Genomic DNA, 144,179 nt, shown 5'->3' with positions numbered 1-144,179 from the left:
GTTCAGGAACTTACTTTCTGTGAACGGACTGCGCTGAGATGCGCTGGTCTGTGGTAATCTCAGCCCCAAAGCCCTTCTCACCCAACAGAGGGAGAGAAAGGATCAGAGTCAAATACAGCCTTCCACTAGGACACTGAGCGATGAAAAACCATCTCAAGCCAAGCCAACCATCACCCTCTCTTGTTGACATTTCTGCAATTCAAACGGGTCTGTATAGTTCTTTAGCATAACTAAATTCACAGAGCACACTTAGAATCATAGAATCACAGAATCATTTAGGTTGGAAAAGACCTTTAAGATCATGGAGTTCAACCGTTAACCTAGCACTGCCAAGTCCACCACTAAACCATGTCCATAAGCACCACATCTACACGTCCTTTAAATACCTCCAGGGACGGTGACTCCACCACTTCCCTGGGCAGCCTGTTCCAATGCTTGACAACCCTTTCGGTGAAGAAATTTTTCCTCACGTCCAATCTAAACCTCCCCTGGCGCAACTTGAGGCCATTTCCTCTCGTCCTATCGCTTGTTTCTTGGGAAAAGAGACCGACCCCCACCTCGCTACAACCTCCTTTCAGGGAGTTGTAGAGAGCGATGAGGTCTCCCCTCAGCCTCCTTGTCTCCAGGCTAAACAACCCCAGTTCCCTCAGCCGCTCCTCATCAGACTTGTTCTCCAGACCCCTCACCAGCCTCGTTGCCCTTCTCTGGACACGCTCCAGCACCTCGACGTCCTTCTTGTAGTGAGGGGCCCAAAACTGAACACAGTATTCGAGGTGCGGCCTCACCAGTGCCGAGTACAGGGGCACGATCACTTCCCTACTCCTGCTGGCCACACTATTTCTGATACAGGCCAGGATGCCGTTGGCCTTCTTGGCCGCCTGGGCACACTGCCGGCTCACGTTCAGCCGGCTGTCAACCAGCACCCCCCAGGTCCTTTTCCGCCAGGCAGCTTTCCAGCCCCTCTTCCCCAAGCCTGTAGCGCTGCATGGGGTTGTTGTGACCCAAGTGCAGGACCCAGCACTTAGTCGGGCCTCAGCCCATCGATCCAGCCTGTCCAGATCCCTCTGCAGAGCCTTCCTACCCTCGAGCAGATCAACACTCCCGCCCAACTTGGTGTCGTCTGCAAACTGACTGTGGGTGCACTCGATCCCCGCGTCCAGATCATTGATACAGATATGAAGCAGAACCGGCCCCGATACGGAGGCCTGGGGAACACCACTTGTGACTGGCCGCCAGCTGGATTTAACTCCATTCCCCACAACTCCTTGGGCCCGGCCACCCAGCCAGTTTTTCACCCAGGGAAGAGTATGCCCGTCCAAGCCACGAGCAGCCAGTTTCTCCAGGAGAATGCTGTGGGAAACGGTGCCAAAGGCTTTAGTAAAGCCTAGGTAGACAACATCCACAGCCTTTCCCTCATCCACTAAGTGGGTCACCTTGTTATAGAAGGAGATCAGGTGAGTCAAGCAGGACCTGCCTTCCCTAAACTCATGCTGACTGGGCCTGATCACCTGCTTGTCCTGTATGTGCCGCGTGATGGCACTCAGGATGATCTGCTCCATAACCTTTCCTGGCACCGAGGTCAGGCTGACAGGCCCGTAGTTCCCCGGATCCTCCTTCCGGCCCTTCTTGTAGATGGGGGTCACGTTTGCTAACCCCCAGTCAACTGGGACCTCCCCGGTTAGCCAGGACGCTGATAAAGGATGGAAAGTGGCTCGGTGAGCACTTCTGCCAGCTCCCTCAGTACCCTTGGGTGGATCCCATCCGGCCCCATAGACTTGGGTGTGTCTAAGTGGTGTAGCAGGTCGCTAATCATCTCCCCTTGGGTTATGGGGGCTTCATTCTGCTCCAAAATGCAGGTGATTGAATCCCATGACATTTTAGGTCATTTACACTGAGCAGGGAGTGCTCATGATGAGATTTGTATTCTGACCCTTTCTAGGGAAGAGGAAAAGACCAACTTCAACTCTTGGGCCTGCCAGCAGAGATCCATTCACTGAGCTCCCTCAGATTTTTTTCCTACTGTATAGCAAAAAGCAGACTTTACAGGACAAGCGTCCATAGTCTGTTCCATTCTTTGCACATGTTTCAACCTTCAAGCAGCTGATGGGGTGACTTGCCTGGGAGGTTTTGGACACCACATGGCTTTATATGTTTCTGGCCCTTGCAGGCTGCCAGAGAGTCAGAAGGAGCTAGAATGCACGCACAGAAACCTATCTGTTTTTCACATGAAAACGGGGATGTGTCTTTTCAGTGGCTTGTGCCTTGTAGAGTTATTTATACAGCAAGAGTGAAATGAGCACAAATTACCAACAGGTGTAATGCCTTCACTGACTCACGCTTGCAATGCATTGCTGTCTGAGCAAGAATAATCACAGAAGAAGCAGCACAGAACAAGAGCAAAACCCCACAGGATTGCCTATGCGGAGCTGGAGCCTCAGGCAAGACCCAAAGGAAAGACATTTCCTCGAAGGTAACAGTTCCCTGCCGCAGCCAAGAAGCTGCTGAGGGAGGGGCCATCTGTCAAAGTAATCAACCACAATGAGCAGAGATGTTAGCTTACTTGATGCTCCTAAGATAAATAAAGACTAAAATAAGAATGGCAAGTCATACCCTCACCTCTGCCTGTACTGCCTTCTTCAGAGAGGTTTGAAGAGCAAATCACAGTGCTAATAATTCATCATCTCCTCCTACTGACCGATCCGGACAATGGTATCTCCCACCACCATCTCTCCTGTTAGAAGACAACGAAAAGACAATGAAAATATTTTTAAAATGCTTTCAAGTATACCCCATAATTCTAGCAGGGTAGAGACAGACATATATTTATGCAAACGTCTCAGCAACACAGCCTCCCTACTCCGAAAAGCGCTAATCCCAGGCAATTGGTTAGCTGCACACTCACCTGTTTCTGCCTTTATCACTTCTCTGCTTTGGCCAGCAAGTGAATTTTGGTGTGCCGCACATAAAGCTATTACTTGGTTTCATCTTGTGCTACATTACCCATTTGCAGCAAAAGAAGTCAGAAGCATGTCCAAAGAATACATACTTGGAATAGCAACTGCCCCGCTGCAGCAATAGCCTCTTTCACTAAGCCAAGCTGAGGTACAGCTCCAAAGTGCTTGGATTAAGGAGCTTACACAAAGCTCATGTATTGCATATATTTATAAACGCACATGCATACACACAAACATGTATACATGCTGTGAAAGAAAATAAATGTTCCAAAGTAGTAAGCTCACTTGCAATGGGCAATTAAGCATCTAACGGCACACACCGATTAAAGGGAGATCTTTGTGGCCTGAAATTGTTACTATTTCTGCGTTACGCTTTCTCTCGTCGTTTCGATTCTCTGGAGTTCCATCAGTGTAAAAGATAACAGAAAAGCAGGTCTGTCTAATTCACTGCATTAAAGTCCATATTTAAAACAGTGAAACTCGTCAGAATTGAACTTCTGATATTTTACATCAACAGGGCTACTTGATCTGCTGTTTTCCTTTTGCAGGTGAGAAAGTGCTCAACACATACTCATTATCATGGAACCAGCTCTTGGGGGGAAGGGGGGGTAAAGGGGGGGAAGGAATCAGAAGCATCTTCAGCGTTAGCCGGGATCCCCGGCCTCCCGTAGGAGGCAAAGGGAAAAGCTGCATCAACGACCGGTACTGGAGGCAGCACTCTCAGCTGCAGTCAAGAGAGTGGACACAGCTTGAACTCCCTGACAACTTTATTTCTCTCCCTCTCTCGCTGGGCCTGTGCTCCTGCGCTTTAGCTTTGAATTCCTGATGTGCCACTCACTTGCCCTTTAGGAGTTAACAAGTTGACATCATCGTCCCTTTCAGAAGGAAATCTGTCAGTAGAGCATGAAGAAGAAATCAAAGGGGTAGAAAGCAAGGAATAAACCGCAATTTTTAGTCCAAAACATGAGTCCCTTACACAACAAATAGAATTTGAGGGTTTTCCTGGCTTTTTTCCCCCCTTGGACAAGTAAGGGAGCAAGCATTTTGCTGGGAGCTGCTCAGTCTGAAAGGCTGATGTTGCGACTCCTGCCCGCAACACAAGTTTATCCTCAAGCTAGCTGATCTGTTCCTCTGAGAGGGGCAGTATGGGACAGAGAAGGAGAGAGGGAAGGGGGGGGAAGCTTTTCTTTACACTTGTGCTGTTCTGAATGTGGACCATCTGTGCCCCCAGCTGGAGTGCTGGAGATGGTCTGGCACTTGAACCACACCATATTTACAGATCTAAACACAAATGGCTACTGCCTGATTGTTTCATGATTCATTAGTCAGACAAGCTCTCCTCTCCCGCCAGCACAGCTGTTACAGAGTAAACCTTTGTCACTTAATAGGCCTGATTATTACTTTCCATCAAAGGTATTGATCTGTGTCATCTCTACTTAAGGGAAAAGGGGAGAAGCGAAAAGGGGACCAAAATGTGTCGGGAAAACAAGAAAGGGGTGGGGGGGGAAATTAAAAAACAATGACATTTGTATGGTGACTAGAGGCACCGGTCAATACATTTAATCTCTCCTGGATGTACTGTACTCATGTATTCATTTACCACAGTGACTAGGTTACTCATGGAGATGAAACGTCTCACATGATGTGGCATTCCTTGCACTGCACCAGACTGCTGCAGTCACACAATATGGCCATGCATATAATTGCTCGGCCAAATACACAATGTGAATTAACAAACAGTATTTTAAAAAAATAGAAATCAATTAAGTCATGCAGCAGTAGGTAAAAATACAGGTTCATCTCTCAATGGCATGAGATTAGATGAAGAGATTGGTAGCGAGACTTTAGAGAATCATCCCAGGGTTAAGCCCTCGCCCACCCAAGTCAGCAGTGCTAGCCCAGTTTACACCAGTGGAGGAGCTGGCCCTTTTTGTTTAGCAAACGAGCTCGGGATAGGATGTGGTCTGTGACATAATTGCGATGCAGAGTGTATTTACCACAGCTTGAGAGCTTCTCGTTGCTCCAGTAGCCGCCTGACAAGCTGCCATCGCAGCAATTGCACTGTTATTGCAAATTCACTCACTCCATTGGCGGGATGAGGTTTGCAACATCCAGATTGAGAGTTACATTGCCTCTCTGACTCACAGCATTGTTATCAGTAGCATTATTGCTTCCCTGCTGTAACTGTGGACAGTTCAGAGCCACGGATGTGGCTCTGGTGGCAGGCTCGGCTGCAGCAGTGGGGAGCGAGCTCTCGAGGAAAGATGGTTCCACTCTTTCCATTTTCCTTGCATTTAAGGCCTCACCTCTGCTGAAGCCAAATCCCAAAGCCCTTGTCCAGTCCTCTTTCAGACTAAACAGCAGCGAAGGTCTGGGAGCTACAGGAGAGAAAAGGAGCCACAGCAGAGACCACTCGGCTTGCGCCCACAGCAGCACAACAGTGTCACTACTCAGGCTACCGGAATCAAAGAGGAATAAAAGCCCTAAGTGCATCTTCAGAGCCAAACAGGACATATAAAACTAGCGTGAACGTTTCAAGTGCTGCGTTCAGTTCTCTCTCCCAATTTGGGAACAGTTTCAGGAGCAATCGCAAAATTACTGCCGCTCAGCTATCCCAGAACACGTTCTTTCTGGGTGAAATCCACTCCCCTTTTTCCGAGTCTCAATAGCTTTAGCACAGGACAAGGAATCATCTTTTTAGCCCTTTTGGACCAGAGAAGTCCAGAACCCTAACTCATTCCTACACAGTATATCAAGACCATGGTTCTATCGACACGCGCACCTGCAACGTAACTCCTGTATTCCAAGCAGAGAGCAAGGTCTAACACAAAACAAGCTATTACGGGATGGGACGTATTTTCCATATGACAACAGAACACTTAACAAATGCATAGGCCACTGGTAAATACTCAAAGGGGATCTTCTGGTTTTCCTCGTGCAGCTTGTTTGCTGTGCAGTCCGGCAAGGACCGCCTCGATTTTCCCCACCTTCCAACAAACTCCTTTTCCCCGCACCAATACCTCTCAAGAGCAGTCTATAAATACAAGGAGCTTTTCCTCAAACCAAGACTTGTGTTTTCAAAGCAAAGAGGTCAGTAAGATGTAACACAGGGAATACTAGTCATTTAAGGTAAAGCGCTGTTGAGAGAATGAAGGAGAAAGAGCAGGAACCTAATTCAGCGGTGTGGCAGGCCTGCTCAAAGCACTTAGTTTTCACCTGAGGTCTACCTGCCTCCGGGGCCATACCTGCCGTGTCCAGCCGAGGTTCGTAGAGCGCAATGACAGATGCCGGCCCAGCGTGTCAGTGGACAGGGAAGCAATCGACGCTCTCACGAGAGAAGCATACAGGTGTGTGTGCAGCTATGACACGGAATATTCTTTTACAGTCCAGCTTCCACCCAAAGCTCTGAAACAGACCAAAATACACATGCTTTTCTGACTAAATCTGTGCCCCTAAGGAAACCCGGCCCTTCCACCCTAGTATTTCCCCCCGCCCGCTAAGATCCCACATCTACCCACTCACTCCCACATCCCAAGGCATATGCATTTTCACTGGATGGAAAGAAAAACCAGAAGACTGCAGCACATGACACCAAGGAAAAGTTGTGGCACACACAGTCCATGAGAAAGTGTTGCTTGGCAATACTGCGTGTGCTCAGCTTCCCGCCAAGGGACCGGCGTTGTCTCCGTGCCAGGAAATCAGCCATTCAGCTAACAGGCAAAGCAGCGGCCACAGAAGACGGAGAAGCAGAAGGGAGCCGTCAAACCCAAGAGACACGCTTGCTCTCTTCTCCTCATGCACTACAACAAATAGCAGGGGGGTAGGGGTGGGTGCGGGGAGTGAGGAACTGGAGAGATGCTGTAAATTTCAGCTTAACCCATTTATCTTTCTAATGCATCAAGGAAGAAAAACTGCTTAGTCAGTAGCTAAAGAGGGACCAAAACCAACATACTGAGACCGTATCTTAGAGCTTAGGTCATGAGCAAAAACCTTCCCATTTATGAACTGTCTTGGAATGGAAAAGGGTGACATGTTGTCACTGAATCATTTAAAAGTAGGCTGAGCGAAAGAGTCAGGAACAATCCGGCAGTAGGCAGGCCTTTGCCATTGTTGATGCTTCATTTTCTTCCCTTGGATATGATGTTAGGTTTCAGTAGCTGGTGACAAGACTAGAGCAAGAAGCCAGCAAGGGAGAGGAAAGACACACCAAAAAAAGAAGAAAAAAACCCACTCAAGTAGCTCTTGAATAAAACCTTAGCTTTCCAAAATCTGTCCTTTCCGGGAACTTGCTGAGAGTAGGGTTTTATTATTGGTTCATAGAAATGGCTTATCCTTGAGATGGAAATGCTGCTCATCAGCTTCACTAACATTTTTAACAAGGTGCTGCTGAGACATGCCAGACTTATATTTTTCTTCCTATTCTCACTCATGCAGATCAGGAGCAATTGCACATAAGCCCAACATCACACCTGCTATCAGTTTAGCCCAGTAAGACCCTGGATACATAGCGTTACCAGCAACAACTCTCCAACTTCACAGCAAAATTCAGATAGAAAACTTTTTCCTGTAATATATAACAGAACCTGTCCCAACACATAGAGTAACGTATCGTTCTTCCTAAGTCAACAGGCACCAATGACCCGGGTGGATTTCCCACCTATTTCCAAAACCGAGTTCCTCCCTTCCCCTGTTGTTTAAAATAAACCCCTCTGACAGCCTTGACAGGCACAGGAGGCCTACGGCACTGATGACATGACCTACCTACATGCCAAAAGCATCGCTCTGACTTTTCCAAGAGAAAAACACTCAACTGCATTATTTTTCTCTCACCTGTGCCTCTGTCGCTGTGCTCAAAACAAAGCTGAATTAATTCACACCTACATAAAGCAGAGGTTTAACAGGTCAGATCCAATGATGTCAACTGACAGAGCTCCGCCGAATCCAAAAGACCTACTTTGCCCAAGTATTTCCTGGTGGGAAGACCTTCCCTGTGAGAAACAGTACAATGACTTGCAGCACCACTGAACACCTATGATCCATCATCTGCAGTTTTGAAAGGACTTAGGGGACATCCCAACAGAGCTCTCCAGAGAGCTGCTTTACTAACTAGAGATTTCTTCTGACCAGCTGCGGTGAAAGGCAGGGGCAGACACAGGCTGTCTCTCACACAGGCAGGGAAGGCAACTGCCTGGGGCAGCAAAAGTGTTTCTTGACTCCGGGTCGCAGGAGCGGCTGCAGCCTGAATAAAGGGGCCAACCGTTCTCAACTTGCCTCGGGCCACAGATGCCTTCATGCCGGACCTGAATGAGACCGATTGCCGTAAAACTCCTCGCGGCTAGTGATGAGAGGGTAAAGCAGGAGCAAAGAGTTCTCATTTCACCTTCCAATCTTGGCTGTGGCTGCAGCAACATCTGACCAAGTCCATCCCCAGATTTCCATATAAATATATACGTTGCAGCTGGTATAAATTGCAGCAGACCTGTGTCAGGTTCCTTCTGCGAGCCTCATGAAGTACTGCGCCTTGCAATTGAACTGTGTCGTCAGCCGAAGACATCTTCCCTGGTAGGGGAGGCAGGGAAAGGAAAAAAGAAAAAAAGGGAAAGCTTCAGGTCAAACGATTGATTACAGTTTTGAGTTACAGGGGGCTATTGATTTTTCATTAAACACCATGTACTGCTGTAAAGCGGAAAAAAAGTAATTCATTGATCAGAGCTGTGGGCCATGTTCACTTATTGGCTTCCTGCCACATCCCATTATTCCCAGTTCTAAATGTATATTGAAGTCAGTTCATTCTAATCATTGCCTCCTGTCACCAGAAATGTCTCTCAGTAACTATTAGTTTAATCACCCCTTTCTTACAATGGTAATGAGTGATAATATCCAGCATTATGGCAGATTCATGAATATTATTCATTGTATTACAGCGTTGCATTTCACAATGCTACAGTTAAGGGTCTGTCAGCATTTCCATTACAAAGCCCCCAGGCCTGGGACTTGATAAATCACTCCTAAAAATTTGCTCCTGGCAGAAATAAGGAGCGGAGGGTGTCTCAGTTCTGGAGAGAATACTGTTGGAATTGCTCTCTGCAAAATCTTTCTGGCCACAGTTTAGCTGCATTGAATGAGTGCTGGAAAGGGCAGAAAAAAAGGGGGATAAAGAAGAGGAACTTTGCCAGCTCAAGCTGCTTTTTCCAATTGATTAAAATGCCATCATTTCAAAAACAGGATGATCTTGCTGTTACATTGGACGGTGATTCAGGAGACGGGCGTTCTCTTCCTAAAGCTGACACACACAGGCAGCACTACCATACTATCTTGCCGATAGCGACACTTTAAATTTAAGAATGCCTTATCTGAAACCTTTTGACTTCTGCAGTATGCTTTCCTCTGTACTGGCTGCTGGCTTCTATGTTTGATAACCTGCATTCTGAGAAAGCTGCTTGCTGTAGGGCCAAGCGTTGAAATCCCCAGATTTTACGTAGCACCTGCTTACGGCCTGGGGACAACGGCAGGTACAGTTTTAATAAAAAGTTTGTATCTGATTCCAGAACCCAGCCTGGAGGTTTAGAGGAAAACTAGTCAAATTTGGGGTTTACACCCACACCTATTGGAAACCTTTCTGTTTCCAGTGACAAGCCATGAAGTTGCCACTGGAACTATACGCCCTAAAACTGACAGCAGGCTCTGACCCATTATTTTCAAAACTTTGAGCTGATTAAGATTTGCTGAGGTGAACTTTTACACTATCATCAAGCAAGAGGAGGAAAAGCAGATATTGCAGGATCCAAAACTGTGCTATGATGATATAAGATAAATAAACAAATCAAGCAAACAGAAATTGACTCCCAACTGCTTCCACCAGCACAGAACCAGGGCTGAAATATATAATGGTGACCATAAAGACTATTTTTATAAAAACGCCCATGAGATCATCTTTTTTAAATGCTACCTTCCGCACTAAAAAAAAGACCACCAAAAAACACCGCCCCAAAAAAGCTGTGACTTGAAAGGAGTCAAAGAGAACAAGAAGCGAGAAGGAATATCAAGTGGTCGCGCATTCTTCGGCTACTTGAGGACTTTTCACACTTGTCGACTTAGTCCTAGTTCTCCAGATGCCAAAAGTGTCTCTGATACTCAAAAGCAGGTACTTTAACTTTGCACTGGCTGTTTGAAATCACTTCTCTGGAAAGAGAGAGTAAAATTACCATGTTCTGCAGGGAGCCCAAAATACGTATCAGAAAAAACACCACAGATGCACATGTGCACAGGTTAATAAACATAAGACAAATTTCTTTAATGCTTTCACATACTGGAGTAGAGAAAATATGGAAACAAAACAGGCGAGTACCAAACCATAACGTAGCCTTACACTAATTAGGTAGAATTAATATCAGATAGACCCTCTTCCAGCATCCACACACTGATGGTGGTGTCAGTTAACAACTTTTATCTGCCGCTGTGTAGGTATGCTCCAAGCCACTGAGTCTGGTCTCAAACCCATACGGTGCTGGAAGAATTTACAGATGACTCATCTCAACTCCCTGCACAAGAGTCTGCTGTTACACACAGGCCAAGTTTTGCCTTTATTGCTAAAACTGTAGCTGCTTGCTTTCATCATTTAGTCCAGAGGTGTGTCCTGGTTTCGGCTGGGATAGAGTTAATTTTCTTCCTAGCAGCTGGTACAGTGCTGTGTTTTGGATTTAGCATGAGAATAGTGTTGATAACACAGCCATGTTTTAGTTGTCGTTAAGTAGCACTTACACTGGTCAAGGACTTTTCAGCTTCTCCTGCCCTGCCAGCGAGAAGCTGGGAGGGGGCACAGCCAGGACAGCCGACCCAAACTGGCCAAAGGTTTACTCCATACCATACGACGTCATGCTCAGTACATAAACTGGGGGAGTTGGCCGGGGGGTGGCGACCGCTGCTCGGGGACCGGCTGGGCATCGTTTGGCGGGTGGTGAGCAATTGCACTGTGCATCACTTGCTTTGTATATTCTTTTATCATTATTATTATTATTTTCTGTCCTATTAAACTGTCTTTATCTCAACCCATGAAATTTACTCTTTTTTTTTCCCCGATTCTCTCCCCCACCCCTCTGGGGGGAGACTGAGCCAACGGCTGTGTGGTGTTTAGCTGCCTGCTGGGTTAAACCACAACAGGTGCAAGTGCTACCCTTTCCATCAGCATTTAATCACCACCATGGCCATCACCAACTTTGACTGTTGGCGTGAACAAAAGAGTCATAGCAAGTAGTATCCACTGTTCCACCTACCCCAGGTAAGGGGGTCTCAGGGACAGACTCAAAAGGGGCAGGCAGGGCAGAGTGAAAAGCAAAGTGAAGAGTGCGACCTCACCCACTCAAGGAGAAAGGGACACCTGTGAATGAAAACATGTGCATAAGGCACCCGAGGGAGTTCTCTTTTTCAGCAGGGGTCTTCAGGCCCTCCAACCCTGCTGGAAAGCAAGCTCCAGCTACAGGCAGAAAAACAATAATTCATTTACTTACCCGTGTTTTCTTGCATGAAGTGTCTTTTGCAATGTGTTCCGATACATTGCCTCTCCCTGAAGCCAACCTCCTGCTGAAGCTTTTCACAGTTTGTTGTGAAGGAGAAGATGAAGCCTGCTAACTCCTGCTTTTGAGTACAGAGCCTGTACTTGAGAGGTCAACTGGGGCTCAGAGTGACCATCTGGACAGAAAAGAAACAGCAAATTCCAGCCATAAACTTGCTTTTGTACAATGGTGCTCTGCAGAGATAGAAAGAAGGGTCCTACACATGATGCAGCAGAGGAGGTGGTGGCCACTGTAAATAAATTCTAGTGAGGAAAAGAGCTAATGAGTGGGTTATAGTGTGTGGAAATAAGGTAGAGGATGTCTGCAGGGCTGGCAGTAATCAGCCTAAAGGCAGCAGGTGAAGCCCAGAGGGAGCTCTCCATTCTCAGAGGATGCTGCAAGGATAAATAACACTTTTCCTTACCAGACACATGCACAGAAGAGCAGCTTATCCATGTCAGGTAGTTATATGGCTCCTATTATCAAGTAAGCACTTTGCAATCTTTGCTGTGTTTATCGTCACAACACCCTGATGAGGGAGGAAAACACAATTCTCTCAGACAGGAGGAGGTTCGCCTGGGTACATTTCGACCATGGCAGGGAAAATAGCGTCGGTGAAGCCAAAGCGAGTAGGACCCAGACTGTCAAAGACACTTCAGCCTCTATATCCCACAGGAAATCACCTGGAAGTCAATGTGCAAATACGTCTGAGGATTTTGACCTAAGTGACTAACCCGAGCTCACACAAGGAGTCTGCAGCAGAGCAGGAGAGTTACCCCCAATGTTCTCAGGGAAATCTTACTTTCGTTCCTGCTAAGACAAATACACCCACCGCGGACACGAGCATCCTGCATTAGTGTGGCATTCACCTAGCCTCACAAAAAGTTATAAAGAGAGATCAAAGCTGTTATTTTGGCTGCCTGACCATTCCTCGTCTCCCAGAAAACCCCGTGCCTGCAGCAGCCAGGTCATTTAAAATGGATTGATTGATGCTATTAAATCTACCCCCTAGGAATGAAGCCCTTACTGGCAAGACCTGTTTTTTCCTCTAATGTCCTTACCTTGTGCCAAATAAATAGTGTTGATGTCACATCATTTGCAAAGGACAGAAATCCTCTGCAGAGCTGCAACAAACAGCCCTTCTCCCATGCCAGTATGTAGCGCACACATCTTGGGGTAATAAAGCCTTCATTTCATGCTTCAGCACACCTGATCTAAGGCTCGGATTCAGCAACGATTTCAACAACAGCTCGGATTCAACAGCAGCTCCCACCTAGCTTCGCTATGAATGCCCCCATATTTTATTCACATTTTTAACTTTTAACCCGGTTTCCTATGGGAAAAAGAAAACAAGAAACATTCACACTCTGTACCTTCCACTTCTCCGGAAACTTTTGCGCATAGTAGTCTACTGCAACCAAATCTGAAAGAGCACTGACACTCTTTAAGGCAGTTAAACTCCTGCAACTGTTGTGAAAATAGGTGGCCGACTGGAGAGAACATTTTACTTCAACAAAAATTTATACCACATCTTCAGAGTTGACCCCTTCTCTGACTCTCTCAAGCTAGCTGTTTTCTTGGTGAGTGTCTCGTCATCACTCCATGCGATTGGTCTATCGAAGACCAAGAGGATGCAGATCACCATGAAATACATGTGCGCTTGTAAAAGCATAGCCTAAATAGTTACAGTGCTGTAAATAGAAAGTAAACAGCTGCTGTACCTTACAGTTCAAGGTAAGACAGAATAGCTGACGTAAATTGTACCAGCGTGCTATCAACATAAAACAACAGGGCACAATATATTACTGCGAGCCCCAAGCACTTCACATCTGTCTTGACACCATCATAAGTCTGACACCCATCAGTTCAAAAGGTAAAATACAGCTTGCAAAGGGAATCGTTTTGGCCCTGCATCAGAGAGCTCGTCCCTACAACGGGGCAGGAAGACAGTACTCTCTGTTCAGGCAGCATTAAAGGAGTCAGGCGATGAAGCACGAGGCAAACATGCTCATCTGTTTTACAGGAAAATACCTGTCAAGATAAGTCTCAGTCCAGCTGGGTGCTTATGCTGGCATATAACCTCAAGCACCGATTTGAAGAGAGCTGCTTGCAATCTTAAAGTTATGCACATACTTATGCTGTATCCATATACTAGGGCATGCTAAAACAGGATCTACCAGACGCTACCTCGCCACAGCATTTCAAACAGACTAAATGATATTCCTTGCCTGAGCCAGCTTGGGAACCAGTCTTCACTTCACCACAAATTTCACCATGCCCATTACCAACTCCACTGATTTAAAAACGTCGCCTCCCCACTCCTGATGGGAAGGCTGCTTACTTCTGAACAACAGAAGGCGTGATTAGATTATATATTATTTTAAACCCATCAAATAGGGTACAACACCGAAGGCTCACGTGACAATCAGACACGGAAAATGAGCGGTACAAGCCATAGTCAATACCCGCTCTCTGATCCAAGCCTTTTCTGATCTTAGCATTGCTTGGAAGGGAAAATAAAAATAAGTCACTCCTTATATAAAGTCCTGTTTTTTTAATGGGGCTTTGACCTGACAGAAACCCTTGCCTTTTGGCTATTCCTCACTTCAAAACCCCAAAACTTTTCCCCCGTCCTACTGTGATAAAATCCTTCTGCTCAGGTTTAACTCGAGGCCCCTATGTGGTTCTGTTGAAGTAATCGGTGGCATTTGCATGCCGAGCGAGAGATGTTGCTGGAAAAACAGGGCGGGAGACAAATGTACATTCAGCTCCCCTTCCAACACGTACCTAGGCAGAGCACTTACCTGTGTCTAGGAGCCAGGAAGGACTTCGAGATCCCTGTGTTCGGAGGGACCCAAAAAGACTGCATGCCTTCTTCAAGTTAAAGCTCCAGGGCTTTGTGGGATGTCAATCTAAACTGGTTCAAAGAATTCAGGTTGTACGTTAGCAGAGCACATCATCACAGGCCCAGCCTCAGGCACGTTAGCCATCATGCTAACACCTGGCACGCATCTAAGCGGCTAGCTGAATCATGACCTGAGATCGCAAGAGCTGGAGAACAAGTAGTGACTATGGTCACAACTCCATATTCATTCTGCAGTGGCACCGTCTATTCCAGACACCATTAGGAGGGTTATTGATCTTCACAGACAATCCCAGTTGCCTTACTCAGATTCAAACCCTCAGACACAGACTTAGCCCTAGGGAACGAACAGAGCAGAAGCAGAGCACAGCCAGGCACAGCAGGCATTTGTGACTGTTAGTGAGCACTGAATATTGCCAACCATTATAAAACACAGGAAAATAGCAAGTGAGGCTTTAGCCAGTTTAGATAATCCTGCAGGGACTACTACCAATAGAAACTAATACATATGCAAGCAATAGCAAGCTGCCTGGGAAACTGAGCATTTTGCCTTTGGTGTCAGATAAAATGCAACACTTAAATTGCCTTTGGTCCAGCATTAAGTGTATTATTTAACATATATATATCCCCAAAAGATTGTTCCTGAATATCTCCACAGATCTTATCCTCTCTTGTTCAAAGTTTTAGCACAGGAGGGCAACGTTATGCTTGTGGTCTGAATTAAGAGCGACTGTTTTTGCTTGTCTGGAAACACTCCAGATTTCTCCCTAAGTAGCTGGGAGCAGAACTTGCCCATGTGGAGACATCTCCCAGCCCGGATGGTGATGGCAGTCACTTGTGATTTCTTAGGAATACTCAGAGTTTCTCTGTTTAACCATCCTGCGTTGTACTTTTCTACTTGCACTGTCCTAGACGTGCTCGCTCACCCGCTCTTGCTGTTGGTGTAGACTCAATTTGCCTCTCTTTCCGCAATCCTTTCCTCCTCTTCTAAGAGGGCTGTCTGTATTGCTCTCCACTGTGCGATCCTGCTGCATGTGTTTGTAAAACACTAATGTCCCAGAGAAAGGGAAAGGGTGAGGGCCCACACGCGACATAATAGCATTGCTATGCCAAGAACAAAGCATCCCCAAATGGGGGTGGTTGGCAGTACAAGTGGCTATCAGAAAGTCAGTGCAAAATTCAAGAGGCTGAGCAATTTGAGTGACGATTCAAATCTGCCGTTTAGTTCATCATGTTTATTTAGGCATTAAAAGCAATTTTCCAAGCACATGTCTGTCACATTTAGACACAATGGGCTAGCCTGTAATTAGGAAGTATATGACCTCACTGGCTTTAATTGGGAGAAGCCTGCATCCAATCCGTTTACCAGATGATAGAAGGCAACTGGCATTAGAAGGGAAGTTCAGCGTCAGCTGGTAGAATGTGCACAATACCTGCTATAATGGCCCCCAATTCATCATCACCCCCTCTACCATCAGGACTTTGTCAATGGTTTGCTCATCAATTTGCTTGTGTACCAACACAAGAGATCAGGAGACAGATACTGCATCATAGAGAATGGTCACAGACCAGGAAAAAAAAAGAAAAAAGGAAAAAAAAAAAAAAAAAAGAATGGCAATTTCTGCTTTGGCAAGGGAGCGGGGCAGGCACAGGGCCAAAGTCAGGTTTAGCATAAGTGGCTGTAACTCTGCTAACTTTACACCTGCTTATGTTAGGCCAGAATTTAGCCCATACAACCCACCAGGGTATGCTGTAGCCTAATGCACGAGAAAAAAAAATATTTAAGACTGAAACACCCCAGCAAAAAGAAGTAACAAGGAAAAGTCCATTTGTTGTAGGAAAATGCAGCAAAGAACTCCAAATTCTGCTATATGTATCCTACTGCACAGAAAGCACAATTTTGGCCTGGTTAAGAGCCCACAGACACATCTCACTACCTCCGCTGCACTGCTCCTGACTGCTGGACAGGCCACATAACTGTGACCCATCCCAGGCACTGATGCTCAGAGACAAATACAGTTGTTGTCAGTAGTTCCAAACACAGACCATCACCCTCCAGAGGGATCTATGCTTAGGCCCAAGAAGTCCTGCCAACTGATTTTTTCAAAACAGAGAGGAGAGAGGGGAAAAGCTATTGTGTATGAACTACGTGTAAAATTATTTTTGCCTTTTGATTTTGTTTTTACACTGTTACAGCAACAGAACCTGCAGCTCTGCTACATTAAGATCTGGACAAGTTCAACAGACGGGGGCAAAGAACGTGCAAAACAAACATTAGAGAGAAGAGAGGCTCACATTTACTTCATCACCAAGAATCTCTGTACGTTAAAAACACATCCTCTATGTTCTGGGCTGACTTGTCAGCTCCACTTGCTGGTAGAAGGATACAAAGATTTCCATACCTTTAAAAACAGGTCCCAGGTCAGTCACCGCATTTATTGCTGTTGGCTATACTGCTTCACCTTGATGAAAAAAAATCAGCTCCACTCCCTCCGCTATAAGCAGCCTCTCTCTTCAGCTAACAGTATCTTATCAGCAGGAAAGAAGGAGAAAAAAAAGAAAATTCAGAATTTTCATGCCTCAGGAATTTCCAATATTTAAAAAAAATATGCATATATAAATAGCCAGATCGGTAGATAAATAGACAGACAGATCGATACTTTTTTACCTTGATTTGAGATAAAAAGCTAAGATCTCAGAACATTTTCCAGAACAAAATACTTAATCCCTTTTTTTAACAAAAAGTAACATCGTAAACCGTGGAGTAAACTAACAAACCAAACGCGTTTCAATTGCTCCCCACAGAAGTTGCGATGAGTCAGATAGAGACTCCGTACATTGTTAAGAATGTGACTTTACGCCAGCTGTAACAAGACGGTGCGCACATCTAAACAACCTTAAAAATCCACAACAGCTCTGCTGTGTGAGCTGGGACGTTCCTCCACAAGAGCGACCTGGGGGAAGCAGAAGAGATAAGAATGGGAGATAGAGCCAGCTATGATAAAACTCGCTTTGACAGTCCTCTGCACGAAGTGAATTATATAAATTTCTGACAGTCACGTATGGGGTTTTTCAGCTTCAGACATTGAGCGTTGAAACCCTGTGAGATGTAAATGACACGACAGAAGTCCTGCGGCGTTCCCAGTCCAACTCCTATTTCTGTTGAGCATCCTCCAAGGGGCTAGGACATTTTAAACCACACATCAGCCAAAACGTTCTCACTTGTAAAACCAGCCAAAGGTCAAATACGTCCTCCTTCCTTTTACACAGCTTTGTGGTACGGCCTCAGTAATTCCACCTCTAACTCAGAGATCAGAAAGAGCGAGTAAGCACTCCCTCACCATTATCCTGGAGGAGGGGAACCAGCCTCCCGTCCCCCTGCAAATTGCAAGGAAACCTTCAGGTGCCAAGAAAAGCCTAACCTGTGATGCTGGAAGTCAAGGGGAGAGGTGAGCTCAGGAGGGGAACGCACTCCAAAGCAGGAGATATTGTCAGCTCCTGCTGAACACTGCTGTTTCACAGGAAAGCTGAGTAAGCAGCTGGTCCCGAGGGACTCAGCAGCCCTATAATTTGGCTATCCTTGCCGCAGCTCCTGGGCATTGGGGATGTAATCCAAAGACCATTCAAAACCAGGGTGGCTGGAAATGCGGCGCATCTCTGTACAAGCTTTGCCTTTCACTCTTTTCTTGGGTTCAGACCCTCTGTCCTGGCCAGACCTTTGTTTTGAAGAAATTGTCATAATTCCACTGACCATACCTGCGCAGGATTTACTTCGGAGAAGGAATACTTCTGAGATGCTGATCAGACATTATCAGGCCAGGGGAAACGTTAAATGCCTAATATAGTTATTCTAGCACCTCCATCTCTTGCTCTGCATAGTTTGGGTAGCCCTTCAGCACAATGGCAAGACCCAGCCTTCAACAGAGATTTTGCAAGGCAGGACAAAGATAGTTTTCCTTCTGCTCAGCTGGACATTAAAAAAAAAAAAGGCTGGCATATATGAACCGTTAGTGCTGTTTCTTAAAAAAAAAAAAAAAAAATAATTGCCATAAGTGATCAGCAGCAGATGCATATCACTAAGTGACCCACTAGAAGCTGTTTGTAGCGAGCTCAAGCACAATGACAGAACAGGTTCACAGAGGTATGGGATAATCGTGCTCTGTCATTACCTGGGAGTACAGTGTGCAAGTGGGTGAGCTGGTAGAAAAAAATCACTAGCTTCTAATAGGAACATCCTGTAAAAGAACAACTGCATTCCCAGCAGATTTCCACCTTTTATCTCTGTCAAACCTGCTAACTGCTTGGTCTTTCGTGGCTGACATATTTTACCGGGGCAACAGAGAACTTAAGTGAAGTGAGACAAATATTCAGGCACAAGGAAATGGACCAGGTAGGTAGAAATAAAGGACAAAGCCACCCGGCTTTCCCGCGTAACTAGTCCGACTCCTGTTCTTAGCACAATGAATGAGCTCTAACACCAAAAAATTGGCCGCTTAAGAGACAGCCAAAGCATGCACTAGCTGTAGCAAGGCCTCTTGCTTTCTTCCATTTGCAGTGCCCTCCTTCACGCCTACACTAAAATAACCTACTTCTCCACGTGGTTTCTGCTGATTTCTGTCTGCTCTTGGCCTGCTTCACTTGTCCTCTGGCATCCCAGCGCATCGGGTTCATCTCATGCTCCTGTCCCAGTCACCGCCCGAAAGACCTGACAAAGAGGGCGAGCTGACCTGTTTACTACAGCGTGCCTGATTTGTATTCAGAGCACAGCTGGGGGACAGACCCCAGCCTCCAGCCACAGCTTTAGGATATAAAGCTGGGCCAATGAGAGAGAGAGAAGCTGCCTGCTTACTGTTTCCAGCAGACATAAAACATGATTCCCAATGTGTGCTCCCAATAAAGAGGGGGTGGGGGGTGGAATTAATAGCCATCGAGCATATCGTGTACTAGATTGATGGGTTAAATAAGTAACCAAAAAAAAAAAAAAAAAAGCATGCAGAGCAAACGTACAGGGGGAGGCTTATTACATTACTTGTGTAAGAGAAAGGGAACAGGCGATGGGCCTTGAGGGCCTCCAGAGCAATTAAGCCCCCTCGCTGTTTTCGGATAGGCAGGGCTGGCCACGGCTGTGACTTGTGTGCAAGCCCACAGACATGGCAAGCTCCTCTCCGGAAGCTGCTTGCTGCTGCCACTGCTCTGACTCCGGGGCATCGCATGCGAAAGCTGTCAGCGCGAGAGCTAGTTGTTTGAAAGCAGAGGCTGGTGGAGGGGGTGGGGATGGCAGTGGACAGGCTGTGCAGTGCACAAATGCGTGCCCACGGGCTGGGGGAGCCCTCAAGAGTGTGTGGAGGGGGTGTCAGTTGCAGGAAACGCAGTGCCTGGCATTGCACATGGCTAAAGAGTGGAAGAGAACATCATTTCTTTAAACTCATCTTGCATTCAGCCAGCTGCATATAAATTTCCCTCTATCTCATCAAGCTCTCACTGTTTGGCCTCCTCTGACTGATATTGGCTCATCATACTTAATCTAGGGTGAAATTTCCTCGTCTGAGCTAAATTACTCGCAGCCATCAAGGGAAACGATATTTATTTTTCGTGGGGCTAATGACCTGTCCCCCGGACCCACCCACTGATGGTTATTTACTAGGGCCCAGATGCTTGGGCTCAAAATGAGTGCTAATGTCAGCGGGGGCCATTTCTCATTCAGGTCTCTGATTGAATTGGAGCGATCCCATTGACATTGACTCTGTGACTTTTAAGGCCATTACCCTCAGCAAGAGATGAACCTCTCATCATTGCTCCAACACTGACAGCTGATTAGCGACAAATTACAAGTGGGAAGAATCTAAGACTTTGTTGGGTGAGGGGGGGGCGGGGGGAGGAAGAGGAGGGGGGATTCGGAGGAGGTAGGGGGAAAGCACAGAGTCGGGGAAGGTGGAGTGAGTAGCAAAGAAGAAGGAAAGAGCGGGAGGGGAGAGCAACACCCAGAAGCTGATGCAGCCTGTTGGCATTGGTACTGCTCTAGAGGCTTTCACCGAACGCGGAACAGGGCCCAAAGCCAAAGGTTAGAGGGAGCAGTGAAGACGCATACTGACTGCGGGGAGCTTGAACCAGAGCAAGGCTGGGAGGAAGAACCTCCGCTTAGAGTCAGCGGGTGAAGAACGGACAGCGGGGCAGTCAAAGCGCCATGCGGGGCGGCCAGGCAGACAGCTTGGTGGCTGTGCGCCGGCTCTCTCCGGAATCACAGGTCCCGTGAAGACAGAAAAATCTCCAGAAAGCAAAAAGCTGCTGCCGTGAACTGGCAGCGCCAGGGGTCGAGTACGGCTCTGCCACCTGCTCTCACTGTGCACCCTCCATCAGTCCCCTCACCTCGCTGCCTCCGTTCCCCTACTAGGAGGCTGGGCGATCAGGAGTGACACCGATCCAGACAGCACCTTCCCATGGCTTTCAGCCACTGATGTCTGACACACAAACCACTAGCTAAGCGGAGGCGAAAGCTGCCTGACAGCCCTGATACACATTTCAGTCATGGCCCTTGCATTTTCAGTGTTCTTAGTTAACAGACAATAAGTAACACAAACATAACCAAACGCACTGTCATCGTGACATATTTTGCCAAGCATCGTGTTACCCGAGTTCCTCTTCTCACCGCTATTATATTACTTGAGGATAAAGCTTTGAATGACTCTGAGCCACGCTCACAGTTTGGTTTCTAACCACAGAAACGCAGCCACTTCTGCTGTCAAACACAGAAGCCAACCAGTAACGTGCACCAGCTTTCTGTACCAGCTCCTCCAAGAGAGTGAAGAGTGGGTGTTATTTTAAAGCTGCAAGAGAAAAATTCCGTACCTTAAAAAAGATGCTACCCGCTGTAGATACAGTTCTTATCTGGATGATTTGTGAGGCAGACTATGCTCCCCTAAGTAAAAGGGAATATTTTTAGTGACACAATTAATATAAATGGAGCCATCCTGAAAGACATTACAAGGAGGCTTGTTGCTTTGCAGTCCTGCACAAGCAGGCTTGGAGACTCTTTACAGCTCACAAAACACCAAGCCCATTTAAAAGAAAAAGTGGCATGAAATACAAACGGAGAAAATGCTTGCAAGGCTGAACTGCCACGGTCACAACTGCCCTCTCTGAAATAAAAACTGGCTTTGGACACTTGGGCAAACAAATGCAGTATGCCTAAGTACAGTCTCGGCATGCCATGTAAGCACCTGAACTGTGATTTCTGTTAGCTGAGATCTAAAAATCCAAATGGACCTTCAACAGCAGTCACGGATGTTTGAATCTCAACCCCCATCTGAAGAAAAGTAGTTCTGAGGGAACCCGAGCCTGTGGCCCAATCTCCCCTTGCTGCTTCTTTACAGCTGCATTTGGCAAATGTCTGCCCACTGTTTCTGAGGAAAACCAGCAGCAGCAGTTGCACTGCTCTCCCCTCTCCTGCCCTTCCACTCTCCTCTCCACACCATGTCTTTTACTGATCTTGGGAGTTCACTAGGAAAGATATCACATACTCAGACACCCTAAAAATCATTCGGGGACTTGGCAACAAACAACGTATTGGACTAGCTGTACAACTCATTGCATTTTATGGCCTGCTTAGAAAAACTGTGATCTCATTTATGCTGATGTAAGTCTAGAGCTAATCCGTCCAAGCAGATTTAGATACCCCACTGCAGAGCTGACAGGTCTTCAATCAGGTTTGGCTATAGTTGACAAACTGACACATACTTTGATACAGCCACTGACTAACAACCGTAGACAGTGCTCTTCATGTGTTGCAAGCCTTGTCCCACCTTCTGTCCTGCATGTTTAACACTCAATGGCTTCCACAGAATGTCCTACGAGTGAACGCAGGTTCTTTTTTCACATGAGCACAAGCCATTGCAAGCATATCAACACGAAAGACATGCTAAGGGATCAATGTCCATCCTCTTGCCCGCCCGGGTCTGATCCTCATGGGAAGTTCCCTGGAGTACTGCCCAGGTTTTAAAAGATCCTGGTAGCAAAATTTCCACCCAAGAGACCGCTCCATGAGCTCATCACCCTCACTGAGGTTCTCCTCATATAGGGAACTCATACTCCAGCAGTTAACTCTTCCTCTAACCCGATTTCTATCTACCATACTAGCCCATCAGCGTGCAGGAAAGCACCCTGCCCCTTCAGCACTCGTTTTGAGAGAAAGCATTGCCAAACCACCACCTCCCAAGCAGCACTGCTGAGCTATGTAAGGCTCTTCCCCCTCCTGAAGCAGGACAACATGTACCTGGAACACTCAACAGAAATAAAAACTTTCTGTGGAAAACAGACTGGGTTTGATGAGCTCTTTTTGAAGTGAAAGCAAAAAAAGGTTAGCTGGCATCCAATAAAGTCAGAATATTCAACTGATTCGGTGTACAAGAACATTTACATCTGCCAACTTAAGACAGTCTTTCCCCAAGAATAGGACAGAGAGAGAGTATCTTTTCCCCTCAGAATTAATTTCCCCAACAAATGCAGGGTTGTGGGGGTTTTGCCATCTTTTAGATTGGAAAAAAAAAAAAATCTTAAAGAAATTCTTTAAAAAATCTTCAAAAAATTGAAGCAAATCTAGCTGTCACGTGGCCAAACAAAACACAAACCATTCACTAACGGCAGCATCACAACACCTGGTAATCAAACTACATCTCAGAGCATACAAACGTTGTAAAAGATCTTGCATCATCCCTTGAAAAAAACCCAACACAAATAAAAAGGAAAGAAAGAGATTTCTTCCAACACGTTCTGAAAAAACAAAATGAAGCTTGCCAGTCTTAGGAGGTTTGAGCTAAGCTGACAGGTAAAAGCAGCTCCAATTTCGGGCTGCTGAGCAGCAGCGGGAAAGAAAAGCTGATGGAATGCCTGGCTGCCTGCGCGAGCTGCACAGTTGCTGGGGTGGGCCTGTAAGACCACGCATCCAAACAGGCTAATGTTCCCCTTACCAGCCTGATTGGTCAATTTGGATGACATATTTTGGGCATCTCTGCTTACTCAGTGACTGCAACTTGTACACCGTCCACAAATCCCCATCTGCATCTACAGATGGTCCACTTTTTTTTCCCCCCTTCTTTTCTCCATTGTATGTAACAGCTCTTCGAGGTTGCAGAAAAGAGAGACAGAGATTCGGCTTTACTGTATTCTGCTACAGAAGCCAGGTCGACATTCAACAGACGTAAGGAAAGCCCAAATTCTGAATCTGCAACACTGTCCACTCCGTGCTGTCAAAAACCTGTTTCTCCGGTTCAAGCTCGCACGCAAAGCACAACCTAACAGCAGCATTTAAACACTGACATACATTTGTTGTAGAACAAACCAGAAAAAAAATCCTGCGGGATTTTTAACTATATGATCTTTATTTTTATTTCAGTGTTTAATATACTTTATTCCAGACTTTGTAAAATATTCCTTTTTTTCTGCACCTTATGAGGAATGCTAAGATTGACCCAAACCTGGGAATACTTTCCAAAGCCTGGAAGATCTGGTGAAGAGCCACAAGGAAATCGAGCTCCAGCTATATTTGTGCTGCAAAATGTCTACCTGTCTTTTCACATTTCCCCTTTTCTACCTCTCTATTTTCTTCTTCACTATTAAATAGTGACACACAGAAGATGGAAAAGACCTGTTTCACCACTCATCCAGTTTCATTTTGCTTAAGCTCTAGTGAAACTGGACCAGAACCAGAGGAAACAAATTAAATAGAGAAGTTTAAAGAAACCTTTTCTGCATACACATATACTCACACGTACACTGCTTCTTTCAAACTGCTTCTTCTGAAAGGAGGAGTTAATTCACCTGTATGTTCGTATTTAATGTTGGGCTGTTAGTGCTGTCAACCAAACTATTCTCGAGAGCCCGTGCTTTTGCCCAGGAATTTATTGTTGTTATTTTTCATTGCTATTTTTTTTGTTAACTTCCAAGAAAACAAATAAGTATTCAGAGCCTAACCCTGTTCCAGTTCTGCAAAGAACTAGACATGCGTTGACGTTTTAACAGAGGCAAAGGAAAGTCTTGTCCTCCCTCCACTTTGAGCTGGGCTCCTGTATTAACTTTAAACGCTCCCCCTCTGTAAAGCCAAGCATGTCAGCAGATATACAGAGGATCACGACCTCTGGACTCGCTAAGATTTTTCTGCCATGCCTGGGACCGCAGTACCTAAATGCTTCAGCATCAGGGAAGTAGCACCAGGCATGGCATAGGTGATTTTTTTTTTCTTTACAAACTATTTCCACATCCTGTGTCTTTTCTCAGAGGCACCAAGGCCTGTGGACGGTCACGCTTCAGGAGAGAAGTACCCCCTGCAGTCCTGACCCCATCTAGCCACGGGGCTCCACAACAGCTTTTGTAAGACCTTCTGAGTTAGGCAGACTATCCGATCGCTTTCCAGCTTAGCAGTAAGGCTATGCCACGTATTTTGTTTCCTGGCAGTTTGATTTCGACAACGCATTTTCCAGGACCAGCCCTGCCTTGCTACACGCTTCCTCCTCTTTCACTCTGGAGCAGGCTGAATTTGCTGTGGTCTCTGTGCATACTTCTTATTGCAGGATGCCACCATCATTACTAAGCCACATTTTTCAAGTGGCTCTCACATACTGCATTCCTTTACGCTGCAAATAGATCTTTTTTTTTGAGCGCATATACTGGGAAGTCCTGCGCTTGTAGAGGCCCACCTTGAGCACCCTTAGTGAGATTTAATTTACATTAGTCCAACTCTGAAAACACCTTTCATATGATATTTTGCCAGCTGGGCCCAAAACTATTAATCCATTTTTAAAATGCAGACCATTTTGTTTTTAATCACACACTTCTATTTTGAGTTGGGTGCACTGTAATCCATGGAGTTCTGTAATTTTCCACTTCATTTATTTTGGATTTAATGAGCTGGTAATAATGTATATTTCCAGCTGAAATGACTGCCTGAAATGTGGAGCAGAAAGTCACAAAAGTAAAGAACTTGGGGAGGGAACACTGCTGCCCGAAGTTTTATGGAAATAAAATTAAGCAACATTAAGACATGGAAGATTCAAAAGAAATCTGCCAGATATCACAGAGTGAAAGCCATTTTCCTTTTTTAATACTTTTTTTTTTTTATTTTTAGTACTAATTGCTATGCTAGGCTGGACCGTTGAAGAAGTCTTGACGCACCTCAGTACAGCATCAATTACAGCTACGATTTCTAATTGCAGAGGAGAAGACCCCTCTTCATTAAAGCCTTTGGGCCAACTCCCACTGAATTCAGCCCGGGAAGACTTGGATGACGAGTCTCCAAAGTTAGGCTCCTATCTTTCACTGCGGCAGCTAGGCGAGGGGGTTGAGTTTTGAAGGCTCTGAGCAACCAACAGCTCTGAAAGACGCTTGGAAATTAGGCCACTTAATTAGATGTAAAAATATGGGGCACTATTTTATACCTTGAAGTGTACTCTGAAGTACATGTCATTTCTGTCACGGCTTGAAGATACAAACTGCTTTTCCTCTGCCCCAAGAAAGCAGCAATTTGATTGTAAGCGATAGCAACCAGAAGTTTCACGTGTTAAATGCATGTTTATGTCCGGTGTGTGTTCTGCTCCCTCTGGGCACGCACAATTGACACTATCATGTCATTATACCATCGAAATCCTTTTTGGTTTGCCAAAGATGGCAAGGATTAGATATCTACAAAGTAGCTTTGCTTCATGAGAAAATACATGCGGTTTTCATCTTGTTTAATTTTAAAATAATCAAAAAAGTCGCGTTTTCTTATATAGCACCTTTTTTAATACAACAATACGCACAAAATGAACTCAGCGCTCTATTCTTTGTCAGTCCCACCGAGTGCCAGGAAAGAGGAAGTATTTACAGCAGCTATGTTAGACAACCGTGTTCACTGCTAGCACGCACAAGCCAAATTTTGTGTTTCGGCATGGCTTCTCCAGCAAGCATCTAGCCTGGTCGGTTCTGCGTCATCTAGATCTCAAGAGAAAACTTGGCAAAAAACCTAGTCTGTCTCTTTAACAGTGAAACTGCTTTTAAAGATGTTTAAAATATTAGTTTCAACGCTACGTTCACAGTCCTGCTCTGCAAACGGTAAACAAAAGCTGATTAGCCCAAGACATACTCCCCTGTAATTAGATTCACTCCTCAGTTTAAAAAAAAAAAAAAAAAAAAATTGTAAGGAAAAAAAGACTCATGTGGTATATTTTCAGTGCTCTACACAGAGCGCTACGAATAATGTGGCTGTGCTAATTGGTACCCATTAGGGCAGTGAATCAGAATCCCACTGCCCCAAAAAGGCTGCCTTTTCCTGATAATTGCAACGGTAGGAAGTGACCCCCAACAATTTCTGGGCTAATCACAGAGAATCCTGTATACAGCGTAACATTGCATTATTCAAAAAGGTAATGAAATTCCAGGAAACATCAGATGCAGCAGGTACATGAAGATAATTTTGTTTTTATAACCAATTTCAGTCAGATAAATACTAGAATCCTTTCCAATTTTCCCCCCATGAAACTAAAGTGTCACTGAGATTTACAGCCCCCTCAAGTTCTCTTCTCAGAGGAACATTCATTTACATAAACAGATAATCCCAGATAAAAATTTCCATTAGACAAAGGTGAAATGGATCAATTTTCTCTGCCAAGACAAATCTTAAATCTTGAACAGATAGGGTCATTATTACACCAGGCCCATTTCAGAAATAATGTATTAAAAAAAAAAATCAGCCGATAGCAGCCATTTCCAGCTTTCCAATTATCTTTAAGAAAAGCTTATTCTGTGGACAATAAAGCACATTACTGCACAATATGATACAGTCCATAAAGATCACAATGTTTTATGAAAGGTTAAAGAAAGCTCAGCACATTTAGGGGAATGTCATAACCCACAAAGTCTTTCAAGACTTAACTGAATCCACGCGCAGGCTGTGCAAATATTGTGCTACGGTTTGCAGTGCTCCACTCTTGGTATCAAAACAGTGAACTAGGAAGCATATGCCACCCCGGTTCCACCCTGGAAATCGGGTATTCGCGTGCTGTAAAACGGAAGGTAAAGGAGGTGCTTGCACAGCTCTTCTTCCTCCGGGGAGGAAGTGAATTCACCCATCCCTACTTTATGTGCTAGAGAGGAAGAGACGCTCGCTTATGAATACTTACCAAACCACAGGGTCCCTCTGCCCTTGTCTTCAAGATCAAAAGGCTCTCCTCAACCCGTAGGGATGTTTGACCACACAAAGAAACATGGGGAGAGATCACTGTCCCTCTCGCCCGGTGCATTGCCCCTTCCCTCTCCACGTCCACCCCCAAGCTGGTTTCAACATCAGGGCAGCGGAAACTAAAGCACAGCCTCCGCTCCCCATCACTGCCCGCTCGCTCCCCACCGCTGGGATCCCGTGCTCCCCCACCAGCCGCTGTAGCCCACAATGCAACGCCAGAGCAGAGCAACCAGCTCTTCAGCTCTCCCCTGGCCCAGAGCTCCAGAGGGGGAACATAGCGAGGCAAGGCAGCCGGGGCAGGAATACCCTCCTGCGGCAGAGGCGCCACACCGCTCTCGAGTGCCACACAACTTTGTCAGGCCCCTGGGAATGGAGTTTATGAGGGGTGACAGCAGCCAGGAGAAAGTGCTAGAAATCACTGCCTAATAGACACAGCCATCAAAGCAAAAACAAGCAGCAACTCACCTGACTCATTTTTTCGTCTACAAGGAATCAGATTTATTTGCCATTTAACTAACTACTCCTTACATGAGGAACGGGGAGACGACAATATAGGACTGAGTGAAACCTGGCTAGCGGCAAGAAATAAGATCCCATCATAAGAGATAACCTGCAGGAAGGCTTTATACCGGTCAGTGCCAAATCCAGTCCTATAGACCGCTAAGCCTTCTCATGATTTAAGGTGATAACGCTGCACGAATCCCTGGGAAAGCTTTAGAGACCACAGTGCTTTAGGTCTGCGGATGTGCTGTCACTAGCTCTGAAGGACGAGAAACAGGAATTACCTGAAAAAGAAGTGGAAACCAACAGGCACATACAGACATGCTTTTCCAAAGTCTTCCTCTGTACCACAGTGTAAGGCACAGCTATTTTCACTCCTTTGTTAAGGGCAGCACGAGACCATCGGGTGAACTGAACAGCCTTCTCCTGAGCAGGGACCTGATTCGATGACTTGGTCTCTCACGTCTTTTAATAGGGTTCTTATAATGCTCTTTTGACAGATCTTTTGGGCTGAAAGCCCAGTGGAACAGAGGCTGCTGGTTGCCATTTGCCCTTACAGCAGCTAGCACTCAGGACTCCCAGCTTCTCTTCTGTCTGGTCATCACCGCAACAGAAAAATGCCAGAACTATGGAGTAACAGCAACTCATTCACCTCTGGAAGGGAGGCCACCATCCACCTCAATGCAAGAAAGATGTGAATCTGCACAAGAAATTTTCAAACTCGTCTTCAAGGCTCTTCTGGTTTAGCTTCTTTCAGACTTTTTTTGAGACATCGACCTGAAGGTCAGTTTCTTCACATGAGCATGATCGTATCAAACAACTGCTAAAACAGTGACTGGTCATGGTGTTAACCTTCAGGACCCCATTCCCCAAAGCTGTTATTCAGTGCTTGTATATTTGAACCCCTCAGACAGAAAGCGATGCGTCATCAGAAGTTGCCCCGTTCACAGGGGGAGATGGAGCACTATGAGTCTTCATGATGGCTAACTTGTTCTGTAAGAACTGATACTCGCAGAGCAAACATTTGTACTTGTTAAAATTGTATCTCTTTATTCAGTCTAACCACCAAAGATAGAGACATACCAAATCTGAAAAGAAAAATCTAACTATCTGGAATACCTAATCGCTGGTAAAACAAATCACCACATGACCAGTAACGAAAACTTTCTTCCTGTGTTTCTAGAAATGCAAGTACCTTCTACTGACACCAGAAGAAAAACCTGACATTATGCAACTAAACAATTATACCGTTCAATATACCTATATATCCAGTATCCATTAGTTAGCTGACAGCACTGGTGTTGAATGAAACTATGCACGCTGTAAAAGATTAACACTGACCTGAAATTAAATGTGGTCGGATTTTTCTAGTAACGTTTGCGCTTCTCTTTCTGTCCTCTAGAAACAGCACGGAAAGCCTGTTGCTGACTTCTACAGCTTGAAACTAATTGTAAACTATTAAAAGAATCACTTAGTGCAGAATTTCTGAATGACTATTGGAATTGTAACAGAACACCTTCTGTTTGAAAAAAGGTGATTTTCTGTAAATAAATGCCCCAGCAGTGAACTTAAATAATTACTTTAAAATAATGACAGAAAATACATCTGTTCTATCCCACCACAAATAGCAAAAAGCTCAGAAAAAGCACCACTTCTTTTCAGCTTTTTAAACTCTCTTAGTCCATGTGTACATGATCACTACAGTTCAAAGAGGATGCAAGAAAGTACAAGATAAAGCAGAACCTCACCTCTACCAATGCTGTCTTTGAGACATATAGACACTATGATTTCACTCTCTGCGGTTTAGCGACGCGTAAGACAGGATAAGAGGTATGCCATTTTTGAGAGGGACAGAGCGTTTAACTTGGTAGTAGGTTTAGGCTAAGGAGAAAAGATGTCAAAAAGCCTACAAGATTTACTGACCACTGCACAGAAGGCATTGTAGAGGAGGGACTTGGGTTGCCCAAAGAGGGGTCACTGGATCATCTTTCAACTCTAGATGTGGTCCCACATGCTTCTAAATAAAACAGGATAACCATTGTAACCCAGAAAAAAAAAAAAAAAAAAACAAGCAGGCTTTTCCTATGAACCAATACAACTGTGGTAGATCAAGCTGGGGTCTCATCTGCCTCATTGTGCAACATTTCAGCTGAATTTCGGTTGGCCAAAGATGTAGAAATCACATGAAAAGAAAAATAACTTTGATTTTCAAAAGTGTCAGGCAATGTGATTAAAGCTGTCAGGTGCAAAAATCAGCATGGCTTGAATAAACAGATACTTGCAGTTCACTAGAAGACAGTACATGCCTGTCTTCATAACTTTAGAATATTGCTTTAATTTTGAGCTGAGAAAATCTTCCAAGTAGAGCTATACTTCCTTTAACTGGTATCGGAAACTTTTTTAACGTGTGGAAATACTTCCTATTGCAATCGCTGGTGTATCAGTCATAACATCTAATGATGTGGAGATTGTTGCCTTATAAAATTCACAGTTGAGTAGCTACGTGGCTCAAGGCTAAAACCTATTTTAAAATCCAGTGTTTTAGGAGGGAGAATGTTTATTAAAACATTTTGCCCATTAAAAATATATGACATAGCATCGGTCATTCCATGTGATACAGTGCCAGCCCTTTTTTAGGCAGTCCACTCGGGATGACTGCTGGAAACCTGGCAAGCCTGTTTGACAAGTCCATATCCTAATAATTTACTAGTCCATCAAAAAAAAAAAAAAAAAAAAGGAAAAAAAAGCATTCCAGCAGCCTGAAAGAAACTCACCAGTGCCTCTCACGTAGCATGCCCAGAAACTTGCCCTCACATACAGCCACAGTTGGTCTCTTCACGCTGACAGTCAGAAATTGACATTCAAAAAGGAGATAATTGCTTGATCTCCTCATGTCAGAAGTTACATTGAAATAATAATGAGGCTGTAGATGTCTTCTTTTTTTTTTTTTGGAAACGTGTTGGAGAGAGAATCGCTGATAAATATTCTTTCAGCAATTCCACGGGTGTTTGGCATCTGCTTCCATGAGTTGATGCATGTCTTAACTTGGAGAGCAGAAAGATGAATAGTATGAGGCTAAACAAAAAAATCAAAATCGCTCTCTCTTCTACCATTCACCCATCTGCATCATCTAAGGACAGCCTTTGGTACTCCACAGAAGGATCCCAGTTTTCATGGGTGAATCTCTCTCTCTCAAACAAGTGCTCCCACTGAAGTGAGGGGGATTATCAAGGGAATGACTGATCACTAGTGCGAGTGACCGAGTTTACCAGCTGACCCCACCTTAGAAACAGCTAGTGTGTCTGCAATCATTATTTGAGAATATTATCCGAAAAACTCTGACATAAAGTTGAGACAGTTTGGATACAGCGAGATGGATGTGCAGTCAAAATCACCTCTTCTCCCAGGTTATTTGCTGCTCATCCTGCAACTCCCTCTCACTCCGGCTGGAAGCGGCAGGTCTCTCCATGAGCTGAGAAACACTACAGCCATTCACAGCTGCGGGCAGGCAATGTTTCGGTCGGGCTTTTCCGTACTGCAGCAGCAGAGCCAACGAGGCCAGGCAGGAGCTAAGAGGTCTCACTCCCTGATCCGCTGACACGGCTTCTGGGTACCAAAGGGCAGCTCTGGGATGTGAGAATGAGTGCAGACTGGACTACCTGAATAAAAGGAGGATGGCGGGTCCCCAGACAGATGTGGCAACCGTGTTCTGTTTGGTCTTCGCCCTGTCATGCCTGGCCAGACTTCTCACCATTGCTAGGGTTATCTGCTCTTCCTACTCGATACGCAGAAGAGAGGGCCAAGCACAGAATACACAGAACTCACTCAACAGCTGTTCAAATGGCTTTCCTGCCGCAGCAGAGGTTTCCTCGGGGAAGTTCAAGGGGGGATGCACACAAATATGTCCAGGGTACCCAAGAAAGCACAGTCGATCCAGTAGGTCTTTGGTTTTAAAAGACCCCAGCTGAGCCTTTGCTTTGGACTAACTCTTCAGCAAGAACACCACCATGTTTTATACTTAAAACAAAAGTGTCACCATTGCTAACAACCAGAAAAATAACCCTGACCTCATTGCGCGTTCCCTTGTGTGACAAAACATGGATACCACTATTCATACTTACACTGTACAAATGTTCCCAAAATGTCAGCTTTTCCTAATGATACTGAAGTGATTGAAAATTAAAGTGCAGTTCTGGGCAGGGAAGCGACTCTATTAAAAAGAGAGACAGAGAGAGACTGTGGCCATTGCCCATAGCTGTTCCTAGCTGTCTTCCAAGTTCTATATATTAACTAAGCTTATGTACAAAAGCCATTTTTGTAACTACTGTCAGCACTGCAGAGTCAATACAGCAGCAATAGAGCAAGCTGTTCTGCCTCATGCCTCATCAACATTTCTCACACTCTACACCAAAGCACGAACATTAGCAAATTCAGCTGCCCTTCAAACTTCCAGCTCCAGTCAGGAAAAAACATCTGTGGCTGTTCAACTCCTTGCAAGGCTGCCGAAAAAAATCCTAGATTGCCAGAAATACCCATAATAGCTAGGCCCGATTGTTCTCCGTGACACATGGCCATAGGACAATCAAGAGAACTGTTGAGCTCTGCTCACTTCCTATCACCCCACAACATCCACGCTGCACTCCAATTACCACTCAAAATCCCTCCCTAGCAGCACAGAGCAGCGGGTTAGCCATAAGCTTTCATAACTCACTCATACCATTCAGCATGTCTAAAAGATGCTAGAAGGGCAAGAGGCACGCTTCAGGTATTTGTAAGATCGCTTCCTAGTAACACAGCAGAAGCTGACAAAATAGTAGCTCTAGAGACATGCCTGTTGCGGAGTAAAAAGCTTTCAATCCACCAGTCACTCCCAAGGCATCCATCAGTTTTGCAGACTGTAGAAAAACAGGAAACAGAATAAAGATGGGCTTTGGGCAAGTAACAGAACTCTAACTCCTTATGGCTTAATGCCTACAGCACGAATAGGGAGTTAAATCACTGCTTCATTTTACCCAAGTACGGCATCGCAAGAAGAGACTGTATTATCTTTATTCCAAGGTTCCAGAAAAAGGAGCAGAAGCATAACAGAATTCTCAAGGTTGGTCAAATTCAAGTGCTCAGCAGCCGCTTTTGGGATACGCTGATGAGTCTTGTATGACTGACAAGATACGGTACGAAGCACGGTTTGTGAACCAAAGGTAATGGCAAGGAAGATGCAACTGGATAACAACAAAGAAAATTTCTAACAAATGCTTCTAAGATTGTGAAACGATCTTGTACAGATCTTGCCTAAGGTTTGATAACTAAAAAAAACCTCAATACATCAGCTTAAATATGTGGAAATAACTGATGAAATGGTCAAATAATTTCATGAGAAAAGGGAAAAATTAGGCAGGAAAGCACACAACCAACCCCCTTCCCTCTCTCCTCCGCAGACAATTTTTAGTCCAAGTAATTGCCGAAAAGAAGCATTCTAGGGCTCCCAGCCTCACATAGAGATGGGACTGGAGCATCTACTAGCATAAAAAGTCGACAAACAAAAGACATGACAAAACAATATATTAAAAGCAATTGTAGGATTTTGCTAGTTATTCTGTACTTCATTCTTCACTAACTTCCCAGCGGTTCCTAATACATTGTCTCCTCCACACATCTTTGCACTTAAAGGTCTCGATGTCTTCAAGAAGCTAGACAGACAATGAGGATGAGAGGGGGAAGATGAACTGTAGATCTTCGGAAGATCACGGGATTCCAATTTTAGTAATCAAGATAACCGAGGAAAACCTAAAATCTCTTAAGACAAACTAACTAGCAAGGGAAAAAAAAAAACCAACCCTGGCAGAAAGGCAACAACATCTACAGTGCAGTCAGCAAAACAAGACAATCGTTTCCTCCCCGTTTCCCAGATTTTTCCATCCCAAAGCATTTTTGGAGGCAAGGCAAATCTTTATTTTGATATCTCCAATTCTCAGACTATACCACTGCTACTTAGTGGAGATTTTGGCATTTAGCAACATAGTCAGGGGAAAAAAAAAAAAAAAAAAATCATGATTTGCATGCGCTCATCTTGGCAGATGAAGAAAAAAAAAGACAAAAGTAAGTGCAGTGAGATGATCCCAAAAGCCAAGTACCCAGGTCCTGTTTGGGATTAAAGCGACACTTCACAGATCAAATTTAAGAGCACATTAGAAGTTTGGAAGGGATTTTCAAAAAGGTCAAATCGATTTAGGCGTACAAATCCTCATCAGAACCAAATGAGAACGTGTGTGTCCTGTCACATTTACGACGACATTCAAATACCTACAGAGGTCAGTCAGCAACAGTATGGATTTACAACAAAAGTGTTGGAAACGGCACCTAATCCCCCTGACACTGAGAAATCATTCCGAGTGTCCGCACAGCTCAAAACATGCTTAAACATCACTGAAAAAACAGCCTCTCTTTACTCTCATGCTCTATGGAGAAGCTACTCAAGAAATTACGATCGTATAAAACACAACGGTAGTACTACTTTAGAGAAAGGCTATTTTGACTTTTAATAGTGTCTTAGAAACATAATCCCCTTTTGGGAAATTTGCTGTCACTTTGACCAGGCAAGGGGAGACTCAGACCTTCACAGGAATGCTCTGGTTCTGACTTTAGCAAAGTCAGAAACCCACACGGTTGTCCAAGAGTGAAATCACCGTATCAACCAAAGCTGTCCACAATTCCTGGAGTTTCACCCTCATTATAAATAAATCAGCTAAACTCACCCCAACTAGAGAAGCAAAACCTCTGTGGTCAAAATAGTTTGTCTCAAAATGCCTTCTGTCGTGGCATGAATTCCAGCTGTGATAAAATTTTATGGGCAAGCTGGAGTTAGAGACCTTTAAATATGAAAAAAACCACCAAACCTAAAATACAGGACTCCACAGAACGGAGGTCATTTTTTTCCCTACCAATTTCACTGGGAGCAGGTTGTTGTGCTAGGAAACACCATCCCACATGGTTAAGCAGCTTTCCAAACAGCTTCTTTCTTTCCATGAAAACCCCCTAATTTCTCAAAAAAATTCCTGTATTGTCCCCTCACCACTTTCACCTTCAGAACCTATCCAGAAAAAAGCCATTTGTGAATTAATTCCAGTTCTTTAGGTTCAGGACTCCATTATGCTGCACAATTGTTCATGGGCATCTGCTTAATACAGAGGGAAAAGATGCTGCTAAATTGGAAAAAAAAAAAAAATAGTAGGCTGGGCAGAAGAGGTGCCTTCTTCCATTGTGCGTGCAGTGCATTTTTGCTGACTATAAGCTCTCGCACGGCAGGAAAAAGCCCAAATGCCATCCTTGCTCTTGCTATTGGCAGCTGTTCTCTTATCACCAAAGAGAATTTATCGCACCGCTGACAGATGCTGAGATTCAGAAGCCGGAGCTGAAAGCCAAAGGGATTGAATCAGAAAACAAAAACGGAAAAAAAAAAAAAAAAAAAGGAAGAGCGAGCCCTACCAAAACAAGTCACTTCACTGCACACATCGCACATGCATCTCTCCATGGGGAGAGCAAAGAGAGCCTGAACCCCCCAGGCAGATGTCAGGCATTCTGTTTTGGGCACTGCTGGAAGCTGCTCAGGCTTTATACTGAGGAGCGCGCTACAGGAAACCACGGAGAACTTCACCACAAAAATCCTAGCAGGGACAGCGCGAGAAAGAACGCTGTATCTTCAGGGAAGAGGGCCTTGAAATCAAGCTTTCTTAGTATTAAGGTCACTCTAATTGTCAAACACAGGGTGCTTGCGTTCCTAATGCTCTCTCATGAAGCGAGTGTGTGGATTGGGGGTGTCCCAGGATTTCTGTTCTTCGCCCCCCCCGCCCCTTTCAAAGACTCTTTGACTTCCACAAAGCTACAAACCTTATTTTCTTCCGTGCAACTCCACCACATATCAACATCCAGTCGTTAATTTCATAGACACTTTGGCTACTTCCAAGAAAGGATGAGACAGGATCTACCTGTTTTACATGACAAGGGGCTTTAAATATCTCTACCTCCTGATGTAGCTGTCAGTAAATATGTATTCTATACATGACCGTTTGCAAGCTTTCTTTGCACATTGATACAGAACCACAAGAGCTTTATGCACATGAATAAATACATGGTCTCTGTGGTCATAAACCAGTGCCTGTATTTTATTCACAGACTTTGCATTGAAACATACTCCTGGACACGGTATTCTGAAATACACCTCCTTCTTCCCATCCCCAGGGAAAACGCAACTGTTTTTATACACAGGCAAAGAAAAACAGAGCTATACACAGCTTACAGCTGTAAGCACGATGCAAAGGAAGACATGCGATACCTTCGACCAATATTGCCAAATATATTTTCTCAACCAAGGTCAGACTGATGACAGATTTCATTCCTGGGCACTAAAATGCCTTTTCTGGAAAACCGGGCGCAAGCCGAATTCTCCCATGGCAGGAGATTCCAACAGGGGGGAAAGGAGTCCCAGGGCACCTCCCATTTCTTTGCTTGCAACAAACACACGAAAAGCCAGAACCCCACGAACATAAGTCAGGAGGAGGCGTTTTGCCCGGCACTTCAGAAGAAGAGGATCAAACACCGAGCCACAGCTACTTCAGGAATACTGGCACTAACCTGATGTGCACTGCTACAGGTCTGCAAGAAACGGCACTGCCGGGGTGAGAACCCAATGCACGGTATCGGTTCTTCGTTAATTAGAAAGTCGATGAAGAGGCACCTCCTGGAGCCGGCGAGGATACCCGGCTCCTCGGCGGCAGGACGCTGGGCGGATAGCACAGTGACAGACTGACACCTGGAGGGAGAGCCAAGCATGAGCTCGGGGACAAGATGCTCGCACGGGAGAGGCATGCCCCTGCCTTTGGGAAGTCACCTACCCCCACGAACTGCCTCGGATCCTCTTATTACCCACCGAGTCTTCTCTTGTCCAGCTGGAGCAGTTCTGGGATGGGCCTGCTAGAAATAGGGAAAACTGGGGGGGGGGGGGGAAGAGAAATTCAATGCCTCAACAATCACCACCAAGAATATCTTCACCCTTTCCGTTTCAAAATTGAACAACTTTTTTTTTTGCTCACATTTTGTCATGCGCATTTGAGATATTTTGCTTGGATAATTCTTCTTCCAAGTCATTTGCCCCCTGTTGCTCCCTGAAAAAAACACAGCAAAATAGAGCAGGGCATAAAAAGATCCTGTCGGTACTACAGAGCTGATACCACGTAGTACAAATAAACTGGCTGTTCTTTCCTAGGTTTTCCTCAAATAGCAGGCTAAACAGTGGTTACGGGGTTATACTTCATGTGCCTAAGTAGGACATGGTACAGATACACTGCTGGACAATAAAAGAATGGAACTCAGCAGGGCACAGTTAGGGTTAACAAGAAACAGTTTAGCTCATTTGTGATCTCCTCAGCCATCCCTTTGAGAGCCTTCCCTACCTTGGTCTGCACAGGTGACTCTAGTTTCAGCAGAAAAGTATGGAACCTCTCAGGCACATTCATCTTTACCCCCAATTAAGCTTATCTGCCAGTAAAATTAGGGATACAGTATAGGAATTAGGGCAAGATACTTACTTACCCAAGAAGGTCAATTTAGGTCAAAGCTATCTTGCACAGATGGCTAATTTCAATCACTTACGCATACAACACAATTGTTCAATAAGCTCAAAATAAAAAGTGTAAGTAATTAATTTAAAGCTGCCCTAATTGTTTCTCAATTTTCCCTATTAATTTAACCTATAACACTTCCCCATCAAAGCTTCAAAGCTTTAACTTAACAGCCAATTAAAGCTTCTTTTATAAAAAAAAGTCCTGTCAGCTCTGATTCCTTCTGACTGAACTCTTTGAAGCACTTGGGATTTCATTTAAATTGCACAGGGCTTAGAAACAAAGTGTTTTTTCCAGGTATAATGTTCTCAGTGAGCTAATGATTCAATGGACTATTAAGACTAATTAAGGTTTTAACTTGGTAGCAACTTTCTAAGCAGTATTTGGCTTGACCAAAATGAGTCACCACTTGAGCTAACAATGAATCTCCTCATTTGTCAGGGGAAGCTGGCAGGAATGCGGCTTCCTGAGCTCACTTTCACCACGGCAGCAAGAGGCTCCTCAGGACAGTCGGAGTTCACTCACCTGAACTAACGTGGCAGCTGTATTCTTATTCCTTTAAATGCATGTATCTGCATAAACGTATATTATCTCCCTCATTCTCCAAGTGAGCATTGCAAAGAGAAAAGCCAGTGGGACACCTGTCAGGAAAAAAGATTGCCACTATGTAGATACCATTCTTGTTAGTTTGGTCCCGCTAGTTTGGTTCAGAGATTTTAGCTTCCAAATGCAGTAGGTTGACCAAAACAGGACAGTTTCCTATTTTTACCACATCTGATAGGGGTCAGCGAGAAGTTGAACTGTTCTTCCACCACAGAACAGAAACATCGACAGCCTACGAATTATTTCCCTTTTGAGCAAGCTACCAGATAACACCTTTGCGGCCTCCTAAGATTCTGTTTCCCCCAAGCTCTGGTATCTGAATTCTCAGTCCTCCTGCGACCCTGTTACACGTGAGACTGGCCTAGCCATCTCCCGAGGATAGGCCAACTTAGCTCTTCTCAGCACCGCACCACGCCGCAAGGTGTTTTATTACACCTTGCTTCCCTGCGTACCTAATGCGACTTTGCTGTCTGCAGAAGGGATTTCCTGTGCTCCATCCTAAATATAGCCAGAGGTATGACCTGGGTCTCTCCCCTCCTGTCTCAAGGTCTACGGATCTTCTTTCAGAATGCATTTTCTCTGTGTATCTTTCCTAAGTTATTCTTATTAATTTCATTAATAGCAAGCTCGGGTGGTGGGAAAAAACAGAAACAGAGAAGCCATACGGAAAGGAAGACAGAAATTAAGTAAAATAGAAATGAACCATTCAGAGACATGCTTCAGATACATCCCGGAAAGGTGAGAACACAAGTAAGTTTCTTAAAGCTAAGCCTGCTGAATTATTACTATGAACAGGATTCCTCTGGGTAACTGTCCAAAGTCCTGCGGCTGCACACGCAGGAGAAAAACGTACCCAGCACGCAGAAGAGCGGAGAGGGAGGGAGAAGGCATGAGGAACAGTCCGCAGGTCTGCAGAGGCAGGAGGAATACAGTTTTCAGAGCACTGACATTAAGATATCTCAGTGACTGATTCACAAGTAGAAATATTCCAGAGCTGCTGTTGACCAAAACCAACTTAATTTGGGTAACCAAATGGTGTAATGTGGAAGCTTGGGGGTGATGTAGCACAGTTGGTTATGTTGCAATGTCTAGGATTTGAACACCTGGTCTTCACTGTCATTCTTGATTTCAAACGCCCATCACCTTGCTTCTTTTACTTGACAATACAAATCTCTCTGCCACGGCTAAATCTTTCATACTTGTCACACCATCTTGGAGAAATGCTCTCATATTTTGTTTAATGAGACAAAAGACCTTGAAAGAATTCTGCATGGCACGTTACTGGAGGGGAGGGGCAGCTGAAGGAGGATTACCATTCAGCACACTTATTTTCAACTTTGAAAACGAGAGCACAGTGATACCTAGTGAATGACTTCTTTCTCCCCCCCCTTTTTTTTAAATTCAGGAAAAAAAAATTTAAAAGCAACTGGCAAACAACCCACAACTTATCTTATTTAGGTAAAGCAAATCCTTTGGAAGAGTCTTCTTCACCACTAAGATTATTTTTTTTGGTACTTCAAAGAGTACACAGGAAAAAAAAAAAAGAAAATGCTAATAATAATTACTGCAGTGAACCAGAGATTGCTCTTGCAAGCTGCAAGTACGATTCCCTCAAGCAACGACAACCCTCCGCACTTCTCAACTTCACAAGTCTGTTTCCCGCCTCTATTTTAGAAAGGTTTGCATCGTTCGGGTCTACCTGAAAGTAACAGCTGGTTTTCCCAAAGAAGGATCTTTCTCCGAAAATTTCTCAGAGCTGGGCACCATTTCCTTTTAGACAAGGTTCTCTGCCACGACGGTAACGCAACATTTTACCGCGGATCTCAGGTTACCAGAGCGGTAACGGGGGAAGCAGTTATACCCACACCGATGGCTGCCAAGCAGGGCTGCATTTTGCACCAATTCCACCCGGTTTGGGGCACTTACGGACATCACACGACACACACACACACCCCCACGCGGCAGCCTTTCACCCCAAGTTAAAATCTCCACTTTTTGAGACCGACTTCTTTCGAGAGGCTTCCAGAAAAAAACCGCCAGCACCTCACCCACCTCCGGCAGGGCAGGGCAGGGCAGGGCAGGGCAGCCCCGCCTGCCCGCAGCCGCCCAACCCTTCCACCGGGGCCGCCGCGGCCGGGGGCGGCGGGAGGGTCTCGCCGGGGCTGCCCCCCGCCCGTCGCGGGCGGTGGCCCGGCGAGGAGCCGGCGGCCGAGGAGCCGGCGGGCGCGGAGCGGCGCTCGGGGGCTCCCTCTGACAGGGACCGGCGGAGGGGACCCGCCCGCCCCGCCTCGCGCGGGGGGGGGGGGGGGGGGAGCGCCCCCGCGCGCCCGCAGCCAGCGCCACGTGCCGCCGCCGCGCAGGCGCCGCGGGAGGAGCCGCCGCGCTGTGACGCCATCGCCTCGCGACGCGCCCGCTCCCCCGCCCGCATCGCCCGGCGCCCCGGCGGCCGGTCCCCGGGAGGCGGCGGGGCGCGGAGGGGCGCGGCGGGCCCAGGGCGGGCGATGCGGACGATCCCCGCGGGGGGCGGCCCGTGAGGGGGGGGTGCGGCGGCGGCGGCGGGGCGGTCCGATGCGGCGGCGCGGCGGCGGGGCGCTGAGGCGGCGCGGCGGGCAGGATGCACCAGAAGCTGCTGCGGAGCGCGCACTACATCGAGCTGGGGAGCTACCAGTACTGGCCCGTGCTGGTGCCCCGCGGCATCCGCCTCTACACCTACGAGCAGATCCCCGTCTTCCTGAAGGACAACCCCTACATCACCGACGGCTACCGGGCCTACCTGCCCTCCCGCCTCTGCCTCAAGAGGTGAGGGCAGCCCCCGCCCCACCGCCCCGGGTCCGGCCGGCCGAGCCTCGGCTCACCGCCTCCCCCCCCCCCTCCCCTCTGTGTCTCCTCGCAGCCTCTTCATCCTCTCCAACGAGACCGTCAACATCTGGAGCCACCTGCTCGGCTTCGTCCTCTTCTTCACGCTGGGCATCTACGACCTGACGGCCGTCCTGCCGGCGGCCGGCGCCTCCCGAGAGGACTTCGTCATCTGCTCCGTCTGCCTCTTCTGCTTCCAGGTAGGGGCCGGGTACCCGCCGAGGCTGGGGAGCTTGCTCAGGGAAGCACCTTCTCAGAGAAGGAGGGCGTTAAAGCCCGCTGATGGTGCTTGCAGACCCATTGTGCGAGTAGGAGTGCGGAGCAAGACGGGCTCGGGTCAGAGCTGGGAAAGCACGTTTGAAATTGCATTGCTTTTAAGGGTAACTGACAGGCTCGGTGGTTGAGTCGGTTTTGACCTGTTTAACGTATGGGATAAACCAGGGAGGACTGAGCACAGAGTCTGTGGAAAAACAACTGAATTGTCCAAGGCCGTATTTCACAGTTTCAGCTGGGCGTTGGGGTTCAGCAGTGCCTGATGTGGCTCCCGGACAGCATCAGTTGCTGCTGGAAAGGGTCACCCACCAGACCGTGAGAATCAGCCATGGCCTGCTGGCGGTCGGGAACGGCGGTAGGGCTTGTATTCTAGCTTTTTACCTTCTGCATCTGACGAAATCCCTTCTCAACGGCAGACTTCCAGTGTGTCATCATTTGACCGCTGAAGATCCTGTAAAATATGCTGTCCCTAACAAAGTGTGAAGAGCCAAAGAGCGCTGTGTATATTCCCTGAAGAGTACGTGATGCCTTTGCGTAGCTAGAAGCAGGGAAAACTCCTTTGCTGGCTTGGAAAGCACGGTTGTTGTGCTCTTCCCTACTCCCGTTGAGGGTTGCAGAGAAACACAAAAGACAATTCTTGGGGAAAAAAATTTGACTCCTGTGTGTAGGAGTTTGATTTCTTCTGTGTTCCGTCACTAAAGTAACTTGGGTGCTGGGCAGTAAGGGCGGATTTGGCTTTGGTTTCTGCCTGTGGTAGTTTGGCCAAGCTGAATTCGTTGTCCCACTGTACGCGTGCAGATGTGGCCCTGCTCCCTTGTGTACTGGCTTTTCGCTTGGCCTCAACCGTCTAGGCCGCAACAGCCCAATTTCCTTAGTTGTGCAACTTGGGGTTATCGAGTCTTCCAAGTTTTCTGTTCCTTCTTCAATCTGCCAGAGAAGCTTACGTTAGTTTCTGTTGATTACACCAAGTTGCACTGCAAAACGTGTAGTGGGTCAGTCACATGCTCTACGCTTCAGAGTTTAAGCTTGGTATACTCCCTGTTAATTTTTAAGAGATTAATGCATCCTTGTTTCAACCTTTGTATAGGTCTGTATGCTTTGCTCGGTAGGATATCATCTTTTCTGTTGTCACCGCTCAGAGAAGACCAGCCGACGATGGATGGCATTAGATTACGCGGGAATTTCCATTGGCATCCTGGGCTGCTACGTGTCAGGCGTGTTTTATGCATTTTATTGTAATAACGTAAGTTTGAAGCACTTGTTCATGTAAGGTTTAGTTCCTGCGGTCTCATTGTTGCAGTTTGCACGCCGTAGGAAGGGGGCTCATTGCAGGGTGTCCAAATAGAACGTTAGCCAGGAGACAGAGATGGAAACTGAAACGAGTTCCTTCTGACACCAGCAGAACTTTGCTTACTGAAGCTATAGGCAAATTGAGGTTTTCTTTTCAAGCGGTCAATCACACAAGCCTCAAGAAACTATTGAAATTTATATGAAGGCCGGGTAAACTTTACAGGTCCTGCCTTTGTCAAATGAGGGAGGCTGCTTATGGGATGTGTCCCCGTCACAGATAATTCAAACATCATTTCCCACTAGGTAGCTTAGACGAGGCAGAAACAAGCTTATTTTCTCTTCATCTAGTAGAGGACAAGTAAAAGTAGTTCCCTTCGAGGCCTAGATGACATCCCTGTCTGCAGTGGATCCAGTGGTCGGGTAGTTGAGCACGTGTGCTTAGGCAGAGGTATAATTAAAATGTTTTGGTGAAGGCACTGCTTGGGATAAATGATGTTCTGCCAGGTGTACCCGAGCCATAGAGTCCCTTCCCCTCACTGTCAGTTGATAAATACGAGTCCATTCACTCACTCAAACCCCATCATTTGTGCTCGCAGCAGTAGCAGGAGAATTGATACATCATTACAGTTAGGAATGGAAGCTTTCTACCCAGAGTTTACTTTTCCACATGATGAGAACACCCACAAACTTGCTTTTGTTTCTTTTTTTCTCAGTACTGGCGTCAGGTATATTTAATCACTGTGCTGGCAATGATCTTGGCAGTATTTTTTGCTCAGATTCATCCCAGTTACCTCACACAACAGTGGCATAGACTGCGCTCCATCATCTTTTGCTCAGTGTCTGGATATGGAATTATTCCCACCATCCACTGGGTTTGGCTCAATGGCGGCATCGGTGCATCTATTGTACAGGTAAAAGAAAAAAAGAAGGAACTAAGATTCCCTTTTGCTTTTTACTTGCCATCTTCCTTCAGACCTCTTACACTTCGGGACATGAGGGGGAAGCAGCGGTAATCAAAATATCTTGAAGCACAGAATTCTTGCAGACGATACGATCCAAATGCAAACACTTAGAAATTTATTGAGAAGCAGTAAAGAGGTTGAGTAGATTAAATCTGCTTTACTGATTTAAGACTGCACCATGAGAAGGAAAACTGGACACCAGTGTGACTGAGCGCACCTGCCTGAGGGACAGAGCAGCCTGTGTAGGTGGACCGCACCCTCATTCACCCCAGGGCGAGGGATAGGAGCGCAGAGCTGAGTCGGCTGCGGAGTGGGAAGCAGTCTGTCAGGCTGCACGAGTGCTCTGGGCTGTCTGCCTCCACGGCCCAGGAGGAGAGAGGGCAACCAGAAGACGCTGATGGGATGATTATTTGCTTCCTCTTCTGTTCCCTGGGTTGGCAACAAAAATCAGTATTTGCCTGCTCAGCCCTCTGTCTCTTACGCAATCCTCATTTAACGTCACTGTGAAGTTACCGAACTGTTTTCCTGTTCTTGTTTTACCACTTAGAATTATGCTCTGAAAAACAAGCAGCACAGTACAGCTAAAGACAGTAGAGTATGCCCCGAAGTGAAAACCCCAGAAATCATTGCAATTACCCAGGGACCTAATTGTGCTGAAGAAAACGTTTCCTTTTCATAGTAAGCAATAACTGTGCACATTCTTAGACTGGCCCTGCTGGGGGACTGTCACCCGGGGTGATGGTTTAGCCCAGTCCAGAGCTGCTGTTGAATGTGGAAGAGCAACCTTTATGAATATATGTAGTCTTTAGACAGGGCACTTAACACTGGCCTTCTCAAAATCAGATAAACAGTAGTTGTCCCCCCACGCCTTCCCCCATTTAGCTTCTCTTGGTGTAGCAGAATGGTAGGTATGGTACACATTTTGTTTCCGTACTTCAGAAAAATGCTCCACTTCTGGTAACAAAACTTTCTGTTAAGGAAAACAATAAGCAACTTGTGAATGAGTTGCTTGACTGTTTGCCATCCAGTATGTAGTACTCCTGTGGCTTTGGGTTCTGGTGACTGCAATCCCAACCGGTAAGTGAGATTTTTGCACTGAAGTCATCATTCTCACTTATCCTGGCCACTCTGCGTAAGATCAGCGTATTGGAAGACGTCCTTTTACCGACAAATGTCATGTCTGCTGCAGGCTGCAGAGAAACACTTAAGTAGCTTGTGTATTGAAGCAGAGAGGTCATGATAGAACAAGTTTCTTCCCATTCAGATTTTCCCAAACTTTGGCATTTACTTCCCTGTTGGATTTTGTCCATAGATAACATAGGCAGTGAGATAAGATTCAGTTTTGTCATGCCTTTTTCTTTTTTATCTTTAGGGACTTTTTTTTTTTTCTACTTTTACCTTCTAACAGAATAGGAGAGCTTCCTTTTCTTTTGCAGGAGTTTGCTCCACGTGTAGTTGTCATGTACTTCATCGCTGCTGTAGCTTTTCTCTTCTATATTTCCAAAGTTCCAGAAAGATACTTCCCAGGTAGGAAATTCTCTTCCGGGTGTTTTTTCTGCAGTTAAGCTTCCTGCAGTGTCACAGTCCTTGCTGTGAGTCCTGAACTTCCTGTGAGAGAACAGATTGACCATATTCTACATGAAGTATTCTCATATGGAGTAAAAAGTTGCATGTATTTCCATCAAAAGAAGGCAGACACCTTCCGATGAAGTTCGTTAAAGAACTTTCACCGCCAACCAGCAAGCGGCGTGTATAGTTGAGCTTTGGAGGAGACTGATTGCTAATTGCATTGCATGAGTTATTGCTGCATTTAACAACTTAACCACTTGCCCTTTTTCTTCCGCACAGGACAGTTGAACTACCTCGGCTCCAGTCACCAAGTATGGCATATCCTTGCAGTGGTGATGCTGTACTGGTGGCATCAATCCACAGTGTACATCATGCAATATCGACACAGCAAGCCCTGTCCTGAGTATAGCGCAGACTTGTGAGTGAAGGTATAGCGGTTTTCATACTCCTGGGAATAGGATATTCTAACAAGTATAGCGTTAAATAAACCTGGTTTTAACTTACGATAAGTTTCAGTCAACCTCCCTAATTAGCTTCCCCAAAGAAAATGCTGATCCGTGTAATACTTGCTTGTAAATAAAAAAGTAGTGATCTTGAGGCCAGGCGCTCTGCTCGTCTATACTACTGGATTGCGTGAGGCTCCACGAGACCGCAATGCCCTTGAGCAGAGTTTTAGAACAGGCTGGACAGAGGTCTGCCAGATCCCTTTCAGCTCTGTTTCACAATTTTAATAGCCTCAAGCAGTCATCAGTATTTGTTCCTAAGCAGCCTTTTCCTCAGGCTTTTGTCAGGTTTTCAGCCTACTAAGCACTGATCTGGATTTTTTGGAAATCAGGTAAGAGTTGATAACTTCATGTGCGTAGTAAGTGACTAAACTTGTTTCCCCCCTGTATTTCAGATGCACTGCGATGAAATGTCTGACTTTGAGGGTTTGGACCTTACCTAATGAGCTGAGCTATGAAATTGAGCACTGAGGCAGTTCCTTTTCTGACTTTTTGACTGTCACCCGCTTGCTGGGACACTCTGTTATTAGGCATTTTGAAAAAACCAACAGCATTGCCCAGGATCTGACATTCGTTTCCTGTTCTGCAATCAAAACAGGTCTTCCTGCAGTGGGACAAGGGCAAGGTGGGCTGTAACACTCAGCATTCAGATCACAGCACTATTTTTTTTGCTTGGTAAACATGAACAACAGAAGTAATTACCCTTGCTGAGGTAACAGGCCCATATACAAGGTTTATCAGGTTTTGTTCAAGTGCATAATTAAGAAACAGCTCCTGACAGCGTGCTTGTAAAACCGTGCTAACTGTGGGACCTGGTCTTGGATCTAAATCACAGTGGTACGGTACGTTGCATCCTTCAGAGTCTTTGCCTGAATGACGTGCTTACACTTCAGCATCGGTTCGGTAACGTATGAAACGGAATTCAGTGGACTCTTGTACTTTTCTGGACAAGCTCTTCGTTTTTCTGGAAGATAAGATCACATGTCATCCACCGTAGCTATACCTGCATTTCAGATCTTAAAAATTGCCTCCCTCAATATGGGTAGTGCCATTACTTCAAGAAATTTCTCTTGATCCCCTGGATAATTCGGAATTAGTATTCTAAAATATTTCAGGAGTAGCAGTAAGCCTGTGCGTTCATGTTTGTTACTATCTTGCAATTAGTAGACTTGCTAAGAATTTTTTTAAGTTAATTTGTTTAACAGGATGAAATAACACACCCCGAGTAGTGAACCTGCTGTGGCTTCAAATCACTGAACTTTGGCCTTTTACTGTCTGATCTATTATACTGTACTTGCGGACTTTGTTACTGAAAATGACTTATCTCCATAAGTGAAAAGGTTGCCTTGGGTTTTAGAGTCTGTCATGAAACCATCTCTTACAAACTCAACCCTGGGGAGACATGAAATAGACAGGTTATGAGGCAGCTGTACCTCAGCATGATGAAGCTCAATGGGTGCCAGTTTTTCAAACAGGATTGGAATTATTTGGATTTTGGGGTTAGACTCAACATTTTTCAGTGGTTTCTGTATAGCAGGTGTGCTTGTGTTTACAGTTCAGTTGAGCAGTAGTAGCAAATGCTGCTGTTTCGCACGATCAAGTGTTACTCAGCATTAGCCATTTGGAAATTACTCTGCTTGCTTTGAGATGTTGTTACGACTTAATCCCAAGCGGTTAAAGTTTGGAACCGGAGCTGTTGAAGGACGTGATGGCATGGGCATGGCTAGCATTAGCAAGCGGGAGACACCCTAACTGTTTCTGCTTTGACTATAGGTAGAAGTCTTCTGTTCTGGGATTATAAACTGTCCTAGCTGACCTCTCTACAACTGCCCTTGTTACCTGCAGCGTGGCCTTCAAAAGGGTCCCAGCATCTTCTCTCTTATTTTGCTATCGTCTGACAACAGCGAGCTTAATTCACGGTGATAGGGGCCTTGCCGGATTTCAAACCAGTTGTCTTACACCTGAGGCTACGGAGGAGACGGCACTGCCTAGCAGTGGGCTAGGAAAGCCTTAGGCAACTGTGCTAAAAGCTGCGTAACAGACGAGAAGCCCTTACTGAACTGTCAGCCTCATCAATGCTATGCTATTGCCTCTTTCCTCTCGGGAGGGTTTTCCCTTGATGGGATTTAGCTTACTCAGACAGGGGGAGAGGCTGGCTTGTTGCGGTTCCCTCCGCACGGGCGGCAGGCTGCTGTCAGGTCCCCCGAACGCTGCCTCCTCCCGGGGCTAAACACGCCCAGCTCCCTCCGCCTTCCTCGTCAGGGGTGTGCCAAGGAGATGCAGAATAGCGACGGAAACATACTGTCAGGCATCTGAACGCTCATCGGGGATGGAGAAGGCAGGATACTAACTACGGGTATACTGGAGAGTAATGCTAACTGTTAAGTTCAGTGGGTGGTTTGGGAGTTTTTTTTTTTTTTTTCAACTCCAGAAACAAGTAGTGGGAAGAACTGACTTTGCATTTGAGATTCAACTCCCAGACCTTTGAGCCTTTCAGTGTAAACACTGATTTTTTAATTTTTTTTTTTAAACTTGACAGCCAAGCAAGTTTCAAGTGCACTAATTACTACTACTGAAGCCTGACAAGGAACCTGCAAGTATAAAAGCTTGTGTCCAGTATTATGTGAACAATAGTATTTGAAGAACCTGTGTTTGTGTATTGAAAGCATACTGACTTTATAGTTTGCTAATGTATTTTTTATGTAAACTCTAACTACAGTAGCAGTTTTCACTGGATAAGGAAACGGACTGCAAAGCTGTTCATTTTTATTACCCTGACAAAAATTTATCAAGCTGCATGATGGTCTTTAATGTACATACTGAACCTTTAAATAAAATTCAGTTCATTGGATGTTTACTTGGAGTAACACCATTCTTGCATCTCACAAAGTGAAGTGACAGATGTGAATTGCTTAACCACACAACTTCTGTCACCTCCCCCGGGTTTTAAATGTACAGGGAGACTGTCTCGTTCATTATCAAGGCACAGCACGGATGGGCAGGGCAGGGGTTCAGCCTGCAGTATTCCAGTATTGCGTGTAGTATATTCTACGAGCAGTACGTAGTGTTCTACATGCGTTTTTGGAGGAGCATCTCTAGATGAATCTGCTGATGAACTCAGCTTTGCAACCTACCACGTTTAGATCTAGATAGTTTCCAAGCAGGGCCTTGTTCGTAGCTTAAGAGCTCCGTCCATTGCTGTTGCTGTGTCCCAATCAAAGTAAGGAAAGGTTCATCCTGACTCTGCTTCAACTGAAACAACAGTCCTCTTGCCCACCTCAACTTTGTAAACATGCTTTTGCCCGAACAGAAGTAGTTCAACTGCATGCAAACAGCAGTGGTAAGAAATCAAGTGCTAGTAGTTACATTGCAAAAACAAAACCAAAAACCCTAGTCAGAACTTTTTTTTAACTGTTTTTGTAACCGCAGGGGCTGAAAACAAACCAACCCTCTATCAGAGATGGCACAGGCAGGAAAGCTCTGACCATACGCATACAGCCTGCAGCAGGCAGCTGCACCAGCCAGCAAGGATGACTTTGCGCTCTCCATTACCAGCAGCAGTTCTCATCCCGTCCTGCAGCACACAGCTAGCGCTCGCAGAACTTTTATTACCAGTAACCCTCAGAACTGCCCCGAGTCCTCTGCCTCTCGCCTTCCGCCAAGCCTTTAAACCACAGGCAGCGTGCAGATTGAAAAGATCTCATTATCCATTAAAAACTGACTCTTTACATCAACAATTTAACAGCCACGGTTTTTCATTTTCGTTTAAGCTGAGGCCTCCAGTTAAGCTGTATTTCCTCGTGGATTTTCTTGTAACTAATTAGACTGAAACGGGCAATAGACAGAAGAAACAACAGCCAGGACATGAGCTACGATTTAGTAAGCGAGTGCTGCTCTATCTTTTCTTGACCATTTTCATGCTTACTTCAGCTTATCTAAGAGTAAAATCAGTACAAGCAGCATCCAAAAAAACTGCTCTGGTAAACAACTGGTAGAAGGGGGTCAAATCACATGAAAATTATCTCCAGAAGATTAGGTGCAGAACTAAGTCCGCGCAGATAGCATTGTGAACTGTACTTAACATTTTGGCTACTGAAAAGGGATCAAGCTTTGGTTATCGCCTAGGAATCAGAATGCGTCCTTTCAAAACTGTTCTGCAGGAAGTGTTTAGAGAGTAATGATGAACCTAAGGAGTTAAAAATACTACATGATCAACAGGTTTTTAAGAAGTTGGACAAAGAAAGACGATTGGGCAGCAAAGACAAGTAGTTTAAACATCTTTAAGAGAGTGACAGGAGCCTACAGCCACAAAAAGCAAATCAGCAGAAGCAGCACTGCTTATAGCGAGTAAACTAAAGCCTAAATGTGAATACTTAATAATGCAATGTTTAAGGAGATTTGCAAAGTCACTGTTATCACATTTGTTTATTTAACAACTGCAAGTATTTTATGACATACATCAGTTCACAAAAAAGTTAAAGTTCTCTGTTTAGTGGTACACAAAAAAGCTTTAGAAACTTGAAGTCTAACAAGAAATGGAAGTGTAGTTCAGGAAAGTGCACTTAAAAGCTGAATGCCAGCAATTTTAAAATAGTTTTTATGCTCTTTAATATTAGGTGATGCCTTAGTCACGAATTTAGCTATACACACAATTTCCTTGATTTTCCTTTCGAAATAAGCACTACAGAGAAGTAACACAGCAGCCACTCTTTGCACTTTTTTTTTTCTTTTCCAGCTTTCACTCATATTCACTCCCTCAAGTCACGTGAAAGCGATTGTGGCTGCTGTGTTACTAAAAACACAGCAACTCCAAGAGAGACATGATGTGTGCGAGCATGTGTATATTTTATATATACTTTTCATATATAAAAATACACGATATAGTATAAAAAAAACTCCAGATAAACTCTTATTCTCACAGTAGCAAATATATCAACTTATTTTCACAGTACTTGGTTTTACTAACTGGGACACCCAGAATGATTAAAAGTTACTTCCTCCAAAGCTGGTATTCACGGGTCCCACATTACGCAGGTCAGCCAAAGCAATCGCGCACATCTCAAGGCTGTTTGAGAATCTGCAGAGAAACACGACTATCTTACTTTTCTTTCCATGACCGCAACCATTAAGGGCTTCTTAGTACCTTTTGACAGAATCTCTCTCTCAAGCAGCTGATTCTAAAAGGCCTGTGGTTCAGTCATTCAACATGCTGAAAGAAAAGCTGTAAAAATCAATCGGTATTGTCTGCTGGAAGGGAAGTGTCAGTTCCTTACCACGCCATTATTTTCTTCACAGACAGCATGGTACACGTTTAGTGCAGCAACGTCTTTCCCATATTTCAGGTAAGGTCATGATACACTCCATGACAGGCACACACATGAGCACGCACACACACCAAATAAAGGCAAAAGGATAATCACGTTCCTCGACAGTACCACATTTTGTCTCTGTTGAATAGTGGATCTTAGCTGAAATTAAACCCCAACTTGGGTTTAGTTGTGTATAAACAATACATACCACGCAAAGTCAACTTAGCGAGGCATGCTAATCTCTCTTCAGTCACAAGAAAGGATATAATAATTTTAACTCTAGAAACGAAAGAGTTACATTTATGCAAAAACCTGTTTTGTAACTAGTATACAAAGAACAAGGTTTATTAAGGCCATTAGAAAGCAAATATCATCGGCCATAACTCACATGCAGCCAGAGGCATTGTGCTAGTTTTGGAGTAACTTGGGTGTACAAGTTGCTTTTATCTCATCTCTTAGTTTCTGTGTACAATCTCACTTCAGCTTTCCTGTACTGTAATATAACCACTTATGGACCCTCTGCCAAAAACCAAACCAACCCACCACACAAGGAAAACCCGTAGCGCTCCTCAGCCTTAAATCTCAGGGTTAACAGACAAAAGCCAAACATGCTTACTGCTATTCTTAATGTACCCGAATATTTAGGCCCACACTAAGTCTGCCGATGCACGGCCTTTTCCCTGTGTGTCCAACAGCAAACCGCCTCTCCTTTCAGGCAGGGGAGCAAAGCTCCAGTCCCATGCGCGATGTTAACCCTTTTTTCTGGCACCAAACGGCCGAGCAAGCCCTGAAGTTGCTTTTCCACCAGGGAAAGCAGCAGCCGTGTGGCTTTGGCGAGGACTAGCTGCGTTTAAGAGCGTGGGTCAGTTGCCTGTTGTTTTACTCTCGTTTTGTTTCCACCCACCTGCCCCATTTGTCATAGCATTCTGTGCCAACAGCTCTTTAGGCAGGTAAGTTAACAGTTCAGAAGCAAACTGTAGGAAGGCAGATCATAAGCACGTGCAGAGGGGAAAAAAGAAACCCAACAGTTAACCTGAGTATCAGAAAATGCTACAAAACTTGGCGTGCGCTTCTTACAGCCTTTGGCACAAAAAAACCAGGTGAGAACAGTAGTAATAAAGCCTAAGAAACTCCTGTGCAAATAGAGTTGAAACATTTCTACTCATAACCTCCTAAGAGCTTAATTTCTAAGCCTGAAAAGGCATACTTAACCAAGCACAGCTGTAATATTTCACTTTCACCCTGTGAGAAAAAAGAAAACGAGGAAGATAAAGGTAATGAAGGTATACAGATACGTATAAGCTACTTTCAAATTCCAGGACTAAAGGAAGCCATCTCACATATATCCAAGGGAGCATTTTATCAAACCAACCCCCAAAGGAGTCACATGACTTGTATTTAACAAGTTGTTTTCAACAAATATTGTAAGGGATCCACCCCCCACCCTCACAGATCTCAGGACAGCTGTATAACCTGCAGGAAACTTCGAACAAAAATGCAGAAGCCTAAATATTTCACTTTACCTCCCGTGAAAGGGGGGGACACACAACCACGAATGCTTATGTTCTCCATGTATAAACATCCGATTATCTACTCATCCGCATTCAGTAGAACAGGATATAAAGTCGAGACAAGCAGAGGAACTACCTCCTTCCGCTTCCTCTTTAGGACCGCCACAGAAAAAAGGCAGATAAATTGGACCGTCCCGAGTCGTACTCGCTCTGCAGACGGCGTACGTGGCTTGGCACAAGTTGCAAGGCAGCAGAGAAGCCGTCCCGCCTACACACAGCACATACTTCTACAACACGGTAACGAAATCTTGTCCTCGATGAGTCTGGTCACATCACCTTCCCATCACCTACTGGCACCACTCGCTCCCAAGCTTTTAGCCACGTCTCGTGCACCTAATGTCTCAGAGGTACTGCGCAGCAGGACAGGAGTCCTGCCTGTAAGGCTTCGTGGTGTGAAGTGCAGTTTACTGCTACAGTAGCCATCAGCTTCTGCAAGCTACCTGCTGCTTACTGCTTCCGTTCTGAAACAAATCCAGGTTCAGAGAAGTTTCTTCAAAGCTCAGTGCATTTAGGAAAACTTTCTTATAAAATACACTTAAGTACAATAATAGATTCATGACAACTTAAAAGAACATTAGGTTACACTCATTTCATAAAATTATTATTGTTTTAAAAAACAACAGGTTTGAAACAATACACGTCTTCTTTGCAATAAAAATCCGAGAGGAAAAGAAAAGGTATTTTCAGACACAAATCCCAATTTGTAATCAAATAAATCTGATGGTTGCATCTCTCAGCTGTACAAGCCATCTGAAATACTCCGTATGCGCCAGACGATTTCCTCACGTAAATCAGCCTCTCTTCCCAGCGTACTGAGTAGTCTTCAAAGTGCTGCAAACACTGGCTGCATCCCTGCTGGTTTACTCCCCTACATTCAGGCTTTTTGTCTCGCAAACCATTATATTCTCTGTATCTTTAGTTTTAACTCTAAACTTCCAGTTTGCTATTTTACATTAATGGCACTTACTGTTACAAAAAAAAAATTTTGAACCTTTAGGCACACAAAAAACCCATCTGCCTTTCCCCTCTGCAGCTGCATAGATGTCTACCAGGTCCCAAGCCATAGCCGTGCTCTGGAATTCTGGGCCACAGCCCCTCGAGGACTTGGCTTCTTTATTTTTATGGTTAATAAAGGTAGTTTTCACCTAGGAAGCAAAGACTCGACTATTTCCAGCAGATCAATCTGGATATTAGTACATTTTGGTTCTTAGGTCTACTGCAACTGAGACGCCAAGAACCACCACGGTTCCATTAGCCTACCTGTACGTATGGAAAACGTTTTTCATGTGATCTCTCTGCCCACCCCCCTCCCTCCATCTCAGCACATCACAGAGGACTGAAAAGGCAACGCAAAAGTGCAAAATGACAATACGTTCCAGGGCCCAAAGTTGGTGACAGACAACGATTCATCTCCGATTTCTCTTTTCATTCTGGGAGCCATCTGTCATAACAAAATGATGCTCCTGGTTTATTTTTTCTATTTTTCTCCAAAAAAAAAACCCCAATAAAAAATTACCATCATTCTAAATTTCATCATGCAAGTTGTCCGTGCCTTCTTGAACTTGAACAAACTGTACAACCCATGTCCCTGTCAATTCAACCAGATAAATTACTCCACTAGCTAAAACCTCTATTAAGTAACTCAGAGAGGTGGAGGGGGAGAACCCATTGGAAGCATTCACTGTTTGGAAGGAAACGGAGCTGCCCCGAAGGGATCTAACTCTAGCGGCTGTTGCTGCTGGCTCTGCGCACTCTGCACAACCAGTTCTGTGAAGGGTACTGCACCAAAGTCATCTGTTTTCAGCCCCTCACTGCTGTGAACGGCTCCATGCAAGGAGCTCTGCCGAGGTCTACCAGCCACTACTACTGTACCGTGATCCCCACGGTTGTCACCAAGCCCTTGATGCTGGGGATGCCGCATCAAGTCCGGTGGGTGGAAGGGTTTGGCTCCAAAAGGATCCAGCAGACTCTCGTCTGTCTGCAGAGCGTTGGTTCGATCTTTGCTGTCAGTCAACGCAACACTTATGTTCTCTTTGGAGTCCGAGATAGTCAGGAACTCGTTGCTGCTCTGCGAGTCCCTGCGGCCTGCTTTCTTGTGTCTGCGGGCCCTCTCAGGGGTGCGGTAGCTCGGTTTCAATGCTTTCTTTGTGGTGGTTGGGGTGCCGTGGTGGCGCTTTCCATTGTTCTTCGAGACCTCCTGTTTCATGCGCCTTTGGCGGGAAGAAAGTTTCTGCAGGTTACGCTGCTGCTTCATCTTCTGCTGCTGCTGACTCCCTGTGATCTCTTCAAAAGGAACCAGCCCAAACAGGTCCTCTTTACTCCCACCGGTCTTGGGGAGAAGGGAAGGCTGAAACGGGGTGCAGCCAAAAATATCGACACTCCGTGGAGAGGTGGGAGAGAGCAAAGGCTCAGTTCCCACCACCTGGCCATCTTGCTGAGACACCTTTTTGCTGAAGGGAGCTTTTGTGAAAACATCGAAGTCATCCTGGTCTTGGTTCAGGCCGGGAAAAGCTATCTGAGAAGAGACATCTTTGTCCATCTTCTCTCTTGCCTGAGGCTGCAGAGTAAAAAAGGGCACTGCCCCAAACACATCAAATTCTTGGCCAGGGTTGACCTTGATTACAGTACTTGGCACCTCAGGCAATGACGTATGCATTGAACTAGGTTCTTTGATTTCACCGCTGCCCACACCATCTCTGAACCTACTGCTTAGGAGCCCTTCCACAGATTTTTGCTTGGTACGATCAGAATCGGAGTCAGAACTTTGCTTCTCTTCCTCCTCTTCCTCCACCTCTTCCTCAGAGTCCATGAGGAGAGGTCGGTGGCCTAAATTCTCTGGTTCTGTATCATTGTCATCATTGAAGTCTCCATTCTCTCCTTGCAAGACTTCTTCATCCTCCTGTTCTTCTTCTTCCTCACTGCTCTTGGGAGAAGGAGGATCAGATTCAAAATCACTCTCTGACTCATCACCACCTTTTGTCACTTGTCCCTCTGCAGTTTTCCTCCCTGGCCGGGGATCTCTAAAAGCGTGGCTCAGTTTTCCAGCCTTGGTTGGGGTCCCTAAGTGATTTCCTCGACTGCCGGCTGAGTTATCCGCTTGTTTTCCAGGAGAACCTGCAGGTCCAAAGAAAAATGGAAAACAAAACTTAAAATACACTCTTAAAGTCAACACTTATTCCACACACGCCATAGCCACACATACCAAGAGTTGATACAAACATATATTCTGTACTTAGTAAGGGAAATGAGATAAAAACAGATCTAGTATTTCAAACAACATTCGTAACATTGATCACTAGTCAGACCTTCTAGCTTTACTCCTTAGGCACAAGATGTCTAGAAATACAATACTAGTATTTTTTAGGCATGGAGGAAGGACCAATGGACACAGGTGATCTCTAAAGCCAGCTTTGTAAAAACACTCATTACGCAGCCGCTCCTCTCCAGGGAAACAGGAGCCAGTGTGCTTGAAAGATATCAAGCTGTTTTTTTTTTTTTAAAGCAGACTACCTATTTCTTGAAGTGCTTCTGCTTTGAAGATCTGCTCTGACAAATTTATCACTCTAGTCATAACAACAGTCAGCACAAGCAAAAGAAAAGTATTTAGCAATTTCAGATAATTCACTTCAGATCTTGGGTACCGTTTTACAGCAACAACAGACCTCAGAGGGCTCTGCTCTGCTGGCCTACCAACCAGTCTGCTGTGCAGTTTCTGTACACCAGAAAGCAAATGCACCTTGTTGACAAACACATCCCTTAAGGCTGCCTTTTGAAGAGGTTCTCCAAGACTGACCCACTGTACAAAGATTTTTACCATGCCGTCAGATACGTGTAGCAATACTGACATATTCAACATAGTTTCAAAAGGGAAACAGATGCATGACACGCTGTTAGCGCCCAGTCTTTCCACTCCCAAGCTTTCATAGCACAAGACAATCCTACACATCATCTCCAGGATAATTAGGTTCCTCTAAGGTCTATGGAAATTAGGGACTGGGCGAAAGAGAAGTTGTTTGTTCATGTCCAAGCTGCAGGGAAGATTACATGATGTCACCATCTCTCTGTCCTGCCCTCGAGAGCACTAACTCCTTACAGGAGCTGAACAAGTGGGACTTGGAGCCTGCTAACAGCCGCAACAGAGATATGGGGCCTGGGGTTTTTTCCCTCACTAGTGTGTTTTGAGGCATACAAAGGGCAACGGACACAACAATCCCTATGGGGAGATCACAAGGTAATCATTTAACATGAAGTCACGGTTTAACCCCAGCTGGCAACTAAGCCCCACACAGCCGCTCGCTCGCCCCCCCCCGCCCCGGTGGGATGGGGGAGAGAATCAGAAGGGCAGAAGTGAGAAAACTCGTGGGTTGAGATAAAGACAGTTTAACAGGCAAAGCAAAAGCCACGCACGCAAGCGAAGCAAAACAAGGAATTCATTCACTCCTTCCCATGGGCAGGCAGGTGTTCAGCCATCTCCAGGAAAGCGGGGCTCCGTCACGCGTAACGGTTACTGGGGAAGACAAACGCCGTCACTCCGAACGTGCCCCCCTTCCTCCTCTTCCCCCAGCTTTATATGCTGAGCGTGGCGTCATATGGTGCGGGATATCCCTTGGGTCAGCTGGGGTCAGCTGTCCCGGCCGTGTCCCCTCCCAGCTTCTTGCGCCCCCCCAGCCCGCTCGCTGGTGGGGTGGTGGGAGAGGCAGAAAAGGCCTTGAGGCTGTGTGAGCGCTGCTCAGCAGTGACGAAAACATCCCTGTGTTATCAACGCTGTTTCCAGCACCAATCCAAAACACAGCCCCATACTAGCTGCTAGGAAGAAATTCAGCTCTCTCCCAGCCAAAACCAGCACACATAACTATATGGAAATGGAGATTGAGGGACAAGGATGTTTTCCAACACATGTCTTGGTTTGAAATACTCCCTCCCCCCCATCAGGACCAAAACTGTAATTTGGACTCATAAATCCCACTGAGAATTAAGCTTGATGGTCACTGCCATTTGGGCATTTGAAAAGGTCTCTCTAAGTGCTCCCCCTTGGTTTCAGTGAAACAGCCTCTCTCCATCAGGGCCTTCCCCACAAATAATGCCAACAAAGCACACACCGCGATAGCAGCACAGAAGAGCTTTTACTTTTTTTTTTTTTGAAAGGAACACTTGCCTTGGCACGTCAAACCTATCCTTAGAAAATGTCTTTTCTCTAGTGACACTGAAGGTCCACATTCATCCCCTTCAAACTTCTAGTGTAGCAACTGAGGCAAAAAAAAGCTATTGCTTTAACTTACTTTTAGAGAAGTGTTTTCTTGTTTGTTTCTAAATAGGATCTGCCAGCTCAGTTTCTCTATGGGAAGGAAGTTTATCTATTCCTTTTACTCCGACACCATCATACCCGCTATTTACTATCTGACAACTAGAGCTAAGAGAACAATTCACTGATGACTCTTCCGTGGGGTGGTTGGCTTAGAAATACTGGGAGCAGTAAAAACTTTGCATCAGTAAACAAAACAGACAGCAAGAGCACACAGAAGAGATAAGCCTGCATAGTGCCACTGGTACGGCACTCAGACTTAGGCAAAACAAGTTTCTCCCTATGTTGGAGCCCCACTGCGGCACAGAGATGTTTTCAGGAGCGTAAGTGACTGTCGGATTTCTATTTGAAGAGAATGAGTAAGAGGAGAAGCGAAACACTTGGTCTCAGCTGGGGAAAGCATATTTGTTCTTGAGACGTCCTTTTCTCTAGGACACAGATCACGTGGCAGCCACGCTGCTTTAAAAATGTATAATTGAACATGTAACGGTAACAACAGCAATGATAATTTACCTCTCTGCAGACACAGAGCAACTACTGAAAATTTGTGTGCAATGCTTAGAAGAGAGGCTATATTACAGTCACTCCAGGCTGAATATTATGTGGGTACCAACCTTCAGATGGGGACCAGAACGGCAAAACCGACTGTATTTCTGCTTGCGCCAGCGAGGACTTGGACCGACAGCCAGTTTACGCTTGCCTAATGGCCACACTGAGTTCACTTTTACCTGGTGAGGAACATCCACATACCCCACTTGACAGCCTTCACTAGTGAGATACTGTGCAACGAACACAGTACAGCCCGAGTGCTGGGTACAAATTTCTTCCATCTCTAGTATCTGACACAAACCTGGGGACAGGGGTTGCTCCTCATTAAAGCAGTTATTAACAAACTCTATTCACAGCACTGCGCTAGATCACTGACCCTCTCACCTAACCCAAATTAACACCTTCCATTTATGGCTTTGTTAAACAACTGTTGAAATTTAATCAACTCAATGTGTTCACAGGGTTGAAAAAGCTGGAGGTGGATGTGCGCACCAGTTGTTTCTCTGAAAAAATCTTCAGCCAAAATCCAGCTCATGACTCTTTTGTTCTTGTAATATACAAAATAATTTCTCAGATATTTTCTTCTTTCACAAGGAAACTAGCATGCAACTTGCAGGCCAAGCCAGATTTTTTTCTTTCTATGCTCCAGTTTAGACCAGAATATTTGGTTTTACAAGAAGAGCTTCTTCCTTTTAAAAAAGGAATTAATAGCCGATTTCTTCATCCACTAGCCATTTTGCTCTTTTGCAATTACACTTAAAATAATAATCAAAACTCTGCAGCAATATATTTTATGTATGGGTTTAAAACCAACATGACCAGAATGAGTAAAAACATCGGGTGATTAGGGCTTTGTGCCGTTTCTTCTTTGCTTCTGGTATCAGATTGCTTCTTATCTACTATAATTTTAAATACTACATATTTGCTTTACCCACTAAATTAGAATCTGGATTATTTGGCTGCTTACTTTAGATTTCCCAAAGGTACAGCCTTCACATTGCACTACATAACCCCCTACCTTCCAAATCCTGCTGTTTCCAATATTTACTGAAACACTAATGTTAACATAAATGCAATTAGATTTAAAAGGAGAAGAAAAAAGGAAATATTTCTAGGTTAGATGTTTACACCACTTACACAACAAAAAACCCAAACCTTTTATGAATGTCAATGCCCACATGAGTTCACACTCCCAAGGAATGATTATACCTTTGTACATAATTTCCATATGCAGAAAGCATTTTATAAAATAATTTTTTTTTGAAGACAACAACTGAACTACGGTATATCTAGTATACCTGACTTAACAAAAGTTTTAAATATTATTTGTTAATTGCTACCACAATCACACTCACTGGAAAACAAACTGCAAAGGACGGACACCGACAAGACAAGAAACCCAACCTCTTCCAACAGCTGCTGACTCGCTGAACAAGTCATTGAAGCCACGCTATGTTTAGCGCTCAGTAGCAGACCTCTCTGGACAGAACATAGATCAAACAGGACTCAACAATACATGGCAAAACACTTAAAGCAGTTTCCCAAACCACAGTCAATGTATCAGCACTGGCATACAAGCCATTCCAACATCGCTTAACAGACCCACCTGCGACTGTTATTCTTGCTGACAATGCGCAGCAAATGATTTTGGGAATCAGTCATCCAGACAACCTAGTTGTTAAGGTATCTGTATTAGCATCCTAAATTTCCTTTCTCGAGTCTAACAACTACCAACTCTAGAAAAACTGGGATGAAGTCAGGAACAATTCAGTGAGCAATCCCACTTGCTGGAAATTCACGTTCTGTAGTAAATACAGAGACCGTGTGCCCGCTATGTATGAGGCTATGTGTTTTGCTCACATATTTGGAGCTCTGAACCACTCTTCAAGGAAATGCTGAGCACACTACTCATTGACAGAGACATGGAAGGTGCTTGAATAGCTAGCAAGAGTATTGTAAATTTGAAGTACTTCTTCATTTTTACAATACTTTCCACACAGCAATGTGTCTTGGCACTTGTCAGTTTTGTGGCCTCTTGTTCTACTAAGGACAATGGGGCTAAGCCATCACACGCTGAATATAGCATACAACACCCTTTTAGATGGCAAGAATGAAGCAGCACACAAGAAAAGTAAACTTGAGCCTGTGTATTTGTGTCTGTCCCTGCACATGAGAAAACATTTTCTGAAATATCTCCATTCAGAGGCCACTCAAAGATATTGCAAGCATATTTATTTTTCCAGCTGTAACATCATCACAGCACCTGGCAATTAAGTGCCGATTAGCTCATCAGCTTCAAACCCCTCATTTCACTACAAATGATTTCCAAATGGGGTTTCTGAATTTCTAGCTCTTTAGGCCTGACATTCCTCCTTATCCACCATCTCCTTGCCAGAGTTACGAATCTTACTACTTCACCACAGCAGGAAATTTGTTACTCTATTGTGCACAGACTCAGAATTATAAAAAAGGCAATTAATTTTGCAGTGATTAGAAACTCACAAGCTAGAGTAACAGCTCAATATTATTAAAATTTCAGAACCAGCATGTAATGACCCTACATGCACACCTTCAACAGGAAAGCCAGCAGCACGCGTCAGATGACGCTGGGAGCAGCAACTGCTCCCGCTACATAGTTTTTAAGAAAGCACTTTTATTTCTGAAGCATTTAAGGAGCCATGACCTCACTGCTCCCACATTTGTATCTTTCAGGAAAGAGCGAGTATCTTGCTTTATTCTTCAGTTTATGTTGAGGTCTTGTAAACAAACAGAGCCATCTGCTCCAAGCAGACATTCGTCTAAGATACTCATCTTAAACACTTCATAGTCTAACATAGCCAAACTAACATAGCCAAAGCTCATGGAAGAAACCATCTCTGCCAGCACCTTCTTAATCTGAAGCGTCTTTGGTTTAGTCCCAGTAACAGGGAGAAAATTGCAGCAGACCCGTGTCAAAACCAAACCAAAGAAACAAAAATATCCTCCGTAGAGCTATCAGTTTTAAACCCGTGACAGGAATATTTTGTTTTTCTACACTACAGTTCCTCCTCTTTCACTCCTCAAGAAGTTAGTAGACTAAATAAATACAAAGAGCACTACCAATAGGAACAATGCCCCAAAAGGGAAAATTTCCTGGTTAATGACAATTTAATGCTCCGGCCAAATAGATTTCAAAAATTAAGTGTTCTGTCATGTTGATTTCATGCAATCTTCTCAACCTTAACTGCTGCAGAGACTGTTCAGATATATATTTATAAGAAAATGCTGCAAAATGTTGAGTAACATCTGTTTGTAATGTACTGTTCAGATTACTACACTTCTGATCAGGTTTGCATCTTGTACAAGACAATTGTTCTTCGCTCAAATGCAAGCCAGGTGGAACATCTTTAATCATATAAGAAGATCCCAATCTTCAAGGAAATTTTCTGTTCTGATGTTCTTTTTCGAAACATCCGATTATAAGAGGATGAATTCCCTCTAACAACTGCAGTAATTACATGCCTTCTGCTGGTTCATCATTTTAGGGTATTGCGGGGGTGGCTAAAGAGTGGCACGTAAGACCTTTAAGCTTTCTTTGAATTGGTAACATACTGCCACCATCATTTCAGAACAATTTGCCACATGTCAGGACGAAGGATTACCAGCATGCTGCAACTAAATCTGCACTACTTCTCTGACAACAGCCAGAGCAGCAGCTGCTGAATATTGTAATGGATTTACACTGCTTACCACCTTTATTTTCAAGAACAGAAATGGGAGAAGAAAACACTTCTGCCTGGCATCTATTGCTTAGATATTCTTTCAAATTATTAGTCTACACGTTGAAGTGTGTAATAAAAAAAAAAAAAGAGGTGAAAGGTGACTGTGATTGCTCTAAGCTTCGGAAAAAAAAAATTTTAATAAAATCAGTGAATCATTTTGAAGAGAGAAAGCACACCACTGGCACAGCCCACACATAACTTATTCTTGTGATGTGTGAATAACTTCAAGTTACTTTGGAAGCATTATCTAGAAAAGCTGAAGTCCAAAGATTATGTTGATACAGGGAAAGATCCTGAACCTGCATTCAGCAAGTAGTATGAACACCTGAAACCATAGCGAAGGAGAGGTTATGAAGTAACATAAGCAGTATTTTCAGTGAGTACAAATATTGATGTGAACTTATTTTTATTGTCCAGTTACCCAAGTCTGGAAGACTCTAAAACAGCCATATCAAGTTGCAGGTCTGGGCATGTTTTAACAAACAATTCAAGAACACCAATTGCTGAAGAAACATGAACCGATGGTATGAGCTGTTTTGCTGTTGTAGAGGAAGTTAGATCAAGTCATTTTGTTTCTCCTGTTCTCATGTTTGTAATTTCTTGCTGAATTACAGTGAGTTGTTTCATTTAAAGCTCCAGACTGCACAGTAGTCCAAGGGCTCCAAGGCCATGATACATAAACTTGCAGTTACTTACAGTAACCAAATGAATAGTTGTCACCCACATTTCTTCATGCCAGAAGAACGCGCTTCTCTGCTGTAACACAGTGAATGCTAATAATCAGCTATTGCAGCAGAGTCCTTTCAGGGACGTATTGTGTCCAACTCTGCAGATGATTTCCATTGTACTGCTATCTGGCACACAGCTGGCTGGTTTTCTGCCAGATCCACGCAGCTGTGACTAGCAAGCTACACGCCACAGAAGTGCTCTTATTCCAAGACCTATAACCATCATTTGAAGACACTACCCAAGCCTTCGAGTGCAGAAGTTTGGAAGTCAAAAGGAAGCCACTACAGAAGTAAACTTGCTTTCATTCCTCGTCCCCGCACAGTGAACATGCATGCGGTGACTGGGAAGGGGTTACCTAGGTACGTCAGAAAAAACAACAGTGACTTGATCAAGGAGCGCCATGTCTACAGTACAGAAGATGAGCTTTACAAACATTCAGTAGAACAGTTAAACAGATGACCTGAACTAGAGCCTTATCCCAATATGACAAGCCAGAAGACAGCTCACTGAGATTGTCCACAGGAACAAAACACCTAGCAGACAGCATCAGGTCAGCACTTGCGAAGAAATTCCAGTCAAGGTTTCCCAACATCTCCACTTCTCACACAGTCCATCTGTATCATTTTGAGAGTTACCTCCAATCTTCTATTACTTCTCTGAATTCCAGTATTAAGCTGAGGGAAGCAAAAGGCAATCTAGCACAGTTTAATCCCAGAAAGAATTAGTGTAAACAAACGTAAGATGGCAAAAGGCCACCGAGTACAACTCAGCAGCAAACTGTACTATATTCATGACATTTCCTTCTTATAATTTGCAAATAGCAGAAAATGTGTCTCTTCCGAGTTTCTGAAACACTCAACTTGATGTTAACAATGGATGTTACAACACAAGCTCATTAATACACACTTGAATCAAAAGCTTCCATTCCAAAATGCTGACCGCACGAGCCAGTTTTTCCACTGCCACCATCCAGTGTTTCAGGCCTTCAAGAACCAGAATCTGTTTTCCACATGTTAGGTGCCTGTCCTAAATCCCCGTTACTGGCTTAGCAACTGTGCTTTCTTCTCTCTTTTCATAAAAAGTTTGCAATGTTAGTTTTGTTTCTATCAGATTGAGCATTGGAATTCTTTCTCAAGCCAATTTGCTTTTCCAGCCATCTCAAGTTCTAAGCCATTACTATTTTCCACAAACATTTAGGCATAAAATAGCGTGTATAACAAGTTTACATGTAGTACTTGTGAGAACACTTTTAATAGGATATACACCAAGCGTGAGTAACACTAAGTGCTTCTACGCTGTTTTCCTATCAACTGTAAGACGAACCCAATAATATGTTAGTTCAATTTCACACAGCTATTTGCCCTCTGCATAGCATGTCAAGTGACATACATGTCGCTGGCTCTCCATTCCCACCTGAGAAGAATAAGCACAGAAGCTCTGTCGGATAAGCAGCCTTAGTCCATCCAGTTCCAGGTTCTCCTTCCCGATGATCCTTGCAGCAGCAGTGGCCCGAAATGCACTCGGCTCCACAAGGAAAATTCCAAGGGCTCGCAACTCTCAGCAACCCACGGTCCTTTCCAGCGATAATAAAAGATTTCAAATTTCAGCCTCTGCATCTCCCTTGCCCTTGCACCACCTTCCCGGACACATGTAAATGTACCTGATAGCACTTATTTTGCTGGACTAGCAGCACCTTACGTTAAGTAAGTTGTTAAGTCAAAAGATGATACATGATCTTCAGCTTCTTGCTGCTATCTCACATCAGATGATAGAAATGAGTTACGTATTTAGTCAAGTGCTGCTTTCAGCAAAGAACCCGTAAGCCTCCGAAACAAGATAAATACAGTGGGGGACTCTACGCAGCTACAGTCCACATACAACAACATTTACGAACCTGAGACCTATGTCACACAGCAAAAAACCCAAAGCAGATAAAGACCACAGTTCCAGCTAAAAGGTTGTTAATACAGTAGGACACAGCTTCAATACGAACTGTCACTTTGCAAGAAAGTAAAATTTTCTTTTTTAATTTATTTTAAATTGTCTGTATTGATAACATTAACATTTCATCTCATCATAATTCAATAAGTCAAAATTCAGTAGTCAGAAACCTGGGTGAATAGTGATAACACACTCCATATTTGCACTGTAGACATGTTACAATAAGGACGTGAAACTTCTGCTCTAATTAGATAAAGACAGTCTCTCACCCAAACACTGGAATTGCGCTGAAGGTATTAAACCTCTGTTCCACTTTCTATTCAGTCATCTTCCCTTTGCTGCCCTGAGTAAGGTATACATGTGGTTTAATTCTCGGTTCAATCTTTTATAATCACACAGAACAAACCAGAAAGAAAGTATTATACAGAAATGTTAAGTACAAGAGGAAATCAAAATATTAGGGACATTTGTCAAGTTTGTTCTAGAAAGCCCTCAACTAGAAACAAATATGTCTAAGTCAACACCATTCTCCTTTTCTTAGTTGTCTTACAACACCTCATTTCAAGACACTTCAAAGGACAACTCCGTGAGGAAAACAAACCAGCTTTTAAAAGACTTATCTTCAGATTTAAAGATTTATCGTATCAGATTTGTTTGCTAAGTGTAATTCACTGTTAACACAGAATTAAAAATATGTTCCTTGAAATCAAGCCAGTATGTACACTTGTTTAAATTCAAGTTATGAGTCAGTAGACAAGACTTGAAAAACATACAATTTTTTTCCCAGTGAAACAGGCAACAGTTCACAACCAACCCAACATTTCTCAAGCAGTCTGGCTTTTCAGCCATGACTGAACTACTTTTTTTTTTCTTCCTTGAAAGAAAGCATCTCCCATTGTTTTTTAGCATGTCAAGAATTAAAGCTTGGATTCTAATTAACAAAAATAAAACATACAACATAATACAGCGAGCCCACTCATTACAATCTAAAATATAACTATCTGAGAAACAGCAGTGAGCAAATACATTTTTAAGACCTAAGGTGAGAAAAGAAAAAAATAATCCCTAGACACAAGGGTATAAATACTCAAAACAGGAGACTAAGCACCTGACAGTTACCATGTCAGATTAACTATTACTGTGCATTTTGCATGTGAACTTAGGCTCACCTATAAAACAAAGCAACCTCTTCAATGAAGACTCTTAAGGAAAATCCTTCCGAACTGCAACCTACAGACTGCACTTACAGAGCAAATATTTCTTCACTTAAGAATTGCTTTCACATTGTACTGAACTACTGAATATTAACAGGACAACAGAAGGTAAGCTTGTCCTTTCTGAACGAGCAGAACAAAGAGAGAAATGAGTAACACAGTAGTAAGCCAAGCAGAATTAATTCAAGTCTTTCTAACAACAGGGCAGGATACAGTGCAGAGATATTTTACAAATTGTCTTGCATTATCCTGTTCACTCTTCACCATATATAATGCAAGAGCGCTTGTGAGCACTAAGCAGTCCTAGTAGACCATCTTCGGGAATACAAGATGAAAGCAAAGGGAAACATGGATGCTAACTTAGGTTGACCCCAAGTGATTTATTTTAAGGCATGTTATCTGAGCTTTTGAACTTTTGTAAGAATAGTTTTTAAAAGTCCTATTAAGGCACCTTTATCACACAAGCACTCTCAACAAAAAACTTAGGCAGGTGCCTAAGTGGCTCCATAAGTAATTGAAGGTCTTTTTACCATTTAACTGTCATGTAGGCTTTACTTCGCCACAGGTACCAAAAAAATTATTTAAGTGCTGATCAAGCAAATGTTGAAACCGACGATTAAGTTGCAGGATGATGCTGTTTCACAGTCACAGTCAGTGTTGGCATACAATGTTATTTTTACTTCCACCCTAGCTGAACTGAAACACAACAATTAATCCCCCCCTCCCCTCCAAATGTACAGGTAACAATATATTTTGTTCTTTTTGACTCAATTTGTACTGAAACTACGCATTAAATGCAGCAGAAGCTTACAATCTTAACTTGGCTGGAGAGCTGAACTAAAGGAACAGCACGAGTTGGAAGCAGACTACAGGGAAGTCAAAATTTGGTCTTAGCAAGTAATTTGCCTTTAGCAAAAGCACTTCTGGTTCTACTCAAGTGATTCACACCGCACTGGTCCAAAGTGATTGCACTGCAAAGACTACGTAGTCTGTACACTGTACAAGTAACAGGAACTGGATGCAGAAGTATTTTTTAATTGGAAATAATCAACATACTCAAAACATCTCTTCAACCCATCTACTGTCACGAGGCAGCCAACACCTTCATCATTCTTTGGTCATTTAACCGGAGGTACATACTCCAACAGTAATATACATATATATATGTACATAGGTATACATATATATGAGGTAGTGATGTTACAGATTTAACTTGCCTGGGTGAGAAATGAAAGGAACAGAACCAAAGGGATCTTCAGGAGGATTTTTCTGTGGAGCAGAAAGCGGCTCCACATTCTTATCTGAAGATGCTCTCCTGTCCACCAGCCTGTCTGTAAAAAACAAAATGAAACAGAACAAAAAATAAAATAAAATAAAAATGGCAAGTCTTATACCTATGCAAAGATATCTACTGTACGGGGTGAGGGAGGAGTATACTCTCAATTAGGGGTTTTTTAATGTTTTAAAGATATCCTACGTCTTCAATTCATACTTCTAGATCATTCAGGAAAATTCACCTGCAAGAACCTAATTGTTATTCCCCGCCTCACCAAAAGCAGCGTACATTTGGTGATGGAATGCTTTAAATGAGGATCTCGAACATGTTATATGCAGCCTACGTGCTCTGTAATAGAAACTACTTGTCCTCTGTGCTCTTTAGGTTTTGAAGCAAGAATCACTATGCTTATCTAAAGCACCAAATCATTCATTTTATGCAAGTTTTGGCCAGTGTTTGCCACAAAGAGAAAAGTTGGCAATCACAGCAAAATAGCCGGGAGTACTTTTTATTAAACATGTAACATCTATTAGTAATTAAAACAATTTGAGTGTCATATAATGTAGAGAAATGTAGTGTCTGTTTTGTATGGTCTTCAACCCTTGGGAGACTGATTTTTTTAAATTTTTTTTTTCTTTTGGTAAGAGACATACAAAAGATCTTTAACACAGTCAAAAATTCAAAGCACTAGGAAAGGTAAATACAAGTTTTTCTGTTTAAGCTCTTATTGTAACATTGCTGCCAACTTAAGACCCAGACCATCCAGCCCAACCACCACACTGCAACTCAGGAGACTCCAGCAAGGCCCATCAGCCACTTGACAATACCACTGTTTCACTGAAAGTGAAACACTGAAGGTGTTTCACCTTCAGGTAACATCCTACATCCTCCATGCAGAAGACACAGCATTTTGCTTTCCCCCTTTTTCACAGCAAGCAGCTGCTCATCCAAACAATTTGCAGCACAACCTTCTTGACAATTTGCCACTGCGGAGATGCAGCTGAACTGTACCCTAATTACTTATCAAGCTACCTGCACATCTTCTATTCAGTCCTTCAATACAGCAACCAGGAGGCTTTACCAAGACAACCACCAGGGACTAGACACCAAGCTAATCTACTGCAGACAGATGCGTATTAACCCTGTGTACAAAGCCCAAGAGTTTTTAAATTACATGCCAGTTTTCACAGACAAGCATGCTGTTCATATTCAAGTGTCCGTAATGTGACTTGTATTACCCTTACCCACCGTTAAGACTCTCCAAAGAAATACAAGTGGGAGTTGTTCCATTACAGGCAACCCCTACTTAAAATATAATCCTAACTGGGGGCTCCTACTGCAGGAGATTAAGTAGTTGCTCTCACCTCAACGTATACATATTGAAATAGGCAGAGGCTAACCGACCCGAACAAAACTATCCTTCAGTGACAGAGCCATGCAGAAGAGAATACTAGCCAAGATGCACACAAGACTAGCAGTTGTATGTTTCATACCATCGGCTTTGAGCACAAAGACAAACAACTACCAAGCATCACATTCCACAGCAGGACTTACTCCTGATTCTGAACGGTTATACCCACATTGCTTGCTTTCATCAGGGAAGAAGGGTTTGGTTTTGGGTTTTTTTTGTGTTTTGGGTTGGTTTGGTGTTTGGCCTTTTTGGGGGGGGTGGAGTGGTGTTTTGCTTTTTTGTTTGGGTTTTTTTTTGTGTTTTGCCTTAGGAGAAATGTATGTGACCTTCAACTTGCATCTTTACAAATGCAGACTGAGTGAGGGATGCTTTTGTTCTATTACCCCTAGTGTCTTGCCTCCAGAGGAAAACAAGCTGACTGCTGCACAGTTTGCAGGCAACCAAACTCTAGAGTAACTTTTAAGGGTGCAACAACTTGAACTACCCTTTGGAGAGTCCTTGCAAATGCTGGCATGCAAGACTATGCAAGTTGAAGCCCCCAGATGATGATCAGATGTCCCAACTTCAGGAGCAGGGCTAAGGTTATCAAAAAAAAAAAGGATTGAAATGCTAACCATGCAAGAAAAATTAGGTAAAGTGAGTAAACACAAGGTTTCAGCTCCTCCATGGCACCTAGGCACATACGTGCTGGGATACATTTCCCTGTAAAAATAAAGTTTAGAATTTGTCAGTTCATCAAATCTAAGGCTATCGCAGAAGGATGAGCCATTTTTCCAATCTTCTGAGGCACAAGTGTCATTTGTCCACCGCGTAACAAGATCCACTTCTCTTTATCAGAGAGTGTTTGAGAGAAAAAAGAGACAATGATGGTTTCTCCAGCTTCACACAAGCACAAGTAGATTCAGTGGGGCTGTCAGTATTAGACTTTATTGTGCTTCAGATGCAACTTCCTTAAAATAAAGATCCAAGTTTTTTTCCCCTCAGTGAATAATCATACAAATGCAGCCCAGACTGCTGCCAGAGACACGATCACGTGCCACAAGGCACAGCGGACCCTTCCACAGAAAAGGGCAGTTATTTAAAACCACGAACAGGGAATCCAGCTGTTTCCATTCAATTGACAGTCCCAAGATTCCTCAGGAGGCAGCTCTCTCAGGACTTTCTCAAGTATGAGAAGCACTCATGCACAAGGAAAACATGGTAAGAACCACAGCTCTTTCCTGCACAGATAGCCTAGGTAGTACCTTCATACTGTACACACCGCAAAGGAGACGGGCACAGAGCTTCGTAGGCTTTGCACCCACAGGTGTCTGTGTTGAAGCACCAAGATGATTCTGGGCCTAACAAGAACCTTTGTGCAATTCAGTGTGAAGGCTGCGCTGGTATTTTTTTCCGGTGAGAAAGACGACCCATTTTCTTGGCTCCCAATTCTGCCCAGATCATTAAGTGGTTACAGGAGCTCTTTTAAGAAATCCTTTTCTTCACAATGTTGTCAGAATCTCAGCATCACGCGTTGCTTCTGGACCATCATTAATACCGATGATAACAACAACAGAGAAACAACAGTTTGCCCAAGAACCAGGAATTCCAGCCTGTAACTCCGTATCACAGTTCTCCACAAAGGAGCTCAATTCAGAAATCTTCAATCAATTGCACATTACATCTCACTGCAACTGTCATCTTTTTAATATGACAACTTGCACAAAGTGTTAGCAAGGTATTCTGTTCTATGAGTTAGCTCCCTTTTTAAAGGGGAAGTGATTAATCATCACAGCAATACCCATCCCTACCTGCACTATGACATTAAGCTACTAAATGCATGTAATCCAACGGTAATGTTAGCCTGACAAATTATGACCTCTTGATCCTCTAACAAAGGCTGCGTATATTTAATTACTTGTCTATTACTATCATTAACACAACAGCTTTAAAAACATTTGACAGATTTAAAAATATTTTTAATTTATGTATAAAGCATCAGCTCAACAATACAAACCAGGCTTTTGGAAAGTGGAAAGAAACAATTCATGTTTTGAATGCTGCTCAGCACCACATAACATGGCAGAGAGACAAACTTACATAACACTGTACATGAGTTATGAAGTACGGGACAGTAACCGGGTTCAGTAACAGAAGGTATAACAATTTATCAAACCTGTATCTGCAGTTCTCCTCCCTCTAGATGGCAAAATGATTCACAGTAAACTCAAAAATTGAGCAAAAAAAAAATTACTTAGTAGTAAACAGCAGTTTTCTCTCGTAAGACATAACCTACATCTAAAGAGAATTAAGCCTTGATCCTTAAGATACATCTGAGGAAATTCCAGGAAGTATTATACAGTTAAAGACATTTTTATAGGTATAAGCCTTAATTGTACAATAAATGTCCCAATTTCTCATTAATACACCTAAGTTTGAGGAAGTACCAGTAGACAAAATTAAGTATAAATATTTCTGCTTTGACTGCAGTAAAGGCATTAATAAGTTCATACGATCTTTGGCACAACATCCTTAGTATCAAAAAACAAAGTTAAAAGGTCTTCGAAGTCTTTGCGGTATGTATCTATGTGTACACACAAACACACATACACCGAGATTAAAACTAGCAATGTTCCCCCTCCCCTGCACCTCTAACAGAAATCAAGCCAAAAGGCCTAAGAAAAGCTGTAACTGCGTCTCATGTTATGTATAAACAAGCCTGCCATCTAGCGTACTACTGGTCAAGCAAATAATTTTTTTTTAATTTTTATTTTTCTGTTTTCTGTATTCAAGTGACTAAAAAACCCTAATGCTGGTTATTAGTAAGCAAAACGATGCTGTTATGTTTACTTTTCTGATACAGTATATGAAATCTATTATCACATCCAGCTCTTCTATGCATTCAATTATCTTTACTGAGAGGTGAGCCAAAAACATACCCAAGTAGATTTAGTCTTTGAAAACTTCAGACTATTTTCACACATGTAGTACAAAAACTGCATAGTGGAATTATAGTAGTAGTAAACTGTTCTTTCTGCTGGAGATTTAGAGACAGCAGTTAGCAGCATTTAGCTCCAAGTTATTCTAGCCTTTACGAAGTCTAACTGTTTGCATGCAACTCAGCATTTTCACCGCAAGTGTTGTCAAGCACTGGAACAGGCTGCCCAGGGAAACGGTGGAGTCACCATCCCTAGAGGTATTTGAAAGACTTGTAGACATGGCACTTAGGGACACAGTTTAGTGATGGACTTGGCAGTAACAGGTTAACCATTGGACTCCATGATCTTAAGGGTCTTTTCCAAGCTAAACGATGCTATGATTTTCTATTTCCCCAGCTTACTATAACCAGCCTACTGAGCTACACCAGGCAAGCGTATTTCTCGTATGGTATTTTCCAGCTTTTATGTAAAGCCACTTGAAATACGTCCTTGGTTATTATCTTCTTCTGTACTTACATTTGTTCAAAACATGTGGCTTAACCAAATCACTCTCATAAAACTTACCATAAGTACAGTCAGCAGTCCAACAGCCAGTTAAAGGTTCTAGAAATGGGTAATGTTATGCTGACCTTTTGGTTCAAGCTAACCTTCCCCCGATTCAAGAGTGTATATTTCAAAAGACTTCTAAGGCTTCATTTGGAAGCAGCATGCCTAAAAATATTCAATTCTACTACTAATTAATTTCCAATTCTAAACTTGGATTCAGAAAGGATACTTTTTTTTCAGCTAGTACATTATCAGCAATAAGTCATTTTACTGTAAAGTGTGTGCAGGCTACATCCACATCTCAAAAATAGAAGTCTTATTTGATCAACACAGGATACAAGTGAAAACAATCAACTAAAGTTTCACAAAAAAAAAAACCCAAAAACCAGTCACTTTCCTTAAGGATTAACAGGTAACGCGTGCATCTTGTTCAGCTACATTTAAGGACACAGAAACCCAAGAATAAAAAGACTCAGCTGAAGGCACAGGGGTTTTTTTTCCAATTACTTGAAATTCAACTTTACTGCATTTTTAATAGCAAGGAACTTGCTAATAGTCATCCAAGTACATACATTCTGGTTTTTGACATTCTCACACCTTACAAGTCTCACTAATAAATCTGATCTTGACAAAACCAGTTTTAAGAAGAGCATCTAATAAGCATGTGTTAAGCAATTAAGAAAAGGAAGTAATTCCAAGTAAAAACCATCAAGATAACTGACTTCAAGAGAAAAGGTTTATTCAACTATTGCCATATCAGAACAATAAAGCAGCCCTTACATGTAGCCACTCATCAAAAAGGACATTACAAAACATTAACATAATGTAATAGATCAATTTTCTTTCAGGCATTTTCAAAGGACATATCAGACCCACAGAATCTTCTGCTCTGGTGTGCAAGAAAAAAGCTGGAAGGGAAGAAAGCAAGCAGCCAAACTTTTCTTCCTATCTGACAACGTACCTCTGCTGTTCAGAGCTTCTTGACAATCAAGGTGACGCAAGCAGTATTTAAGAGCTAAGTTATTACCATTTCTGTAGTATTTGAGCCAGTAACTACCAATCGTAGACAGTGAGTTCCTATTGCACACATTTTCAGAAAGGGAAAGGAAAGAAAGAAGACAGGCCCAACTCTGCCCTCAAACGCTCAGAAAGAATTTTCTGTACACAGACCGCATGGCCCTTCCACAAGACAGGTGGTGGAACTGCTGAGCAAGTACAGAGCCCTTATTTACTGTGAAGCAAAATAAGCCTTCAAGCGTCCCTTACTTGATCTTAGCAGGTCAAATTCTCTGTCCAGCAACTCCTCCTCTGTCAACTTGGAAAAATTGTCCTCTCCAAATGGGTTCCAGCCTGACATATCAGGTGGGTTATTGATGCTCTGCTTTGGGTAACTGGCAATTGCTTCAGCATCAGGAATACCTGACCTGTAAAGTCAGTTCATGGAAACAAATCAAAAGAAACATTACCAGGCTGTTTAGCACAATGAATATCTGACATGCTTCATTATGCCGAAATACTACATACAAGCAACACACATGCATTAACAGCTTATCCCAAACGCATCTGAAAGCTAATTTAAGGGATCACTTGAAATACGTGGTTTGTTCGCATCATTTCCGTATGCAATCCTTGTACTTTTCTTTTTCAATTTGTTAATTGTAGCCAAAGCACAGAATCCTTCATCAAGGTGACACGCAAGGGCAAAAAGCTTTATTTCACCTGTGGTCATTTCTATATTGCCATAGGAGACTGCCTTGTTTTTCTCCAAAAAAAAAAAAGCCTGCTAAATATGTTTGAAGTTTTCATAGGTTCTCCTTATTTACAAATTATTTTTTCTTGGCAGACACATTAAGTGTCTTTGAATCCTACATCCATCCAACTGATACAATTAACTTAACTTAACTAGTTGACATCACAGCTTCTGCTTGTATTAGTGTTATCTACGCAGATAAGGAAAGCTTTGACCAAATGCGTTTTTCCTTTCATGCACCTTATGGCATATTACGCCTACCACTTCTCTGTCTGAAGCGGACTAGAAAAAGCAGCTATCAGCACGTTACTGCATGCTAACAGGTTCTCTCTCTATGCCTAGCCAGGCTCTGCAGGCCACTCCTGCAGCCCAGCTCCACATGGAACCATCTCTTCAGGACAAGAGAAAGGGGAAGGGGGCTCCTTCCTGTCAGCTCGGGTGCCGCCATCCCACAAGACTACCGGCTCTTTCTACTGAGAGAAGGACAACATGCCATACGATGCAATGCACTTACTATGTCAAGGAAAAAGAAACTCATCACCCCTTCCTTTAATACAATAAGTCATATTTTTTGTTTACAAGATCAACCTTATGCATCGCAAACCACTGCTAACCTGCAGTCATTGACTTTAAGCTCAACAGCAGGATCCAAAATCTTCAGCCAAACACACAGAGGAGAAACTGGAAATACACATATTTACTTCCAGACTGGAATGATTCCTTTCAGAAATTGTTTGTGACAGGAGTACTCTGGCAATAGACCTGACTGAAGTACAGCTAGTAAGTCTCAGATATGGGCACAGAAGTGCAGGACAACACTCTCTGCTAGGGATTAGACTACCTAATTGGCAAGATGAAGCCAAACTGGTCACAGTGATAGATGATATTCTATCAATCCAGCCTACAGCAGGAAATTGTTTTGCCTTTTACTCTTTCAACACACTGTAACCTTGAAGTGACTAAGAATGACAGCAGCACCTGAAACATTTAAGTCACACTTAACTGAAAGGCTGTGTCAAGACTGCCTGCACCGAAGACTGCAGCATTCCCCCAAGTGCAAAGGACTTCTTTTTGAATATAGTATAGTAGGAACCTATATAAATATACAACCTAGTTCATAACATTAGTGAAAGTGGACAAATCTGTGCTTTTTTTATTTTTAAATCAGAAAATCAAGGGTTTTTTATTCCACACGCTGTTTTTCCGAAGAATTCATGGGAAAGTCATTATTTATTATACTTTACTAAGCAAGGTAAGTCCACAGGCCCCTGCAAAGGGACCATATCTGTGATGAGCTGTACTCCATCATGTAACATACTTAAGTCAGACGACTGATCAATAGACACAACTGTTAGAAGCCCTAGCAAATAAATGCCAACTATAAAGCCTCTCTTAAAAGAGCATTTGAGGTGACTTTCATACACCTTTAACCTCATTCAGCATAGGCTACTGACCATCCTAAGCAAAGTGGTTAGCAGTCAGTTTCTGGAATAAGTCCATGAACAAGAAGTGGAAGACAGGTTCTTTAAGAACTTGTACCAGGCTCATCTGTTAACAAGTGTCCCACCCTCCTCCCAAAATATCCTTGACCACTAAACAGCAACCATCCAACTGCTTTAAGTAATACCTTACTATTGAAGCAAGTAATGTCTGAGGAAAGGGTTCAGCAGCGCTCATCGCAATTAGGAATGTAAGCAATAAGTAACCCTTAGGTATATCTGTGTCAGAATACTTGCCTGCTTGCAGGGTAGAGAGAATCTGCCACTGTTCCAGCATGCACTGGAAGTGACCCAGAGTAGGAAATTAGGGCTGGTGAGAAGTCTTGTGGAGAAATGATACATTCAGGAGACTGCGCCTGTTGCGACTGCTGTTGCTGCTGAGCAAGCATCTGCTGCTGTAGGAGAGCCTGCTGATATTGCTGCACCTAAGTAAGACAATGATCACGTCACTAAAGTTCACATAGGTCAGCCTGAATCTCTTCCATTAAGTAACAACACCGGCCTTGCAGCCAAATGCACTAACCACCACCACGCTCCAGAAAAGACTTGGTAGCTTCAGCAGAAGCAAGAAGGCAGACCTGTCCATTACGCAGGCGAGAAGAAACTGTCCTAACAGGTCAGCGATACCGTATTTCTCTTCCAACATATTACCACTTAGCTTTTTGTAATTATTGCAGCCTAAGTATATGCTACTGCAGCACTAAGAAGTTACTTTTCATCATACCCTATTCTTAAATATTAATAATCGAAAGAGAATTTCTCCTGACTTTTGAAAAACAGATAACGTCAGTTAGCTTTCTTGTTTTTAAAGTAGGAATTTGATGCCACCATGTCTTCTATCACTTTGTAGCATAGCATACATTTGTTGCTGTGGTCATTACTGGAAACCTTAAGCACCAATTATGTTTGAAATTAGTACATACCTACTTAATGTAGTTTACGATATATCCCATCCGATTAATACAGCAGTGCAACTCCAGATAAGCTTTTGCAACCAAGTTTGGGTTAAATTTTTTTCCCCCCCAACTGAATATCATTTTAGATCCTGAACTTCACACTATTTACCACATCCACAGCTCGTTACAACTGCTCACAAACTTCTCTTACTGCATCTTCACAACAGACTTAGAAACACAGCACGTATTTTAAGATTGTACTATCTACATTCCATTCTTGACATACCATAGCAGGATACTGAGATTGAGAAGGTTGCTGCTGGTACACAGACTGCATCAACAGCTGCTGTTGGACCATCTGCTGGTGCATTGCTTGTTGATACTGTAGTTGAAAAGGAGAAAATAGCTTTAGGAAGTCACAATCCCCCCTTTAGGAATATCCACGTATTTTGAAGAAGCATCAATTAAAATATCACTTTTGTGACTGAACAGCATTTTTCAGTTAAGACATCACATAACCAAGAATCAGCTTGCAATTCAGTCAGTGCATTTTAATGACTGTGTTTGGCAGCTTTTCCTTCCCCCCCCCCAATTAGTACCAGCCTGTTTAACAGAAAATTAGACTGTATCTTCAGCACTGCCTTTCCTAAGGCACACCAATCAACACCCCAACTTCTGCAATTTTCTCCAGTGCTGAGCCCCTTTGGAATATAATTCAGCTGTGCTTTAAAGAATAACATGTCTCAACGTGGGAAAAATAGAGGAATAACAGTAGGTGTCTCCAACAGGATCTGAAAGTTCTTGTCTGACCTAGCCACTCTTCTGTTATGTTTACAGTTATTTATGCTACGCAACTTAAGCAATTATACTTGACACTATGGAAGCTGGACAGTGTTAGAATACATAGTATCCATGAAAAATCTGGGTGGACACGACTACAAAAAGGAAGCTCTCCACTGACCAAGAAAAACTTCAGAAAGCAAAAACTGCAAAAATCCTACTCAGATGGTATATATACATCCATCTACTGCAAGCATAGCATCGTCACCTAGATAACTCCTAACATTTATCTCAAGCATGTTTACATATACACAAAACCTTTATTGGGGCCACACGGCGATGATTCAAAGCAAGCTGGGATTCAGGGTCAAACTGCAAAAACAAGACAAGCAACTCGCTAGGATAAGCATTACAGAGCCTATGAAGAGACAAATCAAAATTAAAAAGAAGGGGCAGGAGCCATGATCCCTTTCTCTCTCCTAGCAGGAAAAAGCCAGGCCACAACAGCAGAAATGTTTAACTAGCACATGATTCAAAGTGTTATTAACAAGCATAACGTGTCTTTTAGAAATTTGTCTAACACATTTGACTCGTACCTGCTGAATGTAAGCATCCTGAATCGTAGGTTGCTGCTGCTGGTGATGTAAACGGTGTAGCTGCTGTAGTCTCCAGTCCCCCTGCTGCAGCTGCTGGAGAACTCTGTTCTGTTGCGGGGGGTGCTGGTTGGTCCCTTGGGACTGTAAGATTTCTTGTCCATTCCCTGGTCGCGTGGTTCCTGTGATATTCAGACAACACTGTTGACATACCCATCTCTAAAGTTTAGCTAGAAAGCTCCCTGGCAATTAACCTCTTTATTTAACACTTCAGGGTGAAACAATTTATAAACTTCCCTTCCCAGTTTGACAACTAGTACAGCTGGTAGATAGTAAGTTCAGTTCTCCGAAAATACTTCTAGGCCTGTCAATGCAGGATTTCTACTTACAAGATGCAGGAAGCTTCGTTTGGTCTTACAACAGAGGAAGCTGGGTTCAAGACTTCTGCTCTACTAACATAAAAGTTGTAACTTCTAGTAGCTCAAACCCTACCCCTCAAAGCATACAGTTTTGTATGCATACAACACATAGAATTTTTAAGGGAACTATTGGCTCACTTGTCAAATTCCCTTAAACAGAACACCTGATTAATTTTGCCTTTCAATTGTTTTTACAGCCTTTTAAGTAAACAGTTACTAACATAAACCAATCTCTCTTGCACACTATTTATTTCTGAAGGGCCCAGACATGATCTGTTTCATTGTCGTAACAGGAAAAGCTTTCCAAGTTGGATGTTATTTGGATCCTGTCTAGTGAATGTTGTTTACACCTGGGACACAAACGTTCTCAGTGGCCTTTTGATTGGAGGCTTTCCCAATATGACCCCTGAAGCTACTCTTCCTGTACTGTAAGACACATAACATCACAAAGTGCAACTAGGAAAGTAGTCAAGATATAAACGAAAACTATTTAAATGAATACTTATCAGACCCATAACTCTCTTTGAATGAGATAAAGAAAAACTCACAAAGGATTTATTTAAAACCCATTTCACACGATTGAGCCTCCCTCGATTACTCCTCTGTTGCCCCCCATTGGTCAATCATTGGCAAAGGGAAGTTTTTACATGATTCCAGCCTACAAATAATACCAACGTATTGTTGCTATCTCATGACTTACCGAGGCACAGGGAAAATATTTTTGCTACTACAATGAAAGCAGCTTGTTACAGAAGAGCTCAGTACTTTTCGTGAATTATTTGAAAGTCAAAACCGAGCATTAACTTCTCTCACAGTCTGCAGTGGGGAAGTTAGTTCAAAATCAGTACTAAGCACAAAGAAAAAAAATACCTTCACTTCTCAACAACTTGCATTTGGTTTTTGTGGCACCTGGTCAAACTTATTACTTGCACATTTAGAGTCTTTCAGAAAAGATGAAAGTTTGGGTTTTGGCATATAAAAAAGCAGATAAATTTGAGTTTTAAATGTTATCCCTACTAGAGCAAGAATGAAAAGAAATATAAAATTCATTCTTCATTTATTTTGGTCCATCCTTAGACTTTGTTAAGTTACCTTTTTGCCCACGATTACCAAATGCACCAGGAACTTGCACTTTAACTGGAGTTGCTGAGCTCTGGATCGTCAGCACACTAGAAGTAGCAGTGCTTGAATTGGCCTTTGGTCTTTGTCGCGGTGCAATTGATGTTTCTGTTGGTCCAACAGTATCTGTTATTCTGAAATGGCAAGTTTTCCCATAGAAGAGACTTGATAAAAAAAAGACTGTTTCTTCTTCAAATTAGACACAGTATATCTCTTAATAGCTCAATTATGTCTTAACCATGTGCTGCTCTACTTCTGAATTGGATTTTAATACCTTGAAATTTGCTTCCTAAAATTCCACTCGCCATCCATCGGAGCCATAGGATATATGACTGCTGCAGAACACCGTTAAGAAGGAGCTACGCAACAGCCTTATTCCCAAAGAGACCGTGACACTAGATGAAATTTCTCTGTGTAAGTTGTCCTCAGTACACAGTAATAAGTGAAAGTTATTACTGACTACAGCACCTGAGTCAGCAACCCTATGACTAGAGATATGATTACTGTTCATACATACAGGAAATAAGATTAAGAAAAATCTTAACTGTTAAGTCAACTCATTTCTACTTTCTGTTAGAGGTTTAGCCTCTAGCAGTTATAACACCCATAAACTGCTCAAAATATTTGCGTGTTCCCTGAAGTACTTCAGAGCTGTATAATAGTCTGCCAGGCTAATAAAGATGTTCAAAACCGAAGTACTTTTGAGCCTTAATCCCATTACTGCGTTATAGTATATGCGTTTTTTTTCAAACTGTCCAACTGCTTAAAAACACTAAGTCACCATCTGAGCTCCAGTACTTAACAGCTCACATTAGCTCCTACCGTATTATATCAAGACACCATCTGCGATAACCTGCTGTAACTTAGAGCCGTCAGGAAAACATTCTTTAGGAAGAACTATGAATGTTTGTATTGTTGTCTAGCAGATTTAGTTGGAGTTGAAAACATTATTCCATAGATACTCTATGCCTGCCCTCTGCTGCACGTTACCAACTGGCAGCAGAGCCAGCAAAACCAACCACAGTCAGACCGTATTACCTTAAAATGGCACAGACACATCTCCACAGCTCAAACAGGGCTTACATCAGCCCATTCATTTGCTTCTCATTCACAATAGCCTAATGAAGTCAGAGTTGAAATACAGCCGATAATTATAGCTGAATATAAAAGTACCTAAGTCACACACGTTGGTAGATTCCATACACAAACAACTTGCATTAACAAGGAATAAAAGTGTGAATGATACTTCCAGCTTTAGCATTAAGCATACACCATATACCCTGGCAGAAGTATAAAGCATGAATAGGAATTCCTGACGTTTTGTTTTTCTTAACAAGTACAAAAAAAAAGGAATGTTTTGGTATCAAAACAGGAATTTTTGAAATAACAAAATCCACTTACCTTCAGTCAGATTTGATTTGCACATTTAAATAAAACTCCTAAAAACAGTTAGCCTGTACCATATTATCCTCACCTGCCACTAAAATCTTTTATTTCGAAATTCACTCATGGCACTAGGACAAAATAAAGCACATCAGAAAGACTGCTAGCACCTACTTATTCCACCACGTAATGGCCTCTCAGTTTCTCTCCATGGATACTCAATACAATGAAAAAAGCAAGGGAGTGGAATCCATAGAGAGACTTGAAGCTCTTAGAATTGCAGTTTATCTATTCTAATGACCCCTGCTACTAAGATAATTTTTCATTTATTAACAAGCATATGAAAACAGGTTTCCGACAAATATGTAGCTTAACAATATTAGCAAAAAAAAAGTAAAGCCACATCCACTGCTCACCTTGCTTTTATTTGGCTTTTTCTAGCAGCAGCCTCACTAGCTGTCATGGGTTCAGGAAGAGTTGAAGGGACAGGAGAATTCTTGGGAAAAATAAATTTGAATAAATTAAGAAAACAAAATCCTGAAAGAAAAAAATCATTACATATTGAAGAGGAATACTTGGGTTCAAGTTTTTCATGTTACAAGGCTTCATGCAGAACTCACTCACACAGCTGTAGATGAGAAGTGTTTTAGTTTAACAGCATCTCTACTTTCTCTTACCTGTTGCAAAAGTAAAACAAAAACATTACTGGTCTGACTGTTTTGTCAGCTACTACACTTCATTTACACACTACTAACTATCAACAAAGTAAAATATTTTCTCCAAATGTTTTCTTGTAACTGCACAGAACAGAGACTTATTTTAGCCTCAAGTTTAAGAACTAAAACAAAACCTAACCTTCGGATGAAACAGTCATTTTTTAGCCCACTCAGCTCTTCCACTGCAACACAAATTCCAGAAAACCATGCAGCATCTAAGCTTCCATGGTGCTTTAACTTATCCCCATCTCAATCTAATTCCTGAATGAATTACATTTCACCTAAACCACATTTAACCAAAGAAAATGGCAATTTTGGGGGGAGGGAGGAGGAAGATAATCTCTAATTATGCATGCACTACCTCCTTACATAAATAACACAAAGCTAAATCTGGTCACAAATAGTAGAGACAGTTAATTATCAAATACCACTTCTGAAGACTACCATCAGTACTGGCATTAGTCGAGAGTCTAGGAAAGACACAGACAGGCCAACTTCCAACTTTCCCTTGAAAAAATAAGCTGCTGTCGAAGGCAGTATGCTGCACTCAGCCAGCCTCTCTTCTAACCTATAATGGTCATTGTTATATTCTCACAAAACTTTGAGCGGGAGGGTCAGGGGTATCCATGTGCACATTTTTGTGCCGCTTCTCTTTTAAGGCAGCCGTGGGTGCTAGAGGGGCAAGCACTACCAGAGGAAATCAATGGCAACAGAAACCAGGGCATAGACTGCTGCTCTTACTGCTGTTTTAGCACTCCAGTGGAAAAAACACACACACGAAACAGCTTCACTTTGTAAGAATACTCCAGGCACTTTTACTTTTCTATGTCTGTCACAAGGCAAAGGGCCAAGTAAGCAGGCAATTCCTATCAGCAGGGGAAAAAAAAAAATCCAAGAAACAGACATATTCTCAAGTCACCTGTGTGAGGGGATACTACTTCTCCAATGAGTAACATAGTAAATTCCCAAATTATGTTATGTCAAGATATGCTCATATTTCAGGATAAAGTATTCGAGGGAAAGTACGGTTATTGCACCTCCTATTCACACGCTGCAACAGCACAATGCAAATCCATTCAAACCACTTGAAAATTAGCCTGTACCTATAAACGCTAAGTACTTCAAGGTTTTCTGATTTTTTTTTTAACCTGAGTTTCCAAAAAGCAACACTCACATTTACTGAGCACCTTCTTCTACAAGGATCAACGATAAAAAAATTCAAAGGGATCTCAGTAAGTTCGCTCGTCCGCCTCTGAAGGCACAGTTTACTATAACTGACATTTGTTCCAAAATGAATTTTGAGATGGATTTTTCCTGATGCCTACCTTGACAATCGCTTTACAACAGTGAATATTATTGATGTGCCCTCAAATTCCATTGCACAGTAATTAAATCTGTGAATGATATGACCTTTGAGAGAAAGTTCAGACTTTCAAAGTTCAACCTCATGAAAAATAAGGGTAGGAATGCAAGCTAACCAAGGCACTATTCTGTTTGCCTTCCAATTCACTGTAGTCCTTCCAATGGATTAACATAATTGCTAAGGATGATTATGAAAAAGGGTTTATCCAGAACAAACATAAGCATTCTTGACACTACAGTTACAACATTAAACCTTCTATTGTCAACAAGATTAAATTCTATAGTATATTTCCTATTAATTGTATTAGACACAAGAGATTAGTAATGGTTAAAAACATAGAAAAGATGGAGGCAAACTTTTTAGCAGGGCCTGTTGCGACAGGACAAGGGGGAATGGCTTTAAACTAAAGGGGTGTAGATTTAGACTAGATATAAGGAAGACATTTTTTACGCCGAGGGTGGTGAAACACTGGCACAGGTTGCCCAGAGAGGTGGTGGATGCCTCATCCCTGGAAGCGTTCAAGGTCAGGTTGGACGGGGCTCTGAGCAACCTGATCTAGTGGAAGATGTCCCTGCCCGCAGCAGGGGGGTTGGACTAGATGACCTTTAGAGGTCCCTTCCAACCCAAACTATTCTGTGATTCTGGAAGTCAGGTATTGGTCCGATATCAATATAATTGATGAAGCTATGCCCTCAAAATGAAAAAATAATTAGTTTAGAGAGCTAATATTGCATGTACGCAATAGCAGCTTGAAGTGTACTCCGCCGTACGTTTGAAATTTAGGAAGAAGGTTTATGAAGAAATTCAAATAATCTTTCTCAGCTGATTTGACAGACTTTTGTCAATGCGGCCTACAAAACACACTAAAAATACGGAAAAAATTAAATACTACTTACATTCATATTAGACACTGGACAATCCTTTTTGGCAAGTTTAAAGGCAAAGTAAGATACTTGAAAGATATCAGGTCTCTGTTCTTGATCTGGTTCAAGCATATATCCTGCAAAAATTGATAAGACCAAATTATCGCTGTTGGATATCAAAAAGCCTGTTGACACAGCACGCTACCAGCAAGAAGAAATTCAGAAGCTCCGCCCAATGAACTTATCCCAGAAAGAGTAGTTTTTATTGTTATGTTGGATTTTGGGGTTTTTTTTTAAATACTTTTTGTCAAGCCAAGTATTTTCTAGGGTCAAATACAATTGGAGAAGATGTATGCTGTTTGATATGTTGACACTCGGTTGTGTAAAGGGTAGCTAAACTGAAGTAGTAATTGATAACTTCACAGGGAAGCCACATAAAACCAACTCATTGTACTAGAATTTTCTAGGGTTAATACAAAAGTCAACATAGCTAACAGAAGATTCACAGATATATTTAACTGCATCAGGCTAAGGTTCTACTTTAGTCTTGCAGGTTTAGTTGGCTATGCACGCTTTTGTATATTAAAAAAATGTATATAGTTCCATGGATAAAAGGACTGTTTCCTGACAAGACAGAATTTCTGATGTCCCTCTCAAACATGAGTTTCCCAAATCAGAAGGTTTGGTGTTTAGCAAGCAAATAAGAGTTACTTGATATTGTTTACAATATGATACAGAGTACATAGTCACAAAACCTTGCCTAAATGACCACAGAACCCAAACAAACACTGAAAGATCTTTTCTAAACAAGCTAAGCCTCTAAAAGTATTTTCAGCTACAAAGAAATGAACCACCTAAGAAAATTTAAGTTCTCAGTTTTGATGAGAAAATTGAGCTACATTTCCAGAAGTGTTCAGTCGTACAGCCAACCTTAGATAAGATTTTGTAAGAAGTCTTGAAGTAGGGGGGTTTTTTAATTAATATAATTTTAGACAGACCTTACAATTTTACTCAAAGCCATTATTTCACAGCCAATATAGTTCACCGCAACTTCTATTTTTACTGGGTTTTACAAAATAAAGCATATTTAACCTTGCAGTGACAGCACCATTAAGTGCAAACAGAACACTTATCATAAAGTGACTCCTGCCACTTGATTCTGACATATTAGATTTATGAGGTGGAGAATGTTCAGCTCGGTGCTTCGCACCCCCCGCCTTGTACAAGAGCTGAGATGAAGCCAGAAGTCCCTGAAATACCTTTTATGACCAACTGCAGCTTTTTTTGGCTTCCATTCAAATGTAAAGAAGGGAAGTTTACATTATGAGATTCTTCCCCACCCACATATATTCCATGCCAGTAATGCTCATCTTGGCACAGCAGTTCACTGAATCTTAATAAATCAGCATTCATACTTACAAAGAGACAGGATTAAAACCTGTACTCTTCTAAAAGTAGCACTTTGACAAAGAGAAAAGTATTTAATAACTCTAAAATTAATCTCATTTTGTCAGTTATTAAATATTTGCAGAAGGCAAATGCTAACCATGGTAACTGCTATTTCTCAATTACAAATGTGTGCTCAAAAAAGTGGTTTGGATTTGGTATTTCCTACTATATAAAAGGAATAACTATGTGGTCAACACATTCATAACTTAGAAATAAATTATAAGAGCTCCTGTTCAAACTTCCTGAATTTTTCATATTCTGTCAGTCACACTCTTTCAAGGTAACCTGCTCCAAGTTGAAAACAGAGACAACTGGAAACACTCATTATTACTGTAAATATTAGATCCTGTATCTCTGTACCTGGATAACAGATTAATCACTAGCCTCAGAGCTTGCTGTTATCCAAAGTTTTCCTTCATACCCTTTGTGCTTTCAAACTTCTGCCAGAGTTGGTGTCTGACACTTTGGGTTACACAAACTTTATCAGATTTTTTTCTGTTATAAACCATGAAACGACTATAAAATTCTTGCCAGTGCAATTCATCGCAGTACATTTATATTTCTACACTAAACCTTCACTTCAAGTTCTTCTAAGCTCAACTGTCCAACTTGGATAGAAAATACTATTAGTGGTCTGACATTCCACAGAGAATACACACTTAAGAGCAAAAAGGAACTATGAATAAATTAAGAGCTACTCTTTTCATTCCCCTTATCCCTTTGTGGCTTATGGCCACCTAAGGAAATAAAAAAAATTATCCATGCCTCCCAAATAAACCAGAAAGTTCTTGTAAGTTCAACAAAGCTCTTCTGAGTTGAGAGGTACACTTTCATCTGGCAGGTCTTTGCACTGTTTTATTCTGTTTCCATTCTGAAGTTACCGACTCATCCGTTACGTGCCCAGAATACAGTAGGTGATTTTAATATGTCAGCTGTCCAGGAGAACGAGTTGTTGGTACTTCATTCACCTGGCTCACTTTTAGCACCATTTCAAAGAAGTTTCCTCTAGGTTTCTGGAATTCCTCTCTAGGCCAGCATCTCGGTTCTGTATCCTGTGGCACAGTCCTCCACTGAGCAAATGGATAAGTAAGCCTCCTTTCAAGGGCAAGTGCAGGAGTTGCAAGACACATACTAGCCAGGAGCAACTGCCACTGTTCACTCAAGAACCCAGCTGGTCTGCACCACCCATCGAAGTCTCTCACCTACATTAGCAGCATCTTCTCTGTTTTAATTGATTTACGAGGCAAAAGAATCCAGATACTTACTTATCAAACAGTGTATATTATGAGAGTATCGGGAATTGTCCGGAATGGTAAAGCTTCCATCGCAAATAGCAACTTGACTTTCTCCGAAGGGAAGCGTAAAGAAACAAAGTTTATACAGCAAGCAGCCAAGTGCCTGTAAAAAACAAATACAGGCACCGTAAAGGGATGAGAGTAAGCCTTTTACACCATAAAGCAGCACCAACAAGAAACAAATTGCATCCTAGCTACAGCTGATGCTTACACTGTTATGTAAAAGCTGCATTATGAAACACACTGTTGATGTGACAAGGTGATACATAAAGCAGCTCTAAAAAGGCTCTTTCCCACTGACTCCTATGTTAGACAACGAACTACCAAAATTAGAGCATACCCCAAGAGCTCGTTCACATTGCCATATCACACTGACTCCTATGTTAGACAACGAACTACCAAAATTAGAGCATACCCCAAGAGCTCGTTCACATTGCCATATCACCCAGAGATACTACTAGCGTTTCCGCTGAATTTAGCGCATCACCTAATAAAGCCACCTCTCCTTATCATGCTGCCAACAGGTTTCCGCGAGGAATCACTGCTGACTATCAAGCAGCAACCTGAGCCAAGAAAAACGAAAAAAATTCTAAATCATGTCCCCCTTAACTCAAAATGATCACACATGGCATTCATTTTCTTTACAGAAGACATAAATACCAAAGATACCTCTTACTATACTCTGCATTATACAGCTGCATGATATATTTCACTTTCAAAGAATTACTTGTTCAGTTAGTCAGTGCTGCTTTTAACTTCCCTCCCACACCTATTAATTAGTTCCATATTTCGTAGTACCCGATTTTTCACTTACCCAGATATCTGCCTTTGTAGTAATTGGTTTTCCTCCATAAAGATTGATCATTTCGGGAGCTCTGTATGATAGTGTTGTATACCTAGCAGTATATAATTTAAAGAGGACGTAGATGAAAAGTGTGCCTCAGAACTAAAAGCGTGTTTTCCTCAATCTGCCAGGCACACACCGTTCACACCCAAGTTTCAAATATGTGCCTGGAATTGTCCTATGCAATGCAAGACATTTATTGCATTTGCAGCATCACAGATAATATTTGGAGTGACAACATAAAATTATCATATACAAGAGTAGATATTACGTCAGCCAAAATTTTATTTTGATGCTATTTCCCCACCACATGTACTTTTGCAAGAGTCTCTTTGCTTAAATACTGCAATAACCAGTCATTTGAAATGTGTAATGTAAGAGTCCTACGAGAGTATTCCCTATCACAGATTGAAACATACGGAATGCAGACTTCAAGAAACTAACATCTCAAAATAATTACTAAACTGGTAGTCAAAGTATTTTTCAGAGCTGGAAAAAAAACTGTATCCCTTTATAACTTGAGAACAAGTAGCCTGTATTTATTCCTCTGCAGTAGTTAGCCTGAAGGGGCAAAACCAAACTAATACATGTTTTCAAGAGCGCGCCTGTAGTAAAAGTTACAATATTTTTCTGATCACTCTCAGGAGAATGAACATGGACCTTACTCTATAAATAAGACCCTACCTAAATCCATTCCAATGCTTATTTACATCAGTTCTTTTTTCTCTCATACCGTTAGCTGTATTATAAAAGCACAAATTTAAAATACCAAACTCCTAAAATGGGCAGTAGCCAGACATGTATTTTTGAACAATTTAATTTCAAAACAGCATGCTTTTCTCCAAGTTTTATTCTTAAGAGTCTCAGTTTTGCAGAAACAAACTGAATAAATGGCAGAAATGTGTTACCAAATAGTTCCACTGTTTGACTATATGTCAGCATTAGTTCAAATTCAACAATTAATTTCAATTCATATTAAGATAGGTGCACACTGCACAATAATACATGGAGTTACCTAGCACCACAGCCATCGCTTATGATAGGCCACTTAAAAGTGTACTTACTTTTTAATTTCTTCTTCAACCACATTAACACCATCTTTTTGAGGATTAAGATATTTGTTAGTGGCACTGCCGAAATCACAGAGAACGTAGTTCCCTCTATCGTTTAACAATATATTCTCCACCTTGAAAGGAAATAACACACAGAAACATTAGATGAAAATAACAGCATTAATTTCAAAGTTAACTGTTACTACGCGTTCTAACACACAAAGAGGAAAGTTTTCAGAGAAATCAACTGATAGACTTGGCATTAGCAATAAATGATATCTTATGGTTTAGTCCCTCTGTTTACAGCTCCACCAACATCAAGTGCTTCTGTAACTGTAAGTCAGCCTCAGTGAAATACCTCCTATATTCTCAATCGTTTTCAGGTAGATCATTGATTTTAACCTAGATGTTCCTTTTTATTAAGTTCGTACCTTTAGATCCCGGTGAACTATAGGTGTTTTGCACTGATGCAACCGGGCAACAGCTTCACAGGTATCACAAAATATTCTCATTACTTCTGACTCAGTAAAGCCTGTCTGCAGACGCTGATTCATCTGATTCACAACTTGCCCAGCTAAAGAAACGACAAGGTTTGGTTTTGGTTTTTAGTAATTACTATCATGTACAGAAGTAAAGACTTATTGATATGCAAAAAGTCCACAAAAAAAAAAGCAAGAAAGGTTTCCACAGTCACTGTATTCAAGTAAAACAAACCTGGTTTTCCAAATGCGCACTTGTATTGTCCTAGACAGAAAAATTTCTGTCTCCAATAAAAAAAAAGAGTCCCTATGACTGAAACCCGTTTGGGATGAATTGTCGCAAACACAAAAAAGCATCCATCACACAAAGATGTTACCTCAAAAGTGTCTCTTGCATTTAGATCCACAGCCAAAACCCTGTCAGCCAACTGAGTTCAATTTAATTCATATTCTAGATACCCTCTCTCTTTGTCTTTCTGGGAGACAAATAAAAAAAAAGCGCCCTGAACCCATTCTTCTAGAAAGATGTCACTTAACTTCTTCATAGGTTTCCTAAGATCGGGAATCAGTATTTCCCTGTTTCTTGAAGTAATTTTACCAGATAATACTAGGCTCTTCCTACCGCAAGGCTCACTTAACACCAACAGATGAAGCAAGACTCGGTATCTGCAAGGCCTTGGGGAGCGTTCCATCAAAACAAGGATGCTTTGAAAAACAAGAGCCTAACACTGTCAAGTCATCTGACAGTTGACATCCACATGGCTATTTATCATTATAATTAAGGAAGGAGTGCTACCAATAGGGAGTCAGAAGTGAGCTCCCACAAGGGTACAGAAATTCACCCATACAAGCAGGGTAGAGGGCCGAAAAAGCAGCCATTAGTTTTGAAGTTATCTCCTTATTCCTTTACCCAAAATGTACATCAAGACTGTCTTTGGCTTCTTATGGTACAGACTGCACAAGCTGTCATGTTTGCTGCTTCTACTGCAAATAACACCGATGTAAATCTCAACTTAAAGTGTTCTTCGAGCATTACGGACAATGGGGTGGGTTTTCTTTCTAATCTAGAAATATTTACTTCGTACTTGTAGCACTTGTTCTAATATCATCAGCTATTTGGGTTAGGCACCATCTCGTATTATGAGGTCAGTGCCTAGTTACCCTAAATTTTAGATCAACTTCAGAAGTTAAACTCAATGGCAAGTTTATTCCAATGCATATGTGAGGTGGGGAAAAAATAATCTAGGAACTACCTGTTTTTACATATTGTTTGAAACAAAATTACATTATGAAGTGGGACTATTATTCTTTTTGGCTAGCATTATCAACACTAACTCTGCTATGCTCATTTAAAACAAGTCACCTGTCAGGTAAGAGTAAAGCATCTTTAAGGTTTTCATCTAAAACCAAAATAACAGAGGGAGAACAGCAGTGAAAAGCTTGCCAATCTCTCCTATCTAACCATGTTCTAGCTAAATGCTGATTAGCACAAACAGCAGAAGAAAACAATTTCACTTCCTACATATACAAATAATTTCCCTGTTTCTAATCATACTTAATTACAAAGCCATGTGAAACTGACTTCTACATTTTCTCAGTGCCTCAACAGCAACAACACAAATGGAAAAGCAAAAAGAACTAATTGGATTCCAGCTGTGAGATATATCTGTCAACCTTTTATATTAAGGGAACAATGCTAAGTAAAAATCCCAGGTGATCAATACAAACATTTTCCCTGCATTTGCTCTGAAAACCTAAGAGTTGTCTCTTACCTCGACAGTACTCCATGAGAATGAGTACCTCCCAAACATTATCACTTACAGAGTTAACAGCGCAATCCAAATAGCTCACAATGTTCTTGTGCCCAGATAACTCTTTCTGGAAAAGAAAGTGTACATAACACTTCAGCACAGAAAAATTTAAACAAATAAAAGATAGTACAAATTTTCAGAAAATCTTTTATGACTTCAAGTTAAGGTAGCCCCTGTCCCACAGGGACCCCCTTGAGAAAGTACAACAAAAACAGAACATAAGCTCATCGCTGCCAGCTGTGTCAGAGTGACTGCTACATATCAAACAGAATGCAATTACTACTCGGAAAAGTACATTCACATGCTACTCGCTGGACAGTGCGGACACATCCAAACTGTAGCATTCTAAAACAGCGTTGTGAAGTAGTAATAGCTAGAGCCTTGATATGTAGGAGATATGGAAGAATCAAGCTAGTCCTGCCCATCCTAAGCTGTGCTGGTTTTGGCTGGGAGAGAGCTGAATTTCTTCCTAGCAGCTAGTATGGGGCTGTGTTTTGGATTGGTGCTGGAAACAGCGTTGATAACACAGGGATGTTTTCGTCACTGCTGAGCAGCGCTCACACAGCCTCAAGGCCTTTTCTGCCTCTCCCACCACCCCACCAGCGAGCGGGCTGGGGGGGCGCAAGAAGCTGGGAGGGGACACGGCCGGGACAGCTGACCCCAGCTGACCCAAGGGATATCCCGCACCATATGACGCCACGCTCAGCACATAAAGGCGGGGGAAGAAGGAGGAAGGGGGGCACGTTCGGAGTGACGGCGTTTGTCTTCCCCAGTAACCGTTACGCATGACGGAGCCCCGCTTTCCTGGAGATGGCTGAACACCTGCCTGCCCATGGGAAGGAGTGAATGAATTCCTTGTTTTGCTTCGCTTGCGTGCGTGGCTTTTGCTTTGCCTGTTAAACTGTCTGTACCTCAACCCACGAGTTTTCTCACTTTACTCTTCCGATTCTCTCCCCCATCCCACCAGGGCAGGGGGGGAGCGAGCGAGCAGCTGTGTGGGGCTTAGTTGCCACCTGGGGTTAAACCATGACATAAGCTAAATTCAAAAACAGTCTCTCAAAGTTATTAAAAAAGGTAGCTGGAAAAAAAACACAACTCTTGTAGTCTGAACTATTACAAAGTTACTACACACAAGCAACTGAAGGTGTCCCCAAGGAGAAAAAAACAAACAACTTCAAAGAGCCATTTTGCATGTGGAATTAAGCAATGCTTATTTCACATCTGACTATATAGTGTTGTCATCTGTACTACAGAGTTGCTGCCTATAAGGTAACTTAAGGTTAACATACAAGTACCTCGTATCAGATAATTAAACAGGTGCTGCTACGATTAGAACACGTGTAAGCTAGAAGTGTATGGAGATAGAGATAAATAGTATTCATACTATCTGCTAGAAGGCAATATAACAGATTTTCTCTTGCCCAGTCAGCAACTAATTTTTCCTTAATTTTTTTTTTCCTGTCAAATAATCATAAACCCAAGTGTGCCTGACTAAACCTCCTAGTTTCTTCTTATTTGCTAGTCATCTGCTGAAAAACAATAGAAACTGATGACAGGGGAGTTCAGCTACACTCATATCACTGGACTGGACTGCAACTTCGAGAACATGCTTACGCCTACTCAAGATGACAATACTCGGGGAAGCCACCAGCAGCATCATTCACAGCTAACACAGCTATGGCACACAAAGGCCTTCAGAATTTAAGTTACCATTGCAGAACTGGAAGAATTTACTTCCAATTGGTACTGACCAAATTGACTTCAGTATCAAATACATTTTTTTATAATTGCTTTAGAAGTTAATCACGCACCAACCCTAAACTCAGCGTTAGTTTCTGAAACTAATGGTGCAACATCAGGACCGCAAGGTCAAAAGAAAAGGTGTCTAGAAGCGATTGTCATTGAAGAAGCATTTGGTGTACATATGTTACAAATTAACACATTATCCACTTACAAATAATGGGCTTCTTACCATAATTGTAATTTCTCTCTTGCATATGTTGAGATCCAGCACATTATTAACATACATTCGTTTCAGTGCACAACGTATCCCACCATGGGTACGTACCAGAAACACAGTTGAGAAGCCACCTGGAAAAAACAATTACAAGCAAATGAAGCTACTTGAGGTTTTGGTACTCCTCTAGCCAACATTATTATACGCTAAGAAATGAATGAAATAGTCTGTATCAGTCATTGAGTGCGGAGTAACAAACACTTAAGAAGTTTAAGATCTGCTACCTCAATCCATTTCACACAGGTGAAGTATTCTTGACAAAAACATAAGGATCTTACTATTTTGTTACAACATTTAACAAAAATATTTGAAAAGCATTTTCACATTCAAGAAACTTATAAAGCCTAGTGCGAACTCTATGTATTCAGGTATCAACCTTGAAGTACTATCAGAGTCATCCAGAAACCTGAACGATCTGAAGGTATTCTCCAGATCTTCACAATTTCTAAATCCCCAATACTTGGTAAAGGTTAATGTTACTTCCCTAAAACTAGATTTTAAAACATAAAAATTGAAATACTAAGAAAAGAAAAGGTCTTGAGAGATGCTGAATAAGTTATGCAACTTTCCAGCATAGCCTAAAGACAGGTAGAACCTCCCTGCAATCACAGACAGTGCAAGCAATCAACTCTAAAGTAGTGGTTTTATTTAAAACCATACTAAATAGGCAGTTAAGAATTAAACGTTTTCCCACAACTAGTCCAATCAGGAGCATTCTTAGTCCAACAGCAGCATGAACTGCAAGCCATATACTCAAGCTCACCTCCCAGCTTCCCAGTATGAGGTTTTTCTTTTTCCTCTTCACTGGTAGAGAAGAATCATGCAGACAGGAATTATACTCAGAAGCAAAGTAAGACAGCCTACACAGAAACTACTTCCAAACGCTCAGGCAAACCAACGGGAAAAACAATGCTCGCCTGTTTTATCTGTCTTCTGTCAGGTTTAACTACTGCTCAAGGCCTCAAGCAGATCACATTAACATCACCTCAAGGTTCACATGCACAGCTTTCCCACATTTTTAGGAAATCTGCCTCATAGAAGAGCTCATGTCAATCCACGCTCTCCTTTATTGAATGCTGTCTGATGGTAAGCTGACTATTACCGTGGGAACTTTCAATTAGTGCAAAAACTATGGTACACAATCAGGACAGAAATACATAAATTAAAATGATTAACTACTCTGATAATCAGGCAGCCAATTGAAACGCGCACGTTTAATGTTTCCTGATATAATCTGCAAGCAGCGTTTATTAAGTATAATGCACCTCATTTGATACAAGTCTCATGGGCTTAAGCAAACGTGCACATAACTTAAAATTGAAGTTAAGTTTTATTAGGAAATTCTCTCGAGGATTAAATATCTATTATTTTTTAACTTAACTGCTCATTTAGCCAAATGAGATGCTATGCTGTCGAAAGAGAATTACTGCCAATGTTAATACAACTGCTTAAGTTCTGCAAAATTATTATACTTAACCAAGTTTACATAGGGCCTTCCCAAAACATTAACAGGACACCTTCTCTGAAGTTACTCAAGTTGTAATACCAAACTCCATCTGGGGCTAAAATGATCCTATAGGCCTCCCCTAATACCAGCCTGGGGAATTATGTTAAAAGCGATGTGCAGGCCTTTGTTACTGGAAGATTTTTTTGTACTATCCTCTCAATAAAAAGAGGCTTCTTTTTTCAGCACCAATACTTGACCAAAACTATTGTGCTTTACCTGAGTATTGCTTTAAAGTCAAACAATTACAAGACAAAAACCACTTCTTATCTTTTTATCCAGTTTTATAGCCTTAAAATTATCTATGACTAGCAGGAAGACAAGAACAAAATGCCAGATTTCAAGTTTCCCTGACAATTGCTTTTATGTAACCAGAGCAGTCATGACTGGGTAAAAACAATCAGTAGAAAGCACTGAAAAACCCTAAATACTCAGACAACTGCTGTTATTGCCATTAGGTGGCATTATTAACTAATACTTGAACCCTGAAAGAGCCGTAAAAGCAGACCTATTCCCCATTTTGCCAAGGAGTAAATATGTGACCTTGAATGGTCTTCCATTAGTATATATCACCACTATAAAAGTCCTTTCATCAAAGGGCCAAGTGGCATAACTCTGAAAAAAACTTCAATATGTATATTAATATTTACAGGAAAATTAATAGCCACCAATGTTCTGGGAATCTTTACCCAGCAAAACCTTGAACCATTAAACTTTAAACCTTTTAAGTCATTTCTGATGTTAAACTTCTCACTGAATGCACCAAAGCAAGCAATAATCAGCGCTTTAAACATTCGTGAAAACTCCTATTAAACATTGCTATCCGGCGGGGAAGGAGGTGGGTACATACATGGCCTTGTCCTATACAGAAACACAACCAGAAATAACGAATAGTTCCTTTGCCCAGAGACTCAAGATTGTAGACTCAGCAGAACTACACTTCCAATGTTCATCAGCATAGGAGCTGGCATTTCACCTACATTTTCAGAAACTGAAAAAAATTTTCTATTATCTCGTATCAGTGAAGACAGAAAATACACTCAGTTTTCCATAACACAACGCATCCAAGAAAGCTTAAAACAAAACCGTCATAAGCTATGGCACATAAAAAGATAACAAGGAAGTTCCAGATGCTAAGCCACTATCTTCTCTACACGCTTCCGTTCTTTAGCACCCATCGTGACAATTCTGGTTCCCCTCTTAAATTCCTAATATAGTCAAATCACAACTCCCCTACAGCATCCCATAAGTACCTCCCCATCTTCCCATGGTCAAGAAGTGCCACAACATGCCGCAGTTGGGCCCAAGACAAGTATGCAGGCACTAATTGACTAGCACATATTCTTCACCTACTGGGCAACTAGCAATAGCTTTGCTAACTTTGAGGCCTTTCCATCAAAACGCAACATAACTTTGGGTGCTCTTATTTATGAGAGCACCAAAATTTACAGTACCTTTGTTTCAAAATTGACAGAATGGGCACAGTGACCAAATGTAATAACTTAGCAAATTGCAGATGTGCTCAGGCTGTCAACAGGCTTAGTAATACAGTTATACGAACCTCACCTCCCTTAGCCATTTCAGTATTTCAGTGTAGCAAACCCTTCAGCTTACTTGTCAGTAAATGATTTTAGAGACCATCTAAAAACTGCCACTCACATATTCAAGACAACAGTACATAAGGCTACCAGGCATAGGCAGAGAGCATAATGCCACAACCCCATTTTTTCTCCTTTGTTCCACATCCTCAAGAACCAACTCAAACATAAATTCAGAGGCCACAGAAAAAGCAACTAAGGAAACCACAGGGGAAGTAACACAGTCAGCACTCAAGACCTCAGTATGGGACTGACTGCAGTTCTGAAGAGACTCGTATGCAAAACAAGAAAAGTATCATTTTGCATGATGACAACAGCACTGCACTTATCCAACCTGCATTGGCCCCATTAACTTTTAAGAACGTTCCACAGCCTGCTGTTAAGCGTGAAGCAATGAGGCACCGCATCTGCGGGCCTCACAGCCAAGACTCATCTCTGTTACTCTGTCCTTGCCTCAAAGAGCTAACAAGATGCTATTTTCCCCTCAAAATACACACGTCCTTTTCATTGTGTGCTGTACCATTAGAATCAAATTATCTCTATCCCCTTTCCCAGATTTAAGACTTTGTACTGCTTTTGGCTGGGAGAGAGCTGAATTTCTTCCTAGCAGCTAGTATGAGGCTGTGTTTTGGATTGGTGCTGGAAACAGCGTTGATAACACAGGGATGTTTTCGTCACTGCTGAGCAGCGCTCACACAGCCTCAAGGCCTTTTCTGCCTCTCCCACCACCCCACCAGCGAGCGGGCTGGGGGGGCGCAAGAAGCTGGGAGGGGACACGGCCGGGACAGCTGACCCCAGCTGACCCAAGGGATATCCCGCACCATATGACGCCACGCTCAGCATATAAAGCTGGGGGAAGAGGAGGAAGGGGGGCACGTTCGGAGTGACGGTGTTTGTCTTCCCCAGTAACCGTTACGCGTGACGGAGCCCCGCTTTCCTGGAGATGGCTGAACACCTGCCTGCCCATGGGAAGGAGGGAATGAATTCCTTGTTTTGCTTCGCTTGCGTGCGTGGCTTTTGCTTTGCCTGTTAAACTGTCTTTATCTCAACCCACGAGTTTTCTCACTTCTGCCCTTCTGATTCTCTCCCCCATCCCACTGGGGCAGGGGGGGAGCGAGCGAGCAGCTGTGTGGGGCTTAGTTGGAGCCTGGGGTTAAACCACAAAAGACTTGTAGGAGCTGAATCTCTTACAGTGTTTTAGCTCCATCGAACTCATCGAAGACTTGAATACCTAAGTTAAACAGGACAGTCATATTGCACAAGTCACTTCTCCTTGAAATACTTATTGAAAAGCCTTTCTATAGCATCTACAGTTATTTAAGTCAGTAGATACTTAGCAGAATTAAAACCCTGAAGCTTTGACTGATAAACTCATTACAAAGCTCAACAAGTTGAAATTCACACCTCTTTCTTACCCTGAACGGTCATTTCTTTCATCTTAACCATGCACTTTTGGGATCTCATTAACAAGCTAACTAGCAATGTTTTGGGGTTTTGTGGATTTTTTTAAATGAAATTCTACATCAGCCACATTTTCTAGTCTGTTTTCTTCCTATGCATATTTAAATCAACCTTGAAAAATTTCATGGGCCTCAAGGTTCTGTTTATGCTTTACCATGTTACATTCCTGAAACTCGAACCAGGAAACGGTGTAGCTGTCAGAATTCAAAATACCCTATTTGCTTACTCAGGTAGAACAAAATAAGGCTGCAGAATCATCCAGTACCTTTACCATCTTTCAGACTGCTGACAACCACTTTGTGAAGACAGACGAGAAGAATATCAACAAAGATATTCCGAACAACGTTATGCATATTTTAGATACACAGACAATAAGATTTTTTTAATATACCATTAAAACACAGTGAAGCACCAAATGTTGTTCCTCCAACTGGTGAGCTACTCGACTATATACTCAAGTCTCAGACAAACAGCACAGAACTTCATGAGCAGACGGATTTTATCTGTATAGTAATACGCAATAACCACTATCCACACCTGTAAATGCTGAACCAGGAACAGTAGCTACTACAGTCACTCTCACAAAGCCAGCAAGGTATAAAAGCTTCTCTACAAATGCATTAAAACCTGGCTGTTATGGAGAGGTGGCCGAGTGTTAACATCCATTTCCATTTAGACACATAAATAATCAAAAATTAAGTTTTTATGAAGCTAATTGTTATATAAAAGGGTACTTTCAGATACAGTATTTAGATCCAGTTTTCCTGTACATTTCAGAACCCTGAAATGAATGAATAAATAAATGTGGGAAGCAACAGATCCTAGATGTTCTTATGTACCTACACAATCTGGACAGATATTTACTAACTTTCTCAACAACTAAATATAATCTTGAGTTAAAGAAAGGACAGTTTTTGAAAAAACTAACCCTTAGAGCTGTGAGCCCTAAGAGGGGCTGTAAGGCCAACATGACTGCCTCCATTACGGCACAGTTCCAGAACTGGCTTTACAGTCATTATGTGAAGTTGTTCTTAATAAAGCCGAATAACCTAAAGGACAGTTTATTTCTAATTTGAAATCAGTTTTCAAGTTTGGCTCTCAGCTTCATATGACCTTGGCCAGCAAGATGGCCTTGTGTCCCTCTCTCCGCAAAGCTGGATAAACAAGTTGAAGTGCAAATTATTTTCCAGTGACCCACCTACCCACACATACGCTGCTAACCCTTTTTCCCCCCACCTTTGCAACAGGATTGCTATCCATCCACATGCTAATATTCTTTAAAGTACCAGATCTGGCTTTTTTGCATTTCACATAATCTAACATACAACAACAATTTATGTGTATTCATCTGTGTTCTGAATTAACTTCTGCCTTTAGCAATGCTTTCACTGCTATCTTACCCTGCCTCACTTGTTGCCTGTATCACTTCGTACACATCTGCTCTCTGTTAATTCTAGGGCCAGAAGTCATCCAGATGTCTCGAGTATCTTCCAAAACCAGACTGACCTGCGGCCAGACACCCCCTCCTTCAGAAGCTACATACCTCCTGAAATTGCATAGTCTTCTGAGCACTATAGTTTGCAAGCCCAATGTACAAGCGTGAGCCATTTTATGGACTACAAATCCACTCAAAATACAGAAGACGACCAGTCCCTCTCAAAGTAGTAGCATGAATGCCCTGCAGATAGGCTCCAAGCAATACGAAGAAATAAAAACCTTCTTGCAAGTCCATAATGAAGGACAGCAGTAAAGCCTCATTAAATGTTTCAGGCACATGCTCTTTGCCGGAAAACAAAACAACTCTGACCTCTACAGCTTTATGAGGTGCCAAGACACCAAAGAAGCCAGCGTCCAAAAGAACAGGACGCTTAAGAAAAAAATTAGGAAAGAAGTAGTCCTTCTCCACAAGAAAAGCATGACCTCATGAAAAAACAGCTCTTAATACCCACATGCACTTCCGTATACAGCACTGGGAAAGGCCCTTTTTCAGTAAGTGTTAAGCACCACATCAATGTGCTATTTTACCAGGAATTTTGAGTAAACTCCTTTCTGCCACAGTTGCACATAAACCCATGTCAAGAGCTACTTCTTGCAGCTCTGTTTTGATCACATCTTCACATAGTATATAACTAACACAGCACATTCTTGGAGCTCCGAGAGTACTTCTGTGATCCTGGTACACTGCTATCGTGCCACACAGGCCCCTCTTAACATCCTGCTGCTCAATGTCTTCTCTCGTGGTGTACTGCTACAATGCCCATAACGCCGTATGTTCATTGTCATCCTATCAGGATAATTACAGGGCACTTCTTCAAATTATCTGAAACTCCCTCCTTCCCGTAACGAAGCAAGTCCTTCCTCCACAGAGGCACTGTCTTCTCTTAGTCAGTACAGATGTGGTATTGCAGGCACATTTATGGGAGCGATAGAGTAAAAGCATACGCAAGAAACACTTGAGTTTTGCATAGAGAACACTATTTAGTTCTTCAAGCTAACAAAATTTCTATCTGTGACAGCAAAACCTTAAAAATGCAAACTACTCAAACATTTGCAAATTTTTAATCAGACTCAAAACACCGCATGATTGTTGAGAAGCTACATATTAACAGGAACTTAAGGTATCAGTTTCCCAGCAATACAACAAGAATTCCTGCAACAACTGGTACATACCTCATGTTGCATGCTAGACTTCCAAAGCGTAGGTTGAAGGTCATCCAGTTTTCATCATCCCAGTACAGTGCCACCACTTTATTCGCTCCTACACTGGTGCCTCACTGCACCAGTCACTGCTAGCCCTGAGCTCAGCAAGAGCGTTCCAGCTATCAGGAAGGTGCCGTACATCAGGTGTCTCACCACCCTAGCTGTACAGCTGCCAACCGAAGCCGTAACACCTGTGCATACTCAATGGCCAGAAAACACTGTAAAGTGGCCTTCCTGCTGAATAAAGGCAGTATTAAGTGACACTAATCATATATATATACACACATTCACATTTTTATATATTTTTATATATATGCTCACACGTGTGTATATTTTTAGTAAAGCATGTTCCACAAGTCTCAGTCATGAACTTGAGAGTCATGGCTCTGAGACACAGCTCCACCCAGAAAAACAGTTGATAGATGTTGCCTGCAAGCTCAAGAGCTCAGCATTCCCAAATCCGAGAGCAGAAATAGCTCCCTACTTTTAAAATAATCCATTTCTACACACATGCATTTTGGAGTTCAATATTTATTTTAATTTATTTATTTTAAGCATGCAGACAATGCATTCCAAAGGACATACCATTGTTCCTTTTCCCACTGCCCACACAAATTCCCACTGTGTAACAATCTGAGTACCAGGGCTAGTTTAGACAAGAAGCACTGCTTTCTTCAAACCAGCATCTGCTCTTAAGGCAGCGCTGTGCAAATAGCAGCTATGAATCGCATACCAACAGAACACCCCATAAAAAGCAGGTCTGCTATGCATACCTCTACCTGCTAGTTGAACTGTTAGCCCTGCCGATGAGCAGGCACTCTCACATTTTATTTCTCCTAGCACCAACTGCAGTCCAACTTTGCAAAAAGCTTTGACATAAGCACCTGAGACTACTTGGGGCATTCAAGACACTTCAAGTTACTTAGGTGCTCTGGCAAAGATGAATTAAGGTCTGCTATAGACTTCTGTGATAAGTTTTCTCATTTAGTAACACCTATGTACCAGACATGCCCGGGTACCAAACTGTGAGAAAAAAATAAGTTAATTAATCTGGTGTTCTTACTGGGAAAGAGAGAAGCAGTTACATACAAATGCCAAATGCACAAACCACTCCATTTTTTAGCCATTTAAAAATAACTAGATCAACTGATACAGTGTGCAGTCATAACCAAACCCCACAGAGTCCAGTGACGCAAGTAGGTACTAGTATTTTTATCATGAAGCAGTTGTAAAGTTTTAACCCCAAAGTTCACATACTTAGTAACTTCAACATGTCAACTATACTTTCTCTTGTCACCAAAGATCCCGAAAGCTTGCTACAGTGCAAGAAATAAACTCTACGCAAATTAAACTCTACGCAAATTAAAGTGCTACACAATATGCTACAGGAAACTGCCCAGAAATGACAGGAAATAGCCTCACATCAGGACAGGCAATAGGTAAGACACACGAGGGCATCGAATACAGAGAAACATTAAAAGTATCCGTCCCAAATCGGCACCTTATTCTTCTTCTAAATCCCAAGAAGTATTCCTATGGCATTGACCTCAACAATTTTTCCTCACAGCAGTGAAGTTACTACTCATCAAAAAGCCTTAACAGGAATTTTTAACCATCACCTCTGACAACGCCGTCATTCCCTCCTGGCCCATAAGGACCGGCAAGGAAGCCCGAAATAGTCAATGGATAGACATTGCAGCTGTTTGGGTGAAGTTCTCTAAATTTTGAAAATCCTATCCTCTGTAAAGACTCTGCTCTCGTCCCTTCTATCAGGCAACATCCCTCTCTCTCAAGGAAAAAATATCTAAGACCAACAACCCTAAGGCAAAAAAAAAAAAGCTCTTAAAAAAAAAAGGCAAGCATTTGATACACCCTATAAGTAATACATCTTATGCACCTAAGACAAACATAATATTTCTTACGGTAAAACTGATCCCTTCTTTACCCCATACTTTTATTAGAAGAAATAGGAAAAATATCTCTACATTTCAATTTTAAATCAAGCTGCCTGAGAATTAGTCACAACCACTGTACTACTTCCATATATTATGCTACAACCACCTCTTGGTACTCACTGAAAAAAAACCTAATGCATTTACCTCTACAACTGTATTTAACAGATTCTTGTATTTAAGGCAACTAATACTTACCTTCTCTCAATAATGAAGAGAGCACAGAACATGACCAGTAGATCACCAACAGTTCAATTAATTGATTGTTAAGATCAAAACATTAACCTCTTCTCACCTGCAGATTCTGAAATCACACTGTAATAGAAATTACTGGAGAGTATTAAACGGGTCCGTTATCTATACTAACAGAAACTGAAAGTAGGAAATTATGGTAAAATTTGGCAACAAGTCACAATCCGCTGGGCTTCATTCACAAAGTCAACTCTTAAAGCTCTAGTCCTACACTGTCATGCAGACACTTGCTATTTGAGTTACTAAAAATGGAAGTTAAATGTAACACAGAGGGAAGGGTACTGTAGTTTTTCTAATAAAAAGAACGAGAGCTTTTTTCTCACAGAAACAGTCCAAGTATTTATGTTTGAAGAGACTAATCCGGTCTGCTCCCGGCATTGGCGGGGACCAGGAAACACTTCAGCACAACGCACAGTTATCAGAGTTATCTTATGCCCTTTACTGTACAAAGACAGTACAACAATTTGCTTACAGGCACATGAGTAACAAAAGCAATACAGCATTCAGTTCGACATCTTCTAGTTCAGTGCTCATGGAACCATCTTCCAACCCGGGAACAAGACACTCTTCCAACAACGCAAGGATCTTCAGACGATTTTTACTTTTGAGATACACAGTAATGCAACCAATCCATTTATTTTCTTCAAACTCATTCTTCCTTTACAAATGCACTTCTTGCACATCCCAGTATACTTAAACAAACACGCTTTCTCTTTATAGAGCAGGTCAGCATTCTTAAAGTGAGTTTCCTTTGTACAGGCCTACAAAATTATGTCGAGTATTGCTGTTGAGTTCCCCATCCACAGTGCATTACAACACTCACAATAGCATCCTTTACTAACTTGGCATTTTTAGAATCTCCCTAGCTGGCATAAACCAGTTATGGAATTAAAGAAAAAAATAAGAGATAGGAGTTCAAGAAACACAATCCACATTTCCAAAGCCAAGAAACACTTGTCAAGAGTGACAGCTGTTTGCAGGAACAAGCAAGATTTTTCTCCAAGACACAGAGCTTCACGTCACTGATGCTTCCCTTTCCGAACAGTAAGTTTCAAGAACAAATAGAAACCCACACAACAGAACCCTACTAACCAACCTAGACACTGTATTCTTTTTGGCCAAGGTCAAGGCGGTTGACTAAACATTTATATAAGGGATTATGCTGTGTAATCTAGGCCAGAACAGTTAATTCAATTCCATTTCACTGTGCCATTAAACCTCTAGTCTCTCAAACTTTAGTACGCTAGACATATCATGTTACTCAAGACGTAACCAAGGTGACGCCTTTAGGCAGGATGTGCTTCCTGACCAACTTTTCACGAGAAAGCTTCTCAACTTGTCCAAGACATTGATAAGACATCTGTAACGAGCATCCGCTAGCACAGTAGGAAAAAAAAAAATTACACACCAAAAAAGCTGTTAGCAGTAGTTGCATCTTCAACATGTGGGAAGATTTTTTTCCCCCATCCCTCCCGACTTTGTTCACTGAATTCAGCTCCATCTGTAGCGTACTCTGAACTGAAAACAGAGGGAGTTTGAAAAGCAGGACGATGACATTACCTGTGAATATAGACTAGACAGGAAAATGAAGTTCCTCATCCTACAACGCTGAGGCTATGATCAATAGAACCATGAATTCAATTCATTTTATAGATTGATTTCAAATGTCATTTGCTAAGCATTTTTAATGCACAGAACAGTTTATTTAAAAAAAAAACTTGATTTTAACTCCAATATAATAAACAAGCGTCGAAATAAAACAGTTACAGAACGGTTAAACCAGCGGGTACAGATACATTTTATACCTAATACACAACTTTTATAGAACTTAACTCCATTTTTATACTGAATGGTTACCAGCCACTTAAAGAAAAAAAACAAACACCTTTTCTTTAACTAACTCATTTGCTCTGTAGTTTGTCTTTCATTTTCCTTGAAATCACTATTTTAATTGTGATTTCAATATGCAAGCCTAAGCATCCAAAGCGGAGAAAGTCAGAGAATGGATCTGTAACGTCACACATGAATAACTCACCCACTGAATACCACAAAGCTACCATGGCACAGAAACAAGGCAACGCATAAGGTTCCCAGCTTCAGCAAAACGGCTAGTTCTACAGCATCTTGGAGAAGTGCCACCTTTCCTTGCAACAGAAACAAAAGAGTCACCAGGCCATGCAGAGATAAACCAAGCCATTCATAATGCTAGAAGCATTTCAGACTAAGGCAGACGTCACAGGAAGATTCTCTGGTTTACCATTTTTCTAAGGCATCATACACACAGTAAATTAGCAATATGAAACACATAACTCTTCACCACTAGAAAGAGTTTACCTAGTCTCACTCACATCTTCACATCCCAGTGTAATCACCAGTGAGTTCATTGACCATTTTTCATACATAAGCATGATCAAAACTGGATTAAATGGCTGGAATTAGTTGTTAGGAATACCCGATATGAATATTTGAGGCGATCAACATAAGGATTTTCATTAACTCACCTTATCTTCTTTAGCTGCCTGCAAATACTTGTATACGTTTAAACTCTGACCATAGCAAAGAAGCAGATATAGGTCTATCTGGCATATGAACAACAGGGGACCAATAAACCTTCTTAAGAGCAAAATATCTGAGATTCATCCTGCTTATACCAATAAAAAGGATTTAAAAAATATTTTAGGTAATAATATTTCCTTGGCACCCACATTGAGGCAGGCAGTTCTTAAAGCTCTATCTGGTAGATGTTGAATGAATTTGAATACTTCCATTTGCATACAAAGCATCTCTTTATTAAGACTGCTACCTGAATTATTTTACATCACTTTTATGATTAGGATTCATTCAGTAATAATACTTTCAAACTTCACACTGTGACATTTGACCATTTAAGAAGAGACATGGAAACTTCTAAACAGTATAAGCAGCTTGATCATTTTAAATGAACAAGCTATGCTGCAATGGCAACAGGATTCTGAGTAACAGAGTCAAGATTATCAAAATCATTTAATACCTTACATACATCTACTGCGTGTCAAGGAAGAGTCAGTCAACAGTGGTATCTCTGAACAAGGCAATCATTCATTAAATGAACCAGTCTGGAAGCCCGCGTGTTTTTAGGTTAGTCTCAAAAAATGAAAGCGTTAGGACCCTAACCGTAACCACCTAAACCCAAAGATGTCCTTCAACAAAAACTTCCTCTTACAAATGCAGCTATACAATTCCATGTCAACTTAACAGAACAGCAAGTCAAAAGGAAGAAGTAAAATAGTCCGTTTGATAGAGACAATCAACCATTTCAAGAAAGCACAAAGCTGGGAAGGTAATACTGTAAATTCAAACCAAGATTGGAGGAACTCAAAGACGTCTATATGACTAAACCAAATTAGATGCAGCACACTGTTTTCTTTTGATGAGTTCCTGTATGGTTACACTGCTTTTTAAATTACCGTAACAATATAAGCTTTCTTTTCTATCTTCAGAGTGCCTAAGAAATCTCTGGATAGCTCATTCGGAGAACCAATAATCCTCCTGCTGCTTTCATGAGTTCTCACTAAGTAAAAGCCAAGTGATACTACATAAGTGATATCTAAACTGAACTCAAGGTGAAGGTCTCACCTCTAGAGACACAGACCGTGCTACTGAGCTCTATGGAGAGACAGCAGGGCTCCCAAGAACACCATTACTTCATTTCCTTTTTTTCCAAAAAGTTTGTTTTCCTGCATGTCATGCACAAAATAGAACTGATCCCATGTCTAACACTGACACAACAAATTTCATTCCCCCTTCCTATTCTTGTCTCATGGAACACATACTATATTCAAGGCAGGTCGTTATACATGTGTCAGCAGAGTAATTAAGTCCCTTATATTCTTTAATGATCTATTTGCTCTGTATGCAAGACATCAAGTTCGAAACCAAAGTACTAAGAGGAATCACCTTCTCCTGTGTTTACACCGCTGCAATTCCAAAGAGCACTTGGCTCTGTCAGAGTTCTTAAACAGCACAGACCAAGCCCATTCACCTTTAGCAGTTAGATGAAGATTAGCTCCAAGCTTTCTTACTCCATAGCTTCTCTCTCCAAAGAAACACCACTTTCACAGGTTCACAGAAGTAATTTAGTAATTATCCAAAACAAAAGAGAAAAAAAATTGTTTAGCAGCAATTTCTCTAAATAAAAGCATGTTCAGTTTTTCAATCTACAGGAGTTGCAAAAGAACGTAGGAACATATCATATTAATCACTGACTTGTAAAACTATTTTTTGTTTCATAAGAAAAGTGGCAAAATGCTGCAATAACTCATTAGAACTGCTACTGAAAGACAAGATGCAAACACAGAAATCACAGTTCAAACAACAAATTAAAAAAAATAAGTAAAATGAGTCATTACAACAGAACAGGAATTAAACCAAGAATTGGACCATTCCTATATATTAGTCCATAACTCTTAGAGACTCGTGCATTAAATTTTCCAGGCGCCACAGGAACAAATTCATCCATTAAAATAATGTGCAAGTTTGGAAGGAAGCCCAACATATACATTATTCCAAATAACATCTCCTCAAGTCCTGGAATATCAGAATTGCTTTCCTAGTTTAGTACATGGCAATCAAGGCATAGCGTATTACCGAAGTGAAAAGGAAGAAACTACCACAGAGACAGGACGTTCAAAACTCTACCCATACCTCCTGTACAGACTTGTTGTATGACTTGGGGCAAATCCCTTCATCTTTTGTTTCTCCATCTGCGGAATAATGACTCTCCCTAAGGGGATGCTATGTTCTTCAGATCAATACCAGCTTTGACACTGCTTGAAGAGCAAGACAAAAAAAAACCTAAGAGGTGTTCACTCTCACATGAGTCTGTATGATCATTTCTTCAGTATTTTTACCATTTGCATCAGAAGTAGCAAGGCAGACGTAACCTAGAATCAAGGCTAAGAAAAGACTCTCATGCCTTTACAGGGAGAACACTCTAAGTTAGCTATTTTTCAGTTCCACAACACAGACTTAATGTTTCGTAACACCTGTGTTCATGTTGCTCAGGAACAAAGCAGCATGTCTTTTGCTACTCAAACCCAAAGAAATATTCCCTACTTAATTAAAACAGACCCCTAGGATCAAGTTACTTTTTTTATTTCTAGTCATTAACCTGTACTTTCCTGTGCATTTTCCTCCACCCCGCTTCTGTTCAGAGACCCAGTTTCACAACTGACCCCACCCATATCCAAGACATCCCACTGCTACTAGTAAAAAGTAACTAATCTAGACAAGCATGAGCAAGGAACCCATTAATCAGAGCAGAGGAAGGGAAAGGTTCCTACCTTCTTAATCAGTAGACAAACACTCAAGGGACTGAAATCCATTCCCAAGACAACCAGGAAAGCAGGAGAAGAGGAATTCATCTTCCTTCCTTGTCAGCAGCTAGACAATGATGAAGAGAAAAACCAGAACCTAGCCCTTCAAGGGAACGGGGGCTTCACGCTCACTGCTTAACTTCTTAAGCTGGAGAGGAAAATACAGGACAAGCCATCTCTACCGCAGCAGAACGACAGACTAGAGATGACATGAGCTGCGTCAGTGTACTGCTGCTTAGCATCACTGCGTTCTGCAAACTAGCCTCAGACTTTCAGCTTAACGTATTTGCAATAGGCAAATATTCCCAACATTTCAGGAAGCAGCTGTTCATCCAGTATATTAACAGCTTTTAAGATAAACCTATAAAAACACATGAGGAAAAACTTCCATTCCAAAACAGGTGCCTGCAAATCTAACAATTTCTTAGGAAAAGGACAGCATCTCAAGCAATCAAGTTACAATTAGGTGATTGACCATGTCTGTGTTCCTGGTTAGCCCCAAATGCAGAATAGAATTTGTTTACTAGAACCACCTGTTACCTGACACTCTTACACTCCACATTTTGGCAGGCATAGAGCATTCATAGTGTCAGTTAACACAGCTCTGCTTATGAAGAGCTATTCATTCGACTGTGGTAATCCACTTACCTAGACTATTATGGAGGCAAAAAATAGCCACAACAAGTAAAATATAGCCCAAGGTTAAGAAATTAAACAGTTTCAAGAATGGAGGCTTAAAAAGAACCCTGTAAACCAAAACAACACCAGAGACAAGAAGCACAACCTAATTGATTACCTCAAACACTTTTCCTCTGAACCTGAGGTGAAATCTGTTTAGCTATAATTGAGACGTTCATCAGACAGCATGTGTGCACACATTTACAGCTAAAACAAACAAATATCTACAGCTAGAAAGATGTCTAAATTCACATAGTTAACATGTATATATTAAAGCACGCTCATTCTTCCCAGATGCAAAAGGAAAGTAAGCCTGTAATTACGCTGCTCCGTAGAGACCGAGTCCCACCTCTGGCATTAACTGCAGTTCTCCACGCATAGAAGAACCGTACAAATACTTCCATATGCATAACATAGTAGTTAATGACTGACAGCTCTGATATTACACTAACAAAAGCCCAGAGAAATAAACATACTCTTCCTAGAATCACTGGTTTCTAGTTAACACCTGTCTGAAAATAAATTCTACTTTTATTAACTAACAAAGTTTTTCTTTTCTATGTTGACAGGCAAAATACTGAGATTTAATAAAAAAGGAAAAAAACCTTTCAGCTGAACAAACAAAACACCCACAATAACATCCTGCGCAGCTTCTTTTAAAGCTAGGCCAAATCTTTCATAAAGCTAATATATCCTCTGTTACTACAGACTGCCTTACCCTTTGAGGGTGTCCAGGAGTATCATAGTAAAAACACCAGCACATGTACACCTCCTTTTACGACAACTGTAACTAGCATACTTAATCAAAACACATCTGCAAGAAAAAAAAGCAAGTAGATGGCACATACATTTGTTACATCTGTATTTCGTCAAAATTTGGCAAAGGAAAGATGCCTTGAATTTGTGCATCATATTAACATGACACTGCTACAAGTAAAGTTGCTTCTCCTATATAACCATCTGACTGTTGGCCATTATGCCAAAAACTTAGCTCAGAATTACTAGATTCCAAAGTACTTGCTCAGGATTTAACTACTTCTGGGCACACAAAAGTTAAATTGATAACCTTCTTGAAGAAGAACAGAACAATTATGCACAGTTAACAGAGGCATAATATTACACGTTCATGCAATGCATTAAGGAGTGTCCTTAGGGGATGCAAAGACTAGTAACTTGACAATCGAAGAGCATTAGACCACCACACATCTGTAAGAGCTGAACTTGGTCTTAGCCGTACAATAGATACCTTTGTCAGCTTACAGATGTTTCCTAACCTGTTAATTTCTCCATCTACATGAGAGGCACACAACAGCTCTGGTGAGTACAGTGAGAACAACTGCTCTCCCAAAGTACCACCAAAGTTCAGTCAGCACACTAGTCACCTGACTAACAAAACTGAAGTTAAAACATTCATTTTGTGCGCCCTGTTACACAAAAAGATTTTTTACCTGCATATTCACGTAAGACTACAATCAGATGTAAAAACCCAAACTGCTTCCCGGTTTATTTTCTTCTTCAATACACAGAATACAGCTACATCCTGTAATAGGCAAAACAATGCTCTTGTTTCAAGTTGTTAGCTGCCTTCACTAGGCTTGAAAAGCCCGAAGATAAACCCCAAGAACTACAGCACAGGCTCCCTATCTTTCATTACCCAGAGATCAAAACTTGGTTCCGCATCTCACCACCTGCCATTCTGAAGCTACACTTGAAGTAAGGCAGCCATGCCTATTATTGGGACTGTGCAAGAACCTCACGTATGTTATACTATTCTCTTAGCCAAAAATGAAAATCAGAAAGTTTCAAGTACTCATGCTGCTTTTTTCTCATTTTATCTTTTGAACTCGAACAAACCGTTTCTGCTACTCAAATATTAGCAAAGCAAAACTGTTTGAGACAGAGTAACAGGCCTGACCTTTACAGTCACGTGTGAACGTAGATTCAGTAATGTTACACTCTGAAAAAAATCGACATGACCGATCCCAACTCAAATTCCACAAGTTAGCTTTCCAGAAAACCTTCCAGCTCATAATCCACCTGGACAACTGAACTAGATTCCAGCTGAAAATAAAACAGTAGCTACTGAAAAGAGCAGCAAGTCACGTGCTACATAACCACTAGACTAATAAAAAAGCCAGTAATGAACATGTCAGCTTGCCACGTAGTCATGACATAAGTGACCCTGCACCAGCTATACTGGTAACACCTGGCACAAAAATAAGCTCTCCCACTGTACAATCAGAATCTCAGAGTTAAAAAGTTGGTCCACACCACATTTAAACACTTTGAAGTGCTAAAGTTAACAGATCCATTACAATGGTGCTTCACTCTATTTGCCTCTTCAGAACAAAGCACAACAAACGAGCCACATCTTCACGGAAGAGAAAGCAGTGTATGCTGTACAGCAGCACGCTTAAGAATTTATAGCAGCTGCCCGAGTTGCAAATCCCCAAGATAACTTACCCTAAAGACCTAAAAATCAGGGTATGAAAGGTTAATTGAAACGGGGCTTAACAAAGCATCCTAAAAGGGCAAGAAGAACCTTATGCATATCAGGAAGTTCATCTATTTGGATTACTAATTGAACTGCTATTGCTAAGACACATAAGGTAGAAAAAAAAACCACCCACAACAAAACTTTCAAAACCATCCTAATTTTAGGACTGGTTTTAAAAATAACTTATTACACCTCCCTTCTGAACAATAAGAGATTCAACCTTTACCACAGACAGCCGTGATGTTGATCAAATTTTAAGACTCCCCTTCTTCCCTTAGACAACTAATTGAAGAAAAACCTCCAGGAAAAGACACTTGTGCTGACAATTAAACAGCATGACAATCTACAAACACACAGCACAAGATACCACAAGACAGGACTTTGGATTCCTCTCCATCAAGGTGCTAGTTTTCTTAAGCCTCGACTGGAACAGTATGAAAATAAAAGACCAACTCAGTAATAAGTGTCATCGAGTACTTGCAAAGACTGCACGCTCAATTTAAGTACGACGGTAGAGCTTGCAAGAAGCTCGTTCCTTCACTAGTTTGCCAGTAATGACTCCAAGAGGTTGCAGCGTGAGATGGATTATAAAAGAAAGGAGAACGACTTTCCAATTTTATAAAGGGAAGATCTGAGGTTTTTACTTGTCCTACCTATTGAGAGGTCCCTCTTCATAGAAAACTATACTTTAACCGTCATATTAAACAAATGAAGGAAACCTTCCGTGTTATACAAATATTAACTAATTAACTTAAAAGCAATCACTACTTGAGTGGCTTTTTCCCTGCCTCTCTAATCCTAGATATAAGGTCACTTACAAAAACAACAGCTTCCTAAGATACAGTACCAGAAAGCTGAACACCACACAGCTCCAAACTCACCATTTTATCAGCTAGAATGATTAAAAAAAAAACCAAACCAGTAGAACCGCTATCACACAACTTCTTTCCACATACACTAGGGCAAAGGAAATAGAGAAAGTTACAGCACAAGAGCAGTAGTGAGTCATGTTCAACCCCTCCTATCCAAAGTTTCAAGACACAGAAAAGTTGAAGAGCAGCCTATTGCTTTTCTAAACACAGCGACACTACCTACCACTACTTTACATCCAGTTTGGGTACTTCTAGGAGCAAGCTGCACAGGGTATTACCCAGTTTCTTCTGTGTAAGCCTCTAGCATTTCACCTCCACTTTCGTAAGCAATGCTGGTGGGTGGGTTAAAATGGAAAAAACTGTACGGAAATAAAAACAAGAGAGTTTTGCTTCCTCCAAATACAGTCAGCCTAGTCCTTTCCAAAAACCAAGGTTTTCAGGGGCACTTGTGCTGTATTCACAGCACACTAAGACATTCCTCATCTGTAACTAGGGTTAACATCCTGCACATAGGCAAACGGTAATTATTGGATCATCCTGTGAAATCCAGTTCAGTAAGGCTGACCCACAGCCAGATTAGCATTCCCAGTATGCGACAAAAAAAACCAAAACAAAAAAAACCCTCATGCTTCTTTCTAGGACACTACTTCATTTAATTCAAGGTTCTTCCCTTAAGATGACTCCAAGTCTAGTAGCACTGGCCCACTATATAAGTTTACAACCACCTGCTAGCCACATAATGCTTTTATCACAAGAGTAGCCCATCAGAACATGCAAGCTCCAACCCTCTCACCTTCTCTGAAAAGTATAAACCCCAGATGGTCTAAGCTTTAAGTTCAATCACCTCCCTTCTTCTTTTAGTAGGGGACCAAGTCCCAGCTCCTTTTGTTGAAGCACTTCTGGCTTAATGAATGAGGTATGGATTTCTGCCTCTTTGCTGGAATACTTCCAACAGAACAAATGTTTAGTGCCTCTATAGGCTGTTCCCTTAAAGTTAAGTGGGGGGGGTCAGGATGAGGACAAACAACAGGGGACTACTGCCTGACGTGGAGCTACCCCATTTCTCTGTCGGACTAAAAACAGTCTAATTGAGAAATCAGTAAGCATCCAGATATGGTACTAATTGTCCTGGACAACAGGATAACAACCAGCCTGAAGAACCCCTTGAAACTGCGGTACTTTTAGACACCAGATCAAGACATTCAGGACACTGGATGACAGTTCTTTAGCTGTACCACAGGGGGGAAAAACACTACACATTACTATTTTTTTTAATAAGATGCAACAGCATATACCCCATGATGCCATTAACCAATTCTGAATAGGAAACAATGAAAGCAGTACGATGATGGTCTTGCCATGCCCCACAAATTAGCTTCAAAACCAAGCCAGTCAGTCCTTTTTGAGAGTGAAGCTTGAGAATCCACTGCACATTTCATGTACAGTCTCCTTTTTTTTATTTTATTTTTTTTTTAAAACCATCCATAACTGTCTCTGCTTGCTTTTTAAAAACATACCCACATACTAAATTTCAACACAACACTTACCATGCCAACTTTGGTCTGCTCATAGTCCAAAAACAACTTCAAACCTGGAAAAGTCTTTATTTACTCAGTTCAAACACCCCCGAGTCCTGCCAAGCAATCAAGACAGTAAGACAACCCAGTATCTTCCAATACCTACCCTTACAGTCCCCAGAAAAATTAGTTTTACCGCAGTTCTTAGACTGCAATAACTCCTTTCTGTTTAAGTCAATGCAAACAATGAAGTAGTATTATCCCCATGTCAAGCCACAACTTTCTACCCCCTCCTTACATAAACCAAACATGTTTTGGGAAGTTGCCAATTTTTACTTTCCTTTTCACTCATCACAACATGAACTGTTTTGCATTGACATTTGAGATCAATTTAAAACTATGTTTCATACTTTGTCACATCCAGTTTGCTGCAATTCGTGAACTAGGAAGTCTTTCTCAATATTGCAGTCACCATAACTAGAATTCCCTGCGCACCATCTGCAACTCTGAACAGAGATTTTTCCACATTTTTGTCAGACTTCATTTTCCAAACTTCAGCTGCATTGCACATACTCTTGTTCAACAAAGAGATATAAAGAGGAGGCCTTCACTCTGCCTGTATCAGTCATTTATTCCACATACTTCTACCATCCCTTCAAAATGGATAGGAACTCATTTTCTACATCAAACCTTAACCCAAATTGATTGTTTTTTCCCCCCTATCTCTGAGAAATAAACCTTAAAAACAAATACCTCCATCCAACGACATACTGACCATTGGGTTATGAAGGCTAAGAAGTCACCAGGAGAGGTGTGTTTATAACAAAAGAAACCATCAAACAGCCTACTAACTACAGCACTTCAACCTTTACACCTACTTTACTACAAAAGGATGCAGTTGCTTCAGATAGCATTATACATATTTATGCAAAGGAACTAGATTACAATGCTACATACTTCTGCCTTTAAAACACTGCAATAAAACAATATTGTCCAAGACTACAGAAAAGTGTTTTGCGGGCAACATCTGCATCAACACAGGAAATCTACCAAAGATTCATTACTGCAGCCTAACAAGGTAGATCCAACTGGAGCCTTTTGGCATCACTACTGCCACTCGCTCTCGTTACCGGGAGCTTAAATCCTTTGCAAAACCAAGAGCTAGCTACCCAAGACAACTCAGATGCAAAATTTGGAGGAGGGGTGTGTGTGTGTGTGTTTTAACAGTTTCAATCTGATAGACATATAATGCTATTAATTCTAATAGCTAGCAAAAAAGCTTATCTATACCACACCACCGCTCACATAACATTATATATCCATTCTGAAATAGGCTTGTTATGTTCATTACATTCATTAACTCATCAACAACGCTTCCTGACACGACCTAAAACTGATACGAGCCTCTTAAATTAACTTGTAAATGGTATTTCATCAGCACCGAGTAACAGGAACTACCTGACAAGCCTAAGACCCTCAATAAAAGTAGGTTTCAGAAAATGAAAGGAGAAAAAAATGCCTCATGCAAAGGGACCAGGGAAAAAAAAAAAAGTTTCTTCTCCCCTGCCCCGTGAGGGGAAGGATTATTAAGCAGGGGATTTATAAAGTGTTAAGTATTAATAATAGATTGCAATATGACTGATATAACACCAATAACATACAATTACTTCATATGAATTGTTACTAAGCCAAGGGAAAACCTGACAGTCAAGAAGTAATTCCTAGATAAAAAGCAACTTTTTCATTCATAAACTATTGCGGTCAGTTAGGAGTACCGGCATGCCACTTGAACACTTAGTCACAGTGACCTTCTCACCAGTCACCACAGGGCACACATCTGCTCCCCACACACACACGCACTGTTAACCCAGCTGCTTCCCGACAGTCAGAGGCCTTGTATGAGTATCATTCCCCCGGCTCCCTCCCTTCCCTACTACCCCAACCATGCAGTTACGCCACCTGCTACTTTCTTCTCCTCTAAGCCTTTTTGGGTCCTCCCTACTGAATAGCTCTGCTGCTGGCTTTGAAGACTCCTCCCAAGATGCAGCAGATTTACACTGCCCTGACTCTTACCCGTTCTAGTCCTAGGCATCCATATTTAAGAGACCACATAAAAGCTGTAGAAAACTTTCTATTTCAGTCTTAAAACTAAGGAAGCCAATTTGCACAACACTCAACTGTTAAAATTAGTACTCCCCCTGCCCCAAAGCCCTTAAGGGCTTTGAATTTGTTTCTGCAAGCTACAGAAAAAAAAAAGAATAAAAATCGTGATCTATAGTCACTCTCAAAATGACACATTATGAGAAAATTTTCAATAATAAACTAAACTGAACCAAGCACCATGCGACTTTTCTCCTTTCCACTACATCTATGGTTTTTGTGTTACCTCCTCAATTTGTTCAGGAGCCTATTTACATAATTTTTTTTAAGAAGTCTCTATCCTGCAACCAGCCCTGCAGAGAAATGACCTTCTGTCAGACCACGACGACTTTGAAGGAGCTCTCAGCAAGGACCACTCATATTTTAGACGACCAGGTATGCAGTTGGCTATGCCCTGACCTCTTTTCCATAAGCCAAAGACGAAATATTGCGTTCTAAATATTAAGTATCAACTCCACTATTCTACTAAAACTTTTTCTAGATAGCAGTGAAAATTTAAGTACCACCTATACGTTTCTATTTTAAACAGTAATAGTATCTGCATGTACTTGTTAAAACCGCATCTTAAATCCTCATCAAGAAATCCACATAATCAATGAAAGTTTACTAGTACATTTATGCATAAACTAGTTGAAGCAATACACAAACATAAAAAAAGACAAAGATAAGTTATTTTGCCCACAACATCCAAAGCGGTGTGTTGTAGCACTGCGAAATTCAGTAACTACGAAGTATACAGGACTAGCCCTGTGCTCAGTGACCTAGGAAGTGAATTACACTTTATACATTACAACATCAGCTGCCACCAACTATGACAGACCAATACTGCACTGTTTCCCCCGCACACACACAGAGTAAAACTCCACCATGGCTGTTTTGATGACGGCCCATGCCAGCGTCTATTAAAGTCGTACAGCTAACAAAGTCTAACCAATCCTACGACTATCTGAATTCACGCAACTCTTCTTTAAGACCCAACAGAGGTCCAACGCCATAAAGCGCCAGTTAACGACAAGAATTAGAAGTCAAAGCACCCTGCAACAAGGGGCGGACAGCGATTCTCTACAGCAGAAGTTGCTAGCACTGCAACTTCACTCGTGACCCTGCCAGAAATCTACTGCATTCCAGCAAGGAAAATGACGGTTTTTATTTTTTGGGTTTTTTCAGATTAGCCGGCAAAAGCCTACTACAGGATTAAACCGCCCTATTCTGAGGCGCCGGTTACCGGCCACGCCGTCGCCAACCCCAAATGATCCGACCCAGTGAATCACCAGCCCCACCAGCAGCATGCCGCTCTCTCAGACACCTCAGAACGGTTTACTGACGACAATATGCCAGGAAGCTCTAAGCCACCTAACGAGCCCCAGGCACCAGCCAGCAGTCGAAACCAAAAAAAAACCCCAAAACCCCCTTAACCGGCTCGCAGCGGGTAAGCAGCTATTCAGGGACGGAGAGAGCGAGCCAGCGGCTGGCAAAGGCAGGGGGAGCCCGTCCCGGCGAGGAGCGGGGCAGCGGGCCCCCGCCTCGCCCCACGGCCGCGCTCGGCCCCTGCCGCTCCCTCCCTGTCCCACGGGCATCTCGCACGGCCCGGTCCCCCCCCGTTACCTTCCGCCAGCAGCTCGTCGGGGGTGACCTGGTAGCGTCCGACGGCGAACACCTTGCCCAAGGCGACGCCGCTCCCCCCGCCGCCCCCGCCGCCGGAGCCGCCGCACGCCGTCCCGCCGCCGCCGCTCCCCTCGGACTTGGGCATCCGAGAAAACTTCTTCATGGCGAGCGGGGCCCCGCCAGGCCCGCGGGACGGACGCCGGGCGCAGGCGGCTGCCCGGCCCCGCGCGGCGCGGGGCGGCCGAGGAAGAAGCCGCCGGCGGGCGGGCGGGCGGCGCCGCGCGGCGAGTCTGAGGCGAGGGGCGGCCGTTGCCCAGCGGCTGCCGGAGCAGGGAGGGGGCTGCCCCGGTTCACATGCCGGCCGCGGCCCCGGCCCCCGCCCCGCTTCTCCTCACCCTCTCGCCCGCCACCGCCGGCTCCCTGCGCCCGCAGCGACGCCCGCTCCGGGAGGAGGAGAAGGGAGAAGGAAGAAAGGGGCGGGGCGGGCCCGGCCCGGCCCAACCCAGCCACAGCCCCGCGGCGGCCGGGACGAGGGAGGCGGGCAGGGAGGGAGCGGGGAAGAAGCGCGCCGCCGGCAGAAGCCGCCTCGCCAGTGTGCGGCGCGACGACGCATGCGCGTCCGCAGCTCCCTCACACACACGCGTTACACACACCCCCCCGCCGCCTGGCCGGAAGTGAGGTTGTCAGCCTTGGGCGAGCACGTGGAGCGGGAGCGGGGGGGAGCGAGGCGCACGGCGCAGCCCGCCCCGCCCCCCCGCGCCCTCCCTCACGCCCCTGAGCGCGTGGCGGCCGTTAGGGGCTGCAACGGCCTCGCCGGCCGCGCGCCGCCCCTGAGGCGCCGCGGGGCGCGGAGCGACGGGGCCCGCCGAGGGAAACAGGCGTGGGGCAGACGGGGCCCGCCAGCCTTGGCCCCGGTCGCCGTCACGGCGCTGATCGCCGCTTCACTGACCCAGCCGGCTGCGGGACGTACCCTCGAGAAGGGGGCCCGCGGAGAGGCGCAGCCTGGCGTGGTGCGGGGATGGTGTGGTAAAGCACCGCGGTGGTAAAAATGGCTCTGCACACCCTGGTCAGGCCAGCGGTTGCCTGTCAACCTTCTGGGGTCTGTAGAGTGCTTCCAGTAGGGGAAATAACTGTAAAAAGCGTTGACGACAAGGGTGAATTCCCAGCGGTGGGTCTCCACACATGCACTAAGCAGAGGTTAGGAGTTAACTGACTGAAAAGAAGTGGTAAAATGGCGGCTCTGGACAGGAAAATTCCTCTTCAGCTGTAAATTCCCCCCTGTGCAATGCACCGTCCGTGGACAACTTCCCTATGGACATTGACGAAGCAACCCTGGGAATTTTCCAACACAAGCTTCGTTTCACCTGTGAAATTTTCAGGAAAACAAGAATTGTATTTGAAAAACAGTTTCTGAACCGCAAGAAGCCTTGTGTCCCACAGTCCCTCGCTTGAGTTTGTCAGCTTGATTGGAAAGGCACTGAGCCACAGCAGCCAGGGAGCCACTGACTGTAAGGTACGTTGTTATCACCGTGCTGCTAGATGGCAAGCGTGGCTATTTAAGGCAAAGTTGGTCACAGTTCCCGAGAAATACCACTTGGGAAACGCCCTACGCTTCCAAATAATTTATCTCAAATTTCCGATTCAAATTCACATTCAGACTGAAATCAAATTTCAAACTGTCCAAAATGCCAATGACATCCAGTTTTTGCACTTAAGCAGTGATTTTAGTCATCCAAAAATGGTGAGAGATTAGAGTCATTGAAAAGGTAACTTTGTTCCAAGCCTGTTCTTGGGTAGTACCCCCTGTACAAATACAAATGAGGTACTCATGCTTTTTTTTCCCCCCCTTACCGAATGAAATCATACAATAAAAACAAAGTTGATATGGGATCTGCTGTCACTCTCATATGAATGAATGAAGCTGCATTTTTGGCATCTGTAGTGGGAATTTAACAGCGCAGCCGTTCACACCGAACACCGAGGTTTTGGATGGGTATCAATTGCAGCCATCGGTTCAGTAAAACCTCTGGAGAAGTCAGAAGCTTAAATCTTTGGGATAACGTTTCAATAATCGAATTAGTTTTGACGTAATCATATCGCCGTACTCTTAGTTGCTAACAAAATTTCAATACTTCTCTATTGAAGTGACAACCTGTCATACATTGAAAGCACTTATACAGCTATTTGCATAAGTAGTCCCCTTTCTGTAGTCGTTGCCATCCTTTCAGTAACAGGAGACCGATTTTTCAGCAGCATATAGAGACTCTAAATCACCGTTTTCCTTAGAAGAGCAAGGTATTTTGACTGCAGATGAAAGGAACAGAATACTGTGAGAGGAATGGCATGATCAGCAGCATTTCGTTAATGAGGGCATTCTTACAGTGCTATATGCCTGCGCTCCTTAGATATACGCTTTTAATTATGTCTTTGAGAAAAAATGCAGCTAGGTTAAAAGCACCTAAGTGTAGTGCCAGTGAGTAATACAATTTTGCTCGTCCTCAGTAAAAAGAATATATTTTCTAAAAGTCACTGCGAGAGGGTAGGATTGGCTTTTAGGTTAGCTGGTTCGGTTTTATTTGTTTTGGGGGTCCCTATCCCCACCTATGTATTTTTCTTCTTTTTAAAGTAAGAGATTGAATTATTGCTTGAGTTATTTATAGGCCGGACGAAACGAGCACTCTTGTTATACTGGGATTAATGCTACTAATCTCTGTCTTGACATACTAGAGGACGTAGAGGTCAACTACTAGGCATCGCTGGCAAATAAGCGTATCAGTATTGCACACCAAGTTGTGGTCATGAACACGGTGATGGCTGCAGAACTGGCTAGTCTCTCGTCCGTAATCTCAAAGAGCCACGCCACAGCTACCTTACGATGTTCCACAGCCCATTTAATCGCAAACTTGGCACCCAAACGGTCTTTTTCTGTAAGACGCCAGCATGTTGTGAGGAGAGTTTGTGTTAAGGATTCCCTTTTATTAAGTATAGGTCAATGAGTAGAGATGATTTTGACAGATCACTTAAAAAATACGGGCCCGGTCATCCGAGCAGGTAAATGAGTGATAATTTTGAATATGCGAATAGGTCGACTGACTTTGATTTAATTCCTCACCTGAGTGGAACGACATTTTGACATTTCTAGAAGATATATTAATTTCCAGAAAGGAAGACTTGTGAGACTTCTTTCACTCAGGGTGTGAAACCCAAAGTAAACTTTGCTCTCCCTTACTGAAATGAAACCTCTCGTTTGGTTCGGGCAGAGCAGGGAGGCTTCGGTCTTCTGCATCTGGAACGTGTGCAGCAAAACCAACCTAATTAATGCAACACATGCTTGACAGTGTGACAAACAGATCAGAAAGGTCTTTGTGCTACTTAAAAAAACCCAGAAAACAAATTTTAAACCCTTGAAAGTACCCACAAGCACAGTTATTTTCTGGTTGATGTGAAACAGTAGATGGCCTGAAGAAAAATCCAGCGACAAAGAACAGAAAATCAGAAGTATGAATCCTAAAGTGAGGAGAGATCTACTACAAAGGTGGAGAAGATGGGGGATCTTAATGCAGAGGCAGCACTGAAGGCAGGATATCAGTTATCATTATTGGGGGGGGTTGCTATGTAATGTTTTTTTCTTAAACCTTCAACTCGATGAATCATGAAATCATAGGAGATATTCAGCTTTCATTATATATTAAAAAAAAAGAGCAATAAAGGTCAGCTTCTGCTTTTTATGACTGTGGAGTCAACAGTGAACTATCACTGCATGAAAACAGGAGAGAAAACAAAAAAGTCCCAGTCACGTGCAATAGTGTATGTGTCCATCACAATATTGGTACATCTTGCTTCTTCCTTTCTTTTATTGCCTGGGGTCTAAAATGCTGATACGTTCTTCCTTTTTTAATAATTGTGTAATGGCAGATCTATAATGGCATATAAATTATGCCACTTATTGTCTTTATTCAGCACATAATACGCATCTTGAAACTTCTCTCACAGTTTCACAAAAGCAAACCTCCGGAGTTTTTTTTAATACAAGAGTAACTGTATTCTCAGTGTCAAGATAGCGAGAGTCATAGCTTGTGTCAGATAATGTATCCGTGACTTTATTTCAGAGTGCTTGAAATCTCGGTCCCCCTCCTGACTCTCGGCTGCTAGACAGCCTTAAGCATGCTGCTTCACCTCAGTATACAAAAAAGTTTCCTGTCTATAAAATCAGGATAAGGCAGCTTTAAGTATGCTGTTTCACCTCCATATATGAAGAATTTTCCCGTCTGTAAAATTAGTGTAGTGATTATTTACTCCATTGTAAAATACTTTGAAGATTTACGGAGGAAAGCTCTACGTGAGAACACTACTTGAAAATGAAACGTCAGATATTTCACATGTGCTTGGAGTTTGTAACGTGATGATTTAATCCTCTTTAAACTGCTGAATAGTTCAAATGCCTTTGCCTTGATTACTGTTTCTTAAGCATTTCTCTCGTTACATCTCTCCCTACGCATAACTCTTTCTTCTGTACAATACATAAATTGGTTTTAAATCAATCCCGTGACAATAAAACAGCTTCCTGCAAAAATGTTAAATATCCCTTACAGAAAGTAGTTATTAAGGCAACATAGAAGTGGAAAACTTTCTTTGTGTGAGTGTTGTTTTGGAAATGTCTCTTGCTGTTTCTGGACAAACTCTTTTCATTCTGATTACCCAAGCTGAGTGTTAGAAACAAAAGAGAAAAAATTCTAATTTTCTAGAAATACGTTCTTCACGTATTAAAACTTTTTTTAAAGTGTCACTTCATTATTCTTCACCTTAATTTAAAACACACGGATCTGTGACTTTGTAATGCAGACTCTCAAGTGTTCAGCAATTACTGCAGTAAAATTTTTTTGTCCTTATTCGGGTATGTGAGGGTTATTTTCTATTTTGTAATAATTCAGTCAGTGTGAACAAAGCACTGCCAGAGAGAAGGTTTTCCCAATAAGCACTTTTAATTCTTTTTCCCCTCTTATCACCTCATTGTTGCATGTTTGTTTTCCTTCTGGTTCCCTGGGAGCCGTGAGAAACATCATTTTGCACAGAGAAGTAGCTATACAATCTTCCTATCTTAATAAATACTGTGTCTTAGTTTCATACTGCTGACCCTGATGGAGTCTGTTTTAGACACAGTTACTAAAACCAGACAAAATGTTTATGATGAGCTAAAAGCTAAGAAAACCCCAGGAGACAGCTGGTTTGGGTTTGGGTTTGCTTTTTTCTAGGATCAAGTCACATCCCAGCTCCGCATCTCAGAGGCAGTAGTAGTAATGAAAGGCCTTTTTTGTTTGCTTAATTATATATACAAAATAGCAGAAAGATTTTGGTATGTATGTTGTGAAACATGTTGGCACGGAAAAGATGTTGATGTGGGGGAAAAAAAAACAAAGAAAAAGACTGAAATCACTTGGTGGAGAGGGATGGCACAAATCAGCTAGAAAGCAAGTGCATTCTCTGACATCTCCTCCGGTTTTGAAGATCTGAGCAGCAGTAGAGGCTTTGCATTGACCTCGTGAACAGAGACAAATTTTGATTCGTTTCAGTTTCTATCAGCTATTCTAATCAGGAAAGAAACAAAAGGAGCTGTGGAAAACAACTAAGTCACTGATTTCTGACGTTAAAATGGAAACAAACTGAGGAGCGAGCTGGTGAAAATATTTAAGGTACAAATAGCTGACATCAGCTTTGGTGACACCCAGCGCAACTCTCATTGACACTGAGGTCAAGAGTCTTTTATCGCAACACGAGATTCAGTCATTTGTACTACAACTGGCGTTGGGACCAAACAAAATAGAAATTGCTTGTTGATACGACAACTCTTGGCCGGTTCAAAACAGCAACAGAAAGCGGGGAAAACATAAAGGCAGATGTGTTTGTAAGAGTCCTAGGTAGAAATCCTAGAGGAAGGAATAGGAAAGAGGTTATAATGGGCTCAGAATTGTTTGCATCTTGACTTGGTAAATTGCTTCACATTAATAATAATCTGTTTCCTTTCTGGAGAGGAACACTCTCCTATGTTTGTCCTGATGACCAGGACTCTTACTTCGTTTGATAGGGTAACATATTCCTGCTCGCTTTGTAAGAGCGTTCTTAGATCTGTATTTGACCTCTTGAAGTTGAACTCTTCCCTGCCTTCTGTTGGCCAGGTTTCTGGTTATTCCCAGCTCACCAGCAGTCTAGTTGATTTCATTCTCTCTTAGAAACAAAACGTGATTTCACCCTTGCTTTAACAACTTACTTTCGCAGTCCTAAAGATATCTAACAAGTTTCTCTTAGAGGAATGAAGTGTGCTCTGTGCAGCCTTTTGAAGGAAGGCCAGCATCCTAACTTACTTAATGAATAAGTCTTAGGAAGTGACTTTCTTCCTTGAAAAAGTTATGCACGTGGCTAAAACACGGGGCCTTTCTCAGCAATTCTTAAACCGTGGTACATGGTTTATAAAGGGCCTGCTGATAGTTCACAGAGATCTGGCTGGTGGCACAGCGTTCCCCTTCCTGAAAGCTAAACTTTGTTACAAGAAAACTAAAATGCCCAAATTCCGACACTAATACTACTCTCCTGCTTCTACAACTGCTCTTGAGATAAAAAGAAGGACAAAAGGTGAAGGTCAAGAACAAATGGCAAGTCTGAATGATATCTTAATTTCAGCAGCATACAAATTAGAATATAGCATCTTTTGTTTAAGTACCTTTGAGATGTAAATACATTATTTTATAGTGTAAAAAAAATCCAAGCGTCACCCAAAACCCCCAGAGGCATTGGTACGCCCCAAAATTACTTGTAGCAGTAAAAAGTCATGGAAAAGCCACAGCCATTGAGGTTCAAGAAATAAATTTATTTCAAATCTTTTTACCCTATTTGCAGAGATAGGTTTTACTGTTATAGTTGTTCTATAAAAGGAGCAATGGACTTTTTCTCCCTCATGTATTTTTTGAGTCTTAGAGAACTGCAAAAATATCCCTGGTCATCAGTCCTTATGCTAAAAATACTTACTTCTTTATATAGTCTTATAATCTTGAAGGGAGGGGAAAAAATCCTTGGAACTGAGAGCTTGGGAAGAAAGCACGTCTTTTGGGTCACAACTGAACAGTCTTTGTGCTGATGCACATTAAAACATTGAAATGGTATAACTACAATGACTACAGATGTCATTGCTGGCTGACTCGTACCTTTAAAAGCCCACTTATAAATACAGTTATGTTGCTTATAAATTAAGTTTGCAAACAGGTTATTTCGACTCACAAGCTGTTAGCTGGAAGTACATTTCAAATACTATTGGGGTATGAACTCTAGTTTTAGTTTTGTTCGGTTAGAAAAATCATTAAGACTTTTGCGCGTTGTTTAGCTAATAGCATTTGCGTCCAGGCTAAGAAAAGGGAAGAATTTTATCGCCGCTAGCGTAGTTGAAGTTACATGCCACAACAGAAGTAATGGGAAAGATGGAGAAAAGAGAATTGCTGCAAGTTCATGCCAGATCTAAGTAGGTACAGAAATACTGTAATAATTGTTCATAATTTTGCAACAGCCTTTCCTGAAATAGGCTGTCCATTGTTCCACTATGCAAAAAGACAGAGACAGAGCTTTTGCATATCCTAATGACTGTCATTTCATGCTCTGCAGCCCCAGTGCATATTAAATAGGATAGATAAGTCTGGCACAAGATGGGAATAACTTTCTGTTCTGGAAAGCAGAGAAGATTATTAGGGGAAGAACCCTGTTGGATCTCGTTTTGAATAATATGTTGAAAGTAGTTGTAAATCTAAAAGAGTGAAGTGTATTGAATGAAACTGATCACAAAACAGTTAAGTTCATCATGTAAAGAAAGGAGTAGTAGTGGCAAAGCACGGGTAAGGGACTTCAGAAAACTTCATTAAGTATCACGATACTTATGGATGGGACCTTGGGATAGTAAGTCAAGGAATAAAGGAGTGCAGGACTCCTGATGACTTCCGAAAGGTACATGACAGACTTAGCAGCAAAATTTTCTGATGCATTGGAAAGATGGGCAGCTTAGTAAGGAAATGATATAAAAATCTGAGATGGAAACATTTTAAAGGACTATATAGATATGGGGAAGAACTCATGTTAGGGCTACCATTGCCTGTTTGACTGTGAACTGGGGCACTGCAGTAGTCTCCGCTGGAATGGATTTTATTTGACATTACTAGATAGCCTGGATGGCGGAAGAATGTACACTTCCAAACTGTTATGATGACTCAATACCTGAGAGGAGCTGAAAGTAATTTGGAGGGGAGAATGCAGAATCAGAGGTGTCTTTAGAAATGGAGAAATGGTCTGAAAAGAACCCGATAAGATTCAACAAATACAAATGCAATAGCTAAGAGCAAGAGAAAAAAAATTCTTAAGTACAAAATCAGAAGTATCTGACAAAGCAGCAGGTCTGTCAAAAAGGGTCTGAGGGCTACAGCGGCTCACAATCTGACCAGAAATCTGCAATAGAGAAACAAAGGCAAAATTCAGTCCAGCACATACTGAAAGAAATGACGTCTGTACGACATGAAGGTAATTAATCTGCTGAGGCTTCATCTGAAGTACCGCATCCCATTTTGGGTATCCCACATTAAGACAAGTTATTTTACAGCAGCTAGCTCAGAGAAATGCAGCAAATACAAGAAGTTTAGAGAAGATGTCCTCTGAAGAAAGGTTAAACAAGTCATATTCCTCTGGAGAAGAGAAGATGAGAAACGAGTGAGTTAATTTTCTGCGATGGAAAGGCTATTAATTACAAGAAGTTGATCAATATTTCTCAACATTTACTACTAGAAAGACAAGAATAAATTGTCTTAATTTACAGGAGAGAAAATTTAAACTAGACAGTGGGAAAACATTTGCTATAATTACGGTAAGGAAGCAATAGAAGAAAACTCATTAAACGCAGTACCCCTATCAAAAAGGTTGTAGAAGCTTTAAACTTTTCAGCGTTTCATTTGGGTTTTTTTAAAGGCTAAATAGACAAGTATCAGTTCAGAAAAGATTGAAGTTGAGTTGTAGGTACACCTGATATTCCTTAGTGCATGGTGATAGAGGAGCTGAGTAGGTTCTTCTCAACTCTGCATTTCTACATATGCATTCAGGACAAGGAAACGCTAACTCAGTCCAATTTAATGTGACATGTAACACAGATGTCACAGAGCTTAAGAATCAATGCTTCCAGCCTGCAGTGTGCTTGCTGCTTTCATTTACAGTTGTGTTCCTCTGCTTGGTTGGAATGGGCCTTCAAACTGCTGTAATGTTGACTTTACCGAGGAAATAATTGCAATTTTTATTGAAAAGTCAGTAAAGTAGTACAGGTTAGCTTTCAAAACACATGAAAACTAGCTTTAACAGTAGAAGGAAAAATTACTCGTGTGGCAGAAATACCAACATAGGCCCATAAATAAAGATTTGTGACGGGATATGTTTGGAACGAGGGACTGTGAGCTAAACCCAGCAAAAGCATAAAATGTTTTTCAAGGTGACTTTTTAAGCTGCTAGGAAGTTGAAAGATGATTGAAACAGTCTGACAAGCTTTTAGGACATACATTATTTTCAGAGCATGCACTGGCTTTCCAATGTCAATAAAATTGTGTAATCCATTAAAAAAGTCCTTCCTGCATTTTTTCCCTTGTTTTTTCTCAGCTCACAATTGCAATAACAATTTCTCTGCAGGATCTTGGCCCATCACTTCCTTCCAGCCTTTTATTAGTCTCTAGGAAATGCCTACACCTAGTCATTATTGTTTAATTGGAGTGTCACCAAATAATAGTAACACTTTTAATCTTTACAAAGGGTGATGAATTAAGACTTGCAGTGTCCTTGAGAGGAGATGAGTAAAAGCAATCCAACGAGCCGTGAACAAAACCTGGGCACTGCCCACATAAACACAGTTATTGCTGACAAGAGCAGAAAGAAACAAAAACGCATGAGCACTTTAGACGGCAACCGCCAGAGCCTGGCTCTCTATCAGCGAGTGATTCATCATTCATGAGAGATTCCTACTCACCTGTAGACCTTCAAACAGACCAGGCACAGGTTTTTAGCATTTAAATTCTACATATTTTTTTTGTCCCCTAAATCTTACAGGCAGAATTGTCAAAAGCTGCTTAGCATTACGACCGTTTCTGTGATATCACTATTCCAGACCTCCTGCCTCATGAAGATGCTTCATCATCTCTAGTTCATTTTGTCCACAGTTAAAAGGCTGTGAACTTCTGACCATTCATGAAAACATGGGATCAGACAAGAAGATGCCAACTAGCCCAGGATGTTAGTCACAATTATCAGCTGTAATTTTATGCTCCAGCTAGGAGGTAAAGGGAATGCTGTATCCTCCACGCTGCGTTCAGTAATCCCAATGGCAAAAGTAGCTTCCATTGGGCTACAACTCTTCTTCTCATCAACACGAATGAGGAGCTGGTGCACGGGAAAATGGAGCTGATTCACTGTTGACTGTGCTCCTACACACATGCACCATCAGAGAAGCATCTGGCCCAGAGAGGCGATTAGGAGAGAAAGGATCAAGGCTTGGCACAGCTGCTTATCCTGTGGGAGCAAGGGGAAACTTGACTTCTGCTCGGTCTTTCATTTCGATTTTAGGGACAGCCCAACTATGCACTGTGCCAAGTCCAGGTTTGACAGTAACATCCAGCAATGATAAAAACGGGTTACACATTAGCTGATATTTCAAACATTTGCCATTGCCTGTAGTGATTGAATTCTGGGGGCTCACGTTCACGCCAGTGTAGCAGCACTGGTTTAGATGTGTGCTTAATTAAATCACTGCAGTGTGCACAGTGCTCAAGCAGTTTCTAAACTGATTTAATTAAATCAATCAAGGCAAAGTCTTTATTCAAACTCTTGCTCAAGTACTTCATCTGTGATCAAAGAGATCATTTCCCCCTGTTCCCTGTGAGCAGTGGGTATACCCGGAGAGTAGCATAGCATTCATGTTTATTTGTTGCTATCCTGCCCTATATCAAATGCAAATGTCTAGAAAATAAATCAGCAAAGTGCCACATCCAAATCTAAGGCAACTGTGTCCATAGCTAATATCTGTTAGCATTACTATAAGAAACCCCAGGAAAAGAATATGTGAGGAAAGTTAGTAAAGATTGGACTGGGCAATGTTGATAAGGCTATGACCCTGGTATTGGTATATAAAACAATTAATAATATAAGAGTATTTATTTAGCATGCTCTGTATGCAAAAAATAAGGTAGCCAATTAAACCCAAAAGCAGACAGTTTAAACTGCTTCTGGAAAAAAACAGAAATATACAACAGCAGATATACATAAATATACATAGAAATAATATTATGTATGTATATAATACCGGACTAACCTGTAGAACTCTTTGCCGCTAAGGTCATGGATATTAAGAGCTTAGGTATATGCAAAGGAGACATCGATTTTGATAATGAGAAGAGTCACAATTACCTCAAGCAGCTTGATAAATTATTCAATCATTAATGAGCACTATTAACTTTAGTGCTTCATTCCAGGAAATGGGAAAAGCGTCTTCATTATTTCCATATATATTGTTTACTTTCTCCTTTTTAGCATCTGGCGTGGTTCACTTTCAAAGTCTAGATGAATCAGTGTCAGTGACCAAATTGGACTTCATACAACGATATATTCTAATATTGTTGTATAAATATTCTAATTTACCTAAACAGCTCATCTATCTACAGAACACATATCTGTGTGTGTTAGAATTTTTAAACAGTAACAAGATGTAAACATTTTTCAAAAAAATGGTCCATTTATTTAAAAGCAAAACCTGTTGGGGGGATTTGTCTTCTATGTAGGGAGAGAATGTTATTGTTTTCTCAGCTTTCTTACATTAAATACAGTTTGAGAAATGAGAAAAAAATGTCACAGTTGTGCTTCATTTAGTTTGGATTCATTGATTCAGTAACTGTCATTTCCAAAAGCATTTTCAAGCCCCACTGTCCTTATGAAGCCAGACACTTCACTTTTCAGTTAATAACTCGGAGTTACCTGGAAATGAAGAACACGGGCTGTGACCTCGGAAAGCAGAACGTTCCTACATATCCTCCGGCTTGTCTCCGTCACCAAGAGGTGCTTACTGACAATTGCATCTATGCTTAAATATCTGTGGTGAAATAAGATCACAAAAGAAGTCAACAGCAGCCTCGCGCATGACCAAATCTGGACTTACTTACAATGTGGGGTACGAGAAGCTTATGGTTACAGTGCCTGTTAATGCTGCCTATTATGTTCTAGATCCACCAACAGCTCGAGAAACCGCACTGGTCTCCAAGCAATCAGAGGCTGGGAAAAGTTTAGTAGTTAAAGATCATAAGGGAGACGTTGCTAAGTGCAAAGGGCAGTTGAGCACATTTTCCCTCTTGTGCCTTTGACACCTCCTTTATTAAAATGGACAACTGTCCAGAGCTAAGATATGAACAACTCTTCAGCCTTAATTATGGTTCTCTTTGAGTCTGCTAACGTGGTTCAGCTGTAATGGTCTTTTTGCATGGAACACATGCAGTCACATGGCTTGTAAGTGCAGGCAACAGTATAGGGAATCACTATTGCTATGATCATCTTCACTTCTTCAATTACTTGTTTGGACCAGGAGTAACACGAGACACTCAAATGTAGCATTTGGTACATTACATAGCGGAAGTTCCCTTTTTCTAATACATATTAAGCTGGGAATATATTCCTTAGATAAGGTACGGAAATCTCTAGCTGGGCTTCTGTCAACCTTAGCTGCTGATGAGCAGATGACTTCTGCTTCCGTTTGTGAACACTATGCTTTCATACATAAAATGCTTTAGGACATGGAAGAATACACAGCCTAGATTGTCTTAGCGTAGGCTCGCTACTGGAGGCACCTATGTCTACCAGAAAAGCGCATTATGATGCACTTTTTTTAACAACTGTGCAGCAGAAGTCACAGTTTCATGGTACGACTTTGGAGTAGTCTACAAAATGGGATCCAGGCCTTTATTCCTGCAGAACCCATTCATGAAGGCTAAATAAATAAAGTGGGATGCTTTGTACGTTTTAGATATTGATACAGAGATTTGCAAGTTGCCTTTTTTTCCAGAGAAGAAGAAATAAACTCTTTCTTTTAGTGCTATGTAACTCTTGTATAAAAGAAAATTAGGTGCGAGGAGCTAACTTGCCATTTGTGCAATGATACAAACTCAGCTTTTTAAGAAAGGGGAGAACATAAAACAAGTCATCAACTTAAACATTTCCATATCCACGGTGAACACGTGTACATGTTTAGGACAGATGTCGATACCAACATACACTAAAAAATTGCACAGAAAACAATTGAGGACAGTTAACTGCAGCATGGGTTTTCTTCTTTTTCTCGGCAACTATGTCTGAGGTTCAAAGCTATGTTCTATTATCAAATGAAATCATTGCTCATCTGAAATGAGGTAAGTTGCATAACTTGGAGACAAACGAGCCCATAAATGTGGTTTTGCTATTCAGAAACACTAATGCTGCTAACCAATGACAGAAGACCGAGAGGGGTTGCGCTGTTTTCTGCAAAAGCAGAGAGAGAAGCGTTTGCCCACAAGTTTCATTGTAGGCTCTTACCACAGCATCAAACTGGTGTTTGTATTCATCGCCATCATTTAGGCACAGAAAGGAGAGTGAGCGTATCCTTCAGTGTCAGCTTATACCCTTTCTGGCATTCAGCTAATCCCCTGGTGTGTCTCGTTAGCTCTGATGATCGCATGCATCTGCAGGTATTGAAATATTCCAATACACGAATGCTAAGCCTGGGCATTCTGAAAGGCACCAAAGGAGATAGAACCACGGTGATGACTGAGAAACAATGCAACGGTGGGGGGCCTCCCTACCCCGAGGGCCAGAGCACATACTACACCCATCCATCCCAACGAGGCAGGTGGCGCATGGTCATCCCACCCTCCCTGTGTCCCTGGGACAGAAGAGGGAGAACTCGGTGTCTAACATAGAGTTAGCAGCAAATGGTCTTTATATTAGCATCCTACAGCTAAAGCCTATGAGAAGGTAAAAATCACGCTACAAAGAGTACCAGCCTGATAAACAACCACCACAATACTCTAATCTGATGGGAGCATGAATCTTCTGCTGAGCTGTGCTCTACAGTTCTTCCCCAAACGTGCTTTGTCTCTGGAAGAATTAATGTGCGGCATCATTAAAAGCAGGATACAAGCTTGCCTGTCATTGATGAAGTAGATAAAGAATGGCTTGATGTTCTTTGAAGTACAGAACACACAGCATATCTAAGAGTGTAGAATAAATTGCCCAATATATTTGAGATAAGAAACAATATGTCACATTATTAAAGACACGCTAATGCACAAAAGAACAGGCTTAAGGTGGCAGACTCAACTTGGCATTATCATTTCTTAGGCTTTCCCTCCCCAGGTGGCATATATAATTATATTATTGCTGTGAGACCCATTGGGAATTTCACTGTTGACTATCGTAATTCCCAGAGTAAATATCTGTAATGAATCAATTTTTTTTTTCGGTTTTTCAGGAGAGGTTGAGCTTGAGCCATCCTTACCCTGAAACTCAATGACCTTTATTCTATCATTTAGCTCAACAATAGCTTGTCTAAGTGTCTGCTTTTAATTGATAGAAAGTTAAAAGAAGGTTTCAAGTCTGCATAAGGCAGGCAAATGTGCAGCATTATTTTAAGACAGAAATTACTGCTTGACCTCCTGTGAACCATTTATACTTTGAACAATGAAGATTGATGTCTCTGGTGTCCCTCTCGGCTAGTATCAACGTACAAGCTAGCTTCTGTTATACTGTTTTTTGTTTCCATGATTGCTATCCTAATAACAAGCAAAGCTCCCTTTGCCCAGCCAAGCTTACAATGTAAAACCAGGCAGCGCATCTCAAACTTCTCTTCTTCCACTGCCTGCTCAAATGGAGAATTAAGCCATGTTCACAAATATAATCCTAGCCATTTGTTTTGTATCCTCATACACCAGTCAATGTTAGGCAACTACAGAAAAAAAATGCACAAACAATAAAACAAAAGTACAAAGAACAGCTTAATACTACAGTAAGCAATTTAAACAGCTGTCTTGGTTTATCCTTCCCACAGCACAGTGTTTTCTTCATTCCCCAGCAAGCATCTCTTCCAAAAAGAAAAGTAAACCTTTGTTAGCGCCTACTGATTGGGCAGAGCTGGATAAAGTTGGCAAAGATTTTCTTCATTTGTTTCCTATTTAAAATATAAGGCTTTATTTGCCTTTTACGCTACTGTGAGGTTTGTGTTTCTATAAGTTCATGCTTTCAATTTGCAGAAATTAATTTTGTACAGACACTATATATATATATGGAGACTCGCTACTATTTGCAGACTTAAGGTGAAGATACTTCTTAGTATCTTCAAAAACTATCTTTCCCCACAATGTAAATGGCAAAGAAAATACCGAATTCCGTAAGAGAAACATTGAGGTTGAAAAAATCAGATGCCCTTTCTCTCCTCATTCCCCAAATTTAGGAAATACAAAATGCTCAGGTTTCCACAAATATTACATTAGCTCTAAGTCATCCAAATAGGAGGAGTTCCTTTAACAAATAAAGGGGAATGAAATACGCTATATGTGCATGTAAGAACCCTACCCTTACCATATCCAAATCGGTCTTAGAGGCAGAGTCCAGTTTGCTGTTAACTTGTCCAACATCCTCTCTTTAGTTTCCCCTTTCCTCCCAACTTCCATCTTGCAACGTTTGCCCTTGTTTGCTGAACTCTTTTGAAGAAGGAACATAATTTCTCATATTGGAAAAGCACATAGCTCCTGAATCATTCTGTAATGAATGTACGAAGACAGCAGCCCTGCAGTTTAAAGTCAAGAAGATCATGGGGTTATCAGAACTACTAATTCCACAACTTAATCTCAGTTCAGCCCAAGTTACTTGCACTAAAAATGTGGGATAAAACAAGGAAACAAGGGAGGAAGGATGCTCATGCCGCACTGTCTCAGAGGGGCTGCTGTCTGGCTTTGCAGTACTTTGAGGAAACCAGCGCTCGGGGGAAGATAGGGAAGAGCAGTCCTTATGCATTTGAGGGCGCTGGAAGCGACAAAGGCAGTGAGAAGAGCCACCTCCCAGCCAAAGTGTGCTGCCATGTGAGCCCGAGGCCTAGATCCTACTTTAGGGTTGATACTGCTTTTTGACACAAGCAACAAATCCAGTCGACCTCCTCCTGGGAGAATAGTACTAAGATAGCCAGAGATAAAACCTGAGTACCTTCCCTGCGGCAGGTCTCTTCCATCCCAGTGATGGCACACTGTTACTGCAGACCTCAAAACACCACCGGCATGGGTTTTACAGGCATTTCTCACCTATCTCTAATGAAGTTATTTAAATCCACACAGTGCCATAAACCAGCATGAGGCTGTAGAATACAGCTATGTGTGTTTGCACTAGCAGTGTATCTGCCTGGTTATTTCCAGATTTGATATTAACATCCAAATCCTGCTTCCAGTTCTGACTCTGGAGGCACATCTTTCTGCCTGACTTGTCAGTGAACTCCATCTGGGAAAGCAATACTGTAGTTGTATTTCTGAGGCACTCTGCATGCTGATGCAGGCCTGAACACAATTCCCTAGACTCAGGTTGGGTGGAGCGGGAGCAACCATGTTACAAAACACGCCCGCAGATAAATTCTTGAAGTATGTTGATTTTAATGTAACACAGTTTTCTTAAAAAAAGTTGACAGTACAGCAGTAGCAGGTTTCAAACTAACTCCCCTCGAGCCTGTGTCCACCCACCGTGCCCGAAAGCACGCTGGTACGGTTGCCTCTGGAAGACCCCACAGCACCGAAATGCAGCAAGCTTTCAACAAGGCACATAAAAAGGGACGGAGCCGATAACTGGCTCACTCGCTATACAGATGAGGTACTCCAACTGGGCATAATGCAGGCCGGGAGGAGACAGAAAACCAAATCTCTCTAGTTTACTCTGTAACTTCCAGTGAGTTATGTTGCCCCACTCATTTCCGGTGCCTCTGTTTCTTTAGAAATTTACCATGAGGAAGGCATGTATTTTGCACCACAAGCTCAAGTCCCAGTGAAGCTATCACAAAATTATTAAGACGTGAGCTTACTTAGCCTACACAGATTTACATATCTCTAAATAGATACTTCTGAAAATAACCTGATTTCAAAGGCTTCAAAAAAAATGCACACATAGCAGTTGTTTATTCCCAAAGAGATGAACCAAACCGTTCTCTGCACTCTAAAGTCCTTTCCAGAACTGGATTCCTTCCCTGCCGCCTTTTCATCTAAACACATTTGTTTTATTTTAAGCAGTGTGTTTTAATGTGTATGTCTCTTCAAACTCATCTACCTCAGACTCAGCAAGAGTATCGGTGTCCCTTATGGGATAGCATCATGGAATATTTTATATGCTATGACAAGCAATCTCTTCTCTAATAATTTTGGTCCAACATTTCCTGGGCTATTTAATCTCAGCTTTTTAAAAATGGAGTGTCCTGTAAAAGGAAACTGCGTTAGAGGGAAAGCAATAAATGCTTCATTCAGTGTGCTTGGCCAAAATAGCTCACTGAGTCTTGGAATGAAAAGACCCTTGTCCATAACAACACAGACACAATTACAAGCACAGACAGGATGGTTTTGCCTAGAAGAGGAAAATGCCTCGTAGCATTAAGGAGGAGGGGTGAAATCTCTCAATGGGTAGAGCAATCAGTTTGATAATAATTAGGACGCTTATAATGGGGAGTGGGGAAGAGATGGGAGGTCGGGTCGGAAGTGCATAAAGGGGACAGCAAAGTGAACCTCCCATCTTCCTAAGGAAACCACTTCCTCTTGTTCCCTTCCTGTCTCCCTTAAGAGAATATTTTGGATAACTCATCACAGAAGCATTCCAAGGAGAAAAACCCATCAATTATCACCCCCTCCTCCTCCATTGTTCTTTCTCAGCTGTACCCTCTTGAATGTTACAACACTTGATCCATCCCTTTTCTACATCATCCTTCTCTTCAGTTGTCTGCATGTTACTATTCTTCCTTAGCACTCCCATATAGATTTTGCACTTTGCCTTCCGCTTCCACCCCTTCATCGTGACTCTCCCTTTTGCTTCTCTGGTCTTTCTAGAGTTCCCCTATAACTCCTCATAACTCCTCTCTCCAGAGGGATTCACGTTGCAGCTGGCAGCAGCAAAAGCAAATTGAGGTGCACCTTAGAAGCTGAAGCCACAGGACTTGGACAATGATTTGCCACAGCATCAGATCCCACAGCAGTGCTAAGAGGGATCCTACAAAGACTTCATCTGTTAACGGGGGTCGGTCAAGCATGGTGCCTTCTTTTATTTGCCATCGGTTAATGACTCCCCAGGCCAATTAAAATTATCCCACAAGGTTCAAATCAGCATGAACACTGTCTTACAGAACTGCAGCAGCACTACAGATCTCAGAAGGGAAGCCTGAGGAGGCTCAGTACTTCATCATGTTCCCTTCTTGCTTCCGTGAAACTAACTCAGAATTTGGTCTCAACAAGAAGGACCAAAGAAGCAGCAGTCATGCCTAAAACAAACATTTTATTCTGAGAATGACGTTACAAAAAAAAGTTAGTCTTTTGGTAGGGCTATAAATGCTGCTCTGCACATCTACAATACGATAACTGTTCCTGAAAGGATCTTTCAGATGTCGCAGCATTTCTGTCCCTTCAGGGAGTGCTGCTTTCAGTTCCTCCCTTGATCACAAATTCTCTGACAGGACTGCATTGGAAAAAAGAAATTGTTTTTTGCAAGCTCTTTTCAGGCTACGCTCTTTTCATGCTCACGATCGCTAGACTTCTATTCTGTGAAAAATACAGGCTGCAGAGACAAGACTTACAGATTCACCCCACTTTGCAGTACACAGGAAATTTAAGGTAGAGAAGTGCATGGTGTAGTGAACCGTGTATGGGACTCACAGTGAGAAGACCCAGGTGCTCTTCCTGCTTCTGCAGGCACCCTGCAGTGACGTGAGACTAACAAGTCTGTGATCTGGCTGCCTATGCTGGAAAAAAAAAATTATGCATCATTTTACTTCACCACCATGAAATCTGCAAATATAAAGAAGAGTCATGTGTTTTTAGTAGGAGGAGATGATCTCCCATCTCTTGCCACGGGAACAGAATCTCTGAAGACAATTTGCTCTCCTAGTCCTCTGCTTTTTGAGAGCAATAGGATGTGATTTGTTCCAAGGCAAAGTGTTTTCTGAAGAGGCTGTTGCATGCTTTCCAGATGGGCTTTGCATTATCTCTCCATACTGTTAGGGTACACTTAAACAGCGCTGCCAGCAACAGGAAGTTGCTGATGTGCTTGCTTGCGTGTTTTAAGATGCCTTAAGGTGAGCTGCCAGATTTTCAAACAGAGGTTTTTCTGTTTTGCATGCCAAATATTTCTTAAAGAAAACATACTCTATTTTCTCTTGTCTGTGATGTCACTCATTTGCCCTACTGGCATGGAAATGATGTTTTAGTCACATTGCAGAGTAAGAAAAAACAATTCTTGCTTTTTTCCCTGGAAGGGGTACCAAGTAAAACAAATATATAGCTGGTTAAAGTACATCTTCATATGGAACGCACTTGCTATCAACTTTCAGATAGATAATTATCTGTAGCAATGCCAGAAGCACTCACTGACCTTGTTTTCGAATGGAAGGTTGTCATGGTACATGCCAACATTATGTCTTACACCACTGTCTAGACATGGCCAAAATTACTCTCAGACTTTACTGACACTGTTGTGGGAACAGAGATAAGTCCGTAGTATAGCTTTTCAACCCACCCAACACAGTGCAAAGGAATTTCTTTAACCTGAACTAAAAATGAACCCAGACAACAGAAGCATATTACCATCTTGGCCTACTAATGCAAAGCACAATTATTTTTGCCTTCACATGTCAAAATGAAAAATGTGCAGCTTAGTTATTATTTTTATATTATAAATAAGAAATTTGTTCAAGACTGAAAAATGCAAAAAGCCACAGGCAGTTCCTCAGGGAAAGAGTGTCCCCTCCTCCCGTCCCCAAAAGCCAAAACCGGTAGAAATTTACGCACTTTACTCAACTCATATACATCTGCTTAGTCTGAAATGTAAGGTCTAAAGCATGTGATCTTTTTTCTTATTTCTTTTTTAATTCTCACCATGTGTATTGTCCGATCTCAGAACCGTGAGGCACGGAGTCTAAACAGAGAGTACCAAGCTTTGATTTCCCAGCTCAGTCTGTGCTTAAAACTACAGGGTCAAGCAGGCGTTTCCAAACTAAGACTTAAGCTTAACAGTACAAAAATTGCCAAAGGCATTACCATTTTAAGGTAAAAAAAAATCCTGTTTTTCCCTGTGCCCACCTTGCAGTGTTTTTTTTCTTCAGGCAAAAGCTCTCCATTTCTTTGTACAGCACTTAGCACAGGGCCCATTTTGTAGTTAGTGTAGCTGCATTTTTGTAAAATAAGCAATTAAGAGGAGGGAAAAAAAAAAACAGTTTCTTCATGCTGGAGATGAGCAAAAGAATTATCCACTGGCAAGCATAGTTTGCCTGTTAGTGGCTGGTCTTTGTGTCATATCGATTCCCATCTACTTGACAAAGCAACCATGCTGAAAATGATACGGTTATACAGCCCAGGCTTTAGCGCAGTTCACAGCACCTAGGAACAAACTATAAACATGGTCCAGTTCCCTACAAGACACAAAACCCCCCAGATTTTTATGTTCTTCTCTTCTTAAATATGACATACAGCATTGTCACCAGAGTTCTATCACCCTCTATCACTATTCATCTCTTAACTCTAGCCAGAAAAATGACATTAAAGCCCCAAAAAAGTCAAGAGTTTCTTTAAGACTGTTCATTAATATTTAATATATTTAATCTAACATAGATGTCATATCTGAACTAAAAATTTGGTTATGCTTTAATTTGTCTTGAATTGCCTTTGGGGTTTTTCCTTTTGTCTGGTACTCAGTTTACTTGTGTGTGTATATAAACACACACATGTATATAAACACACAGAGAAAAGTTACATTTCTTACATGACGAGGTGACCACAAAAGCTGAAACAAACTAATACTGCAAACCACACTACATCATGTGCTCAGACTCAGACTATAAATCTGCAAGCAGCATATGCTGTACTCAGATTACTGAGGCACAGGACTAAGTTTACCTGGTCTCTGCTGCTAATTCACTGGATGACGCTGGAAAAAATCCCTTTCTTGCACAAAGACACTGACTGCCTCTTTGTAAAATGGAAGTGATACGTATCTCTCAAGTCCCATTTACTGACTTCAGTACAAGTTGCGCTTGATAAAGAGTTTAATAAGTATAGGATCCATCCCTGTATTAGCCTGTATTAGATGACTTTCGTATCACAGGTGTTACTCTGAGTCATCAGCTGCTCAAAACAGCTCTTTTGAAACCTTGGAGTTTCCCTTTAAGATCTGATGAGATCTGTGTCATTCGACAGTTCATTTTACTTCCTCAGCATTTTCTCACTTCCGCATTGTATGTACTGGCAGTCATGATCAGATTGTTTCAAAATAGCGCCCTTCTGAACACAGGAAAGTTTTAAGCACCAGGTCTGATCTCACACCAGCACCGAGCCAGCAAGACATCACTAAGTCAATAGTTACTCTGGATTGCTATTAGGATAGAAGGCGTGAAAAGCCAATCCGAATTAATTCGCAAAAAGTATAAACAACATTCTGCAAATTATTGAAGTCTGTCACTTTTTAAGACAAGAAATCCTGCTATCAAGAGAATTGAATAGCATTAACCAAACTCTGTCAGTGTCACCGTCAGAAATCTAGAGAAGCTCTCACTGGTCATGGAATTACACCAGCAGTGTAGGGAGCATACACCTTAAAAACCTCAAATCAATCTAAAAAAGCTTTCTAAGGGACATTAATTTTTTGTTTTTCACCATTTCCCCCTCCCAGCCAGTGAAGTAGTAGATCTTTCTCTATCACACAAAATTGCCATTTCACTTTTGCTGAAGCATACAGTGCAAGGGCTCAGTTCTTTCCTCCTGCAGTTCTGTTCTCGATTTCAGAGGAGTTGTGCCTGCTTTACACCAGTCTAAACGAGAAAAGAATCAGACATTCCATCTTCAGTGCTTTTGTTTCAAAGATAAATGACTGTGTTTTGCTGCTTTCCCCATGGCTTATTCCAGAGATCTGCTGCCAATTCAGACTGGCTCAGTGTCAAGACTTGACACACAGCAAAAACAGTCGAAAAATAGCAACGCTCCATCTGATCGGCTAATTTGGAAGTTTTGTGCACTCAGAGCTGTAACAGTTGGGAAGGTAGCAGACCCACAGCATTTTTAGATACCTGTTTCTATTAGAGTGCTTTGCAAAAGTTTACTCCGTGAGTTTTGGACAGGAAGCAGATGACTCAAGAAGCTTAAACATCGAAAGGAAAGAAAGGGGGAAGGGAGGGAGAAAAGAGAGAAACAGCTAATTGCTATAGAACACGTGCAAATGTAAATGTGCAGCCAAGCAGGACACATGGATGTGTCGTATTTGGACAGAAGATAAACTGAAGGTCGGCTAGAGCAGTGCTGCAAAGACAAACTGATGATGTGCAATTAAAGTCTCTTTTGTAAAGAATGGTCTAGTTCCAGTGTTTGATCCCCTGCAAGGATTCACAACTGTTTTATAACTTTTCACAGGAAAAAAGTATTTGCTTCCTGCTTTAGCTTAAAAACACTGAAAGAAGTAGGGCCAGATTCATTTCCTTTGAGGCTTTTTCTAGTGATCTGTCAGGAAGAAACATCTCCATAAACACTTAATACATTTCACCTCCGTCAGTAATCAAGTCCACATTGGTGAAAATAAAAGCATTAAAATGAAACAGACACCATTTCCGTGGGGAAATTTTATTTTACATCAACTCCAGAATGGACAATCAGATTCACATCTTAAAGGAGTTCGCACATGGTGTACTGTTTTGGAAGCAAGTTTTAAGTTGGAGCAACTACTTTATCAGAAATAACTCCTAGAACTACAACACGTGGGAGGCAAAAGTGTTCAGTCCCAGTCAGAAACACATCAGCTGTTCATGTCATGTTGTAATGTGCATAACTCGTTAAACAACTATTTAGGCCGCGGACTTTAGCTTCGGTCTAACACCTGCTTCCATACAAAATCATTTCAGAAGTTCCTTATGCAATTTTGAGTGGAAGCTTCACCCTGCAGAGTGAGTCCGTATATGAAGTTATCTGTTTATTTTTGTTTCTTTCCTGTAAGTGTCCAGAGCCACTGACTAATCAAAAGGAGAGTCTCCTACTTCTCTACTCCTCTTGGAGCTGAAGAGCAAACATAGTAACAGGAGTGAGACTTTTTTCATCTCACATTGTCAAGGAACGGGTTGCGGTACTGTTACTCACAGCATGCAGAATTTTATTCCACTGTCATCTCACCTGTGAGAGATGCTAATTAATTCAGAAAGATTTTATTTTTTCCCTCTTCAGGATGTGTGCGAGAAAACCTAGCTGAAATGTCAGCTTCCACATTTCAACACTGACAGTTAAAAAAACAAGAGAAAACTTTCTGCTTGTCAGCTGCTGGGATTTGCTTGAGGGAGACACACAGGGAACTGCTCAGCACTTTGATTCCACATGGGCCCCCCCCCCCTTTTTTTTTTAAAACAGTCTCTTTTAGGACTAGGACTGCATTTCAAGATCTTCTAACGTAAGTGCCTGACTAAAAATAGGCTTTTTGAGAAACTGTTCAATAAAGCACGGTGCAAAACTCCCACTGTGAATAAGAAAATGAACATGATAGGGTCTTAGGCTTGTTTTGACAGAGACATTCTTTGGCCACCCCAGCTGCCCGTCAGCTTGGAAATGGCATCGAAATCCTTCTCTTCAAGGGACAGCTGGAAGCAACTGTGGGAGAGAGAGGAGCAGTGTCACAGAGCAATAACTCAGCTCTGAGCTCAGCCTCAGCCAATTAATTTAGGATGCTCAAGTGTTCCTAAGTGATGGACAACATTTTCTGCATGGATGGCTGTAGCAGAGCAGAAATGTTACAACCAACAGATGGTTAAATTCACTATGCTCTGGTCGCTTCTTAAGCAAGGGTTATGTAGATACTTCAGGAGCTACCTCTTTTCATAAAAAAAAAAAAAAATCAAGAAATCTTTTACCCTACATCAAAAGCCTTGATGCTACTGACTATCTTAACTGGTTTGTTACGTCTGCTTTAAAGCGCAGATTTCTACATCCTCACTGCTACCTACTAGAAGTGACTCTTGGCAAAAAGATTTTTTTCAGGTCTCTGACTGTTCTCAAGGCCACACAACAATTATTTGAATACAAAGAGTAAGGTGTGCTCTCTTGGCCGGACTGCACGCTGATGGACCGATCTGAGGGCAAATGGCAGATCGTATGAGAGGACTTAATTAGCATTACACCATTAGCCTATTCCTCCCATTCCGAGATGCCCACATCCTCACATCAATGCCTCAAATGTGCTTTAAGTAGACAGACCACATATTCAAGTAATTCTTAAGCCAGGGAGTCCCAAATCCCACCCAAATCATAGTGTTTTTTCTTTTTTCAAGCAGGAATATTTCTTAGCTTACCGTATTTTGTGCTTCCAGGATTCACTTTTTCAGCTTCTCTTCACCATCGTGAAAGAGGCCTATTTAAAATTCCCCAGAAAACTCTCCCTTAATTATAAGATTTCCAGAGCTGCTATTTCAAACAAGGAACAGCTCACATGAGATTTGCGGTTTACAGTGATAGAGTCAATAATACTGACCTGCAACACCTCTCAGTAGCTTCACATTCTTTAACTGACATAACAAAGGATATTTTTTCCTCTGTAAAGCACAAAATCCTCCAGAAACTGAAGTGAAAGCTGCATGAGATCATCTACTGCCAGAAAGAGAAGGCAGTATCAGTCACTCTAGGTAACATAGCTGACTGCCTTCCAGTAAAATGACCATTCCCTGGGACACAGATACCTTTTATCTTGGACATGGAAATCATCTAGTAGCCTCCCTCCTGCATTACCTCAGGTGCGTGCAGACAACCATCAAGATTATTATAAGCCTTAGAGGTAGAAAGTTCCGAGTGTCACGTAAAGAAAAGACAAAACAGAGGCATAACAAATCATCACTTTCTTATGGGACTGAAAGTAACGTGTTGCTGTAGAAATATCTATTTTATTTGGATTTCGGGTTCTGTACTTTAGAAGGTCCTAAAGCAATTTCCAAACCACAGCCCTAATTCTGAGGAGGTTTAAGGTCAACCATAGCCTTACTCACTGGAGCTGGAAATGAACAAAAGCAAACAGAGCAAGCACTGTGTGGGGTGCAAAAGGCCAGGAACTCATCGCTATCTTCCCTTCTTTATGGCTCATCTCAGAGTTCACTTGACTAACAAGCACACACTTTAGGTAGAGGAGGGAAGGCAGGGGCAAGAGGGAGGATACACACTGCGCCCTCAGCTCCAGAGCTCCTGAGCAGACGTTTCCTCCCCAGTGTGTTACAGAGGGAGTTCAAAAGCATCCCCCTCAGCAGAGTCAGGTCTCAGTTGTGCTGCTTTTTTAATGCACATTCAGATTTAGCGCTGCTTGTATCACACACCGCTCACATTCACCTTTATTAGCACAAGGGCCAACCTACCGTGCATTTGGTGTTAGGTTGAACAACGGCTCCTAGCACTGTGAAGCACGCAAAGGGAAAGTTCTGGTATTATATTCCCTAAGCTTGATAAACACAGCTAGGGCAAAGCCTAGTACTGCTTCTCTGAAAAAGCATAGAAAAGGTGTTCCTGAAATAAAGCTGAAGGACATATAGGTGATGCCTACAAGAGGCTTTTTTAAAAATATTTCCCTCTAAGAAAACTAATCAGTGAAGCCCATAACCACCTTTTAACTCTCCTGGACCTGGAGAGAGTCCTAGAGTCCCACACAGGCTAGAGCTGCCTGTCACACCAACAACATATGGCAAGACCTGGCAAGTGACTGCAATCCAGTCCTATACCACATCTCTGCATCAGCGTTAAGGGAAGGGAGAGAAGAGAAACCCAGGACAACACACAGCCCTTGAGGCAGAAGCAGCAGATTAACATGGAGCTGAGGAACATGACCATCACTACAGATGAGTTTTGTTACACATTTCCCCCCACCCAACCCTAAGCACCCACGATCAAAGCCTTGGGAAGCTCCAGAGGAGGGGTGCCTCCCAGCCATGAGCCTAGTACCGGTCGGTTTGTGAATATCGTTCCTACTACACAAGATAAAACAAGCACTAAATCCCTCCTTACGGCTCCATGGGCGTGGGTAGAGGGTAAAAAACCTAACTCCTTCCCCACACAGCCACACTAGATAGGCAGGCTCTGGCCTTGGTAATACAGCTTTCTGTGATAAATGATTTGTACAAGGCAGTGGATTTCTTATGGAAGCAACATGCTCCCTTTTCTTACCCAGAGCCACTCCCATGACTAAGGGGACCGGCATGGGGCTCCACTTCACCAGTCACATAAGGTCTTCTTCCTCATTGACAGACTGCTGGGAGAGAGAAACTCATTTCTAGAGAAGCTTGAGACACCGGCTAAGAAAAACTCCAAGGATTCTGTGAAATGCTGAACCCATTACTCAGCAACCATGAAAAGAAACTGGTCTCAGATCCAGCTGCTGAGAAATGCTGCCAAGTGACATCTTCTCATTTATTTTGAGCAGTCACGCAGTGTTTCTGTTTTAAGCTTAGGAGAAATAATAATGCTAGTATCACAGTCCAGCAAGAAGTGCTACAACATCTGTACTAACTCACATCTCTAGAGAAGGAAGAGCAGGCTGGCCTGGTACATTGCATTGTAACAAATCCACCTTTAAAGAAGACCTCACACTTCTATTGCACAGCAACATTTCCAATTATTTGTCGTGGTATGTGCCCTGTGGCCCAAGAAGTACCTTTTCCTAGCCCCCAAAAATTGCCATCAGGTTTAGTTGGGATATGAATAGCTAAGAGAGCCACAACTCCCCAAACAGCTGTTTTCCTGCTTTTGCACCTCAGGAAAATCCTGATGGGTCAAAGTCTGTAGACAAGTGAGGGTCAGTCAGCACAGCTCTGTGTGGAAAGCAGCAGCTGCTATGAATCGTATCATGGGAACTCCATAGAGAGGGTACAGATAAGTGAGGACAGGGGAGCATTCCCTTTCCGGACCGGGACCTGGCAGTCTCATGTTCTAAACAAGCAAAAGAAACAGTATACGGGAAAATATTTTAATGGAAGTGCAAAAGCTGCTAGAAAATGCTAGTTATTAATAATCCACCGTCCAGATGGAAAAATGTATTTTGCAAGTTTCCAGAGGGGTATTTTCCTACCCCGGTGCTGTTAAATATTTCCACAGAAAATCTGGGTGATACTTTTAATGAAAAAAAAAAA

At 42.4% G+C, this 144,179-nt stretch overlaps 2 protein-coding genes across 3 annotated transcripts; one reads left to right on the top strand and one right to left on the bottom strand.

Annotated features, from left to right (window-relative positions):
- Nucleotides 1-40,874: 40,874 nt before the first annotated feature.
- On the top strand, nt 40,875-48,604 carry PAQR3 (progestin and adipoQ receptor family member 3). The gene is made up of 7 exons (XM_076337497.1): nt 40,875-41,093; nt 41,188-41,350; nt 42,511-42,666; nt 43,427-43,624; nt 45,112-45,202; nt 45,524-45,672; nt 46,143-48,604. The coding sequence occupies exons 1-6, from the start codon at nt 40,909-40,911 to the stop codon at nt 45,664-45,666; spliced, it is 936 nt and encodes a 311-aa protein (XP_076193612.1). The 5' UTR covers nt 40,875-40,908; the 3' UTR covers nt 45,667-45,672; nt 46,143-48,604.
- A 1,443-nt stretch (nt 48,605-50,047) lies between these two features.
- On the bottom strand, nt 50,048-116,915 carry BMP2K (BMP2 inducible kinase). 2 transcript variants are annotated; one of them, XM_076337495.1, is made up of 16 exons: nt 116,753-116,915; nt 92,558-92,676; nt 90,547-90,652; nt 88,727-88,869; nt 88,308-88,429; nt 87,214-87,295; nt 86,370-86,502; nt 83,689-83,792; nt 81,130-81,209; nt 79,304-79,464; nt 77,796-77,974; nt 76,706-76,801; nt 75,761-75,948; nt 73,541-73,698; nt 67,341-67,454; nt 50,048-55,741 (listed from the first exon to the last, which is right to left on the bottom strand). In XM_076337495.1, the coding sequence occupies exons 1-16, from the start codon at nt 116,913-116,915 to the stop codon at nt 54,306-54,308; spliced, it is 3,384 nt and encodes a 1,127-aa protein (XP_076193610.1). In that variant the 3' UTR covers nt 50,048-54,305. The 2 variants fall into 2 exon arrangements, with proteins under 2 accessions (XP_076193610.1, XP_076193611.1); XM_076337496.1 differs by lacking the exon at nt 116,753-116,915 and adding an exon at nt 99,836-99,857.
- Nucleotides 116,916-144,179: the final 27,264 nt, after the last annotated feature.

The sequence above is a fragment of the Aptenodytes patagonicus genome, chromosome 4, assembly GCF_965638725.1.
Source record: "Aptenodytes patagonicus chromosome 4, bAptPat1.pri.cur, whole genome shotgun sequence".
Lineage (NCBI taxonomy): Eukaryota > Metazoa > Chordata > Aves > Sphenisciformes > Spheniscidae > Aptenodytes > Aptenodytes patagonicus.
Note: the sequence above shows the minus strand (reverse complement) of the source record. Positions and strands in the feature narration are given on the sequence as shown.

What these genes read in the sequence shown, in the direction of transcription:
- PAQR3 (XM_076337497.1), top strand. Translation starts at nt 40,909, where the DNA reads ATGCACCAGAAGCTGCTGCGGAGCGCGCACTACATCGAGCTGGGGAGC. An exon ending in ATGCATTTTATTGTAATAAC is followed by an intron (nt 42,667 to 43,426) that starts GTAAGTTTGAAG and finishes TTTTTTTCTCAG; the next exon opens with TACTGGCGTCAGGTATATTT. An exon ending in TCCAGAAAGATACTTCCCAG is followed by an intron (nt 45,203 to 45,523) that starts GTAGGAAATTCT and finishes TCTTCCGCACAG; the next exon opens with GACAGTTGAACTACCTCGGC.
- BMP2K (XM_076337495.1), bottom strand. Translation starts at nt 116,915, where the DNA reads ATGAAGAAGTTTTCTCGGATGCCCAAGTCCGAGGGGAGCGGCGGCGGC. An exon ending in TAATATACACTGTTTGATAA is followed by an intron (nt 83,793 to 86,369) that starts GTAAGTATCTGG and finishes CAATTTTTGCAG; the next exon opens with GATATATGCTTGAACCAGAT. An exon ending in TCTCTCTACCCTGCAAGCAG is followed by an intron (nt 73,699 to 75,760) that starts GCAAGTATTCTG and finishes CTGACTTTACAG; the next exon opens with GTCAGGTATTCCTGATGCTG.